The 140490-nt window shown below is 44.7% G+C and overlaps 2 protein-coding genes across 2 annotated transcripts; both read right to left on the bottom strand.

The window, feature by feature from the left end:
- Positions 1-13779: 13779 nt before the first annotated feature.
- On the bottom strand, positions 13780-32178 carry LOC120931580 (TRPM8 channel-associated factor homolog). Its single transcript, XM_040343162.1, has 8 exons — positions 31947-32178; positions 28734-29355; positions 24639-25594; positions 24462-24556; positions 22987-23200; positions 20860-21099; positions 15707-16044; positions 13780-14128 (listed from the first exon to the last, which is right to left on the bottom strand). The coding sequence occupies exons 2-8, from the start codon at positions 29348-29350 to the stop codon at positions 13877-13879; spliced, it is 2712 nt and encodes a 903-aa protein (XP_040199096.1). The 5' UTR covers positions 29351-29355; positions 31947-32178; the 3' UTR covers positions 13780-13876.
- A 30103-nt stretch (positions 32179-62281) lies between these two features.
- LOC120931579 (TRPM8 channel-associated factor homolog) lies at positions 62282-123396 on the bottom strand. The gene is made up of 8 exons (XM_040343161.1): positions 123232-123396; positions 107176-107797; positions 99312-100267; positions 99142-99236; positions 90629-90842; positions 87456-87695; positions 68518-68855; positions 62282-63635 (listed from the first exon to the last, which is right to left on the bottom strand). The coding sequence occupies exons 2-7, from the start codon at positions 107790-107792 to the stop codon at positions 68764-68766; spliced, it is 2214 nt and encodes a 737-aa protein (XP_040199095.1). The 5' UTR covers positions 107793-107797; positions 123232-123396; the 3' UTR covers positions 62282-63635; positions 68518-68763.
- Positions 123397-140490: the final 17094 nt, after the last annotated feature.

The raw sequence follows: 140490 nt of genomic DNA, 5'->3' as shown, positions 1-140490 counted from the left end.
CAGCAGTGAAGCCTAATTATCTCCAATTTACATCTGATTCTGTGTCCATTAATATACTCCGATAAACAAATTTTATGTATAGAAGTCCTGTGTTTTGTTACACGCTTAGACGATCTGCAATGTACTCTGGAGTGTTTGGATTCTCAACCAGTGCAATTGGTAAACTGGCCATCTATGACATCATCAGTTATGTCTTTCAAAATAATTTGATTCACCGAAACAACACAGCCTGATTGTGATACTTCAGAAACTTCACAAGAGGAAACGCCAGAAGGGTTATATCTGGAGAAAAGTTTTGTAGCCACACTTTGCCAAGTTCACGGTTTTCTCTGAACGCTTGGCTCTCTTGTTTTTATTGGTATCTTATGCAAGGATCGCACATGGATTGTGTTCTGACTAAGAAGATTACACCTTGATGTGTCACTTACACATTAGGAAGATTACACCTAATCTTCTTAACTGATAAAGAAAAACTACTTCAGGAAGCTGCCTTGAAGATTTCCCCTTATAATAATGAATGTATTGTTTTGAATATTGAGGTAGTTTCAAGACAAATCAACAAAAGAACCTTTGATTTTGGATGTTGTCTTACTGTTCTTCCTTTAAATAACCACTGTTTTGCTTGGCTTAGATTACTGATCAGACTTCATTAGCAAATTCATAGTAGTGTTACACTAAGGCCTAGTACACATGAGAGGATTTATCCGCGGATACGGTCCACCGGACCGTATCCGCAGATAAATCCTCTCGAGGATTTCCACGGATTTGGATCCGATGGAGTGTACTCACCATCGGATCGAAATCCGCGCCGAAATCCCCTCGCGATGACGTGTCGCGCCGTCGCCGCGATGATGACGCGGCGACGTGCGCGACGCTGTCATAAAAGGAATTCCACGCATGCGTCGAATCATTACGACGCATGCGGGGGATCCCTTCGGGCGGATCGATCCAATGAGTCTGTACAGACCACCGGATCGATCCGCGGGAGCCAATTCAAGCGGATAGATTTGTAGACATGTCTACAAATTTTTATCTGCTGGAATTGGGAAATTTCCGCGGATAAATATCCGCAGGAATGTACACACCATAGAATCTATCCGCTGAAACCGATCCGCTGAGATTTTTCAGCGGATGGATTCTATCGTGTGTACGGGGCCTTATGGCATCATAACAAGCCTTGTTATTAAAGCGGAGTTCCAGTCACCCAGTTAATTTTTTTTTTTTAATACTCCACGGTAATTGGGTCCATTAATATGGTCCTTTTTTATTAATGTTTAAATAGTTTAAAACTAACCGGATCTCGGAGGCAGGCAGGTTCCATCTCTGCTGTGGGCATCTGAAGCCCTCTTGTTTCCATTTCCGGGCTTTGGTGCAGCTGGCTACCCAGCATGCACCTCCCGATCTCGTGCCTGCACAGTAATGCTACTGTGCGGTGCTCCTTCCTCCTGACCTGTTGCCATAGCAATGGCAAACATTGGTGCAAGTTCCCGCCAAAGGGTGCTATAGCAACCTCCTGTTCGCATCATTTCCAGTCTGGGATTTCAGTATTAGGCGACTCCCATGGACTCCTTGGATAGATGATGCCAATATCCCAGGAGTCCATGGGAATCGTCTATTTATGTCATCGTCCAGACGACTGGAGCTGGAAGTGCACCAGAAAATAAAGACATTTTATAAAAAATAAAAATTGTTTACCAATTAACATAGAAATGCGGATGGGCATTGGACTTATTGAAAGTAAAAAAAAAATGAGTGGAACTCCGCTTTAAGATGTTAAATATTTCTGTATCTTTTACCATGAGATCATTTGATGTATGCTTCCTTATTATATATAAAATATCATTTTTTTTTTTATTTGGTGTTTACTTATATATATATTTCTGTATAAGACTGGTTGAATGTTTTGTTTTATGGAGATAATTTGGTTTACCAGGCAATGTTAACAGTGCTTTGGCATGTTTATGTCTCTTAGTTCATCCTACTGATTTAGTCTCCCTGCTTACTGGTAGAATTTGCAGAACTGGGCGATTATTGACGTACCGTATTTATAGACGTATAACACGCACATGCGTATAACACACACCCTAACTTTAAGAGGGAAGTTTCAGGGACAAAAAAATCCACAGCCCCCTGCGTATAACACGCAGGCACAGTTTACCCTCTATTTTCAGGGTAAAAAAGTGAGTGTTATACGCCAATAAATACAGTATATGTTTTTTATTCACCTAAGGAAATGGGCTCTTGATTGCTCTTCAGTTTATGTATTGTTCCCTGTCATTTAAATAGTAGATGCCAAAACTCTGAAATTGGAGTTTATTGTTAGATGGTAGGGCATAGCACAAGAAGGATCAAGGCTTAAAGTGGTTCTAAAGCCGGGTACTTTTTTTTTTTTTTTTGTCAATCCGCGGGTTGAACGAAAAAAAACTGTCGGCTCCGGTCGGAGCTGCTGTACTAACTGAGCAAGGTTATTTCAGCAATCTCCCCCACTGAGCTGTTGTGCTATAACAGGTGGACGGCCCCCTGCCACAACACTCCGATCATCGCCATCGCTCTCTGCCATTGGCTGACAGCACTGATCTGGAGTTGGTCGAATGCTTGTTTTTTTCAGCATGCATGTCCAACAGAAGCCATCCGAATGGCCAGCTTCTGTCAGACAGACCAACATACATACGGGCCGCCGTTGTCTCCTGACATTCGGCCCGTGTGTACAGGGCTTTAACCTCCCTGGCGGTATGATTCTTTCAGAAAAAAAGGTGCTGAAAGCGGTACCATTATTTGCAAGGAAATTTGACGTTTTATACTGTAGACCTGTAATTTTTAGGAGTAACTCACTTAAATCTGACCAAACAAGAGTCTAGTAGGCATCCCGGGTATGACATTTTTAAAAAAAACAAAATTATAAATTATTATAATAATATAATTATAATAAAAATTATTCAATAATGTAATCAACTCAAAATCACTGAAATTTGCTCAGTTGCAGAATTGTCGCTGTCATTACTTTTATTTTTTTATGACGAATTTCCCCACAAATCGCTATCGCACAATTCTGCAAGTGATTATAATTTATTATCGCTGTTTTCTAGCTGCTCTAAAACCATTTTTGACATAAAAAGACACTTTTGGTTGCTATGGACAATCTACAGTTTGCAGGCAGAAAGAACAGTTTTTTATTATATAAAAGAACATGTAGGGCACTGGGCAGACCACAAGGGACAAGGAGTGTGTGTTTTTTTTTTACATACAGTACTGTAATCTATAAGATTACAGTATACTGTGTGTATTGTGTTTGTTTACGTTTTTGAATTTGGCGCCGTTCTCCGCTCCCGTGCGTCGTAACGTCGCAGGGAACGGAGATCGGCGGCACAGGAGGATGCTGTGTGAATCGAGCGAGCACCCGCTCGCTCACACAGCGCGGTGGCATCGCTGGATCCAGGGACAAGGTAAGTAAACACTGTCTGTGGATGCTGCGAGGCAAGCCCGAGTCTGACTCGGGGTTACCGATCGCAGCACAGAAATCTGGAATCGGGAACACCGCCAGGAGGGTTAAGGCAGAAGGTTTTACAATAGAATGCATGAAGATAAAAACCCTTCAGTGTGCAGTAGCCCCCTGATTACCTGAGCCCAATCTCAATCAAGCGATGTTGCACGAGAACCTTGGCTGCCTGGGACTCTCCCTCCTGATTGGCTGAGACACAGCAGCGGGCGCCATTGATGTCAATCATAGACAGTTGATTGACAGCAATCAAAGTCAGCAAGCCAATGAGGAGAGAAAAGGATAGGGCCAAGCTGTGGCTCTGTGTCTGAATAGACCCAAAGAAGCGGGTCGGCTCGGGTGACCCATAGCAAGCTGCTTGCTGTGGAAGAACTCAGCAGTAGGGAGGGTCCAGGCGCTACGGCAGTTACCGTTAAGAAGCCTTTCCTTAGAGATTAAATCTCTTTTGCTCCAGATGAAAAGAGTGCCCTCTTGTCCTCTGTGAGGAATTTAGGGTGAATATCCCCCCTTAATCTTCTCTTCTCAAGAATAAATAGCACATAACGCCTGAAATAATCCTGCCCGAGGGCATTACACTGAGGCGATGCGCTGGCGGGAGAAAAAAAAATCTCCTGCAAGCAGCATCTTAGGAGCGGTGTGTGTATACCGCTCCTTCCCATTGAAAACAATGGTACACCGCGGTAATGAGCCTCTGCAGACGCACATTGCCGGCGGTATTCATCCTTTTTTGGCAGCTAGCGGGGGTTAATACCGCACCGCTAGCGGCCGAATACTGCCGCAATTCCAACGGTATAGCACCGCTATACCGCCACCGCACATCCTGCCCCAGTGTAAAAGGGGCCTAAATCTATAATCTAAAGGCTATGGAAAATTTCACAGACGCTCACAGTTTTAAAGGATCACTTCCTTTACCTTACTGCAGTACTGGTTTCATGTCCTCATTGTTTGTTTTTGCTATGATGTTGCTGTAAAACTGCTCTGATCTCCACACTTCCTGGTTGCCTGTTTCCTTATAACCATCATACTGGGAGCTTTTCACGGTGGTCTGAGCTGTCATTACTGTGTGTCTAAAACTCCTCAGAACCAATCAGATTCATTTTAAAAACAAAACACTGCCCTGGATTTGTTTGTTTTTGTTCTGTGTGTCTCTTTACTTCACAGAAACATTAAACCAGTTTAAAAACGAAAGTGAAACTGCAGGTACATTATATGATTGAATTTAATCTATTTTTAAAAGAAATCAGTTAACTTTTATGTCTCTATACCCTGTAAACAGTCATTTCAGCAGAAAAAAAAAAATTCCCTTCAGTGGCCCTTTAAGGCTCATCATGTTTAGTATCCATTTACCCAATGCAATGCTATCTTCTATATATATAAAACTCAACGTGTGTGTGTGTGTGTATGTATGTATGTATGTTCCAGCATCACGTCCAAACGGCTAAAAATATTAACATGAAACTTGGCACACATGTTACTTATATGTCAGCAACAAACATAGGATAGGTGGTTTAACCCTTACCCACCCCCATTTGCCATGGTCGGGGTTTTCCTTTAAAGTCCCATTCAACTCTATGGGAAATACATGTTACTTCATAACTTCCAAACGGCTGTAGATATTTCGATAACACTTGGTCACATGTTACTTATATGTCCACTTAAACTATAGGATAGTTAATTTAACTACCCCCATTTGTGAGGGTCGGGGTTTTTGTTTAAAGTCCCACGCAAATCAATGGGAAATGTATGTTCCCACATAACTTCTGTACGCCTGGAGATATTTCAATAATACCTGGTACACATATTACTTATATGCCAAATAAAAATATATGACAGTTAAATTAACCCTTACCTACACCCTTATATAAAAGATGGGTATATTTATATTACTATGATTTTCCTCCCCAAAAGGTTAAGATAGGAAGACTGGGCAACGCCGGGTATTCAGCTAGTCTTTTATATTTTATAAAAGTGTGGGTATTTATACTCACTATCGACTGGGGTACACCTTGCTAGTACCGGGTTGGACCCCCTTTTGCCTTCAGAACTGCCTTCATTCTTCATGACATAGATTCAACAAGGTGTTGGAAACATTCCTTCCACCACATCCCAAGGGTGCTCTATTGGATGAGATCTGGTGAGTGTGGAGGCCATTGGAGTACAGTGAGTGCATTGTCATGTCCAAATAAACAGTGGTGAGATGATTTGAGCTTTGTGACACGGTGCATTATCCTGCTGGAAGGAGCCACCAGAAGATGGGTGCACTGTAGTCATAAAGGGATGGACATGGTCAGCAACAATACTCAGGTAGGCCGTGGTGTTTAAACAATGCTCAATTGGTACTAAGGGGTCCAAAGTGTGCCAAGAAAATATCACCCACACCATTACACCACCACCAGCCTGAACCGTTGATACAAGGCAGGATGGATCCATGATTTCATGTTGTTTATGCCAAATTTTCCTCCCAATTCTGATGCTCAGTTTCAACTACAGCAAGTCATCTTCACCATGTCTAGATGACTAAATGTATTGAGTTACTGACATGTGATTGGCTGATAAGCAATTTGTGTTACCAAGCTATTGAACAGGTGTACCTAATAAAGTGTCCTGTGCGTGTATATTGTGCTTGTGTGCTTTATCCACTTGAAGACCCCTTCACGCCGATATACGTCGGCAGAAGGGCACGGCTGGGCACAGGCACGTACAGGTACGTCGCCTTTAAGAGCCCAGCCGTGGGTCGCACGCGCGCGCGACCGACCTAGTCCCGAGCTCCGTGACAGCAGAACCCGTGGACCCGATCGCCGCCACTGTCCCACGATCGGGTCACAGGAGCTGAAGAACAGGGAGAGGTGTGTGTAAACAAACCTTCCCCATTTTTTTCTGTGGCTTGTCACTGATCGTCTGTTCCCTGTCATAGGGAACAACGATCAGTGACGTCACACGTCCAGCCACGCCCCCCTACAGTAAGAAACGCACAAAATTAAAGTCTGACAGTAGCTGATAAAGTAAAAAGTAATGTTTTGCATTATAACTAGTTTGATACCTGTTGAAATCAAGCTGTTTTATTCACCTCCGTCACTCCTGAATCATTATTCTCACTGACTTCCTGGTTTGCGGTGCGCGTTCATTCTTGCTACATCACGTCCTAATGGGAACTACAGCTCCCATTAGGCTTAGCCTCCATGCCTGTGAGGGATAAGAGAGCATCTTCACGCAGGGCTGTAGTCACAGGGAGGGGGTGAGCACATTCTGCTTTCCACCATGCAAAGCGGCTCAGATGCTGGTGGAAAGCAAGAAGAGGAGAGACAGGAAATGGCATTTTCAAACCTGGATTACTGTATTTTGGAGGTCAAAAGGAAAAACGAGGTAAGTGATATTTAAATGCTCTAGCTTACAGCAATCCATTGATCTAATAAAAGACAAACCTTTAGTGTTTCTTTAACCCCTTGGTGCCCCCTAGTGGTTAACCCCTTCACTGCCATTGTCATTTTCACAGTAATCGGTGCATTTTGATAGAACTTTTTGCTGTGAATATGACAATGGTCCCAAAAATGTTTCAAGTGTCTGATGTGTTCGCAATAATCTCACCATAAAAATCGCTGATTGCCGTCATTACTAGTAAAAAAAAAATATTAATAAAAATGCCATAAAACTATCCCCTATTTTGTAGACGCTATAACTTTTGCGCAAACCGATCAATAAGCGCTTATTGCGTTTTTTTTTTTACCAAAAATATGTAGAAGAATACGTATCGGCCTAAACTGAGGAATTTTTATATATAATATATATATATATATATATATATATATATATATATATATATATATATATATATATATATATATATATATATATATATATATATATTATAGCAAAAAGTAAAGAATATTGAATTTTTTTCAAAATTGTTGCTCTATTTTTGTTTATAGCACAAAAAAAAACCCTCAGAGGTGATCAAATACCACCAAAAGAAAGCTCTATTTGTGGGGAAAAAAAGGACGCCAATTTTGTTTGGGAGCCAGGGCGCACGACTGCGCAATTTTCAGTTAAAGCAAAACAAGAAGTGATCTGTACCAATCGCTCCTGTCTTCATTCTTAACTGAAGCATAGTAAACTGTGTTTACTGCAGAGAAAGGAAGGGACTGTGGAATTTCTGTCTCAAAAGTGAGACATCAGGGGTTTAGACCCTTGATATTTCACCAAACTTAAAGCTGTAGTTCCCCCTCCAAAAATGTTTTGCCCTTAGATTGATGCTCATTTTGTCTAGGGGAATCGGCTAGTTGTTTTAAAATCGAAGCTGTACTTACCGTTGTAGAGAGCGATCTTCTCCGCCGCTTCCGGGTATGGGCTGCGGGACTGGGCATTCCTTCTTGATTGACAGTCTTCCGACGGTCGCATCCATCGCGTCACGAGTAGCCGAAAGAAGCCAAACGTCGACGCGGCTCTATACGGCGCCTGCGCACTGACATTCGGCTACTTTCGGAAAATCGTGACGCGATGGATGCGACCGTCGGAAGACTGTCAATCAAGAAGGAACGCCCAGTGCCGCAGCCCATACCCGAAGACCATACCAGGAAGCGACGGAGAAGTAATAAAAAATAATATTGTAAAACATAATAAAAAAAACTACTGACAACGTCCACTGCCCTACTGACACCAGTTTTTGCTCTACTGGCACCACCCACTGCTCTGCTAATATAACTTGTACAAAATACCTAAAATGCTGGGTTCTATCTTGCTAAAGTATTTGCAATCTTAGGCCTCATACACACGATCGGATTATCCAACGGGAATTGTGTGATGACAGGCTATTGTCGGAAAATCAGACCGTTTGTACACTCCATCGGACAATTGTCGGATTTTCCACAGACAAATGTTGGATAGCATGCTTTAAAAATGTCTGCCAACAATTGTGTGTTGTCAGATTTTCCAATCGTGTGTACACAAGTCCGTCGGACAAAACTCCAAAGTACAAACACGCATGCTCAAAAGCAATGCTCACCATAACACAACATTAGCAGAAGTTGCCCAAAGGGTGGCGCTACAAAACACGTAGTTTTGTGTTTGTTGGCTGAAAATTCTTTGGCGTTTTGTATGCAAGACAAGTTCCTGGCCAACGCCCTTCGGACAAATGTTCTACGCTTTGTCCAATGGAAATCTGATCGCGTGTACGAGGCTTTATAGTATATGTGAAATGGATGAACATTACTGTAATACGTCTTTTCAATGATCAATACATGTAAATGTTGAACAAAAACTTTATTTCTTTGTATAGTTTGTAGTAAAAAGCATTTGATCATCACAATTGATCATTACCTTTACCTGGAGTCATTTTATACAATAGTTTCTTTTACTTTTGTAATACATTGAAACATTTACATGGTGAAGACTGTAAAGTAGTTTGTCTATTTTTGTTAGTAGTATTATGGGGTGACAGCTTAGCCATTCCTTGGCAGTCAAAGGATCATAGAGAGTTTGGTTGGTTGTTGGGCCGGCATGTCATCTAATGTACTGGAGATTAGTGTTTTCATGTTTTATTTTTAATACAATTTACAGTAATATTCTTTCATCTGAGCTGTGATGTGTTGGTGGGTCACACCCAGTACTGTATGAGTAGTCCGTCTCACTTGCCCTTTTAACCACTTCCAGACCTGCGCACGACGATGTACGTCCTGTTTTTAAAGATTGATATCTCGGTAACGGCAGCAGCTGCTGCCACAATCGAGGTATCAATCTTTAGTGTGCGCGGTCTGGAATCCGATAATGGCGGTCTCCGCGGCGGATTCACCGCGAGATCGCCGTTATCGGTGGCGGGAGAGGGGCCCCCCCCCCTCCCGCCGCTCTCCCGCGCCCTCCGCCGCTTACCGGAGCCGTCGGTAGCGGCGGAGGCGAACGGGTGCTGTCGGCTGGTGAGCGGGGACGAGACTGAAGGAAAAATCTCCTTCGCCCGTCCCCATAGCTCTGCTGGGCGGAAGTGACGTCAAAACGTCAGTCCCGCCCAGCCTCTTAAAGAGACAAATTTTATTTTTTGGTCATTTGAAAAAATGACATTTTTTATTTATTTTTTATTTTTTGCATTTAAGCCCAAATATGAGATCTGAGGTCTTTTTGACCCCAGATCTCATATTTAAGAGGACCTGTCATGCTTTTTTTTATTACAAGGGATGTTTACATTCCTTGTAATAGGAATAAAAGTGATCAAATTATTATTATTATTTTTTTCAGTGTGAAAAATAATAAAATAAATAAAAATAAATAAGAAAACAAAAAAAATTTTTTTTAAAGCGCCCTGTCCCGACGAGCTCGCGCGCACAAGCGAACGCATATGCGAGTAGCGCCCGCATATGAAAACGGTGTTCAAATCACACAAGTGAGGTATCGCCGCGATCGTTAGAGCAATAATTATAGCCCTAGAGCTACTCTGTAGCTCAAAAAATGCAATCTCTAGAATTTTTTAAACATCGCCTATCGAGATTTTTAAGGGTAAAAGTTTGACGCCATGCCACGAGCGGGCGCAATTTTTAAGCGTGACATGTTGGGTACATTTTACTCGGCGTAACATTATCTTTCACAATATATAAAAAAATTGGACCAAATTTATTGTTGTCTTATTTTTTAATTAAAAAAAGTGAATTTTTTCCAAAAAAAGTGCGCTTGTAAGACCGCTGCGCAAATACGGTGTGACAAAAAGTATTGGAATGACCACTATTTTATTCTCTAGGGTGTTTTAAGTAATTTTCTAGCAGAAAAAACTGTTTTAGTCTTGCAAACACCGAATCTGAAAAACACCTAAGGTCTGGAAGTGGTTAAAATATGCACAGTGTAGAAGAATAAGATTTAAACTGACAGCACAGCATCCAATTCAAACACGCGATGTATGAGAATCCTGGTTAAACAGGAACTGCGTTTAGTACACCGCTATGTAACAAAACAGGTAGGACAGGTTCAGTCTGCTAGTCCTGAAAGTTCTCTATTCTCTCTGCCATCAGCCGGCAGCACCGGTGGCTTCAGCTTGGTCAGTAAAATAATACGAGTACTTTAGACCGGAGATAATTAACCCACCAGCATTTCTTTGTTTACGCTCCACGCACACTGGACGCTAAAATAATCTTATAAAAAGCCAGTAGCCTTGCAGGGCGTCTCAACGTTTTTTAAAGTTTTGCAATAGCGTTTATTAGCGCTTTTCAGCGTTAGCATTTTTTTGTGTTTTTTTTTTTTTTTTCCAAATGCTGGCGAGTCACGTTTTTGAGTGTTTATTAGCATTTTTTGCGTTTATCAGCATTTGGCTTTTTGTTGGTAAAAAAAAAAGCACTTTGAACACGATTTTTGGGCGTTCAGAAAAAAGCCCATAAACTCCACTGCTCATTAAAGCGGGGGTTCACCCTAAAAACAATTTTCTAACATTACATCCAGCATACTAACGACATTTACAGTATGCAGGTCTTTTTTTTTTTATCGCTGTACATACCGTTATATTGTGATTTTTCTCCCCGGCTTCCGGGTTCTGATTCCCGCGGGAGTGGGCGTTCCTATCCCTGGGTTAGATGATTCACGTCTGGTGAAACAGTTCCCATGTCTCACAAGGCGCGTCACCAGATTTCCGTAAATAGCCGAGCTGCGGGTCGGCGCTATACGGCGCCTGCGCCCGCCGTGTAGAGCTGACTGCGCAGGCGCCGTATAGCGCCGACCCGTAGCTCGGCTATTTACGGAATTCTGGTGATGCGCCTTGTGCGACATGGGAACTGTTTCACCAGACGTCAATCATCTAACCCAGGGATAGGAACGCCCAGTCCCGCAGGAATCAGAACCCGGAAGCCAGGGAGAAAATGACAATATAACAGTATGTACGGCGATAAAAAAAAAAAAACCTGCATACTGTAAATGTTGTTAGTATCCTGGATGTAACGTTAGAATTTAATTTTTAGGGTGAACCCCCGCTTTAATGCTAAAAAACGTCTATGTGTGCATGAACACATAGGCTAACATAAAGTGGAGTTTAAAAAAAAAAAAAAACGCCCAAACTCCAATAAGCTGCAGTTTATCAGCTCCAGTGTACATGGAGCCTAATGCCGCGTACACACGATTTTCATGACGAGAAAAATGCCATTTTTTAAATTGGTCATTAAAAACGATCGTGTGTAGGCTCCAGAGCATTTTTCTCGACGAGAAAAATGGGCATTAAAAATGTAGAACCTGCTCTATTTTTTCCTCAACGTTTTTCTCGTTGTGAAAAATGGTTGTGTGTAGGCTTTTACGACAGGAAAAAAATGTGCATGCTCAGAAGCGCGTTATGAGAAGGGAAATTTGTATAATCAGCCCAAAGGGTGTCGCCATTCGAATGGAACTTCCCCTTTATAGTGCCGTTGTACGTCACCGCGCTTTGCTCGAGCATTTTTTATCACGATCGTGTGTATGCAAGGCAGGCTTGGGAGGAATCACATCGAGAAAAACTTTGTTTTTTTCCATGACGTGAAAAACGGTCATGTGTACACGGCATAAGAGATGCACACAAAGGTTCCATGCACACTGGAGCTGATAAACTGCAGTTTATTGGAGTTTGGGCATTTTTTTTTTTTAAAAGCCCATATACTCCACTCTGTTAGCCTATTGGGTTTATTTACTAAAGGCAAATCCACTTTGCACTACAAGTGCACTTGGAAGTGTAGTTGCTGTAGATCTGAGGGGGACATGCAAGGAAAAAAAAAACAAAAACATTTTAGCTTGCACATGATTGGATGATAAAGTCAGCAGAGCTTCCCCTCAGATCTAAAGTGACTGCACCCCTTATTTCAGATCTTCCCCTCAGATCTAAAGTGACTGCACTTGGAAGTGCAAAGTTGATTTGCCTTCAGTAAATCAGCCCCTATGTGTTCATGCACACATGGACGTTTTTCAGCTTAAATGATCAGGGAAGTTTATGTTTTTTTTTCTGAATGCCCGAAAATCGCATTCAAAGTGCCGTTTTTTTTTTTTACCTAAAAAAATGCTAAAAACGCAGATAAACGCAAAAAATGCTAATAAACGCTCAAAAACGTGTCTCGTCAGTGTCTTTTAGCGTTTTTTATCCATTGAAAAAAAAACTGCTAATAAACGCTATTGCAAAAACGTTAAAAAACGCTGAAAGACTCCCTGCAAAGCTACTGGAGTTTTTATATCATTATTTTAGTGTCCAGTGTGTGTGGAGCTAAAGACAAGAAAAACATGAAAACCTCATGCAGGTAGTGTCATGGTTGGGATTCAAACCAATGATCCTAGGCTTGGGCTTTCAGGACAGGAGAGCTAAAACTCAATTCCAAATATGACTCCAATAAATTGTTTGATCCAAGCTAGTCCAAGCGATTTCTTTTAGGCTGGATTCACACCTATGCATTATTTTTTAACAAGAGAACACCTATGTATTTTTAGTGCATTTTGCAGATTTGCACTAAAGTCCATTTAACATGCACTGTAGTGCAAATCTGCAAAAAAAAAAATGCATAGGTGTGAATTCAGCTTTATACCCCGTACCCACGATCGGAATTTCTGATGGCCTAAAATCCGATGGAATTTTTCATCGGAATTCCGTTCAAGCTGTCTTGCATACACACTGTCGGACCAAATTCCAACCGTCCAAAACGCGGTGACGTAAAACAAAACGACGAGCCTAGTAAAATGAAGCAAAATGCTTCTGAGCATGCGTCTACTTGATTCTGAGCATGCGTGGGTTTTTTCTCCGTCGGAGTTGCACACAGACGATAGGAATTTCCTGTTTTTTTTTTTTATTTCTCCATCGGAAAAAAATTAAAACATGTTTTATTTCTAAACACAGACGGAAAAAAGTCTGATGGGGCCCACACACAATTAGAATTGCCGATGAAATAAGTCCATCAGAAGTTCCAATTGTGTGTACGCGGCATTAGTAACCAATGCAGGGTCTGTCACCACTGTATACATTCCATGTAGCGCTAGCTGTATACAGTGCTGTGTTCTGGCAGTAGTACAAGGACCTCCTGTCTCGTTCCCAGCACAAAATGAAGTCAGGCTGAGTGCTGCTCAGGAAGCCTTGTATTTTTTTGAATTAATGCAAGGCTTCCTGTAGCTGATGCTAAACACAGTTTATACAGCATTAACATCCGCTTCACTGATTAAGAAAGTAAATCGTTTCTTTTGCCAGCTTGGCCCAAACAAACTGCTTAAAGCCATAGTATTTCTGAAATACTATGGCATCTCTAAGGGCAGGTTTATGCACAAAGGGCCATGATTATTAAAAATCTTAACTGAAATAAAAAAAAAAAGGATTATACAGATTTTTCAATGCTTCCAACAAGTAATATATCTGGGTTGGGTTTATTTTTATATTTCTGCTTGTTACAATAGGATACAGGGTGGTTTCTGTAAATTCCCTTAGTCAGAACTGGTGTACTTCTTCATAGGATCCTCCTCCCACATAGGCAATGTGGATAACTTCTGGCTGGTTTTCTCTTCAATGGGCCACCCCCAGGACTTGAAGAATGGAGCCAAGTTCTTATTGACAGCATGAGAGAACTTCTCCGCCCAGAGATTCATCTTATCTGAATTGTTTCCACTGACATTTGTCAGTTTCTGGTACTCTGCAAATAGACTTTTAAAGGGATCCCATCCAAATGCTTCTTGTAACTGAAAATCAAGAGAGTTGGTAAACATGTTAATAAAACCTCTCTACATACAGCTTATTATGTATGCTGTATAGTGCTGCATGTTATATGTACATTTAGGCTGGGTTCACACTGGTCCGACAAACACTCCGACTTTGGGAGCTCATGTCGCATAACGTGTGAAAAATCAATGTTTTCCTATGGGAGCAGTCTTAACTGGTCCGGCACATGTCGGAATGACTTTGAAAATGCTCCCTGTACTACTTTGATCCTACTTCAGCCCATTGAATATCATTGAAGTCGGAACGCCGTCTTGCATGCTCCGATTTTGGCATGCGACTTGTGCTCTGCTGATCTCGAGGGGGAACTCCATGCCAAATTTTAAATTAAAAAAACGGTATGGGTTTCCCCTCCAAGAGCATACCAGCATACCCTTGGGTCTGGTATGGATTTAAAGGGGAACCCCTATGCCGAAAAAAATGGCGTGGGGGTCCTCCCCAAAAGCCATACCAGACCCTTATCCGAGCACGCAGCCCGGCCGGTCAGGAAAGGGGCTGGGGACGAGCGAGCGCACCAGGCCGCATGCCCTCAACATGGGGGGTGAGTGCTTTGGGGCAGGGGGGCACTCTGCGGCCCCCTCACCCCAAAGCACCCTGTCCCCATGTTGATGAGGACAAGGGTCTCTTCCCAACAACCCTGGCTGTTGGTTGTCAGGGTCTGCGGGCGAGGGGGGTAATTGGAATCTAGGAGCCCCCTTTAATAAAGGGGCCCCCAGATCCCGGCCCCCCACCCTATGTGAATGAGTATGGGGTACATCGTATCCCTACCCATTCACCTGGAGGAAAAGTGTCAAGAAAAAAAAACACACTACACTTTGAGGGTCTTCTTCCGACTCTCCAGCCTCTACGGTGCTTTATGCCTTCTGCCGGGCTCCTCCACCATCTTCTTCTAGCTCTTTTACTAGCGGTGGCCCGGTCTTCCCCGTCGTCTTCTTTCCTCTTTTCTTCTCCTGATGTTGACACGACGCTCCCGCTGTAATGCCGCGTGCGCGGTGCGTAATGATTTATATAGGCATGGTCACCGGGTGATGTCACCCGGTGACCCAACCTCATGACGTTACAGTTCCATCATGCCCCGAGACTGTAACGTCAAAGGCGGGGTCACCGGGTGACATCACCCGGCGACTACGCCCCATGCCTATATAAATCATTGCGCACCGTGCACATGGCATTACAGCGGGAGAGAGCGTTGTGTCAACATCGGGACAAGAGAAGAGGGAAGAAGACGATGGGGAAGACCGGGCCACCGCTAGTAAAAGAGCTGGAAGAAGATAGTGGAGGAGCCCTGCAGAAGGCAGAAAGCACCGGAGAGTGCGGAGAAGGCACCGGAGAGTGGGAGAAGAGACTGGAGAGTCGGAAGAAGACCCTCAGAGCTGCCTAATAAATGACATTAAAAACCTGTGTAGTGTGTTTGTTTGTTTTTTTCTTGTCACTTTTCCGGTTGTGCCAGGTCACATTCTTTCTGTTGCGTCTCCCTGTTCCTATGTCTTTATAAGTAAGATATTAGTTGTTAGATATCAGTATTGTTTGGTGTACAGTACCTGAAGGTAGGTCTCCAGAGCAGTCCACACATTCCATTGCGCCAGCTTGGCTCCATCTTTTAGATATTGCTGGATTCGATTTTCCCTGTCTTTTGGCTTTAGTGCAGGATGTGCTTGGTCTCTTGGAATATGCAGGACAGTTTCATGTACATATACTGACCAGAGGTTACATGTTGCTTCTGTGGTATGAGGTGGAAATTCCCAATTGCCCCTCTGTTCATTGTGGCCAAGTTCATGTATCGGTCCCCAGAAACCATTTTTTTTAATGTGCTCGGCATTTGTTATTTCTGTTGCTGACTGTAAATGACACATTATTGGGTATCCAGCATGCATCCAACCTTAAAAACAAGACACAATAAGTTAAAGCTCAACATCACACATCACACTAATACAGCCACAGCAAACACCAGCAGGAGGAGTGGAGAGGGAGTTAGGTCATGTCAACCCCCAATACCTCTGCAATCCTCTTGCCGGTGTTTGTCGTGTACAAGTGCTGGGAGCCAAAGACCGACACTCACTAAAAAGCATAGTTACATAGTTAGTCAGGTTGAAAAAAGACACCAGTCCATCCAGTTCAACCAAAAAAAAAAAAAATATCGTACAATCCCATATACCCAATTCTTTACCCACAGTTGAAGGCAAAAAAAACCCAGCAGAGCATGATCCATTTTGCTACAGCAGAGGAAAAAAATCCTTTCTGATCCCCCGAGAGGCAATCGGATTTTCCCTGGATCAACTCTACCTAAAAATGTTAGTATCCAGTTATATTATGTACATTTAGGAAAGAATCCAGACCTTTCTTAAAGCAATCTACTGAGCTGGCCAGAACCACCTCTGGAGGGAGTCTGTTCCACATTTTCACAGGTCTTGCTGTGAAGAAACCTTTGGAGGTGAAGGGGCAGATCCTTGTACAGCGGCGCATTTATGCGCCGGGCGTAGCGTATCTAAGATACACTACGCCACCGTTACTTACTTTTTTTTTTCAAATCCTGAATGAATCCGCGCCGTAAGTTACGGCGGCGTAGTGTATCTTTGCCAGCGTAATGGCGCCTAATTCAAATGGATGTAATGGGGGCTTGTTTTATGTAAATACGTCATGACCCTACTAAACAACGTTTTTTTTTTAGCTGCGCATGCGCCGTCCGTGGGGGTATCCCAGTGCACATGCTCGAAATTAACCCGGAACAAGTCAATGCTTCCGACGGTGACGTCATTCTACGCAAATTACTATTCGCGAACGACTTAGGCAAACAACGTAAAAATTTCAAAATTCTACGCAGGAACGACGGCCATACTTAACATTGAGTACGCCTCATAACGGCAGCTTTAACTATACGCCGGAAAAAGCCGAATGCAAACGACGTAAAAAAATGCGCCAGCCGGACGTACGTTCGTGGATCGCCGTAAATAGCTAATTTGCATACTCGCCGTGGATTTCGACGGAAACGCCACCTAGCGGCCGCCGAAAAATTGCATCTAAGATCCGACGGCGTACTAAGACGTACGCCTGTCGGATCGATCCCATATGCCGTCGTATCTTGTTTTGTGGATACAAAACAAAGATACGACGCAGGAAATTTAAAATTACGCCGGCGTATCAAGAGATACGCCTGCGTAATGCTTTTGTGGATCTGCCCCGAAATCTTTTTTCCTCTAGATTTAAAGAGTATATCTATAGAATAACTCAACACCAAGTTCACTATATGGACCTCTTATATATTTGTACATGTTCATCATATCCCCCCTTAATCTCCTCTTCTCAAGAGAGAATACATTCAGTTCCTCTAATCTTTCCTCATAGCTGAGCTCCTCCATGCCTCTTATCAGTTTGGTTGCCCTTCTCTGCACTTTCTCCAGTTCCCCGATATCCTTTTTGAGAACTGGGGCCCAAAACTGAACTGCATTTTCCAGATGAGGTCTTACTAATGATTTGTACAGGGGCAAAATGATAAGTCGCTCTCTGGAGTCCATACCTCTCCTAATACAAGAAAGGACTTTGCTCGCTTTGGAAACCGCAGCTTGGCATTGCATGCTATTATTGAGCTTATGATCTACCAAAACCTACAGATCCTTCTCCACTATGGCCCCCCCCCCCCCCCCGGTTGTACTCCCCCTAGTATGTATGATGCATGCATAAAAAAGCAGCTGTGGTGTCAGGTGGCCATGCACCTAGGAGGATGGGACAAAACACTGCATGTACAATCAGTAACTAAATACTGTAAAAAAAAGTGATGATTGCTCTTTAACGAGCCTTGTGGTATCCAGAGCGTAATATTATCTCATGTGTTGCAATGTAACCACTGTACAGCAGAGGTATATGATTTAAGATCATGTACAATTTAGACAGTAATGTCATTATACACAAAAAGAAGTTGCAATCCAAGTTCCAATTTTAGAACAATGAATCATTTGTTTGGTGTCGATGTGTTACTAGCCCCTGCTTATTATGATACAACTTCTCAACAGAAGTGCTAATAAGTATTCACAGGCTCTATGAGAAAATGTCATGTTTAATAAATGGATATTTTATTTTTATGATGTAAAATGGTTTTGCACACGTGATAAGATAAGGTATATTGTAAATGCTGTTAAAGTTATATGTAGAAAAGGTTTCTGAAAATGGGTATGTCTTATGGTGGTTAAATACTTACTTTAAAACCAAAAAATGCAACTTTAAAAGAAGATTTTCACCCTCCACCCCCAATTTTTTTTTCTGGTACAATGTTTTTATTGAAATACAAAGGAAAATCAGATGCCAAATTCCCACGCAGGAGATATAAACATGGAACATAATACAGATTTTCACTCAAGAACACAAATAAAAATGTGTTATAGGATATACATTATAAACCAACAGTGACCCTTGGGCCAGGGCCCTGGGGGGCCAACGTGGGATGCCTGAGCCTGCAGACTCAGGGGCTAAGGTGGGCAGGGGGAGCAGACCTGTCTGTGGAAATGGGGTGAACAAAACCAAACTAAGCACGGGACAAATAAATGAAAAACAAAAAGGGGGGGGGGTAGAGGGGAGGGAGGAACAGAGCGACGTGCAAGGCCCCCAAAAATAGAAAAAATAGAAAAAAGGTAGAGAAGAGGCAAAGAAGTACCCCAGGCTGCGGTAAAGTTAGTTTGAGAGGCCTAGTATGCTGTTCGGCTTTAACCACTTGCCGACGGCGCACCGTCATTATACGTCCACAAGGTGGCTCTGCTGGGCGAGAGCACGTAATATGACGTCCTCTCTCCCAGCCGCCACTAGGGGCGCGCGCGCGCGCCCCCGACTCCCGTGCGTGTGCCCGGCGGGCGCGATCGCCGCCGGGCACACGCGATCGCTCGGTACAGAGCGGGGACCGGGAGCTGTGTGTGTAAACACACAGCTCCCGGTCCTGTCAGCAGGGGAAATGCTGATCTTCTGTTCATACAATGTATGAACCGAGGATCAGTGTTTCCCCTAGTGAGGCCATCCCCCCCCCCCCCCACAGTAAGAACACACCCAGGCATACTTAACCCCTTCCCCGCCCCCTAGTGTTAACCCCTTCACTGCCAGTGGCATTTTTATAGTAATCCAATGCATTTTTATAGCACTGATCGCTATAAAAATGCCAATGGTCCCAAAAATGTGTCAAAAGTGTCCGAAGTGTCCGCCATAATGTCGCAGTACCGGAAAAAAAATCGCTGATCGCCGCCATTACTAGTAAAAAAAATATAATAAAAATGACATAAAAATACCCCCTATTTTGTAAACGCTATAACTTTTGCGCAAGCCAATCAATAAACGCCTATTGCGATTTTTTTTTACGAAAAATATGTAGAAGAAAACGTATCGGCCTAAACTGAGGAAAAAAAATGTTTTTTTATATATTTTTGGGGGATATTTATTATAGCATTTTTTTCAAAATTGTCGCTCTATTTTTGTTTATAGCGCAAAAACTAAAAACCGCAGAGGTGATCAAATACCACCAAAAGAAAGCTCTATTTGTGGGAAAAAAAGGACGCCAATTTTGTTTGGGAGCCACGTCGCACGACCGCGCAATTGTCTGTTGGCAGCAATATGGTCCGGGGGGTAAGTGGTTAAAGTTGTAAACACATAGGACCACCGCGGGGCCCATACTTTGGGAAATTTGGCATGGGAGTCTTGGAGGACACTGGTAATTTGTTCATGGATCATAAGTCATCAAGGTGCTCTTCACCTCTGAAAATGATACAGCTAGCTTTTTTCAGGCCCTTGCTGTTGTGCGCTTAGCTGCGATAAACAGGCAGGTGTCTAGTGTCTGCTGGTAAGAGAAGAGGCCTGGGAAAGGACACGAGGTGGGGGCAGGACCACCAAATGTGCATTTCATCTCCTCGCTCACCCCCATTTTTTTTAATGCCCTGCTTCCCTGGTGGTGAGTTCTGTTAATTTTGGATGCTCGCCCACCCAGCGGATCCAGCGCTGTCCAGCTGAGATCCTCTTCTGGCAGGACTCTGTGCTGCACCGCCATATTTTGACATCACCAATAAGCTGCCAGCTGTTCCGGGTTCAGCTAGCATTCCTTTCAATGACATATTGACATACCTGCCCCCTCCTCCTTTCCTCAATGAAGAGCTATGCCTCCTAGGAGGAGTAGTGTACATCTATTGACTAGCAGTACATTTTATTTTAAAAAAAAGTCCTATTCCTGCAGAGGACTGGAGAAGGGGTGGAGATCATGTATTGGAGGGTGAAGATCCCCGTTAAGAAGTCACAAACAAAAGTACTGTTTTTACCAGGGCTAGTGAAATACAATGGCAGCGCTGTTCTTTGTGAAGTATATTTTTTTCTATGCACTCAAAAGATGGTGGTGTGGATTGGGGTCATGGCTCACCAATTATGTACTGTATATGGTATGCTAAAATGAATTATGCAGCTATTATCCACATAACTTTGCAAAGTTTTGGTTAAGTCCAAGTAAATAAAATAAAAATTGCACAATGGGTGAAAATTTGCCCACTTTCCCATGATTTAACAATAAACATTTACTTCATGGGAAAAATACTTTACATTACATGCCTATAACATAAAGTGTGCCTTTCTTTACTGCCTGGGGTTTGCAAGTTTACAGAATTATCCCAGAGAGTAGCCCTCAAACTATTTCTTAACACCCCCATCAATGATCACCAAGATAAAAATAACACCGTACCTGCTGATATCTGCACATCTGTCACAATCCTTTCAGGACGGGGAAATTTCTTAGGAATTGCTGCTAAATCAGCAACAGCTGCCATGATCTCATCCCACAATGACATCAAAGTTTCTGGATCCTCTAGTGAGCGGATGGCATCAGAGGGCACAGTAAGAATGATGCTTTCTGTAATAAGCTCAGCCCAAGGAGCTGGATAGTTACGAATTGTTTGCTGCCATGAAGAGAGGCTAGTCTGACCTAAAAAAAAAGAATACAAATTACATTTTTGTACTATTTTTTTATTTTACAAGCATCTAATTTAATAATTCTATTACATTTAACCGTAAGGTATTGCAGTATAAAATGTATTGAACAAGATTTATAAAAGGAATAAGCTGGCATATGATCGGCAATACCTAAACTGATATTATGTTGACAGCCTACCACCATGCTAATGCTGCAGTTTCAGTAACAATTCTTTATTTGTACTTTAGGCACTACTTGTTGTATACATACAAGTACATACATACTAAAAAGCTAGACATATGCCTTATTATCAAGCAATAATTTGTTTTAATATTAAGTCCAGCCCTTGAATTATCCATTTTGCCCGGGTTGTCTGCTACTGGAATACATTTTTTGGCTTGTATACTTACCCATAGACTGTTACTGTTTATATACTGTTTATCCATGGACATCAGAGGGTGGTCTGTCATTAAAAAACATTCTGATTGGATTCTACTTTGCACCCAATATACACATGCTTCCTAAATGTGTGCATATGTGAGGAGCTACGCTCCTCCAATCATTGAAAATACAATAGAATAACAATGTTTCCTCTAAGACAGGGGTCTCCATACTTTATAAATAAAGGGCCAGTTCATTGTCCTTTAGACTTTAGGGGGTGCCAAACTATGGCCAGTGGGAGTAGAAAATGTCCTGGCAAAAGGTAAATTAGTGCAACATCATTGGAGTCACCGTGAGAAATTAAGCCCCGTTGTTGTCAGTGGAAGGAGTAGTACCCAAAGGTAAATTAGTGCACCATCATTGGAGTCACCGGGAGAAATTAAGCCCTGTTGTTGTTAGTGGAAGGAATAGTACCCAAAGGTAAATTAGTGCACCATCATTGGAGTCACCGGGAGAAATTAAGCCCCATTGTTGTCAGTGGAAGGAATAGTGCCCACCATTGAATAGTGGGAGTGGGAAAAATTATGCTCAACCGTTAAAGGCATGGTGCCTCATAGTGTTAGTAGAAGGAATTGTGCCTCATATCAGTGGGGAGGAATGGTGCCCCAAGGTCTGGATAAAGGCAAGCAAAGGGCTGCATCCGACCCGCATGCCACACTTTGAAGACCACTGCTCTAAGAGCTTGTTTACACTTGTCACCCTCTATGAGCGATCCACAGTGGATTGCTTTTTAGATGGTGTTTGACAGTTGACTTGGAGGAAAAATGTTGCTTCCACACCACCTGGTTTTGCACACCAGGTGGTATGGTCTTTATATTCATAACTAATGAACAGCCCCATACATTTGAATGGTCATGTTCAGTGGTAGTAGTGCACCCCAACCACAAGTGTAAGCTAAGCCTTACAGAGAAGAAAATCAATTATTTGTTGCAGTTATTTTGGAGCACAGTCTTTAAACCCTTCTTAGATTTGAATGTATCCGAAGACCAAAGTTTTATTATGTAGGCTTCTACCAACAACTGAATGTGTAAACTTTTATTTTAAATCCCAACAATTAGCACCTCTATTGATGTGATGGAAAATCTCTCCAATGGGGTAACAGATAGACATTTTAACTGTACCCCGCTCTATCAAACAAAATAAAAAAATCTGTAAAATTATACATTTATTAATACCAACATAATCTTAATATATTCATAACTAATGAAAGCAAGATTCTACAAACAGACAAGCCTTCTTTTTGTCTTCTTCATCCTTTATAATCTTTCATAAACAAACCACGACCCTTTTTTATTTTTTTTTACAAAATCACTGCAAAAACTCAAACTATTTAATTGTGTTAAACAAAAATATATCCCTGCAAAAATAATCATTTGTATATTTAATCGCAAAAATGCACCTTTACAGACAAAATGCAAAACATTCTGTACTCAGTATATCTCTTTTCCAAATGCTTACCCTTAATGAATGTTGGCGCTTGTTCTGCACCACACACTGTCACTGGTATCACACCCAACTGGCTTTTTGCTTTGACAATAATATATAGAAGACCTCCCCATACACAAGACATTTTCACTTTATCTCCACTAACATCTTTCTGATGTATAACCGCAGGAGCACGACAGAACTCCTTTGCTCCACTCAAGTTATCTGAGTGGCAGCCAACCTGAACCTGGAAAAATAGTAAAAGAAATGTATAAGCTAAATATGTATACTGTATAACAGTCATTTAAAAAAGAAATGGTATATTGAATTTGTTTTGCCCAGTAATTCTAATCTTAAACAATTTGTATAGAAATTACCAAAATGTTCTCCCAAATATCCCTCTAGATTGTGTCCCAATGTTCCTTTTTTCTTTTACCCAGTTTCCGTAGGGAGAAACAGCTTTTATTTATCCTTGTGCGTGAGTGGTACCTGCTGGTAACTCAGTTTGTGTCTTATTAAAACATACCCTGTATCTCCCCCCAACTCTTTTCCATGTTTATTTAAAAAAAAAAAAGCCTACACTAAATGCCCTTTAGGCTTCATGTACATGGGACGTTTTTACAACTGCTCCTAAACGATTTAACTTGACAGATAGTAACCCACATTTAAAACGTCCATTTTGTCTCATTTAGCGTGTTTTTAAAAATGGACAAAACTGAAAAACGGCTATAAACAAAACGCTGCTAAACGTGGGTTACCACGTTTAGCCGCGTTTGGCGTCTGAAACGTGAAAATCTTCGGCGCCTGAACCAATTTTTGTGCTTTTAAAGAAATGCTGTTAAACGCAACTGCCTAAAAACGGCATGAAACGAGACTGTGTACATGGTCACATAGGATTTAATTGAATGAGTTCAGGGGCAGTTGAAAAAAGTGTCCAACTGCCTCTGAACGTACGTTTAGCAGCGTCCCGTGTACATGGGGCCTTACTTATTAAAATCCATGGTCAAGTAATGCGTCAGGTCCTGAGTCCTTTATCTACTTCTTTTGGTGTCCATATTGCTGCTAAGTTTACATGGACACTTCCAATGGTGTCCAGTAGTGGATTCCTCTGCCTTCAATTTAAATAGCCATCGTAAAGGAGCCACAGGTTGCATCCAGGGTTGTATGCTCATATGCCCGTTTTGGGCAAGCATTGGTGTAAACCCTCATATAGCAGCGTACATCTATTCATTGCAATTTGAGGCTGTATGCTGCACCTGTGGCTCCCTTATGCTGGCTATTTGTAAGTGGTGCACCCCAAAGTTCTGCTTTGGAACAATTGTTTACCGCCCCCCCCCAAAGAATGGGGGGGGTGCTCCACTGGTAATCACAGACTATATTGTGTGAAGCCTCTAAACCCCCTTAGTAAATAAGCTAAAAAATTATGATTTGCAACTACATGGCAAATGGAGGTGCCAAAAAGAGCAACAAGTAAGTACAACTCAATGTAGCATTTAGAAAATAAATACCTGAAGACCTTGGCCAGCAGCTGATGCTGGAAACATTAGTATTGCAGTTTTTCCAGGGGGCAGAAAGAGTCCAGTACTTCTCCATGCATCAGCACCTAAGAGTAATGCAGTAATTGTTAATGTAACACAAATCTTGCATTGATGGAGGCACAGACATTATAATTTGTAATGCTCTACCTGGGTTTGTGGCATCAATCTGAACTGTAACAGGGTCCTGGTCCAATAAATCAGTGTCGCCTTCCTCATGGTCATCCAAACATTTATGGCAGCTGACTTCTTGAGCCAAGCACATGATAAAGGCCTCTTTGGAGTTGTTTTTCACAGGACATTGTTTACTGACAGTGGGCAAATGACACCCTTGTACTAGATGTGCTAGTTCATTCTGTAGTGATGAGGTGAGAGGGCTGGCTGGAAGCTTCATATATGATGAGACATCTTGTCTGAGCTTGTCCAACCAAGAGTTGAGATGTGGTTTCAGCTCAACTCCACTGTTCAAGTCCCTTAACAGTTCGCAAGCTGCTCTAGGGAAGTGGTACGTACTATCAACTGCTTTTGGATCCAAAGCCTTATAAACTCCTTGCCCAACTGTCTGTGCTAGAATACTAATTCCAAACTTGTTGAGAATTTTATTTCCTGGGTACTGGGAAAGAACATTTGGGTTGGAATAAGACCAGTACCAGGCATGTCCAGCGATGAGCAGGCCGCCACCTTCTGCTACAAATCTATGGATCTTTTCAGCTTCTGCATCACTGTACGAGTTGCAGCAATACACACTGAGACCAGGAATCAAGTCAGAAGCTACACAAGATAAACCTTCATTCTGTAACACCTGGAGGAGATTTCCCAGTTGCTTAACACCAATTTTTCCATTTCTGCCCATGTCTAGCCAAGAAATAGCATTGAGAATGAAGGTTTTCAGCTCTGGCTTGGAGAGGTAGCCTTCATGTGTTCCTACAACAACACGTCCTCTGCCATAGTATGCAGCACCAAAAAAGCATTGATTGTTGTTGCTGAGCCCAACTGGAAATGTTAGAGGTCCATGAAGAAGAAGTTCTGAGGGAACACATCCTCCACTGATGTCCAGGTCATTAACACCTTGCATGAGATGCTTTAAATCCTCTGAAAAATGTATACTGTATAAAACAAAATCAGACACCCCAGCAGTCATTAGTTTTGCACACAAAAAGAAATGAACAGGAATTATAAGTGTAAGTGGGTGCCGTTGGCTGTGTGTCCCACCCGCTCGCCCCCTTGCCCTGTTACTGTGCTTCTGGCTCTTCTCTCTTCACTGTTGCTGGCTGTTGGCTGCTCTCCATCTCTGCTGCACTGATAGGTGCTGCTGGAGTGGCTCTATGTTTGGATCCGCCACTGCTACCTACCTGCTGCACAAGTGCTGTACAACACAAGTAAATGGCTGCGGAACTACATTGCCTACAATTTTATAGCACAGCAGAGGATGAGAGACAAGTCTTTTTGTGGGCAAACCACTTGAGTTTGGGGTAGTCTAGTGTTTGGAGCAAATGATGACATGCTACTTTGAGTGTCTGCATCCACTCTCGTCAGAGTGCCAAGAGACTGAGCCCCTGTGAGCCTTTTGTGTGCGGAAACCTGGAGCAGTGCAGACCCATTACAGGTGTGTCTGTGCCCACATCAGTGACCAAAGGATTTAGACACTGAGAATACTTCTGTGCTGGAACCCAAAGTTGGAAGGACCTGTTGCCGTGTGCTCCTACAGTCAGGGAGAGCCAGTGAGGAACTAATCATGAGGACCTGATAGTGAGGACTCGGACTTCTGTAGCAGCTGACCGCTAAGCATATGGGATCGGATCGGTCACCTGCCAGGAGTGGTGAGTGGAAATACAAAGTGTTTGTAACTCTAAAAAAAAGAAAAAAAAATCTTGTTCCCTTATAGTAGATTAAACAGCACAGTACTTGTGCTGTCTAATCTGCCCCTCTCTAAAGTGTAGAAAACCTGGCTGATCCTGCCACTTCCTGTGTCCGCAGCCGCAGCTCTCCTTTGTCCCACTCACCCTCCCTCCCTGCCTATCAGCTCCTGTGTCTGTGTGAGCTGTCTCCGCCCCCCATTCTGTTGCTTTTCATAGTAAAACATTTTTACAAAATATCCTGGCAGCCCCTCTCCTTTATCAGGCGATAACTCACAGTGTAAGTGTTTGTTTAAATAAATTCCTCTAAATACATTTTTTCAGTTATCTTCAGGCCTGTCACGTTCTGCTACTACGATCCAGGGCTACAGTGGGAGGGGCTGAGCGGAAAGCATGGCGGTCACATGACCTCCCGGCCGACATCAGAGGGAGATCTTAGCCCCTACCACTGAAGTACTGAGGTACTAAGAGATAATGCTGTTACTATTAGTCTCTGTTTGGACGAGTTATAATTTTATAAATTCAGTTGATTGCCGTTTTATGGGTCTGTGCTCACATTATTTAGTGCTGCGTCTTTAAACCTGTTCAGTTGTCTGCTTATTGGTTCATTCACTGTTTAACCAACTTGTCTTAATACACCTGTTTATCTACAACGTACTATCCAGTTACTTGTGTCCCATTTAAATGTGTACTATTATAGAGTAGTAGCCTACTAATTCTCAAGTTACACAGGTGTGAACTGTCTTCAACCTATAACCATGTGTGTCAGGGGAGGGGGGCTGAGCAGCTTAAAGAGTTGTGGAAGAACAGAGAACTCATTATCTCAAGTTGCTCCTATGGAGGTAAGCGCTACATTTGGGGGGCTACAATTCTCAGGCTGCATTCACACCTGAGCGTATTTTTCTCATGCAGAACGTTTTTACATTGATTTTTTCTGCGGTTTTGTACAGGTCAAAATATCACCAATGTAAAAAGCAAAAAAACGCCTAAAAAGAAGCTCATGTACTTTTTTGAGCTTCAGACTGCATTCACACCTGAGCGTTTTCAGCTCGTAAAATGCCCAACAAGCAAAATCCCATTAATTTCAATGGCACCTGTTCACATGTGAGCATTTTGTCACCTGAAGCAAAACACCTGAAGCTTGCAAAAGTACATGAGCTTCTTTTTACACAGATTACAAGCGTTTTTCTGCTTTTTACATTGGTGGCATTTTGACCTGTACAAAATCGCGGTAAAACGCACGACTTTGCTGCACGTGACAAAACACTCAGATGTGAACTGGTGCCATTGAAATGAATGGGATTTTGCTTGTTGGCCGTTTTTTAGGCTTCCTCAAAGGCCATTGTATCCTCCCCCTACCATTGATTGACTCAGGTACTATGGCTGCACAGAGGGAGGGGGGAGGATCGAGCACAGGGATCAGGGCCGATCCGCCCTATAGGCTCATGATGCAAGCCGCTTATTGCCCCGCAAAGCTGCGGAGGGCTCCCCAAATAAAAGAGGCCCTGCCTGGTGAGAGATCATTTTCGGCCCCTCACCCTTGCTGGCTGCATGGGAGAAGAGGTAAGAAGTCAGTACCCCCCGCTTCTCACTTTAACTACAGTGGGGGGAGATGCCTATAGCCAGCAACGGTGAAGAGAGAAGAGTCTGTGGCACAGTGGTTGGGAGTGGGAGCGAACAGGTGGAACACACAACCAGCTGCACCCTGCTACATAAACTTTCAAGAAAAGATAGCATGTAATATTTAAGTGGGGAAAATAATGATATATTGCATGAAGACTAATAGAAAAGTGGTCTTAATTTATTTTTATTAGAAGAACACTAAAGCCGCGTACACATGGTCGTTCCATCCGATGAAGCGGACTGATGGTCTGATGTGCCTACACACCATCAGTTAAAAAAACGATCGAGTCCAACACGGTGACGTAAAACACAATGACGTGCTGAGAAAAATGAAGTTCAATGCTTCTAAGCATGCGTCGACTTGATTCTGAGCATGCACGGGTTTTTAACCAATGCTTTTGCATACTAACCGTCGGTTTTGACCTATCGGTTAGGCGTCCATCGGTTAAACTTTAAAGCAAGTTCTAAAATTTTTGACCGAAGGATAACTGACCGATGGGGCCCACACACCATCGGTTTGGACCGATGAAACGGTCCTTCAGTATGTTTCCATCGGTTTTGACCGGCCGTGTGTACGCGGCCTGAGTGGCCTTTTTGTCAATGATTTCACCCACGATAAATACAACTTTCATCCAAAATTCACAAATGTTACATCTATGGATTAATTAGAAAAAAAATTAAGAATTTTGGGTAAAGGTTGTGCAAATCTTTGTTGAAACCACTCATAAATCACTTTTTCAAGTTTTATCAGTCACAGAGTACTCACACTTTATGCACTGGACTCCATGGTATGTTCCCACTCACACAGAAGTTCCCTTTCTCTCCATATTTGTTGGTGAAATACACTCCAGCAACTGATGTTATTTTGTTCCCAGGAAAATCACACAGAATGTTCCCTTGCTGCTGAAATTGAGACCAGTACCAGGCTTGGGCTCCAATAAGCACCCCTCCACCTTGACTCAAGAATGTGACAATATCTTCTGCCTGGCTGTCATCATATCCAGAAGTACAGAACACCCCTAGATCTTTCTTCAGACCCGACACCTTTTCTACCCTGTGTCCAGTGGAGGACAGAGTCTGCTCCAGGTAATCTAGATTGTTGTTAACACCAATTACTGCTTCCAAAGATGGTTTCAGCCAGGATATAGCGTTCTTAAGGAAATCCATGAATTGCGGTTGGTTTAAATATGCCTCATGGCTCATCACCACTATTTTACCCTTCCCATACTTAGAGGCAGCCAGGAGGACATGTTGTGCTGGTGTCACCAGCAATGGGAAGGCCGTGTCACCAGTCAGGAGAAGCTGGCAAGGTATGTTGTCTCCAGAGAAGTCCAGGCCACACAGACCATGGACAAGTGAACTGTAGTCTTCTTTAGCCGTCATATTTCCTATTAACAAAAGTATGTAATAAATTTAAATGAAATCTTTAACATTTTTATTAGTCAAAGAGCAATTAAAGCCTAAAGGAAAGGTGATCATAGGACAGTGCAGGATTGGCCTTAAAGCCTATGCTTACCTACAAAAAATAAAAAGCACAGGGGACATTACTTACCTTCAGTGTGATTTGTCCCTTGTGCTTTAGTTGAAATCTTATGTCATCTGATGCCTTTCCATCCCTATCACCACAATCTTCCAATGTGGTTAGGGTCGATAGAACTGAGGAGCTGTCAAAGGCTCATCAAGAGTGCCTGACTATGAATGCCCTTTTTTCCCCAGCTCCTCCTTTCATAATAACCAGTGCTAAAGATTCTATGAATAAAACGTGATCGATGAATGGATGGGTGGAGCTATCATTTGCCCGTCCTCCATTCATAAATCCATTTTTATTCATAGAAGCTACAAATAATGAAAGATGCTTATTTTGCATTTAAATTTTGTGAGTAAACTCAGACTTTAAGGCGAAGGCCAAATCACAGTTTTATGGTATGAACCAACACTACATCAAACAAGGCAAAATACCTTGTTTGATATAGTGTTGGTTCATACCATAAATACCTTGGCCCAGATTCAAGAAGCACTTGCGCCCGCGCAACCATAGTTGCGCGGCGCAAGTGCTTACTTGCTCCGGTGTAACGAGTGCTCCTGATTCAGGAACCTCGTTACACCGAATGCAGCCTAGGATGTGACAAACATAAGCCTCCTTATGCCTTCACATCCCAGGCTGCATTCTTGCGTTGGCCGCTAGGGGGCGCGGCCTTTGTGATCGGCGTGTAGTATGCAAATTGCATACTACCACCGATTCACAAAAGTTGCGCGGGCCCTGCGTACGCAAGGTACGGAGTTTACGTACGGCGCCTTTAGCATAAGGTTGCTCCTGCTAATAGCAGGCGCAGCCAATGCTAAAGTATAGCTGCGCCTCCCGCTCGCGACGTTCAAATTTCACGTCGTTTACATAAGTGAACCGTGAATGGCGCTGGACGCCATTCACGTTCACTTACAAGCAAATGACGTCCTTGCGACGTCATTTGCCGCAATGCACGTCGGGAAAGTTTCCCGACGGAGCATGCGCTGTTCGCTCGGCGCGGGAGCGCGCCTAATTTAAATGATTCCCGCCCCCGGCGGGATCATTTACATTAGGCAGCCTTGCGCCCGGCTGCTTAGCATATTGCCCGCGCAATTTACGGAGCAACTGCTCCGTGAATCGCGGGCAAAGCACAATATTTGCGTGGGCGCAGAGAAAAAAATTTGCTCTTTGCCCACGCAAATATTGCGCGATTCTACTTGAATCTGGGCCCTTGTCTTTGCATTGGAACTGCACTTAGTAAGGATGACCAGCAAAGCCCAAAATGGTGTGAATGAGCCCTCTCTTTAAGGTTTAGGTTACATTGAAAGGTTAAGGCAGGGGTTTTTGTGACAGATACAGACCTAGGGTTATGGTTAGAGGTTAGTTATAAGACATATTTTGTTGACCATAGTAGTGAATAGGGACGAGCTTCGAGTTCGAGTCAAACTAATTTTCGACTCGAACATTGCCTGTTCGCCCGTTCGCCGAACAGTGAACAATTTGGGGTGTTTGTGGCAAATTCGAAAAGTCGCTGAACACCCTGTAAAAGTCTATGGGAGAAATCTAAATGCTAATTTTAAAGGTTTATATGCAAGTTATTGTCATAAAAAGTGTTTGGGACATCTCATCGCTGGAGCCTGGACCTGGATGGAGAGGAGATTATTCATGGCTGGATCCCGGAGATGAGAGCATCCATTGCAGGATACTGACAGCGTTGGAGTGGATTACCACCGCTGGAATCTTTTATTTTTTTATTAATTTATTTATTTAATATTAATCAACATAATTATGTTGGACAAAACCCCAGCACAGTGGGACAGCGGGACAAAGGTGTAAATGCAGGAAAGTCCCCCCCCCCCAATCCGAGACTGTTGGGAGGTATGCAATGCACTGCAACCTGCTGGAGCTCACTCTGACAGCTGGCTAAACGGCAGAGGTGTAACTAGAACCTTCGGGGCCCAGATGCAAGAAACCATGAAAGGCCCTCCTGACTCCTGGCCAGGGCCCTTCCCACTGATTCCGGGGCCCTTTACTCCCGTTGCGGGGCCCTTTATTACAGTCCTGCAGCGGGACCCTTTCACATGTTCTGCAGCAGGACCCCTCTTGGGACCCCCCCACAGTGGTAGAACCTTTGCAACCTTGTGACCCTGGTAGCTTCACACTGGTGTTAGTAGGACTGTGATTCTCAATCTTTACACTTTAGTAAACTCTTCATTTCGATATGGAGACTAGCATGCAAAAGAAAATCTGGTGTACGACTTTTGGATTGTGGTGTGTACGAACCATTAGATGGGAGCCAATTAACCTTTTAGAATATGCTGAATATACATAATTATCCTTGTATTTATATTCCCATAAATAGGCAACAATAAATCGATTGATTATAAACGGATGATCAGTATATAATAGAATGAAAGAATTTGGGAATAAAGTTAGATAGTCTAGACATGTAACACAGAGCAGAGAGATACATACCTGTTACAGAAGCAGACGCTCAGGAGTGGAGCCAGCAAACCCTGTCCAGATTTAACTTTCCAGTAAGGGGATGTCTATTAAGTCATTCACACTGGGTGGAGTCCATAGATGAACTATGCACATACCAGCACACTAACAAAGGGGGGATTATAACAGGACAGAGAGGATGAACTAGGAGAACTGGTTTGTAAACCCAGCCCGATACGTCATTGTAAATCAGGAAGTGAGTTAGCTACTTTTTTTTTCTATGTACAGCACAAGACTGTAAATGAAATGCGAGCTGTTCACGTCCTTCCTGTGGGCTGTACATATTCGAGATGACCACTAGAGGCCACCATTCTCCATGCAGAGTGATCTGTTACAAATTAGATCATTCCCGGCAGCGCCTTCTGAGGCTGCACTTCTGCTAGGTGGCCACATGAGGGCTGTGAATTCCACTGTACAATGGTATTATCAGCAGAAGATTAGAAACTCCTGTGCTAATAGCAAATGTAATTTTTAAAAGCTAAGTTCAATTTTTTATTCTAATTTCCAGCTCCCCTATGTACCAATATAGCATTAACGTACTTATTTTGCAAAAATAAAACAGCTTTCCATTAATTATATACAGGCTTACCTCGCTCTCTTCATGGCTTTTGAAAAACACTGCTCAATTACTTTTGCCCTACTTCCTGGACAGACTATAGGTCATGACACAGGTGGAGTGGACGAAGTAATGGAAGTAATGGAACAATTATAATAATAACAACAATTACTTAAAAAAATTGGTTTACAGTGCTCAATACACCAAAATATACATAAATGAATCCAGTCAGTGCAAACAAAGAATAGTCCATGCAAAAATTGTATAAATAATAAAATTGAAACAGTGATAAAAAAATGAAGATGCAGTCTCCCATTAAGAGCTGCAATATCCCACAGAGTGCTTCTTATGCCCTGTACACACAATCGGAATTTCCGATGTAAGAAAATCTGATTGAATTTTCCGTCGGAATTCCACTCAAGCTGTCTTGCATACACACTGTCAGACCAAATTCCGCGGTCCAAAACGCGGTGACGTAAAACACTACGAGGGGCCTAAAAAAATTAAAATTAAATTCAATGCTTTCCGAGCATGCGTCCACTTGATTCTGAGCATGCGTTTTTTTTCTCCGTCGGAGTTCCACACAAACGGAATTTCTATTTCTGAACACCGATGGAATAAAGTCCGATGGGGCCCACACACGGTCGGAATATCCGATGAAAAAATTCCGTCTGACTTTTTTCATCTGAAATTCTGATCGTGTGTACAAGGCATTACTCCCAACTAGTGCTCGGATAGCTGAGTGCTCCATTAATGCTAAAAGATCACTCAGCAGATCACCTCCAAGTGCTCCCCCCTCCAGGAATAATCTCACCTGAGGGAGTGTGATCTCTACAATTAAGTTTGATCAATATGAGCCTTTTAGCCTCCCAGGCTGCACTGCAACCATAAGATGAGCACTTGTCAACTGCTGCTATACCATCCTCTGAAAGAACCCCTTATGTGGTAGCTGGCAACGAGAGACCCTGTAAATTGGTAAGCCACAATGCTTCAAAATAGTTTCTTCACTCGAACCATATGACTGTTTTTGCTAAGAAAGTTGGACAAGATGAGACGAAGAAGGCCAGCAAATGTGTGACTACATGAATGCTATGCTAGAGACCATAGAGCAGCTGCCTGCCATCGGAGAGAACATCAAAGATAATCATATTGTTGCCCTACTCCTCTGCAGCCTTCCAAATACATATACTGCTCTCATTAACCCTTTAGAAACCAGACCCGGGCAGGAGCTGACATTGGAATATGTCAAAGGGAAATTAATCAATAAATATGACAGAAGGAAATAAAGTATGCATCATGATGATAAAGCTCTTAAGATGTACAAAGGCACAAAAGCACAACAAAGAAAGCAGAGCCTGTTTTCACTGTAAGAAGACCAGTCACTTAAAAAAGGACTGTTCTATCTGAAAAGCCGAGCAGCGAAAGCTAGAGCTTTCCACAAAAGAAAGTCAAAGCAGCCACAAAGGAAGCTGCAGACACATCATGTAGTGGCACCTTTAAATTAAAACAGAGTGGCAGGCCACGTGGCAGGTGCATAGACTCAGGAGCGACAAGCCACATGACTATCGATGAGACCTTCTTCACAAACATTGATTACAGTGCAAAAGACAACGTTTTCCTAGCAAATTATTATTATTATTATTATTATACAGGATTTATATAGCGCCAACAGTTTGCGCAGCGCTTTACATCAGGGAAGACAGTACAGTCACAATACAATCAATACAGGAGGGATCAGAGGGCCCTGCTCGTTAGAGCTTACAATCTAGAAGAAAATAGGAAAAGCATCACATCCGAAGGTAAAGGCCAGGGCTTTATAAACTGCATTACACCACAAGGCAAGCAGAGTATCCTTGTAAAGAAAGTGCTGTATGCTCCAGAACTAGAAGGCAAACAATGGTCTCACAGTTAAGTTTCAGGGTGATGAATGCCCAATTCACAATAATAAGCGATTGCTTGCAAAAGGAAAACTGGATGATCATCTATAAAGGCTCATCACCACGGACCAGCAAGCCAATGTATAGCCAGATTCAGTAAGACTTACGATGGCGTATCAGTAGATACGCCGTCGTAAGTCCGAATCTGGGCCGTCGTATCTTTAAGCGTATTCTCAAACTGAGATATGCTTAAATGTTGCTAAGATACGACCGGCGTAAGTCTCCTACGCCGTCGTATCTTAGCTGCATATTTGCGCTGGCCACTAGGGGCGTGTACGTGGATTTACGCCTAGAATATGCAAATGAGCAAGATACGCCTATTCACGAACGTACTTGCACCCGATACGCCGTTTACGTAAGGCGTTTTTCAGGCGTAAAGATAATCCACCAAAAAGATGGCGCAGACAATGTTAAGTATGGACGTCGGAACAGCCGTCAAATTTCATGTCGTTTACGTCGTTTGCGTAAGTCGTACGTAAATGGGGCTGGGCGTAGGTTACGTTCACGTCGAAAGCATTGACTATTTGCGACGTGATTTTGAGCATGCAAACTGGGATACGTCCACGGACGGAGCATGCGCCGTTCGTTGGGCGGGTCATTTACGTGAGGTCACGATTCATTACCATACAACACGCCCACTACCAGCCTACTTTGAATTACGCGGGCTTACGCCGGCCCATTTACACTACGCCGCCGTAACTTAGGACGCAAGTTCTTTGTGACGGTACCTGCCTCTCTAAGTTACGGCGGCGTAGTGTATCTGAGATACGCTATGCCCGCACAAAATTAAGCCAGTCTTTCTGAATCTGGCTAGTAGTCTCTAATGACCTACACAACAAATGTATTCACTTATGGCACAGGCACAGAAGTCAAGAAGCTATACAGGACATTATAAAGAGAGGCTTATAATAAGATTTGACAATAGCACATTGCAAAGTGCTCATGAAATGCAAGTGCTGTACCGAAGCACATGTTCTCCCCTTCCACAGGCATCTCAAAGAAAAACTACCCACCCTCTGCAGCTCCTACACAGCGACGTATGCGGTCCAATGAAAACTCCCACATCAGGTGGGAACAGATATCTACTGAACTACTTATCTGATGAAACCTAACAATGAGGCATCAGAGAAACTTCAAGAGTTCACTGCCATGTCTAGCAAGAAATTCCAACAAAAAACAGGAAGAATATGCACCGACAATGGGGGAGAATACATAAGCAAAGGAGTGGCCTCTATCTTAAAATACAAGGAATAGTACACCAGACAACCACACCATACACTCCTGAACAAAACGGTGTAGCAGAAAGGAAAAATCGTACTCTTATAGAAATGGCCAGATGCATGTTGTCGGATGCCATCTGAGGGGGGGCTAAACACTGAGGGGGTCTATACTAGTCTTCTAGATTGTAAGCTCTAACAAGCAGGGCCCTCTGATTCCTCCTGTATTATATTGTAATTGTACTGTCTTCCCCGATGTTGTAAAGCGATACGCAAACTGTTGGCGCTATATAAATCCTGTATAATAATAATAATAACTAGAAAAGATACAATTTCTGGGGAAATTGTGCGGCGTGGTCTTGCCTTCACCAATACTCCTGACTGGAGACAGTGCCCCTGGAGATGTAAATGTGATCCAACCGTGTGTTGATCCATTTCGATCCATTGCCCCATCAAAAACGGCCCCATCAAAAACTACCCCATCAAAACAGCCCCATCAAAATTGGTTGCTATGGACTGGTTGCTATGGACTTGTTGCTATGGACTGGTTGCTTTGGATGGTTGCTATGGACTGATGGCTATGGACTGGTTGCTATGGACTGGTTGCTATGGACTGGTTGCCATGGACGGTTGCTATGGACTGGTTGCAATGGACTGGTTGCTATGGATGGTTGCTATGAACTGGTTGCTATGGACTGGTTGCTATGGTCTGGTTGCTATGGACTGGTTGCTATGGACTGGTTGATATGGATGGTTGCTATGGACTGGTTGCTATGGATGGTTGCTATGGACTGGTTGCTATGGAGTGGTTGCTATGGAGTGGTTTCTATGGACGGTTGCTATTGACTGGTTGCTAGGGACGGTTGTTATGGACTGGTTGCTATGGACTGGTTGCTATGGACTGGTTGCTATGGTCTGGTTGCTATGGAGGGTTGATATGGTCTGGTTGCTATGGATTGGTTGCTATGGACTGGTTGCTATGGACTGGTTGCTATATGCAGAGCATGCAGAAGTTACGCAGAGCCAAAAAAAACAGAGCCATATCACCTCACAGCTGTGTGGGAGGAGCTATAGAAAGCCCTCACAGCTGTGTGTATGAAGGTTTTTACCTCAGCGTCTCCTAGGAAACCAATGTAAACATATGCAAGCAGCCTCTAAGCAGAGCCAAGATCCCTCAGCCTTGTGTGGGAGGAGCCAACTCACCTCACAGCTGTTTGTGAGGAGTTATTAAACTCCTCAGCGTCTCCTAGGAAACCAATTGTTTGGTTTTCAGGCTCTCTATAAACACAGCAGAAATTGAGGATTTTTTTTAATACTTGTCCTGTTCAAATGTTTTTTAAAAAAAAACTATAAATCGTACAGCGAATATCTTTATATTGTGTGAATCACAAGACCCAGACCTACATTTTGACAGTCGCAGTTTATATATTGTGCTAACATTTTTAGGGGTTTTGATTTTAATTTCAATGGAAGTCAATGGAGGTCAATTGATTTCATAGGTTGCAAACAAATTGTCATATTGTGAAAACGGTTTGCCCGATCGCTTAGCCGTGAACACGTGTAGTGCCAGCAGGGATAGCTGAACGTTTTGATATAAGATTTGTGTAGGTCGGCTTGAAAATGAGGGAAAATCTTGCTATGCAAGACCACTTAATAATAATATACTAAGGGGGGGTCTATACTGTGGGGGGGTTATGCACTGAGAGGGGTCTATACAGAGGGGGGTCTATACTGAGGGGGGTATGCACTGATGGGGTCTATACTGATGGGGGGGTCTGTACTTAGTGAGGGGGGTCTGTACTGAGAGAGGGGGGACTATATTTGTGTAGGAGGTGACACTAATCTTTTCTGCACCGGGTGACACAAACCCTAGTGATGCCACTGAGGAAGTGTACAGACCTCAGTCAGAACAGTGCGGACGGATATACACACTCACAGCAGTGTGTGTCCTTCGGGCTCCTCCTCCTCCTGTGTGGATTTAAACAAAGAGGAGGGGGAGGCGGAGCTTCAGTTCGCTCCGCTGAGAGGCACAGATCACAGTGTAGGGCAGCGGGCGGTGTTAATGGTGTCGCTACCAACAAGTGTCACCCCTCTGGCGGGGTGAGGGGGGCAGAGAGCCTGAGACTGACAGTCACCAGCTCTCTGCTCAGGGAGCACTGAGAACTGAGTGATCTGCAGTGTTTAATTACTCGGTTCTCACCTTAGAGCTGGCGTGGGGATAGATGCAGCTTCCACCTACATAAGTAGGTAAAAAAAAAAATCCCATACCTGACATCTCCTCTTTAGTGCTATCTGGCCCACATGACAATTAGGCCTCATTCACATGGAGCATATGCATCCATGCCCAGTGTGATCGCTGTGTACCGCGTGGGGATACTTGGTGTTCTGTGCATCCCTGTGCAGGCAGTCCAGTCAAAGTAAAATGGGACGCAGCAGCTGCATGGACAAAGTCAAATGTCAAAATTTGATACGCAGAAGGGATGCATGTATCCGAACGCACAGTCATACCTCCCACCTTTTTGAGATGGGAATGAGGGACACCTATGAGCAAAAGTTTGCAGGCATAGGACACACCTCTTGCCATGCCCCCTTAAAGGAGAATTGTACAAAAAAAACAAGATTGGTTGAACCCACAAGTGCTTTTTTTACCACTACCTTTCCTTAATATTGGCTTGTGGAATTTACAAATGCAGCAATTTAGAAATCAAATGAAAGGTTTGGCGCTGGAAAACACTTTTTAATAGACAAAACGTGAATTTTATATACGTTTATATAGATCAGACCAAAATGAGGGAAAAAATGGGAAGGAATGAGGGACAAAGGGGCATTGCTTTAAATCAGGGACAGTCCCACGATTAGGATCTGTGCACACACATCTATTGGTGAAGCTCTTTGGTGGATGCAGATGCACCAAAAAGTGACTAAGCATACAGGACTTGTCTTGTTGCCTGCCTGAATTAGCCCTTAGGGGAATTTATCAAGACTACAGCAGACAGAATCTGGAGCAGTTGTACATAGCAACCAATCAGCTCATAGCTTTCATTTTCAAAGCTGAACAAGCTGAGGATAGAAGCTGATTGGTTGCATTGCGCAGCTGTTCCAGATTCTGATGCACCAGTTTTGATAAATTCCCCTCACTGTGTTTTATATTTTATACTCCTGACTACTGCATTCCAAGTACTGCACATTTCTTGTTAAAGTGATTGTGAAGGCACGAGGTTTTTTACCTTCATGCATACATGCATGAAGATAAAAACACTTTCTGTGTGCTGCTGCATCAGTCCCCCCAGCCCCAACTAATACTTACCTGAACCCCCTCTTGACCCAACAATGTTCACAAGAGCCTTGGCTCTCCAGGGACTCGCACTCCTAGGAGCAGCGCGAGCTGTTGTCACACGCTGCTGTCAATCACAGCCAGTCATTAGATGGAGTGGGCGGGAGTGCACCTGCTTGGATGCTTGCTATGGGGGCACCCAGAAGGAGGGAGGGGCCAGGGGCTTCAGAGAGTGACCTAAGAAAAGGAGGATCCAGTCTGCTCTGTTTAAAACCATTACACAGAGCAGATAAGTATAACATATTTGTAATTTAAACAAAAAACAAGACTTTAATATCACTTTAAGGTTAGCTCTGTGTAGTAAAGGATATGCAATAGAACAGTTTTATTTTATAAAAATTTGTATATTGAAGTTTGTACTGTCTGTTACATACTCGCTTGTGGCACAGTCATTAAAGCATATGGCAATTTAAGCCCCTCCCACTGTTGATGGAATCTGACCACACCCACAGTTTTGGTACGGCACCGTTATATTTCCACACGCCATTTTTCATGGGGGGGGGGGGGTTGGGTGCAAAAAAATTACGAGCCCCGGGTGCCATATGTGCTAGCTACGCCAGTGATCAAAGTAAAGGGGGCTATCAGGAATCAAGTACTCACCGAGACCGAACTGCCGAGGGTGGTTCACCTTTACGACCAAGCGCGCCCGCCCACTGAGTTTTGGAACAGGTGGCGGAAGCACGAGGCGGTACCGGTGCCAGTGGAGAAGCGTTGACCGGTGACGGTTGTAGATGACAGGTGCTTCTGGGTGACTGCAGACGGAAACAGGAACAAACGATACTGAAGCTGGATAACCGGTACTGAAAGAGTCCAAGAAACAAACTGGAAAGTCCGGGGTGCAAGCCAAGGTTCGGGGAGCAGAGAAGACAGCAGATCCGGGTCACAAGCCAAGAGGTTCAAGGGCAGGAGAAACAACAACAGAGTCCAGGTCACAAGCCGAGGTCGGGGTCAGAAGAGTTCAATAGAGTGGTGAAGCAATCCAAAGTCAGGTTCCAGGTGAGAGGTGAGTCGAACGGAATTCCAACAGGAAATGGTTTCCAGAGACACAGGTTCAGGAAGTAGCTGACGATAAACCAGCAACCTGTCTACTGACAGGAGCTGGTTTAAATAGGGCGGTCACGCTGGTGATTGGCCCGAGAGGTCACATGCGTATGCGCACACGCCTAAAGTGCCCAGTTAGCCGCCGGGAAGCCAATCTACTACGCTGGTGTGTTAAAGGAGGAAGTACAGCGCTTTGGCCCTGACAGTGCCCCCCCCCCAAGGGGCGGACTCCGGACGCCTAAACTGGCCATCAACTCCGGATGCTCCTGGTGAAAAACACGAATTAGCCGAGGGGCATGCACATTTCTTGAAGGTTCCCATGAGTTGTCTTCTGGAGGGTAGCCCCTCCATTTGATCAGGTATTGGAGTTGTCTCCCCTTTTTTCTACAGCTCAAAATGGCCTCGACCTCAAACTCCTCTTCTCCATCAATCTCCACTGGTGGTGCAGGAAGAGCTGCCCTTCCCTGAAAAGGGTCGGGGATGGTAGGTTTTAGGAGGGAGGCATGAAAAACCGGGTGGATTCTATAGGAGTTGGGTAATGAAAGTTCAAAAGCTACTTCGTTGATCTTGCGTTTGATTCTAAACGGGCCAATGAATCTCGGACCTAGCTTCCGGGCAGGAACTGGCAACTTCAAATTAGCCGCGGAGAGCCAGACCTCTTCCCCAATTTCAAAAGAGGGACAGTCCTTCCTTCCCTTATCATAGAATTTCTTATAATCCTCTTGGGCTTGCTGCATTACATCCCTGAGTTTCCGAAAGTTAGACTGTAAGGTGGTTATACGTTCCTGGGCAGCTGGGACAGGTATCTCTGGGAGAGGGTCTGGCAGGAAGGCCGGGTGAAAACGGCAATTAGCCCAAAAGGGTGTTTGGTTGGTGGTAGTGTGAACAGAATTATTGTAGGCAAACTCCGCGGTGGGCAATAGAGATGACCAATCATCTTGGGAGGCAGAACAAAAACATCTGAGGTATTGTTCAAGAGTTTGGTTCGTCCTTTCCGTTTGCCCGTTGCTTTGCGGGTGGTAGGCTGATGACAAACATGTTTTGACTTCCAGGGATCTGAAAAGCTCTCTCCAAAATTTAGAGGTAAATTGGACCCCTCTGTCTGAGACAATGGTTTTGGGGACCCCGTGAAGCCTAACGATTTCTTTGAAGAAAATTTTCGCCGTTTCGGCAGCAGAAGGGGTTCCAACCATGGGTAGAAAATGTGCCATTTTAGACAGGCGATCCACGACTACCAGGATTGTCGTGAAGCCTTCCGATGGAGGTAAATCTACGATGAAATCTAGAGCAATATCAGCCCACGGACGTTCTGGAACTGGCAGAGGCTTAAGTAACCCCCAGGTCTTGGTTTTAGGACCCTTGTTGCGTTGACAGATTGCACATGAAGAAATGTAAGTTTTACAGTCTTGTTTCCATTTTGGCCACCAAAAATAACGGGAAAGTAGTTCAGAGGTCTTCCTTGCCCCAAAATGACCGGCTAACTTACGGTCGTGGAAGGTGCTCAGAACTGATTGCCTGATCTCGGTGGGAACGTAGATCCTGTCTTGATGCCAAAATAAGCCATCGCGCTCCTTTAGTGACGATGATACTGGGTCCGAGATTTGTCTGGATGCAATTTTGATGGAATTTAACAGATCAGTTTCAGAAACCAAGAGAAAATTCCGGGAAGGCAGGATGGTACTTGGTTCCGCTGTGCAAGGAGTCTCTGGGAACATCCTGGAAAGTGCGTCCGCCTTTCCATTTTTCGAACCAGGCCTATAAGTAATATGGAAATTAAATCGTAAAAAAAAAAGAGCCCATCGAGCTTGTCTAGGTCTCAAACGTTTTGCGGAGCGCAAGTACTCGAGATTTTTATGGTCCGTAAAAATTATAATCGGGTGAATTGCTCCTTCTAACAAGTACCTCCACTCCTCGAGGGCAAATTTGATAGCGAGGAGTTCTCTGTCCCCTACGTCATAATTCTTCTCTGGAGTTGTTAGTTTCCTGGAGGCAAAGGCCACGGGATGGAGTAGGGACTTTAACCCTTGCCTTTGTGAAAGAATGGCTCCTAGGGCTGTCTCAGAGGCATCCACTTCCAAAGTAAAGGGCAACTTTGGATCAGGGTGCCGTAAGACAGGTGCTGAAGAAAAAATCTTTTTTAGTTTCTCAAAAGCTTCCTGAGCCTCCTGCGACCAGTGAAAATGGCTGCCTTGGTGGGTAAGTTTGGTGATAGGAATCACGATGGCAGAAAACCCGACGATAAATCGCTGGTAGAAATTGGCGAAGCCAATAAACCGCTGCACTGCCTTCTTATCCACTGGTGTCGGCCAGTCTAAGATGGCTTTGATCTTCTGGGGATCCATGGCGACCCCGCCGGTGGAGATGACAAAACCTAGAAACTGTATCGTCGTTCTTTCAAATTCGCATTTTTCGGCTTTCAAAAATAATTTGTGTTTCCTGAGGATAGTAAGAACTTTCTTGACGTGGTGCCTATGAAGCTCAAGAGAAGGGGAAAAAATGAGGATGTCGTCCAGGTATACAACTAAAAAATCGTCCAAATACTCACGAAAGATATCATTGACCAGATGTTGAAAGGTGGCCGGGGCATTGCAGAGCCCGAATGGCATGACGAGATATTCGAAATGACCGAACCGTGACCTGAAGGCGGTCTTCCATTCATCCCCGACTCGGATTCTAACAAGATTGTAGGCACCCCTCAGATCCAATTTGGAAAACACCTGGGCATCTCGAAATCTCTGAAAAAGCTCTGGTATGAGAGGCAACGGGTACCTATTTTTGATGGTGATCCGGTTAAGTTCTCTGTAGTCGATACAGGGTCGTAACGAGCCGTCTTTCTTTTGAACGAAAAAGATACCTGCCCCCGCTGGAGAAGAAGAAGGTCGGATAAAGTTCTTTTGTAAGTTTTCGTCGATGTATTCCTTAAGAGCCGCAAGCTCGGTTTCAGATAACGGGAAGATGCGGCCGAAAGGTATTTCAGAGCCAGGTAAGAGATCAATCGGGCAATCATAAGGCCGATGGGGAGGGAGAGAGTCAGCCTGCTGTTTATCAAAAACGTCTTTAAATTCATGGTACACAGAGGGGACGTGAGGTGGAAGTTCAGGTGAGGTTACCACAGTTGAACAGGTTGCTACCGTGGGTGCGCAGCAGTTTTGGGCACAAAAGGAAGATGTAAAGTTGACCTCTTTCTTCAGCCAATCGATGCAAGGTTGATGTGTTTGCAACCAGGGGAGTCCTAAAATAATAGGAAAAAGCGGTGAAGGAATGAGATCTAGTCGTAGAAATTCCTGATGACCTGAATCGGTAATGGCTAGAAGAGGCACAGTTTCCTGTGAGACTAGTCCCGATTTAGGAAGAGAGCCATCGGCCAAATGTATTTGCAGGCGTTGATCCTTATTGCGAAGGGGTATGTGGAGTTTAAGGGCTAAATTGGAGTCCAGAAAATTACTGCATGCACCTGAATCAAGGATGGCCGGGAGGCGGATGGTCTTTTCCGGTAGCTGTAAAGAGACGAAGAGTACAAGATGAGTTTGAGAACTATTTGAGACATGAAGGTTGAAAACGGGTTGAATCGGGAACTTACTCGGTCTTATGGGGCAGGTGCGAAGAAAATGACCGGTGGCACCGCAATACAGACACAAGTTATTCTGGCGTCTACGCAGTCTTTCCTCACTGGTGAGAGGGGTTCGAACCAGTCCGAGTTGCATGGGTTCCGGGTCTGGAAGACTGCCGTGTTGAGGAGCCACAGGAGGGGATGCAGCTGGAACTACCCTGGGTGGAACCCAAGCAGGGCGTGAAGTCTGGAAGCGCTCAGTACGTCGTTCTCGTAAACGTCGGTCCAGCTGGGTGGCGGACTGGATCAAGGCCTCTAACGAAGCGGGAGCCTCGGTTCTTGCCAACTCATCCTTGAGAGTTTCTGAGAGTCCCTGGCGGAATTGGTATTTTAGTGCTGCGTCATTCCAGCCGGTGTCAGCTGACCATTTGCGGAATTCCGCGGTATAATCCTCTACCGGACGCCTCCCCTGGGTTAGATTATGGAGGACGGTCTCAGCAGAAGCCATACGCTGCGGGTCATCATATAACTGAGCCATATGATCAAAGAAAGAGTCCAGTGAATCTAGGATCGGACTTCGTTTTTCCATTAGGCTGTGCGCCCAAGCCTGGGGTTCTTCGGACAAGAGGGAAATAACAAATCCAACTTTCACGGCCTCTGAGAAAAAAGTTCTAGGCTGGAGGTCTAAGTATAAAGTACACGCGTTTTTGAACGCCCGGTATTTTCGGCGTTCGCCAGAAAAACGCTCCGGAGGAGGGACCCGAGGTTCCGGGTGGATCAATCCGTCAGCTGAACTGGGAATGGACTGTGATGAGGAAGTCCCGACAGCAGATGCAGCAGGTGGGGGTGTTACCCCAGGAGACCCAGTTAACTGTTGTAGACGGCCATCGACTTGGACATATCCCTCCTGAAGTTTCTGCACCGCCTCGGTAAGCGCGGACACCTGCTGGCAAAGTGTCTCGAAAGGTGAACGCACCCTGTCGGTCTCGGACATTTTTTGTTTTCGGCTGGTTTATACTATCAGGAATCAAGTACTCACCGAGACCGAACTGCCGAGGGTGGTTCACCTTTACGACCAAGCGCGCCCGCCCACTGAGTTTTGGAACAGGTGGCGGAAGCACGAGGCGGTACCGGTGCCAGTGGAGAAGCGTTGACCGGTGACGGTTGTAGATGACAGGTGCTTCTGGGTGACTGCAGACGGAAACAGGAACAAACGATACTGAAGCTGGATAACCGGTACTGAAAGAGTCCAAGAAACAAACTGGAAAGTCCGGGGTGCAAGCCAAGGTTCGGGGAGCAGAGAAGACAGCAGATCCGGGTCACAAGCCAAGAGGTTCAAGGGCAGGAGAAACAACAACAGAGTCCAGGTCACAAGCCGAGGTCGGGGTCAGAAGAGTTCAATAGAGTGGTGAAGCAATCCAAAGTCAGGTTCCAGGTGAGAGGTGAGTCGAACGGAATTCCAACAGGAAATGGTTTCCAGAGACACAGGTTCAGGAAGTAGCTGACGATAAACCAGCAACCTGTCTACTGACAGGAGCTGGTTTAAATAGGGCGGTCACGCTGGTGATTGGCCCGAGAGGTCACATGCGTATGCGCACACGCCTAAAGTGCCCAGTTAGCCGCCGGGAAGCCAATCTACTACGCTGGTGTGTTAAAGGAGGAAGTACAGCGCTTTGGCCCTGACAGGGGCTGAATACAAATGCACTCCACACTTTTCAGATATTTTTTTATCATTTTCCTTCCACTTCACAATTATGTGCCACTTTGTGTTGGTATATCTTGCACAAATTTATCAGATTGTTCATTTGGCAGAGTGTGCAGGAGCTGAGTGATCACATGACAGGGTCCAACATACTGCTGGACTATTTACAAAGTGCGGAGAAGCTTGTGCATGCACAGTGGGAAACCAGCCGTGAAGCCACAAGGTTTCACTGCTGCTTTCCCTTAGTTAAAGGGGTTGTAAAGGTCAGTTTTTTATTTTCTAAATAGGTTACTTTAAGCTAGTTCGTTGTTGGTTCACTTACCTTTTCCTTCAATTTCCCTTCTAAATCTTTTTTTTCTTTGTTTTCTTTGTCTGAATTTCTCACTTCCTGTTCCTCATCAGTAAGGTGTTCAGTAAACTGTTCTAAATGACTTTCCACCGCTCGGATGATGGTGGAAAGCTCACTGAGGAGAAACAGGAAGTGAGAAATTCAAACAAAGAAAAACATTTTTTAGAAGGGAAATCGAAGGAAAAGGTAAGTGAACCAACAATGAACTAGCTTAAAGGAACCAATTTAAAAAATAAAAGACGAACCTTTACAACCCCAAAGCCGATTGAAGAATTGGCCAGGGTGAGGACAGCGCTAGATCCCTAGACAGATAAGTGTCCTTATATTAAAAGACAGCAGCTACAGTATTTAGGGGTAATCTGGAGAACCACTTTAATGGTTTAAAAAAAACAGTTACATTACAGGCATGCTGGGAGCGCTAATTGTCACATTTGCTTGTTCTCTCAACCACACTATGAAACCCTCAAATGGCTGGATTCATAACTGATTACATGAGTGGCACCATGGCAGATCAAACAGAGGCTAGGATGGCAGCTTCCTTGACTGAAAAGGATAAGAAGGTTTAGTTTCATTTTGAGTGCCCGCTCACACCACAAAAACGTCCTCCAGATGCATTTATTTTTAATGTTCTTTTATGCATTCCCCTCATTTTTTCCTGTCTTTTTTTCACTGTATTGGGGTCCGGTGCATTTTTTATGCATTTTTGATGCTTATTATAGTGTTCCAGTACAGTTCTACACAGGAAAAAAGCAGTACTGTATGTTGTACCGTATTTTCTGGCGTATAAGACAACTTTTTACATCTAAAATCATGCCCCAAAAGTCGGGGGTCGTCTTATACGCCGGGTACCTGTGTCAGACGTCGGCCATCCATTATTAAAAAAGCGCCTCAGCCTCGGCCTCGGACGAGAGGACATCCGTGATGGGTGGAACGCTGAACAGAGGCTCTGCAGGGAAAATTACTGTTCCGCCTATCACGGAACAGCCTGAGGAGGAGGCGCGGCTTTTGAATAATGGATGGCAGCCGTCTGACATCTCTGCAAACAGGAGAAGGTAGGGAGATCGTCGAGGCAGGGAATGGAATGGCACAGTGAGGCATGTTACTAATGGCACAGTGAGGCATGTATAGATGGCACAGTGAGGCATGTTACTAATGGCACAGTGAGGCATGTATAGATGGCACAGTGAGGCATGTATAGATGGCGCAGTGAGGCATGTATAGATGGCACAGTGAGGCATGTATAGATGGCACAGTGAGGCATGTATAATGGCACAGTGAGGGGTCATCTTATACAGTGAGTATATCCCAAAACCAACATTTTAGCTGGAAAATTAGGGGGTTGTCTTATACGCCCAGTCGTCTTATACGCCGGCAAATACGGTACTTTTTTTTCCCTAGGACTGAAAACTGGGACACACTGCACTGTGAGAACTATGCCATTAAAACCCATATAACCTACTTTCCATGGCCCGGATTCACGTACGAATTACACCGGCGTATCTCCAGATACGCCGTCGTAACTCTGAGTCCGAGCCATCTTATCTATGCGCCTGATTCTTAGAATCAGTTACGCATAGATTTGTATTAGATCCGACCTGCGTAAGTCTCTTACGCCGTCGTATCTTAACTGCATATTTACGCTGGCCGCTAGGGGCGTGTACGCTGATTTAAGCCTAGAAATATGTAAATCAGCTAGATACGCCAACTCGCAAACGTACGCCTGGCCGACGCAGTACAGATACGCCGTTTACGTTAGGCTTTTCCCGGCATAAAGTTACCCCTGCTATATGAGGCATACATGAGGCGTACCAATGTTAAGTATGGACGTCGGGCCAGCGTCAAATTTTTCACGTTTTACGTTGTTTGCGCAAGTCGTTCGCTAATAGGACTGGGCGTCATTTACGTTCACGTCGAAAGCATTGGCTTCTGCGGGTTAATTTGGAGCATGCGCACTGGGATACTTTCACGGACGGCGCATGCGCTGTTAGTAAAAAGCGTAATTTACATGGGGTCACATTAAATTTACATAACACACGTCCACATCTACCACATTTAATTAGGTGGGCTTACGCCGGCCTATTTACGCTACGCCGCCGCAACTTTGGTTTGAGAATACGGTACTTGCCTGTCAAAGTTGCGGAGGCTTAACGCAAAGATACGCGCTTCTACGTGAATCCGGGCCCATGTGTTTTTGATGCAAAAAAAAAAAGCACTACACTGCATGTGGTGTGAATGGGCCCTAAAGCCTCTATTCTTTTTTTCTTGTTCTCTGTGCCCCTACTGGGGAGATTTGTCCCGATAACTACTACACCCCGATTTCATGTGCAGTTGTCACAAGGACAGCAATTGAGAGAAAAATCTCCCCAGTGGGGTTGCAGATGACAAATTCCTGACAAATAAAAGCATCTTTTTTTTTTCAAAACGTATTTTATTGAGTAAAAAAAAAAAGAAACAATTACAAGAATTTCAGAAAGGTGTGATACATTCACAAAAACACGACCGTATTTTATCAAAAAATAAAAAATATAGGTGACAAGTATGAAGTTTTAAGAACAAGTAATAGGTTGCGTCAATAACAGGGGGTAACACTTCAGCAGTTTCAATAGGTAGGGCATATGACGTCCAGGGTGTTTATGTTGCTTTCATTACTCTCCTATCATGATTTACAACCATTATTTGTTCTGGTTAGTATGTGGCGATTAGGAGAGTAGAACCTGCATTGAAGTTGTCTACTTGTACGTGTTTACGTGTGTCCAGCACAACAATTGTATTTAGATCTGGTCTTGTATACGAAATTAATGGGGAGGTAGTTTTTGGCAGGGGGGAACTAAAGGAGAGTGGGTATGGGACAGGATTTTGGGAGGTTGAAAGGGAGGTAAGATGTGCGTTGTGGTGGTTATGGGTATTATTGGGTTTTAAGTCTGCAAACTTGTATATGTATGTATGTGTTTGTTTTGGGAGGGACCAGTAGGTTTTTGTATTTTGCCAGCATGACAGGTTGCGTTTACGGGTTGACCATACCTCCCAACTTTTTGAGATGGAAACAAGGGACACTTATTAGCAAAAGTATGTAGGCATACTACACGCCCCCTGCCACGCCCTCTTAAGGAGAATTCTATGGGGAAAAAAAAGTTTTGTTAAACCCATAAGTGCTTTATTAACACTTCCATTCCTTTATATTTGCTTTTGAAATGTACACATGTAGAAATTTAGAAATTGGATGAGAGGTTTAGCACTGGGAAAGTTTTTGAAAGATGAGTAGTGCATTTTATATACAACTATATAGATTAGGCCAAAATGAGGGACAAATGAGGAGGAAAGAAGAACAGAGGGACTTTGTTCCGAATCAGGCACAGTCCCTTGGACAATTGGTAGCTATGCGGATGTAATGTTTAACGTCAGATATCGCAGGCCTCGACAAAATCCGGGCGCCCGATCGCAATTGCGACAATAAATTGTGACCTGGCGATTGGGGAAGCTTAGGGCTTGCTGAAGGCCGCAAAGCCGCGGCCTCAATTACCGGCTGGCACGGGGCGCGATCGCGGCGGGTCCGCGCCCGCCGGTAATTGAGGCTGCAGCTTTGCGGACATCACAGAAGGAAGCTGAGGCCTGCAGTAATTGAGACCGCGGCTTTGCAGCCTTCTGCAGGCCTCAGCTTCCTTCTGTGATCTGGCACCATCTTGTGGTTGCCGTTGACATTACAGGTTACATTACATTACATTACAATTAGCAAAACAGCAGTTCTGTGTTTTTCACAGTTTTCAACGCCATCTCCTTCCCTCTGAATTAGAACCCCCAAACATTATATATATTTTTTATTCTAACACCTTAGAAAATAAAATTGCGGTCGTTGCAATACTTTCTGTCACACCGTATTTGCGCAGCGGTTTTACAAGCGCACTTTTTTGGGGAAAAATACACTTTTTTTACTTAAAAAATAAGACAACAGTAAAGTTAGCCAATTTTTTTTTTATATTTTGAAAAATAATGTTACCCCAAGTAAATTGATACCCAACATGTCACGCATCTAAATTGCGTCCGCTCGTGGAATGGCGACAAACTTTTACCCTTTAAAATCTCCATAGGCGATGTTTAAAAAATTCTACAGGTTGCATGTTTTGAGTTACAGAGGAGGTCTAGGGCTAGAATTTTTGCTCTCGCTCTACCAACCGCGGCGATATCTCATATGTGTGGTTTGAATACCGTTTACATAAGCGGGCCATACTCACGTATGCGTTCGCTTCTGCGCACGAGCTTGTCGGGACGGGGTGCGTTTTTTGGCTCCTAACTTTTTTAGCTGGCTCCTAGATTCCAAGCAAATTTGTCAAACCCTGAGATATCGTATAGTTTTATCCTAGAAATATTCTCTAAAACACATTGAAGAGTCTCCCTTGTCAAAGTACAAGACCCATAAAGTTTTAATTTAAATATATTCCACAATAACCACACAGGATATAAATCCACATTGTGTGCACTAAATGCCTTCACAAACCCAAATGTTGTCTTGTTGAAGTGATTTCATCACTGAGCTTGCACTTAGGCTGTGCAGATAGCATAGGAGGCCCCACCCACTACAGCTAGCCTGCACAAAACTACAGAAGGGGGCGGAGACAAGACCAGTCACCCTGTACATGGAGAGACCATGCAGTAACCAGTCTGTGTTACAAGAAGTTCCTGCACATAAGCATAACTTCACACTGAATTACTGTACAGATCTGGAAAATTACACAAAGCACACCAAGATTACAATAACATCACACCTACCTCTTTTATTTAGACACTATGGCCCGGATTCACAGACATCGGCGCATCTTTATGCCAGTGTAGCGCATCTCTTTTACGCTACGCCGGCGCAGCGCACAGAGGCAAGCACTGGATTCACAAAGCACTCGCCCCCACTCGCTCTTAAAGATACGCTGGCAAACCGGCGTAGGTGAAAGTGGGCATGAGCCATGCTAATGAGGCATGACCCCATGTAAATGATGGACTGAGCGTCATAAAGATACGAATAACGTACGGCGCATGCGCCGTCCCGTGGACGTATCCCTGTGCGCATGCTCATAATCACGTCGGAATTACTCCCTAAGATATGACGGATCACTGCCTACGACGTGAACGTAACCTACGCCCAGCCCTATTCACGTACTACCTAAACGACGTAAAATACGACGGCTGTGTTCCCTGGTCCATACCTTAGCATGACTTGCGCCTCCTATATGGGGCATAACTTTACGCCGGACGTACGACTTATGCAAACCGCGTAACTTTACGCCGGGCGCAACTAGGTTCGTGAATCGGCGTATCTCCCTCATTTGCATATGTGCATAGAAAATCAATGGGAGCGGCAAATACGTCCAGCGTAAATATGCGCCTACGATACGACGGCGTAGGCAAGTTACGTTGGTCGTAGGAAGCCTATTTTCAGGCGTATCTGGTTTTGTGGGCACGGCGCACAGATACGACGGCGCATAGTTACACTTACGCGGCGTATCTCGAGATACGTCGGCGTAAGTGCTTTGTGAATCCGGGTCTATATTTTCTTATCCCAGACTTCAGACTTAATAATTTATGAAGTCGCATTATTACCAGCATATTTCTTGTTTTTAGTCAATATTTGCTTATCCCATACCTCTGTTTAATGATTTATCAAGTCATAAAAATAACAGTTCACGTACCTCTTTTATTTGGACAATATTTGCTAATCCCAGGCGTCAGCTTTAAAGTAGAATTTCAAGCTAAACACTAAGGGCCATATTCACAAAGATTTACGACGGCGTATCAGTAGATACGCCGTCGTAAGTCCGAATCCGTGCCGTCGTATTTAAAGATATGCTCACACTGAGATACGCTTGTATGTTGCTAAGATACGACCGGCGTAAGTCTCCTACGCCGTCGTATCTTAGCTGCATATTTACGCTGGCCGATAGGGGCGTGTACGTCGATTTACGCCGAGAATATGTAAATGAGCAAGATACGGCTATTCACGAATGTACGTACGCCCGTCGCAGTAAGCTACACCGTTTACGTAAGGCGTTTTTCAGGCGTAAAGATAAACCACCTATGTTAAGTATGGACGTCGGGACAGCCGTCGAATTTCACGTTGTTTACGTCGTTTGCGTAAACCGATTCAGAATGGGGCTGGGCGTAGGTTACGTTCACGTCGAAAGCATGGAGTATTTGCGACGTGATACTGAGCATGCGCGCGCATGCGCCGTACGATCGGCGCTTCATTTACATGTATGGTAATGAATCGTGAATTTATTACCATACAACACGCCCCCTACCTGCCTATTTTGAATTAGGCGGGGTTACGCCGGGCCATTTGCGCTACGCCGACGTAACTTAGGAGGCAAGTGCTTTGTGAATACAGTACTTGCCTCACTATCTTACGTCGGCGTAGTGCAAATGGGATGCGCTACGCCGATCTACAGATGCGCCGCCGTACGTGAATCTAGCTATAACTAGTTTTAATGCCAAACAGGGAGATACTGATACATTGTCAAATAGCTCCTTTCTTCACAGTGAATCCTGCTGACCATGCAAAGTGCTGGCAGCATGGGAGAACTGAGTGCTTTCAGATTAATTACCTGAGTGAAGAGCATGATGGAATTGCTTTAATGTGTGTGTTAGCACCCCTTAAGGCTGGAGGCCAAACTACTTAAGGCTTCATGTACGCTAGCCGACACTGGCAGCTGCTAAACTTGAGTTTAGGAACTTTTGGTGTTTTTTTTTAAACTCAACTTCATAAAAGCCTTATGCCGCATACACACGACCGTTTTTCATGATGAGAAAACTGCCATTTTTTAGATTGGTCGTGAAAAACGGTCGTGTATATGCCTGCAAAAAATTAGAACCTGCTCTATTTTTTCTCGTCGTTTTTCCCGTCGTTCTTTTTCTCGTCTTGAAAACCATTCGTGTGTATGCTTTTCCGAGGGGGAAAAAATGCGCATGCTCAGAAATGAGCAAAAGCGTCCCAAAGGGTGGTGCCATTTGAACGGAACGTCCCCTTTATAGTGCCGTCGTAAGTGTTGTACGTCACCGCACTTTGCTCGAGCGTTTTTTTTCATGAACGTGTGTATGCAAGGAAGGCTTAATAGGAATCACGAAGAATCACATCGAGAAAAACTTTTTTTGCATGACAGGAAAAACAGTCGTATGTACGCGGCAGAAGGGTCAATGTACACATATAGCCGGATTCAGGTACAGTTAAGACGGCGTATCAGTAGATACGCCGTCGTAACTCCGAATCCGCGCCGTCGTAACATTAAGCGTATGCTCAAACTGAGATACGCTTAAATGTTGCTAAGATACGAGCGGCGTAAGTCTTCCTACGCCGTCGTATCTTAGCTGTCTATTTACGCTGGCCGCTAGGGGCATGTACGCTGATTTACGCCCAGAATATGTAAATCAGCGAGATACGCCTATTCACGAATGTACGTACGTACGTACGTACGTACGTACGCCCGTCGCAATTATTTACGCCGTTTATGTAAGACATACGCCAGCGTAAAGATAAAGCTGCTCTCTAGGTGGCACAGCCCATGCAAGATATGGACGTCGGAACAAGCGTATCTTTTTACGTCGTTTACGTAAGTCGTACGCGAATAGGGCTGTGCGTAAGTTACGTTCACGTCGTAGGCAGTGTTCAACGTATCTTAGGCATTCTATCCGACGCATGCGCACTGGGATACGTCCACGGACGGCGCATGCGCCTTTTGTTCAAAACGTCATTCACGTGGGGTCATGCTTTATTTACATAAAACACGCCCACCTCTTCACAATTTGAATTAGGCGCGCTTATGCCGGCACATTTACGCAACGCCGCCGTAACTTAGGACGCAAGTGCTTTGTGAATACAGCACTTGCCTCTCTAACTTACGGCGGCGTAGCGTATATGAGATGCGCTACGCCCGTCTAAAGTTAGGCACATCTACGTGAATCCAGCTAATAGGGTTTTAGTAGAGTTTAGGAGCTGGCACTTTTAGGTGAGCTTCAACCTCCCTCTCCTGAATGCGGAGGAATCGCCTGCAGGATAGTAACATTTTGACTGTTGGTCACAGGAAAATGTGAAAATGTAAAATGTGCAAAAATTGCAGCGCAATTGTGCTGTTTCTTTGCGTGTCCCTGCGGCCGCAGTAAATGTAGGACAGTGTACATGAAGCCTTGTGGGATGCAACATGTGTCAACATATACCCACACAACCTATACAAATCAAATATATCAAATAGGCAGCCGTATTAGAAACCCAACTAATATGTAAGAAAGGCTGTATTTTGAAGGGAATAGACTTTTTTACATTTTACACCAGAAAGGTAAAAAAAATTCACCTGCCAGTGAAAACTGTCCTGACACTGACTACACTGAGTTATTTTTAGGGAAATACTGTAACAATGTCGATATTCGTTATACCAAATCGATTCGTTTTGTGTGTATATCGATTCAATATTTATGTATGTATATATATTCGTGATAATGATTCGTAGTTTGGAAAGTCGTTTGTTTATTGAATCAGTTAACACACACAATGACAATATATTTTCTCCTATGCTCAAATACAATACAACACCCTTCTTACTTACTTTGCCAGTAATCCAACCTCCAGCACAAAATGAATCAGCTGATTGGACTGTACAGGGGTGGTTTCAAAGTCGTCCAACTCAAAAGCCACCCCATACTTCAGCACGGCTTGCAAAACGACCTTTGTAAAGAAGTCAATGCAAGCCGCTCTGAAGGCACCCCAAAGTAGTACAGGAACCTTTTTCCCTTTTTCTTGACTTGAGTCGCTCCTATTAGAACGCTACCATTGCAATGCATGGAGTGTGACTTGTCAGGCAATAAGTAGCCTGACAAATCACCCCTGTGTGAACCAGCACTAAGATTTACTCTGAGTTGGTCTTTTGTTTTATTTGACCTTTAACAAATGAACGAATCATGTCAAATTCATTTGTTATTTTCACTATAATTTCTTTCGTATTAGTTACAAAACATATTGTACATGTCTAGTCAGCAGTATCTGAGTCATATACTTCATGGTATATCTTCATACACGGGGGTTTATTATCTATAGGTGTTGCAACAGTTATAGTCAATGACAATGATCCAAAACACAGCAGAATGAAAGAAAAAGGGGAATGGCAGCCTCTAGCCCCCCTTTTTCTCATGGGAAAGTGGCGGGAGAGTGTTTTTTTAAAATGTCCTTGAAGCCTATCTCCTCAGGGAAGTTTATGGCGGGCTCACAGGTATGAGGGGAACAAGATAAAGTGACCCCTCTGTGACCTGTGAAAGCCCGCTCAAAATTTTAGGTCAGTTACAGGTCATCCCCTGCACAGGGGAAAAAGACCGCGTAAAAGTAGTTTAAACTAACTTAAACTGGCAGGGGCTAGGGCTATTTAAAGTGAGGTCCGTGGCTCAGAGCTCAGTCGCTTCAGAGGACAGAAGAGCTGTGGTGTTCTCCCCCACCCCCCCTCCCTTTTTCTTTATGTCGCGGATGTTGTTGTGTGGTTGGGTCACCTTTGCGGCTTGCAAAGGGGGACTAGCTGTCATTATAAGTTTATATTTTAAAAAAATATATATATATATATAATATATAATACAAAAAAAAAAATGATGCTTATATCGTTGATGAGTGTTTTGTTAAGTTTGGTTGGGTAATTTTGCAGCCTGAGCCGTAGTGGCTAGGCTTGCTAAAGTTGTACATATCTTTTAATATCTTAAATTATTGTTTACCCTATAGCTATTTATTTATTTATCTATTAATTTATTTATTTATCTATTATTGAAACCAATAATAAACATCCGCAGCCTTTATTATCCAACAAGTTGTCTGCTGTCAATTTCTTTTATTATAAAGGTTTTAAAATTATAGCTTTATTTATTTACCGTCTGCTTTCCCATAAAGTGAAGGTTCTGGAGTGGCCATCTCAGTCTCCTGACCTCAATATCATTGAGCCACTCTGGGGAGATCTCAAACGTGCAGTTCATGCAAGACAGCCCAAGAATTTACAGGAACTGGAGGCTTTTTGCAGGAGGAATGGGCAGCTTTACCATCTGAGAAGATAAAGAGCCTCACTTCAAGTTGTCATTGATGTTAAAGGGGGCAATACACAGTATTTAGAGCTGGGGTATGTACATTTTAGATCAGGGTCATTTGGGTAGTTTCTGTTGCGATTATGATTTAACCACTTGCTTACTGGGCACATATACTCCCTTCCTGCCCAGGTGAAATTTCAGCTTTCAGCACTGTCACGTTTTGAATGACAATTGCGCTGTCGTGCGACGTGGCTCCCAAACAAAATTGGCGTCCTTTTTTCCCCACAAATAGAGCTTTCTTTTGGTGGTATTTGATCACCTATGCGGTTTTTATTTGTTGCGCTATAAACAAAAATAGAGTGACAATTTTGAAAAAAAAAAAAAATGTTTTACTTTTTGCTATTCTCAGTTTAGTCCGATACGTATTCTTCTACATATTTTTGGTAACAAAAAAAATCGCAATAAGCGTATAGTGATTGGTTTGCGCAAACGTTATAGCGTCTACAAAATAGGGGATAGAATCATGACATTTTTTTTTTTATTATAATTTTTTTTACTATTAATGGCGGCAATCTGCGATTTTTGTCAGGACTGCGATATTGCGGCGGACACATCGGACACTTTTGACACATTTTTGGGACCATTCACATTTATACAGCGAACAATGATATAAATATGCACTGTTTACTGTATAAATGTGACTGGCAGGGAAGGGGTTAACACTAGGGGGCGAGGAAGGGGTTAATGTATTCCCTAATTAGTGATTCTTACTGTGGGGGGGAGGGGGGTGACTGGGGGCGGTGACAGATGGTTGTCCCTATGTACAAGGGACACACTATCAGTCTCCTCTCCCTGACAGGACGTGGAGCTCTGTGTTTACACACAGAGCTCCACGTCCCTGTCTCCGTGACAGCCGAGGGTGCCTGGCGGACATCGCGGCCGCCAGGCACGCGCATCGGCACCTGACTGATGCGGCGGGGCGCGCGCGCACCGCCGGCGCCGCTCGCGCGCCCCCCTGTGGCCTGGAGGCCGTATAAAGACAGCCTCCCGGCAATTCAGAGCCACAATGTGGCCGTAAAAACCCGCCGTGCGGGCAGGAAGAGGTTAAAAAGAGAAAACACAGCTGATTGATAATAAATGGCTTCAGCCAAACACTAACTTAGGCCCCGTACACACCATAGAATCCATCCGCAGATAAATCCCAGCAAATGGGTTTCAGCGGATATTTCTCCCCTGGGATGGATTCCAGCAGATCGGATATTTGCTGACATGCAGAACATATCCATCTGCTGGAGTCCATCCCAACGGATGGATCCGCTGGTCTCTACAGACTCACCGAATCCATCCGTCCGAAGGGATCCCCCGCATGCGTCGTAATGATTTGACGCATGCGTGGAATTCCTTATATGACAGCGCCGCGCACGTCGCCGCGTCATAATCGCGGCGACGGCGCGACACGTCATCGCAAGAGGATTTCGGCGCGGATTTCAATGCGATGGTGTGTACACACCATCGCATGAAAATCCGCCGAAATCCACGAGAGGATTTATCTGCGGAAACGGTCCGCTGGACCGTATTCGCGGATAAATTCTATCGTGTGTATGGGGCCTAAGTGAAAGAAATGTTTTTGTGTTATTCATATTCTCTGAAAAATGGCCAAGAAATCATAAATTTGGCCAGGGTATGTAAACTTATGAGCACAACTGTATATAAATGTTTTTTTACACAGGTTAGTTATCACAGGTGTTAGAAAGAGGTGGGGAGCATTTTTAAGACTAGTTAGGTTTATCCTGGAATAAGCCACATCAACAGCACACATCTCTCTTGTATTTAGACAACATTTGCTTTTCCCACACTTCAGCTTTAATGATTTATTAAGTCACATTGATAATAGTACATATACCTCTTGTATTTAGACAATATTTTTTTTTATCTCAGACTTCATCTTTAATAATTTATCAAGTTGGTTAATCAGTACATGCTGTAGGGCCCTTCACACTGCCTGCACACTAACTGGAGCTGTTTGGTGTGTGGGCCGCTGTCTGTTTTGGCTGCAGTGAGTCACAGTGAGAGGGCAGTGTTATGTGTGTTTGTATGGCTTCACAGAGCTCCCTTTTTTTCTCTTTTGGTGTAAACTTTATTTGAAGTGCACAAAATGATACTTCATTCATGTCACTGCACAGCAGCACATTCTGTGTGGTGGCGTGGCATGCAATGCCTTTCCGTGTGCTGCCAATATGAATGAGCCTTAAAGGATTAGTTCTTCTGAAAAAATAAATAGGTGGACTTACACACTGAGGCCCAGATTCAGAGAGAGCAGGCGCACATTACGCCGCCGTAGGGCAAACAATGTACGCTACGCCAACGCAGCGCAGAGAGGCAAGCATGTAATTTAGCAAGCCAGTGCTCCCAACGCTGCACCAGCGTGGCGTGGGTTTCAAAAACGTAAGCCGGTGTAGGTGGAAGGGGGCGTGACCCATGCAAATGAGGCGTGACCCCATGCAAATGATAGGCCGAGCGCCAGACAGATACGTATCACAAACTGCGCATGCACCGCGACGTGGACGCATCCCTTCTGCTCACAACCACGTCGGAACAACTGCCTAAACTAAGCCGGATTACTGCATACGGCATGAACGTAACCTACGCCCAGCCAGACACACGTCCAACATAAAATACGCCGGTTTGGGTTCCCTGGTGCAGACCTTTGCATGTCTGCTGCTTGGCTGCACCTCCTTTATGGGGCATAACTTTACGCCGGACGTACAACTTACGCGCACCCTTCGCGAAGCCTGCGTCGGGCGCACGTACGTTCGTGAATCACCGTATTTCCCTCATTTGCATATTTGAATGGGTAATCAATGGGAGCGCCAACATGCGTCCAGCCTAAATGTGCGCCCATCCTACGCCGGCGTAGGCAAGTTACATCGGCGGGGTGAAGCCTGTTTTTAGGCGCATATGTGTTTGAGGGTCGGGCGCACAGATACGACGGCGCACATTTGCACTTACGATGGCGTAACTTGTTATATGTTGGCGTAAGTGCTTTGTGAATCCGGGCCTATACCTTTAATGTGCATGTATAACATTCAAAGAGAGTGCAAAATCATAATTCACACTTAAAGTATAACTAAAGGCAAAACTTGTGGAAAGGGATAAGAACACCTATCGGTTACTTTTACTGTCTGTGCCCCCCCCCCTCCCCCGTTAAGGATTATCATTGAAAGTGACACTGGTTCTTGTGACCTGGGAGTCCCCAAGGAATTCCCTTTATTTGCAGGGATTGCATCTCACTTCCTGTTTGGCTATGAGACAGGAAGTGAAGGGAAATCTCTGCAATGGGACAAAGATGGCAAACATAAAAAAATCTGATAGGTGTTGTAACCCTCACTTACTTACTTACTAAACTTTTGCCTATAGTTCTACATTAATGTCTATAACCCATGCAAAAAAGTATAATATTCCACTATAGTTCTAGGTTCTGAATTATAATTTAGCACATTCTTGGAATAATATGTGTGCACATTATTGCTGAATATGTATTGGTTATTTGCTAGTAGTTTGGTATAAAGCACAGCACTTACCTTGTTACTTACTGTAATTATATATACAAGATTTGGTGTCTTTTCACTAACTGGTGTGGCTGGCTGCATATTTGTAGGAGTGGGTGTAGGCAGCGCACAAGTATATCAATAAAGAACACTTTACACCAGGGGTGCCCAACCTTTTGAAGCGCAAGGGCCACTTAAGCGACCTGGTAACTGGTCGCGGGCCACAATGATCAGAGTGGGCGGATGGCAGGACCGCATCCTCTGCATATGCAGAGCGGACATAGCCCACTATATATTTTTTTAGCGGATTGGAATGAAGGTAAAACACAAGTCGGTTTACATCTGCCACTCCTAAGAGGTGAATGGAGGGTCCAATTGGGTCGGACTGACTGTGTGAAAGAGGCCCATGGCTGCTTTCACACTGATGTGCTGTGGTTTACCCACACTGCGGGTGCAACGCAGTGTACCTTTGGCTTTTCTGCACTATGTAATAGACTTCTGTTATATTCTGCAGGTTTGAAGCACTTTCAAAAAGCTCACCAAATTCATAGGTGAGTCTATAGCTCAGTGCAGGTACCCCACAAGTAAACTGCTCTGCACCTGCGGATCAGTTTAAAAGCAGCCCAGTAACCGCTGCAGAACAGATATGCCCATATACACACTGTGATTTTTAGTAATGAACTAACCTTTAATAACAGTATTCTATTCTAATCTATCCCAAAACAGGAGGTTGCGGGCCACTGGTTGGGCACCCCTGCTTTACACCCTCCCCTTCACTGGTCCCTGCTGTACTTACTTCCATAGCGATGAGCTGCCAGTGCCCACACAGCCGGTGTAGCAGTCCAGGGATTTGAAATTCTCTATCTTCTTTTTATATAGTGCTTCAGGGATGGATCAGAGCAATTCTGATTGGCATGTATCCGCATTAATCAATCATAATTTCTCCAATCTATCCCGGAAAGCCCTACAGAAGGAAGGGGAAGAAGAACAGGGATTTGGGAACTGACGACAACTACATAGAGGGGACTAGAGTAGAGGGTGTTATTTCACCTTTTCATTTTTTTCTCAAAGGGTAAACTTACACTTTTAAAGTGGTTGTAAACCTTTAAGCCTCGTACACTCGATCAGTCCATCCGATGAGAACGGTCTGATGGACCGTTGTCATAGGTTAACCGATGAAGCTGACTGATGGTCCGTCGTGCCTACACACCATCGGTTAAAAAACCGGTCGTGTCAGAACGCGGTGACGTAAAACACAACGACGTGCTGAAAAAAACGAAGTTCAATGCTTCCAAGCATGCGTCGACTTGATTGTGAGCATGCGTGGATTTTTAACCGATGGTTGTGCCTACTAACGATCGTTTTTTTTTTCCCATCGGTTAGGAATCCATAGGTTAAATTTAGAGCAAGTTGGCCTTTTTTTTAACCTATGGTTAAATAACCTATGGGGCCCACACACGATCGGTTTGGACCGATGAAAACGGTCCATCAGACCGTTGTCCTCTGGTTAACCTATCGTGTGTACGAGGCCTTACAGACCACTTTAACCTACAGGTAAGCCTATATTAAGGCTTACCTGTAGGTGCAACAAATATCTCCTAAACCTACACTGTTTAGGAGATATTTGCAAAAGAAAGACACCGATGTCTACGGCGCATGTGCCGTAGACAATGGCGCGCAGGCGCACCGAGTGTGTCGTTACTAACGGCGATCATGCCGTTAGTTGCAGGACCCGTGCCCATTCACGGGAGTGAGGTCATCACGGCTCCGGCCAGTCACAGCACCGGAGCCGCGATATGCAGAAGTGAATCGTGCAGAGATTGCGCCAACGGGGAAGTGACCGAGCACCGCTGCAGGCGCTTTGATCTTAGGTAAGTACTTCATAATGAGCTAGGCTTTTGTCTCCTCTGACAGGGGCTGTACCCCCTATACCCTTTCCCTCCCTCTCTTCCCCCACTCTTTTTTTTTCTGTTCAAACATATTTCTATGTTTCCCCTTTTATTTCTTTGAATTTTTTGCTTCTTTTACAAAATGATCATAAAACATCAAGGGTGGACAACTGATTCAGTTTAAGAGCTCTTTATTGATTCAGATTTCATTTGTAATACATTATTAAATTGACAGTTTGCATATAATCAAAGTAAATTACTAGAAAAATGTGATCTACAGATGGAACAATTGTTTACAGCAACTAATAAAGTAATAAATTCAAACCGCTCTCAAGTCATCTATCTTTTACACCTAAAATGCTGGGTTCTTTCTTCCTCTGTTGTATACCTACATATGCTGCCTGACCTGTTAAAAAAGTTTCTTCATACTATATGTATACTTCAGTAAATAAAAAGTTAAAGATATTCCTACAGTTAGGTAAAAGGGAAATTAAAGTATTTTAAATGTTTTATATGTATATGCAAAAGGCATCTGGTTAATGTAATACGTCAATCAATAGAAAAAAAAATTGCAAGCAACGCATTTAATCATTACGTATAATGAGATTAATTTCATACAATAAATTCTTTATAGTCTAATAACTTGAAGCACTAAGTGCTCTTTCACACGGGCGTCAGGGGGTGGTAAAGACAGGCGGTTAAGCCGGTTACAGCCTGAGAGGGCATTTTTAACTTCAAAGTTTGAAAGGTGGGAATGCCTGTCAAAATCATTCATTAAAACTGAGTTCCAACACTGAATTTATTTTTTCATATTCACAGACCTATAATAGTATTAATAAACATTTGGAGGGGATTTTTTTTGTATACTTACCAGAAACACCCTGTTGCTATATAGTGGTTCCTAATCTGCCACTTCCTTGTCTGCAATGCTCCTTGTCACTTCCTCCCTCACCTGTGCTCCTGGGAAATGTGAGTCATCATTTCCCAGGAGTCAGTTAGCAGGACTGTGAGCAAAAATTGTGTAATTTCCCAACAGGAAATGATGCATTTAAGGCAGTTGCCATAACAATGGGGCGGGACCATCCCCCATCGTCACCCTACTTTTCAAACAATCGGCGCTATGGCCGCCGGAGCATCGTGCATGCGAGACATCGAGAGGTGCATGCTGGTTACCGAGCATGCACCTCTCCATCGGTAATCCCAGAAGAGGTTGCGATTGGGCTTCACATGCCCATAATCATCATGGCAAAGGCCAGAAGAGGGTTTACTAAATAGTAAGTATAAAATAAAGATAAGATTCACATCCACTAGCAAACATATATAAATGTTATTTGTGTTATTAATGCATTAGGATTGGATACCCAGGGGCATTAGGCTCAAGACAGGGACTGGGGTACTTACACTTGGTCCATATGGCCAAAAACCAGACGAACCCCATACTTTGGAGGGTCTGCCAAAACAGACCCACCCAAGTACTAGGTGGGGCTCCCCCGAAGGGAGACCCCATGAGAACGGGTAAGCCAAGTCAGAAGGCCATGTCCACCCCCTTTCAAGACCTTCAGGGCAGGCTCGGGGGACCTACACCCTACCAGTCACACATGCAAAAACTGTGTACAAACAAAAATACAAAAAGATGACAACAAAGGAGCTTAAATAAAAGAAAGTGGGGGAGAAGGAAGTGGAGAGGAGAGTGAAAAGTGACCATTGTGTAATACAATGGCTGACCCTCCGACCAAGAATCAAAAATTTCTCTGGTCCCAACCAAAAGGCCCGGCCCAGGAGACAGGTGAGAAAAAAAGCGTGGGAAGTGCAGTGACCTTGGTGCCGAAACTCCCTGATCCCTAAGTCAGAGTGACAGCTCCTCCAGATACCATCACGCCTCTAGAGAGCTCTCCTGAGCAATGCTTTGTTTATACTGTTACGGTTAGGGAGAATTGCCTCCCATAGTACCAGGCTTCAAAAGAGTTTCTTTCCCCTGGTCCAGGGGTACTGAGATCATTTAGACTGAGTGTGTGTATATTTTATTAATTGTGTATATGTTTGCATGAGGTTATATTGGATGCTTTTGTGTAATAAGGGATGATATCTGTATTCCATTTCTGAAATATTCTGTATAAATCTCGAAAAGAAAAGGTTGTACAGAATAACTTAATCATTGAATACTTCCAACAAGTAGAATAATATTTTGGTGTGCTTTGTTTCATATTTCCACTCATTACAATAGGAATGTAATATAACAGGGTGGTTTCTGTAAATGCCCTTACTCAAAACGTGTACTTTTTCATAGGATCCTCCTCCCACATAGGTAATGTGGACAATGTCTGGCTGGTTTTCTTTTCAATGGGCCACCCCCAGGACTTGAAGAATGGAGCCAAGTTCTTATTGACAGCATGAGAGAACTTCTCTGCCCAAAGATTCATCTTATCCGAATTGCTGTTACTAACATCTGACAGTTTTTGGTACTCTGCAAATAGATGTTTGAAGGGATTCCATCCAAAGCATTCTTGTAACTAAATATTAAAAAGGTTTGTTAGATTGCTAAAAAAATATCATTACACACAGCTTGTCATATATGCAGTATTGTATCCAGTATGTATCCATTCTTCAAGGTAGGTATGCCAATTTATTAGCTAATTATGCTCTTTAAAACATCTAGTGTGCTGTGTAAATGACCAAGGCACTGGGGTAAGTACCTGTGCACAACGTATACAGGCATTAATCTTACAGGCTCCTTTTGACCATAAACACAATAAAGCAGTAGTAAACTCATTGTTTTAACTTTCACCTAAATATAAGCTTATAATAAGGCTAAGCACAGTGAAAATCTTTTAAAGGTGCAGCATTTAGGAGATATTCACTTTGGCGGGAACCGATTACATCACTGCGCATGCGCTCTGAATTTAGGATACACACTTAATGCTGTAACATAATTATGACTCCTGTGCGAACCTGGAGGGAAAACAGGTGAAGATGGAAGCACCTGCAGCGGTGATAGTGCATCACTGGAGGGCTGTGCTTGATGCGTAGATCTATCAAAATGTGATTGTATGCGGTGCATTAACCATCTAGGAGCCCAACAATTATTTTTAAGAGTTTACTACCCTTCTTAAAGGAGTTGTAAAGGAAAATAATTTTTTGCCTAAAATTAATGTCTGCAAGGTAGACAGACAGAATAGTGTAATGATTCTGTTAAAAAACGGGTAAATACCTATTAAATTCCTTTATCTATATCACCTCCGGCGTTCTAGTTTCTGTTCTCTCATTCACTTCCTGGTTTGCGGCGCTCGTTCATGTAAGAACTACATTTCCCATTATGCATTGCGGCACACCCAGTAATTCACACCTCCTTGAAGTCTCTAACACGTAGAGAGCGTCCTGCCGCACAGGTGTAGTTCCCAGGAGGGGGCGAGCACGTTACTGACCACCGCAGTAAAGCCTCCCATCACGGTGGAGAGTAATAATCAGACAAGCAGGAAGTGAACAGAACAGAGAAGAAATAGAGCAACTTCTGAGCAAAAACGAACAATGAGGAAGTGAAAAGAGGAATGTCTGCAGGTAAAGGATGCTTATTATTAAAAAAATGTTTTTCCTTTACAACCCCTTTAAGTAAGATTAAGTGTCAGGGCCAAAGCGCTGTACTTCCTCCTTTAACACACCAGCGTAGTAGATTGGCTTCCCGGCGGCTAACTGGGCACTTTAGGCGTGTGCGCATACGCATGTGACCTCTCGGGGCCAATCACCAGCGTGACTGCCCTATTTAAACCAGCTCCTGTCAGTAGACAGATTGCTGGTTTATCGTCAGCTACTTCCTGAACCTGTGTCTCTGGAAACCATTTCCTGTTGGAATTCCGTCCGACTCACCTCTCACCTGGAACCTGACTTCGGATTGCTTCACCACTCTATTGAACTCTTCTGACCCCGACCTCGGCTTGTGACCTGGACTCTGTTGTTGTTTCTCCTGCCCTTGAACCTCTTGGCTTGTGACCCGGATCTGCTGTCTTCTCTGCTCCCCGAACCTTGGCTTGCACCCCGGACTTTCCAGTTTGTTTCTTGGACTCTTTCAGTACCGGTTATCCGGCTTCAGTATCGTTTGTTCCTGTTTCCGTCTGCAGTCACCCAGAAGCACCTGTCATCTACAACCGTCACCGGTCAACGCTTCTCCACTGGCACCGGTACCGCCTCGTGCTTCCGCCACCTGTTCCAAAACTCAGTGGGCGGGCGCGCTTGGTCGTAAAGGTGAACCACCCTCGGCAGTTCGGTCTCGGTGAGTACTTAATTCCTGATATTAAGGCTTACTAATCATTTAAATGGAACGAAATGATGGACCATTAAGGCTTACTAATCATTTAAATGGAACGGAATGATGGACCATATTTGTGTGGCATGAACAGTTTGTGGTTTCCTAGGTTATGGCACCACCTAGTATTTGACACTAGGAGATACAAATTTAAGAGCTGGAAAAACACTTTATAAAAAGGATTACTTTGTGAGAGAGCTCAGCCAAGCAAGGTGTTTTACTTTTGCAAGGTATGAACAACACTCCACATGTTATACTACTAATATATATACAACTTCAATGCCAGAAAAGTTGGGACACTGTATAAAATCTACATAGAAAAATAATTCAATGATTTGCAAAGCTCATAATCCCATATTTGAATCACGATAGAAAACAGAAAACAAATCAAATGTTTAAACTCCCATTTTAAAGTCCCATTTTAAGAAAAAATTAAGGTAATTTTAAAATTGATGGCAGCAATACATCTCAAAAAAGTTAGGACAGGGGAGGGCCATGTTCACCACGGTGTAGCATCTCCTCTTCTTTTAACCAAATACTCTGTAAATATTTGGGAACTGAGGAGCTATTGGAATGTTGTCCCATGCCTAATATAGGATTCAACAGTCCTGAGTCTTCTTTGTAGTATTTTTCATTTCAAGATGCACCAAATATTTTCTACTGGTGAAATGTCTGGACTGCAGGTGGCCAGGCAAGTACCCAGACTTTTCTACTACAAAGCCATGCTGTTGTCATAGATGCAGTATGCAGTTTAGCATTGTCCTGCTGATATCTACTAATCCAGGGGTCCTCAAACTACGGCCCGCGGGCCGCCATTTAACTGGCCCACCCCACCTTAACATGCACGGCAGGTTGCACAGCAGGTTGTAACACAGCGGTCCCGCTGTATCACGGAGCTCACAGTGTTAACAGTTTGGGCGCGCTATGATAAAAGTCCTACTCTCCTCCTGACCTAGACTAGCTTGTGTGATAGAGCCAGTGTTCTGTCTATCACACGAACTGGTCTAGGAGGAGGAGGGCGGGACTTTTATCAAAACGCGCCCGAACTGTTAACAACTCTGTGAGCTTCGTGACACAGCGGGACCGTGACACAGCAGCAGTTTGGCACAGTAAGGAGTAAGGCTGTGAGGGGTTTACGATGGTGAGGTAAGGGGAGGGGGGGGCTTGCGATGGTGAGGGGGGTTGCAGTGAGGGGCTGATGATGTTGTAATGATGAAGGTGGGTGGGGGGCTTCTAATGAGGGGCTTGCGATGGTTAGGAGGGGGGTTGCAATGAGGGGATGATGATGATGAGGGGGGGCTTGCAAAGATGAGGTGGGTTGCAATGAGGGGCTGATGATGTAATGATGATGGGGGGCTTGCAATGATCTTGATCGGCTTGCAATTAATGATTGTGAGGGGGGCTTGCAATGAGGGGCTTACAATGATGATGGCGAGGGGGGGCTTGCAATGAGGGGCTAATGATAATGGTGAGGTGGGGGGGGGCTTGCAATGATCATGATAGTTTTTTTTTATAGTCCGGCCCTCTTACGGTCTGAGGGACAGTGAACCGGCCCCCTGTTTAAAAAGTTTGAGGACCCCTGCCTTAGACAATCTTGCCTTGTACCTTGTTTCCTGTGAATCTTGAGCTCTTTGCTCCTCCCATGAACTTCCTATTAAAGCCATGCATTTGCACTCTGTTTGCCAGATTATTGTGCTCTCTCCAGCCGATATCTTGCTCCTTTGGGTATCTGTAACTGTCATTATCTTCAGTACCATATGTTACTGACATTTGGCTTGTTCCTCAACTATGCTTTCTCTTGATCCCAACCTGCAAGCACTTGTTACCAACCTTTGGCTACGCTTCTGCTTGATCCCTCCCTGCTAAATCTGCTACTGGACCTTGACTTGCTCATCTCCTGGTGGGGCAATCCTGAACACCCCAACCTGGTACTAACATGCAGCAAAACCCATCTCCACCATCAGGAGCTCTGGAAAATGATAGTTAGTGCTTAAACCTGGCGTCTTGGGTGAGCCCACGTCACCGCCAGAGTGATTTGCTTGCGCACTTATCCTGCTGGTCGGTGGGAGCCTCTCTACTGCTATAGCTACTGTTCTCTGAGCCTGGCTCAGGAGATTTATATTTTCAGTTTTCCAAACATGGTAAATATTACAGAAACTAGTATTTACCATTAAAGCAAGAACAAATCTCAAATTTCCTTTGAAGGGATACATTTATTTTATAAATCGGGTCAGTAGATCGTCAGCAAACATATAGCAAATCATTGGTGAATCAGAGATTTGCCCCTTTACGAACAAATGCTGAAAAAGCCCTACTCGGCTTATACTCAAGTCTCACTGCCTCACTGTGCCCATCTGCAGCCTCATGTACCTGATCTCCCTCTGTGACATCCAGTCTTAACTGCAATCGGCGGCCGTCCAGTGTAACAAAGCCCCGCCTGCTCCTCATCCATGATAGACGGAAACACTGAACACTGCTGGGAAACTGAATCAATGTTCCGTCATGGAAGAGGACAAGGAGGAGGTGGGGCTTTATTACAATGGATGGTCGCCGACTGCAGTTAAGACTGCATGTCACAGCGGGAGATCAGGTACATGAGGCTGCAGATGGGCACAGTGAGGCTGCAAATGGGTTCAGTGAGGCTGCAAATGGGCACAGCGAAGCTGCAAATGGGCACAGCGAAGCTGCAAATGGGCACAGTGAAGCTGCAAATGGACACAGTGAGATTGCAAATGGGCACAGTGAAGCTGCAAATGGACACAGTGAGATTGCAAATGGGGCACAGTGAAGCTGCAAAAAGGACACAGTGAGGCAGAAGATGGGCACAGTGAGGCTGAAAATGGGCACAGTGGGGCACAGTGAGGCTGCAAATGGGCATCGTGAGGCTGCAAATGGGCACAGTGAGGCTGCAGATGGGCATTGTTGACCCTCTTTTCCACTGCTGCATTTCTTACCCTAGGCTTATTCTCAAGTCAATATGTTTTCCCATTTCTTTGTGGTAAAATTAGGTGACTCGGCTTATATTCGGGTCGGCTTATACTCGAGTATATACAGTAATTTATTAATAGATATCAGTGTCATCTGGTATACAATACCTGAAGGTAGGTCTCCAGAGCAGTCCACACATTCCATTCTGAGAGCTTGGCTCCATTTTTTAGATATTGCTGGATTCGATTTTCCCTGTCTTTTGGCTTTAGTTCAGAATGTGCTTGATCTCTTGGAATATGCAGGACAGTTTCATGTACATATACTGACCAGAGGTTACATGTTGCTTCTGTGGTATGAGGTGGAAATCCCCAATTGTCCCTCTGCTGATTGTGGCCAAGTTCATGTATCGGTCCTCAGAAACCATTTTTCTTTATATGCTCGGCATTGGTTATTTCTTTTGCTGACTGTATATGACACATTATTGGGTATCCAGCATGCATCCAACCTTAAAAACAAGGTAATCTCACTAAGTAACAGATTAACATACAAAACACAAGAAACGTGAAAAAAATTACCTCATTAGTAGTGTTGAGCAGAATATGCCATATTCGATTTCGCGATATATCTCGAATATATATTCGAATATTCGAGATATATTCGCTAAATTCGAATATTCGTGATATTTTATCGAAATTAAATGATTGCGATTTTTCGCTATTGCGAATGCGAAAATAATTGCGATTTTTTTATAACTGCGGTAGGAGCGCTCTGATTGGCTCAGAATATTCGTGATATTTTATCGAAATATCGCAACATGCGAATGCGATATTTATTGCGCAATTTCGAGAAATGCTGGAGGAGCGCTCTGATTGGCTCAGAATATTCGTGATATTTTATCGAAATATCGCAACATGCGAATGCGATATTTACTGCGCAATTTCGACAAATGCTGTAGGAGCACTCTGATTGGCTCAGAATATTCGTGATATTTTACAATACAAAATAATTGCGAATATTCGGCAAATGCTGTAGGAGCACTCTGATTGGCTCAGAATATTAGTGATATTTTATCGAAATTTCGCAATATTGCGATTGCGAAATTGATTGCGGAATTTCGCCAACTGTTTTAGGAGCGCTCTGATTGGCTCATTCTGAAATCGAATATTCGAGATATTTTATCGAAATTTCACAAATTGCGAATGAGAAATTGATTGCAGAATTTCAAGAACTGCTGTAGGAGCACTCTGAAATCGAATATTTGTGTTATTTTAGCGAAAAAACAATATTGCGATTGCGAAATTCTCGATCGCGCATGCGCATTCGCGCGAACAACACGCGACCAACACGCGATCACTTCCTGGAGATCCTTGCCAGTTTACTTTCGCATAGCAATTTTGTGCTGCCCAGCTTGGAAGTGAAAATGGTCGGGAGCAATTTTACACTCAGTGAGGAAAAGATGCTGATTAGTGTAAGTATTTTCACCACTGTTATTTCATTATCTTTAACTGCATTTTAACTAGTTTAAAAGTTAGTATATAAGATCAGATATTAGTATTTCCCAAACAATTTGTCTCCTGCTGTTACACAACTACAACTCCCAGCATGCCTGGACAGCTGCAGACACCCTGGTTGGTAAATGTGTATTTAGGCACTTTTCTTGCTATTTAGCATAATGAATTTAACATGTTGTGGACATAGGACGTATGTGAACGTCCTGACTTCAGGGTCCTTAACCTTTACCACCGGGCTAATTTTTCAGATTCGGTGTTTACAAGACTAAAACAGTTTTTTTTGCTAGAAAATTACTTAAAACCCCCAAACATTATATATATTTTTTTCTAACACCCTAGAGAATAAAATGGTAGTCATTGCAATACTTTTTGTCACACCGTATTTGCGCAGCGGTCTTACAAGCGCACTTTTTTTGGAAAAAAATCACTTTTTTGAATTAGAAAATAAGACAACAATATATTTTGCCCAATTTTTTTATATATTGTGAAAGATAATGTTACGCCGAGTAAAATGATAGCCAACATGTCACGCTTAATAATGCGAGAATGCTCCCAATTGTTGAATACCATAGATTTCGTCATATATCCATAAGGCTTTAAACAAAAGTATTATAATATACTTTGTTCTTCATCTTGCAGAAGTTTCTGGAAACAGGTTATGATAATCTGCGGAGACAAGCCGAAAAAAAGGCCGTGGTCTGCTCCATAATTGCGGAATTACGCGACCAACACGGCGGCCCACCTGATCGCATGACGATCGTCAAAAAATGGTCAGACCTGAAGAGGCGCCATATGGACCGGGTCATGCGTATCCGTGAGAAATATCATCCAGGTAAGTTATTGGTCACAGTTATGTTTTTTTTTCTAAAGTGTATTTTGTGCGTGTACTCGAGAGAGGAGCCGGACTGCAGGAGTTGGGAGTAGGCAGGCCTCCCCCAGAGGCAATCTGCCAATTTTCTCCATGCCCCGGGTGGCAATGGCAGGTGTGAGGGGGTCCTCCTAACACAGCCCGTCCTACCTGCTCCGCTTTGAAGCCCAACGGGGCAGAGGGACTCCCTATAAGGGAGTGAGAGGATTTGCCCGCTCAACCAGCCCCGTTAGTCCTTCGCCTCTCTTTTTAGAGACCGCGTGGTCAGAGTGCGTGCATGTTAACCCAATTTCGAGTGCGTGTGTAGGTGTGGTGGTTTTTGTAGGAGGGGGGTGGGCGTACTAAGCGCAGGCTTACCTCGCATAGCACACCCACCGGGGGCCGGGCTGAGACCACCAAACTCAATTCACATGTAGCCGAGAGCGGGATCCCAACCCCTAGCTGCAGAGGTGAATGGCTTGTCAGCGCAGTGGCAATCGCGTTGAGCCACCGCAGCTCCTTTGGTGACAGTTATGTAAGGTCATATGTAATTAATGTTAAGGCAGATGTTGTTAACCCAGACGCCATGTTGTGGTAACATATATCACCATTCACCACCAGCCAAGGTATTCATAGTACTGTTGAAAAAAGACATGGGACAGCAGACAGGAACACAGAAGTTATGTGGGAACATACATTTCCCATTGCTTTGCATGGGACTTTAAACAAAAACCACGACCATCACAAAAGGGGGTAGTTAAGGGATAAATTAACGATCCTATACTTTAAGTGGACGTATAAGTAACATGTGACCAAGTGTTATCGAAATATCTACAGCTGTTATGAAGTAACATGTATTTCCCATAGAGTTGAATGGGACTTTAAAGAAAAACCCCGTCCATGGCAAATGGGGGTGGGTAAGGCTTAAATCACCTATCCTATGTTTGTGGCTGACATATAAGTAACCTGTGTGCCAAGTTTCATGTAAATATCTTTAGCCGTTTGGACGTGATGCTGGTACAGACATACATACATACATACATGCATACACAGACACGTTGAGTTTTATATCTATAGATTCACACTCAATTCCTGTGTTAGGCGTGGGGTTTTCATACTAATCCCGTGTGCTCCATCAGGCCCTTTTTTTAACATGAGATGGTCTGAACAAAACAAAGGAGACAAAAACAGCTCATTTTACCATGGTGGCAGCCCAGCTCACGCTCAGTCCCCTGTAGTGCCCACAAGACCCTTTAATATAACATTGTCCCATTGGTTAACTGTCTATATAAATTAATTTGTATTCATATACAATACAGCAGAGTACACAGAATTTGCATACGTCATTAGAAAACATTTTTATAATATATGAACATTGTGTTATTATAGGAGCTCCTCTACCAACTGTGCGCCCCAAGCGCAAAAGTCGACAGGCCGCTGAGGAGGAGGATGAAGAGGAGGATGCGGCAGAGGAGGATGAGCAGCCAGGACCATCCGACTCGCCACCCACAGCTCCTGTTGAGGAGCTTCCCTCCCCCCAACAAACTACTGGTGATGACGACATCACGGCTGCTGGAGAGGTCGAGGTGCAGGATGACCCCGTTGTCATGAGCCTCGGTCACGAAGGTAAATATGTGCACAAAGATTAATAACATTTCAACAATAAAATGTAGATATAAAAATGGACAACATATAAAGCGCACCTGTCAGATTGTAGAACCATAATATGGTATTGATGCTAGAAGTATACAGGTAGTGCATAATTATTAGGCAAGTTGTATTTTTGAGGATTCATTTTATTATTGAACAACAACCATGTTCTCAATGAACCCCAAAAACTCATTAATATCAAAGCTGAATATTTTTGGAAGTAGTTTTTAGTTTGTTTTTAGTGTTAGCTATTTTAGGGGGATATCTGTGTGTGCAGGTGACTACTATTACTGTGCAGAATTATTAGGCAACTTAACCAAAAAAAAAATATATACCCATTTCAATTATTTATTTTTAACAGTGAAACCAATATAACATCTCAACATTCACAAATATACATTTCTGACATTCAAAAACAAAACAAAAACAAATCAGTGACCAATATAGCCACCTTTCTTTGCAAGGACACTCAAAAGCCTGACATCCATGGATTCTGTCAGTGTTTTGATCTGTTCACCATCAACATTGCGTGCAGCAGCAACCGCAGCCTCCCAGACACTGTTCAGAGAGGTGTACTGTTTTCCCTCCTTGTAAATCTCACATTTGATGATGGACCACAGGTTCTCAATGGGTTTCAGATCAGGTGAACAAGGAGGCCATGTCATTAGTTTTTCTTCTTTTATACCCTTTCTTGCCAGCCACGCTGTGGAGTACTTGGACGCGTGTGATGGAGCATTGTCCTGCATGAAAATCATGTTTTTTTTGAAGGATGCAGACTTCTTCCTGTACCACTGCTTGAAGAAGGTGTCTTCCAGAAACTGGCAGTAGGACTGGGAGTTGAGCTTGACTCCATCCTCAACCCGAAAAGGCCCCACAAGCTCATCTTTGATGATACCAGCCCAAACCAGTACTCCACCTCCACCTTGCTGGCGTCTGAGTCGGACTGGAGCTCTCTGCCCTTTACCAATCCAGCCACGGGCCCATCCATCTGGTCGATCAAGACTCACTCTCATTTCAGCAGTCCATAAAACCTTAGAAAAATCAATCTTGAGATATTTCTAGGCCCAGTCTTGACGTTTCAGCTTGCGTGTCTTTTTTCAGTGGTCGTCGTTTTTCAGCCTTTCTTACCTTGGCCATGTCTCTGAGTATTGCACACCTTGTGCTTTTGGGCACTCCAGTGATGTTGCAGCTCTGAAATATAGCCAAACTGGTGGCAAGTGGCATCTTGGCAGCTGCACGCTTGACTTTTCTCAGTTCATGGGCAGTTATTTTGCGCCTTGGTTTTTCCACACGCTTCTTGCGACCCTGTTGACTATTTTGAATGAAACGCTTGATTGTTCGATGATCATGCTTCAGAAGCTTTGCAATTTTAAGAGTGCTGCATCCCTCTGCAAGATATCTCACTATTTTTGACTTTTCAGAGCCTGTCAAGTCCTTCTCTTGACACATTTTGCAAAAGGAAAGGAAGTTGACTAATAATTATGCACACCTGATATAGAGTGTTGATGTCATTAGACCACACACCTTCTCATTACAGAGATGTACATTACCTAATATGCCTAATTGGTAGTAGGCTTTCGAGCCTATACAGCTTGTGAGACAACATGCATAAAGAGGATGATGTGGTCAAAATACTCATTTGCCTAATAATTCTGCACTCCCTGAATGTGCTAGACACATAACAAGTGTATAGACATGATAATGATTGTTTAATAAGCAACAGAAATATTTTATTTATTTGGTAACGGTCTTTGAAATCCAAATGTTTTTTTCTTATATCCTAACAGTTGCAAAAGATATGCTGCTGAAGCAGGCTTTGATCCAGAGAACGAATGCCAAGATCCTCTCCAACCAGAAGAAAATTCGTTATCTGGACCAGCAGAACCAGCAGCTGGAGCAGCAGCAATTAAAAAATTATGCAGAGATAGCAGAGCTTCAGCAGCGCATGCTTAATTACGTTTAATTTTTTTTTTTTTAAATAAAAAATGTTATTTTTTTGAAATGTTTCCTTTCTTTTTGAGATAGATTTTTAGGTTTTTCAACACATCTAACTTAACATCTACCACATCAACATCAACATCAACACATCTAACTTCATAATAAGCAAAAAAAATTGTATACTATTATTTTATGTAACACAAACCTAGGACAAACTAAAGTTCGCGGACACAGACACGACGAACACAAACTAAACTGTTGAAAAATGAACATAACAAAAGCAACAATATATATATATATATATATATAGAGAGAGAGAGAGCAAGAAAGAGAGAGAGTGCAGATTTGCTCTTGCAGACAGGCTAATGGTTGCAGTATAAAGGCCGCAAACCAGGGTTTAACATAAAGTTCATTGTTTTAGTTACACTTGCTGTTACGATCCGGTCTGGTAGCTTGTAGCGGAGGCTGTTGGTGGATCCGCTGTGCCAGAGAGGTCATGAGGCATTACTCATCATGGAGGCTGCAGCAGTAGTATTAAAATATAATGTAATTATCACACAGGCAGCATTTACAAGCAGTAGTGGTAATAGTACTAGATAGCATCTAAACACTTGGGCAAGACTTTACAGCATCAGTAGTGGCCATAGTAGTCTATAGTGTCAAATAACTTGTGACATAGGTGTCGTGAGCAGCAGCAGTAGTAGTAACAGTAGACAATATATTGTCAAATCACTTGGGAAAGAGGTGCCATGAACAGCAGCAGCAGCAGTGGTAATAGTAGTATAGAGTGGCAAATAACTTGTGACATAGGTGTCTTGACTGAGCAGCAGCAGTAGTAGTAGTAGATACAGAGTCATATCACTTGGGCAGGAGGTGCCATGATGAACAGCAGTAGGAATAGGAGTATATAGAGTGTCAAATAACTGCTGACATAGGTGTATTGACTGGGCGGCAGCAGCAGCAGCAGAAGCAGCAGTAGTAGTATTAACAGTAGTAGTTGATACAGAGTCATATCACATGGGCAGGAGGTGCCATGATGTACAGCAGTCTTAATAAGAGTATATAGGGTGTGAAATAACTGCTGACATAGGTGTCTTGACTGGGCAGCAGCAGCAGCAGAAGCAGCAGTAGTAGTATTAACAGTAGTACTTGATACAGAGTCATATCACATGGACAGGAGGTGCCATGATAAACAGCAGTAGGAATAAGAGTATATAGAGTGTGAAACAACTGCTGACATAGGTGTATTGACTGGGCGGCAGAAGCAGCAGTAGTAGTATTAACAGTAGTAGTTGATACAGAGTCATATCACATGGGCAGGAGGTGCCATGATGAACAGCAGTAGGAATAGGAGTATATAGAGTGTGAAATAACTGCTGACATAGGTGTATTGACTGGGCGGCAGAAGCAGCAGTAGTAGTATTAACAGTAGTAGTTGATACAGAGTCATATCACATGGGCAGGAGGTGCCATGATGTACAGCAGTCTTAATAAGAGTATATAGAGTGTGAAATAACTGCTGACATAGGTGTATTGACTGGGCGGCAGCAGAAGCAGCAGTAGTAGTATTAACAGTAGTAGTTGATACAGAGTCATATCACATGGGCAGGAGGTGCCATGATGAACAGCAGTAGGAATAAGAGTATATAGAGTGTTAAACAACTGCTGACATAGGTGTATTGACTGGGCGGCAGCAGCAGCAGAAGCAGCAGTAGTAGTATTAACAGTAGTAGTTGATACAGAGTCATATCACATGGGCAGGAGGTGCCATGATGTACAGCAGTCTTAATAAGAGTATATAGAGTGTTAAACAACTGCTGACATAGGTGTATTGACTGGGCGGCAGCAGCAGCAGAAGCAGCAGTAGTAGTATTAACAGTAGTAGTTGATACAGAGTCATATCACATGGGCAGGAGGTGCCATGATGAACAGCAGTAGGAATAGGAGTATATAGAGTGTGAAATAACTGCTGACATAGGTGTATTGACTGGGCGGCAGAAGCAGCAGTAGTAGTATTAACAGTAGTAGTTGATACAGAGTCATATCACATGGGCAGGAGGTGCCATGATGTACAGCAGTCTTAATAAGAGTATATAGAGTGTGAAATAACTGCTGACATAGGTGTATTGACTGGGCGGCAGCAGCAGCAGAAGCAGCAGTAGTAGTATTAACAGTAGTAGTTGATACAGAGTCATATCACATGGGCAGGAGGTGCCATGATGAACAGCAGTAGGAATAAGAGTATATAGAGTGTTAAACAACTGCTGACATAGGTGTATTGACTGGGCGGCAGCAGCAGCTGAAGCAGCAGTAGTAGTATTAACAGTAGTAGTTGATACAGAGTCATATCACATGGGCAGGAGGTGCCATGATGAACAGCAGTAGGAATAGGAGTATATAGAGTGTCAAATAACTGCTGACATAGGTGTCTTGACTGGGCAGCAGCAGCAGCAGAAGCAGCAGCAGTAGTATTAACAGTAGTAGTTGATACAGAGTCATATCACATGGGCAGGAGGTGCCATCATGAACAGCAGTAGGAATAGGAGTATATAGAGTGTCAAATAACTGCTGACATAGGTGTCTTGACTGGGCAGCAGCAGCAGAAGCAGCAGTAGTATTAACAGTAGTAGTTGATACAGAGTCATATCACATGGGCAGGAGGTGCCATGATGAACAGCAGTAGGAATAGGAGTATATAGAGTGTCAAATAACTGCTGACATAGGTGTATTGACTGGGCGGCAGCAGCAGCAGCAGAAGCAGCAGTAGTAGTATTAACAGTAGTAGTTGATACAGAGTCATATCACATGGGCAGGAGGTGCCATGATGAACAGCAGTAGGAATAAGAGTATATAGAGTGTTAAACAACTGCTGACATAGGTGTATTGACTGGGCGGCAGCAGCAGCTGAAGCAGCAGTAGTAGTATTAACAGTAGTAGTTGATACAGAGTCATATCACATGGGCAGGAGTTGCCATGAAGTACAGCAGTCTTAATAAGAGTATATAGAGTGTTAAACAACTGCTGACATAGGTGTATTGACTGGGCGGCAGCAGCAGCTGAAGCAGCAGTAGTAGTATTAACAGTAGTAGTTGATACAGAGTCATATCACATGGGCAGGAGTTGCCATGATGTACAGCAGTCTTAATAAGAGTATATAGAGTGTGAAATAACTGCTGACATAGGTGTATTGACTGGGCGGCAGCAGCAGAAGCAGCAGTAGTAGTAGTATTAACAATAGTAGTTGATACAGAGTCATATCACATGGGCAGGAGGTGCCATGATGAACAGCCGTAGGAATAAGAGTATATAGAGTGTTAAACAACTGCTGACATAGGTGTATTGACTGGGCGGCAGCAGCAGCTGAAGCAGCAGTAGTAGTATTAACAGTAGTAGTTGATACAGAGTCATATCACATGGGCAGGAGTTGCCATGATGTACAGCAGTCTTAATAAGAGTATATAGAGTGTGAAATAACTGCTGACATAGGTGTATTGACTGGGCGGCAGCAGCAGCAGTAGTAGTATTAACAGTAGTAGTTGATACAGAGTCATATCACATGGGCAGGAGTTGCCATGATGTACAGCAGTCTTAATAAGAGTATATAGAGTGTGAAATAACTGCTGACATAGGTGTATTGACTGGGCGGCAGCAGCAGCAGCAGAAGCAGCAGTAGTAGTAGTATTAACAGTAGTAGTTGATACAGAGTCATATCACATGGGCAGGAGGTGCCATGATGAACAGCAGTAGGAATAAGAGTATATAGAGTGTTAAACAACTGCTGACATAGGTGTATTGACTGGGCGGCAGCAGCAGCTGAAGCAGCAGTAGTAGTATTAACAGTAGTAGTTGATACAGAGTCATATCACATGGGCAGGAGTTGCCATGATGTACAGCAGTCTTAATAAGAGTATATAGAGTGTGAAATAACTGCTGACATAGGTGTATTGACTGGGCGGCAGCAGAAGCAGCAGTAGTAGTATTAACAGTAGTAGTTGATACAGAGTCATATCACATGGGCAGGAGGTGCCATGATGAACAGCAGTAGGAATAAGAGTATATAGAGTGTTAAACAACTGCTGACATAGGTGTATTGACTGGGCGGCAGCAGCAGCTGAAGCAGCAGTAGTAGTATTAACAGTAGTAGTTGATACAGAGTCATATCACATGGGCAGGAGTTGCCATGATGTACAGCAGTCTTAATAAGAGTATATAGGGTGTGAAATAACTGCTGACATAATTGTCTTGACTGATCCAAAGGAGTCATGGGAGAAAATCATGTGGTCAGATGAGACTATAATATAATTTTTTGATCATAATTTCACTAACCGTTTTCGGAGGAAGAATAATGATGAGTACCATGCCAAGAACGCCATCCCTAATGTGAAGCATGGGGGTGGTAGCATCATGCTTTGGTGGTGGTTTTCTGCACATGGGACAGGGTGACTGCACTGTATTAAGGAGAGGATGACCGGGGCCATGTATTGCAAGATTTTGGGCAACAACCTCCTTCCCTGAGTTAGAGCTTTGAAGATGGGTCGAGGCTGGGTCTTCCAACATGAGAATGACCCAAAGCACACAGCCAGGATAACCAAGGATTGGCTCTGTAAGGAGCATATCAAGGTTCTGGCGTGGCCTAGCCAGTCTCCAGACCTAAACCCAATAGAGAATCTTTGGAGGGAGCTCAAACTCCGTGTTTCTCAGCGATAGCCCAGAAACATGACTGATGTAGAGAAGATCTGTCTGGAGGAGTGGGCCAAAATCCCTCCTCCAGTGTGTGCAAAGCTGGTGTAAAACTACAAGAAATGTTTGACCGCTGTAATTGCAAAGAAAGCCTACTGTACCAAATATTAACATTGATTTTCTCTGATGTTGAAATAGTTATATTCAGCACTGTAAATACATCAGGTCCGGGGCTTCATCAGGGAATGCATGGCAAGGGACCCTTCAGCGCCCTGAACCGACGACGGGTGCCAGAAAGTCACCGCCGATCCAGGACTCATTCATCTTTATGAATGTGAGTCTGTCCACGGAGTCTGTGGACAGACGGGTCCTCTTGTCCGTGACCACCCCACCTGCCGCGCTGAATGTCCGCTCAGATAGTACGCTGGAGGGGGGGCAAGACAATAACTCCAGCGCATACTGAGCGAGCTCGCGGCAGGTGTCCAATCTGGCAACCCAGTACTCCATGGGGTCGTCGGTGCTCATACTGTCAGAAGCACCGACGGACGCCATGTAGTCTGCCACCATGTGGGCCAGCCGCTGGTGGTGACTGCTGCTGCTGCTGCTGGTGGTGGTACTGGGTCGCTCGGTTTGGAAGAACATCCTCATCTCTTCCATTAGGTCCCCTGCTCGGCTGCAGCTGGGTGCAGCCACCTGCTGGGTGAGATGAGGGGGGACAACTGGAGGCCGGGGAGTTGCCTGCTCCAACCGTCTGACAATGGCTGCCTGCAGTTCCTCCATCCGGTGCTGCCTCCGGCTGGCTGGGATGAACTGCTCCAGTTTCCCCTTGCACCTGGGATCCAAAAGGGTGGCCATCCAGAAATCATCCCTCGTCTTGATGGTCTTAACCCGGGGGTCCCTCCTGAGGCATCTCAGCATGTGGGCAGCCATGGGGAAGAGCACAGCCCGCTGTGACTCCTCAATGCTGGCCAGGTGAATGAGGTGCGACTCTTCATCCCTGAGGCGCTGCTGGTCAAACTCAGACATGCCCAACCCCCGGACTATCGGTGCCCCCAACACCGGCTCTCCCTCCTGACCAGGCCCTGACTCCGGGACGACACCAGCAACCACCTCCTCCTCCTCTTCATCATCATCCTCCTCCTCCTCCTCCTCCTCGTCCTGGCCCTGGTCTCGGTGGAGCATTGCTGACTCCTCCTGCTCCACCAAGGCACTCTCCCCAGCCTCGAGCAGGCGATCTAGTGTCCTCTCCAGCATGAACAGTATTGGCAGCACGCTATTGAGGCCAATTTGCTCACTGCTGACCATCTTGGTCGCCTGCTCGAAGGAGGACAACACTTGGCAGACCTGGTTTATCTGCCCCCACTGCGCACAGGCGATGAAAGGGAGTTGTGGTGAAGCCCTCTCAGTGCCTAGTTCCATCAGGTACTCCCTCACCGCCCTTTGCTGCTCCCACAACCTCTTCAGCATGTGGAGGGTGGAGTTCCACCGCGTCACACTGTCCACAATCAGCCTGTGAAGGGGCAGATTGTACTTCCGCTGCAATTTGGACAGGGACGCGGTAGCGGTTGGGGAGCGCCTGAAGTGGCTGGCAATCCTACGCGCCTTTGCCACAATGTCACTCAACCCTGGATAAGTGCGCAGGAACTTCTGCACCACCAGGTTGAGGACATGTGCCAGACAGGGCACGTGCGTCAGACTGCCAGCATGGAGGGCGGCGAGTAGGTTGCTGCCGTTATCGCAGACAACCATACCTGGCTGGAGCCTTCGGGGTGTCAGCCACTTCTGGACCTGAGCTTGAAGTGCTTTCAGCACTTCTTCTCCAGTGTGTCTCCGGTCCCCTAAACTAACAAGCTGGAGCACGGCCTGACAGCGCACGTGCCCCACACTTGAGTAGCTACGGGGGCGCTTGCTGGGAGGCTCAGCAGCTGCGGAGACAGTGGCTTGAGGGAGACCAGCAGTTCTCCCCTGGACACCCCGGGGCGGCACCACAAGATCGGTTGCCGACGATCCCTCACCGACGCCTCGGAGGGAAACCCAATGGGCCGTGAAGCTGATGTAGCGTCCCTGCCCATGCCTGCTGGTCCAGCCATCCATTGTCAGATGAACCCTGTCGCTGACAGCGTGATCCAGCGACAGGGTTACATTCTGCACAATGTGCTGGTGTAGGGCAGGGACACCAGTCCTGGCAAAGAAATGGCGGCTGGGGACACGCCATTGGGGTTGGGCCTGCTCCAACATCTGCCTGAAGGGGTTGCTGTCAACTATGTTGAAGGGCAGCAGATGTTGGGCAATAACCCTTGCCAGGAGCCCATTGAGGGAACGCACACGTCGGTCTCCAGGGGGGAAGGGAGTGGTGCGGTCAAAGGCGTCTGAAATCGACGCCTGGCGCCGGACGGCAGTGCGGGACACAGACGTGGAGGGTGCTGTGGAAGTAGAGGTCTGGCTGCCGGTACCAGTACCTCTACTAGAGGGAGCAGGGGGGCATGACCTGCTGGAAAGAGATGAAGATGTGGCAGGGGCTGCTGTACCCTGCTCACTTGTGGTGGTGGCGCTGCTACCACCACCACGCTTCATCTCGTCATACAACGCCCAGTGGTTTATCCTCAGGTGCTGGTTCAGGGCTGTGGTACCCACCCGAGCCAAACACTTCCCTCTCTTCACCCTCACTTTACAAATCCGGCAGATGGCCACGGTAGGGTTGTCTGCCACCAGGGTAAAGAAATTCCAGACAGGTGACTTCAGCACCGCCCTCCTGTCAGATGGGGTGACGCTTACTTGCACCTGCTGGGACTCGGTGCGCACAGGTGGAGCTGCCTGCTGCTGCTGCTGCTGCTGCTGCTCCTCCTCCTGACACCTCCTGCTGCCATCACCAGTGGAGACCCTGACGATGGTCTCCCTGGTGGTGACCTGGCGCACCGTTTCACCAGGGTGCCTACCTTCCCCGTCGTCACTGACGTAGTGAGCCGACGCGTCAGATGGCAACCATGATGGGTCACCCTCTTCGCCCCCAGAGATGTCAGACCAAGGGCTGAGATGTGTTGGTCTGAGGGAACCACGTGACATGGAGCCTCTAGCCTGGCTCCGCTGTCCCCTCACCCACGCCTGGGTCTGACTAGGTGCTGCTGTTTCCTGCACCAAAACAGCAGCACCGGTTTGAAGGGATGACTCTGGGATACTACCAGCAGGTATCCCATCCTCCTCATCCATCCCTTCAAAAAGGTCCTGACCATCAGGACAGAGCTGGAGGTCTGCCTGATGCATGGCCTCCCCCAAGAGATCCCTATCACTGTCGCTGTCGAACAGTAAGATGCTGGACTCTTGGGGGCTGGGGGGGGGGTAGTACAGGCACCGGAGTAATGGTGGTACTACTGTGAGTCGGGACCGACGACTCAGTGGCACTGCTGTGCCCCATGTAGTCCACCACTACTTCAGCCTGAGATGGCAATATCGGGCGGCTGCCCGATGGGAAGAACTCCCGGATCAGGCGTACTCCCCTTGCACCCGATCCTCTACCACTAGTAGGGGCACGAGAGGTACCCCGTGCTGGCAGCGATCCAGCACTGGGAGTAACTCCCCTACCCCTGCTGCCACGGCCACGGATGCCGCTCATTATTGCTGATATGTGTGTGGGGGGGGTAAACTTTATTGGGGGGGGTAAATGTGAACAAAATGTGTTTTTGTGTATTTTTTACAAGACAGGCACGCAGACAAAGACGTACACAGACAGCTACTAAACTATAAGAAAAGTAGTACACCAGACAAGGACTACAAAATTAAAGAAAAAAAAAAAAGCACTAAACAAACACTAACTTTTTTTTTTTTTTTTTTTTTTTAACACAAAACACAGACACTAAACACACACTAAGCTAAGCTAGATGAAATAAATGTACACTAACAGTGTGTACACTTACTACACAAAATTTAACTAAACTGAACACAAAACTTAGCTTTTATAAAAGCTCTTTAGGGAAAACTAAACAAAATGTGAACTGAGATGCCTATCAAATATCACTGAACAGCGAACCTGCAAGATCTAACAGTAACACAAGATGAACAAAACTTAGCTTTTAGAAAAGCTCTTTTATAAAGCTCAGCAAAATGTGTTCTGAAATCTCTTGCAAATATCACTGAACAGGGAGGATTGCAGGATCAAACAGTAACACAAATGAAAAAAACAGCACAAAACAGCACAAAACGTAGCTTTGAAAAAAGCTCTTGGGTCTATTGCTTTGAAAAAAGCAGTTGATATACTGGAAAAGATCCACTGGAATCACTAAATAGCAATGCTGGTGATTATCTAAATCAATCAAGAACAAAGACACAGGAAACCAGGAACACAGAAACAGCCTCCACACTCTATAGCCAGCTTCTGAATCTGCAATGAAATGGTGCTGGGAGTGAGCTTATATAATGTCCATGCAGGCAGGTTCCTATTGGTTGCTAACCTGTGACGAGTGTGGAAGGAGAACTCTGATTGGCTCTGATGCAAAAGGGCGGAGCAAATAATCGCGCAATATTCCTATTGCCGAATATTCGCATTGCGAATATTCGGCAATATAAAATGATCGCTTCAGCTACTCGGCCCAATGGCTCTAATCATACCAGCAATGCTTTCAGACGTCTATGGAGATCACTAGGATGTGATCTGTTTTAAAAATGAAACTGTAAAAATCGCTCTGATGCGGAAGATCGGGGCGAGGAAAATAATCGCGCGATATTGCGTTTGCCGAATAATCGCATTGCGATCTTTCTGGAAAATTCAATGAACGCTTCAGCTACTCGGCCCAGGGTCTCTAATGATACCAGCAATGCTTTTAGACGTCGATGGAGATATCTAGGATGTGATCTGATTAAAAAAAAAAATTGTAAAAAATCGAATATTCGGAATTGCGAATATTCACCGCGAATTTCGAAATATAGCGCGATTTCTCGAATATGCTATATTCGAGTCGAATATTCGCAATGCGAATATTCGTGAGCAACACTACTCATTAGCACATCCATAGTCTATTGAAAACTACAATTGTGTCTGCTGTGGTGTAATGTATTCATTCACAGATCCCTGTGAATGAATTATGCCCACACAGCCGCGCTTATTTTAAAGTGGTTGTAAACCGCTCAGACATGAAACATGAACAAAGCACATCTTTCTATACTGTGAAATTGTCTCTATTTAAAGAGTGGACTGAGAGTGTAATTTTTCTCTGCTGCCTCATTCCTGTGTCTGACAGCCACAGCTGTGCATGTTCTCTGTGTACTATGAGGAGGGCGTGTGTCCCTTCCCTCCAACCAGGGCTCAGAGTTCTATGCAGTTTTATGCAGTGTGAGTCTCAATATCCCTGCCCTCTGCTTTTCAAAACTCAGAGCGATCCTGTGTAAATTGAGCACTTTTAAGGACTGTAGAGGATAAGTGACTACAGATACATCGGTACAACTTATATGGTAGGATTTTTTTATATCTCTGTGTATCATCTGATGCAAGTCTCTTCACCAATATATATGAGGGTTTTCAACCACTTTAAATGTGACAGCAGCTACAAGGGAAAAGGATGAGTGGAAGATTGTGGTTAGTGCTTAGGAAGATTTCACATGTTACACTTTAACCACTTAAGGACCGCCTCATGTACATATACGTCAGCAGAATGGCACAGGCAGGCACATCCACGTATATATACGTGCCTTGCTTGAAGTGGGTCGGGGGTCGGATCGGGACCCCCCACGGTACATGCGGCGGTCCCCGTGGCTTCAGGAGCAATCCGGGACGACGGCGCGGCTATTCGTTTATAGCCACTCCGTCGCGATCGCTCCCCGGAGCTGAAGAACGGGGAGAGCCGTGTGTAAACACGGCTTCCCCGTGCTTCACTGTGTCGGCGCATCGATCGCGTCATCTCATTTATAGGGAAGACACGATCGATGACGTCATTCCTACAGCCACACCCCCCTACACTAGTAAACACATACACAGTGATCCCTAAATGTTACAGCGCCCCCTGTGTTTAACTCCCAAACTGCAACTGTCATTTTCACAATAAAGAATGCAATTTAAATGCATTTTTTGCTGTGAAAATGACAATTGTCCCAAAAATGTGTCAAAATTGTCCAAAGTGTCCGCCATAATGTCGCAGTCATGAAAAAAATCGCTGATCGCCACCATTAGTAGTAAAAAAAATAAAATAAATAAAAATGCAAAAAAACTATCCCCTATTTTGTAAACACTATAAATTTTGCGCAAACCAACCGATAAACGATTATTGCGATTTCTTTTACCAAAAATAGGTAGAAGAATACGTATCGGCCTAAACTGAGGGAAAAAAAATGTTATATATGTTTTTGGGGGATATTTATTACAGGAAAAAGTAAAAAATATTGCATTTTTTTCAAAATTGTCGCTCTATTTTTGTTTATAGCGTATAAAATAAAAACCGCAGAGGTGATCAAATACCACCAAAAGAAAGCTCTATTTGTGGGGAAAAAAAGACGCCAATTTTGTTTGGGAGCCACGTCGCACGACCGCGCAATTGTCTGTTAAAGCGACGCAGTCCCGAACTGTAAAAACCCCTTGGGTCTTTAGGCAGCATTTTGGTCCGGGGCTTAAGTGGTTAAATACAGGAGTAACATGTTCCTAAGAGTGCACTTAGCCTTTAACGATCCCATGCAGTATCCAGGGCATTTAGTGGGAAGGGAGAGTTACTTTGCTCCCTTCCAGTGTTTGTTTAAATTTGGGACCTCTGTCATTCTGGAAATGTCCACTGGGTCAGTCTGCGGTCAGGGAGTGCAATGCCACCCCTGGCCGGCAGCTGGCGCCAGAGGGGCTCTAGCAGAACAGATCTTCTCTCAGCAGCCAATTAGAGGATGTTTTCCCTCGCAGGGCATTCTGGGGGAGGGTATATCTGGAACAGAGGTCATGTGTTGAGGTTCTTCTTTTTCTTCTTCCCGCGGGGTCCCCGTTCCAGGTGCGGTACCCACCTTCAGGGTACACACATCCATGGACCCCGCCGGCGTGGCCCACCTGGCCAGAGCTGAACTCTGCAGCGAACCTCATCCTGATGAGAGAAGGGACCTCAGCGTTCCACTGGGTTCCAAGGCCTATTGAAAGAATCCCAGACTGGGATCGGGTGTCCGGACCACTGACAGGTATGCTTGCTGTCATCCGGGGACCATTCGTAGAAAAGACTACTGGGAGGATTTCTCTTTCGTTATTCACCCAAGTCCTCTATTGAAATTTGCCCGTGGCAGGGGCCCAAAAGACAGGTCTGTGTGAGAGGCCTGTTTCCTCCCAGTATTATCCTAAGTGACGCTCCGGCTGCCGGGCCTGTCATAGGGGTCTGTCCGGGGGCACTTCACCCACTCAGAGTAGAGTGGCGACATGTGACCAAATTGGTTCAATGCAGAGCAGTGTACTGCTCGGTTCTATATCCAGGCCTGATACCGCATGGTTCTCTTCTTCTTCCTTCATCAACTTTGATCTCCCTAAATTGTGTTGTTGGCCGTGTTTGGCCTGGGCAAAAAAGCATTGAAACCTTTTATTAAATGTCTGGACCTCCACTCACTGTTGCTGTTCTCACTGTTACACCCCTAGACACTGCCAGGTAACTTAGTAGGCCGATTCCCAAATCAACCAGCGGCTCCTTCAGGGGTAGCGCTACACGTATATGACCCAAAGAGTCATGTACACTTTAGAAGTGCCTGTATTGTATCTGTATACAAGAACAGAAGTTGCCTATCCAAGATCATTTCAGAGAAATAAATATTTTGCCAAGCATCAGCATGTTTCTAGCAGTACATACGATACAATATCTCAATAAAAGTTCTAATAAGTATTTACAGGGCTCTAAGAAGAATGTCAGATTTAATAAGTGAATTTATTAAACCAATTTCTCAAGACAAATTGAAAAAAGGGTATTCTAGTAGTGTAAGTCTATACAAATGCCTTTAAAATAAATTATCCCAGGGGGAAAAACATTTTCTTAAAGCAGAGTTCCACCCAAAAATGGAACTTCCGCTTTTTGGAATGCTCCCCTCAGGTGTCAAATTTGGCACCTTTCAGGGGGAGGAGGGAGCAGGTACCTGTGTAATACAGGTATTTGCTCCCACTTCCGATCATAGATCACCACGTCCGGTGCCTACTTCGATCCCTCCACTGTCTTTTGGGAGACACACGGGTCCCAGAAGACAGCAGGGACCAGTGGAATCGCGCAGTGTGACTCGCGCATGCGCAGTAGGGAACCAGGAAGTGAAGCCGCTGCGGCTTCACTTTCTGATCCCCTTACCGAAGATGGCGGCGGCAGCATCTGAGCGCCGAGGGAGAGATCGGCTTCGGGTGCTGACATTGCGGGCGGACAGGTAAGTGTCCATGTGTTAAAAATCAGCATCTGCTGTATTTGTAGCTGCTGACCTTTAATATGTTTTGTTTTTTTTTCGGCGGAAGTCCGCTTTAACACCTCCTCTCCGATAATCAATGATCAACAAAATAACCTACCAGCTGAGATCTGCACATCTGCCACAATCCTTTCAGGGCGGGGAAATTTCTTAGGAATTGCTGCTAGATCAGCAACAGCTGCCATGATCTCATCCCACAATGACATCAAAGTTTCTGGATCCTCTAGTGAGCGGATGGCATCAGAGGGCACAGTAAGAACGATGTTTTCTGTAATAAGCTCAGCCCAAGGAGCTGGATAGTTACGAATTGTTTGCTGCCATGAAGAGAGGCTAGTCTGACCTAAACAAGAAAATAAAAGATCTTATTCTTCTATTTTATTTTACAAGCTTTTAATGTAATAATCCAGTAAAATGTCATTGTAATTTATCACATTATAAAATATATTAAACCATTTCCAAATGGAATTCACTGGCATATGTTGGATAGTTTGTTTATATTATATACCTACCCATATACTGTTTTCTACTTATATACGATGTATTCATAGACAATAGATAGTGGTTTGTCATTAAAAAACAGCGTAATTTTTTTTTAAAGAAAATAAAGAAAAAAAATTTAAGAATAATTTAAAGCGCCCCATTCCTCAGTGCTCGTAAACATACGTAAATCTTGACTGCAAATGTGACTTGTGTTCAAACCACACTTGTGAGGTATCACCACGATCCTTAGAGTGAGAGCAATAATTTTAGTACAAGATCTCCTATGTAACTCTGAACTGGTAACCTGTAGACATTTTTAAAGCGTCACCTATGGAGATTTTTTATTTTTTTTTGTAATTCAAGCTTTTATTATCAAACAAAATACAGTTGACAATCACCACATATAGCAGGTATACATTGCAAAGAACAAATCGCATGAATGCATATGGTCAAAAAAGGAAAATGACTACAACAGAGAGAGAACAGCTGTAGATACACCGGCCTAGCACAGCGAAGAGGTAAGCGGTCAAGAGCTCAGGGCCTAGATAATGGCAAAGTGTACAGCTTTATAAGTATCTCAACCATAATACATATAACCAAGAGCTAACTGCAGTGCATAATATTCTACACAGATGATAGTAATTATTAGGGTTGTCCCGATACCGATACCAGTATTGGTATCGGGACCGATACCGAGTATTAGCGGGAGTACTCGTACTCCCGTTAATACCCCCGATACTAAAATAGAATACTTAGCCCCACCCCCCCCCCCGCTGCCGACACCGCCGCTACAACGTTAATCACCGCGGTGGGGAACATTACAGACAGCGTTCGTTTGAACAGCTGTTTTCCCCGCCGCGCATAGACACTCCCCCTTGGACGGATCTGTCCAATCGCAAGCAAGGGGGAGTGTCTATGCGCGGCAGGGAAAACAGCTGTTCAAACGAACGCTGTCTGTAATGTTCCCCGCCGGGGTGATTAACAGTAGGTACGGGGGACATGGCTGCTATACTGGGGGCATGGCTGCTATACTGGGGGCATGGCTGCTATACTGGGGGCATGGCTGCTATACTGGGGGCATGGCTGCTATACGGGGGACATGGCTGCTATACGGGGGACATGGCTGCTATACGGGGGACATGGCTGCATTTGGGGACTTTTTAAAAAAAAAGTATCGGTATTCGGTATCGGCGAGTACATAAAAAAAAAGTATCGGTACTTGTACTCAGTCCTAAAAAAGTGGTATCAGGACAACCCTAGTAATTATATATTTTGTAGCGGTATGGGAAGCAAGGCAACCCAGTGGCGGAGAGGGTCCAAACACGGGGCAACCGAGAAAGTAATGCTCAACAGGATATGCTCCGTATCTGACTAAATCGCCCATGTTTGGACAAATGTGGCGGGGTGAGGAGGAGGAAAAGCATAGGGAAGGGGCCCAGGGGGAATAGGGTGGGTGAGAGGGGAAAAGGAGAAGAGCAAGAACAGCAGGGTCAGGTAAGTGAGGAAAGCAGGATAGAACAGAACAGAACACTCCGACCGGGAGACGGTGAGCGCCTACCAGGCTCAGACAGACTGCGCCACCTCCTGGAGGTAAGCGTCTGTATATATGAAGTGATGCCAAGGGGAGATTTTTAAGTACCGTAGATTGGTGCTATTCCACAAGTGTGTGCAATTTTAAAGGATAACATGGGGGGCTGTGTAATATGCAGGGAGAGGGCTGTGTGATGTGCAGGGGGGCTGTGTAATATGCAGGGGGGCTGTGTAATGTAAAGGGGTCCAGAGGTGCAGGGATGTGTAATATAGAGGGGTCCAGAAGTGCGGTAGCTGTGTAATGTAACGGGGTCCAGATTATTATCACAATTTATTAGCAGGTGAATGCATTCACATAGATTGAATCTGGGCATTAAGTGGAAAAAGATTGCTGACCCCTGGTTTAGAACTTCTGGATATATTTGCATTGCTGTTTCTGCCTGCTTTTAGGCCCCCGTCCATACCTGAGCGATTTTATGCTTAAATCCTCTAGCTCTAAAATGCTTGACAAGCCAAATCCCATTAATTTCAATGGCCCCTGTTCATATTTGAGCATTCTGTCACCTGAAACAAAATGCCTGAAGCTCAAAAAGTACATGAGCTTCTTTTTGGCAGATCACAAGCCCCCTAGACTTCAATAGAAACGCCTGACTCGACTAGCAGCTCTCCACTCCTAATTTTCTCTCTCTCTCCTTCCCCTAGTGCTTTCTACTGGCTAAACAAAAACGCCTGAAGCTGAAAAACGCTTGTAATACGCTTCTAAAACAGCTTGTAAAAAGCTGCAAAAAAGCTTAAAAAATACCGCCAGTAAATCAATACTCTCAGGTGTGAATGGAGCATTATGATTGTTGCAAAATCTCTTCAGTGGAGGCACAGGCAGAAATGAAAAACGTTATCCCGCTCTATCAAATAGAATGAAAATAAAAATCTGTCACGTTGTATATTTATGCATGCCTACATGGTCTTTTTAGACATAATTATTCATAAATAAATAATGATAAGCAAGATTCTACAAACAGGCAAAGCCTGCCCTCTTTTTGTATTCTTTATCCTTTGTAATCTTCCAAATTTATTAATCAATTATGACTTTAGATGAGCCACATTTCTGTTATCTACCACTCCCTATTCAATCACTGCAAAAACAGTAACTATATTAAACAAAAATATACCCCATTTTATAATCTGTATAAATTTAACAAGCAAAATGCACTTTTACTGACAAAATGCAAAACATTCTGTACTCAGTATATTTCACATACTTACCCTTAATGAATGTTGGAGCATGTTCTGCACCATACACTGTAACTGGAATCCGACCCAACTGGCTTTTTGCTTTAACAATTATATATACAAGACCTCCCCATATACAAGACATTTTCACTTTTTCTCCATGAACATCTTTCCGATGTATAACCACAGGAGCACGATAGAACTCCTCTGCTGCACTCAAGTTATCTGATTGGCAGCCAACCTGAACCTGGAAAAATAGTAAAAGAAATGTGTAAGTTTGAACGTGTAGGTTAGCTACATTGGTAACCTAGTCTCAAAATAGCAACCAAATTGTTCTGCTCAATCCTTTCCAGACCCCCAGCTCTCTAGCTCCCTCATCACCTCCTCCCATGCTTGCTTCCAGAACTCTTCTTCGCCGCCTCTCCTATCTTATGAAACTCCCTACCCCAATATGTCTGACTATCTCCTGCTTTGTCCGCTTTTATGTGATCCCTGAAAACCCTTTTCTTCAGAGAAGCCTACACTTCCCCCACCTTACAACTGTATTTTTATATTCTCCATCAGCTCATACCCTTGACCCTCCTTAGATTGTAAACTCTAACGAGCAGGGTCTCTGTTTCCTCCTGTACTGAATTGTATTGTAATTGTACTGTCTGCCCTCATGTTATAAAGGGCTGTGCAAACTGTTGACACCAGGGCTTTTTTTCAGGGGGAACTTGGGGGAACTCAGTTCCACCACCTCTGGCACAGATCCTTTGGTGCCTGCTCACCACAATTACTTGTGATTGGATATATCAGTTTGTAAATGGATAGAAAACTGGCTGAAAGACAGAATTCAGAGAGTCGTGGTTAATGATTCTTACTCTGAATGGTCCAAGGTTATCAGTGGTGTACCCCAAGGTTCAGTGCTGGGACCCTTACTTTTCAATATATTTATAAATGATATTGAGTCTGAGATCAAAAGTAACATTTCTGTCTTTGTAGATGACACCAAGCTATGCAGTGGAATAACGTCCTTGCAGGATGTCTCCAATTTACAAGCCAACCTCAATGCTCTGTCTAATTGGGCGACTAAGTGGCAGATGAGGTTTAATGTAGATAAATGTAAAGTTATGCACTTGGGGGCTAAGAATATGCATGCATCATACATACTAGGGGGAGTACAACTGGGGGGATCTGTAGTGGAGAAGGATCTGGGGGTTTTAGTTGATCATAAGCTCAATAATGGCATGCAATGCCAAGCTGCGGTTTCCAAAGCGAGCAAAGTCCTTTCTTGTATTAAGAGAGGTATGGACTCCAGAGACAGAGATATAATTTTGCCCCTGTACAAATCATTAGTAAGACCTCATCTGGAATATGCAGTTCAGTTTTGGGCACCAGTTCTCAAAAAGGACATCGGAGAACTGGAGAAAGTGCAGAGAAGGGCAACCAAACTGATAAGAGGCATGGAGAAGCTCAGCTATGAGGAAAGATTAGATGAACTGAATTTATTCACTCTTGAGAAGAGGAGAATAAGGGGGGATATGATCAACATGTACAAATATATAAGAGGTCCATACAGTGAACTTGGTGTTGAGTTATTCACTTTACGGTCAACACTGAGGTCAAGGGGGCACTCTTTACGTCTAGAGGAAAAGAGATTTCACCTCCAAATACGGAAAGGTTTTTTCACAGTAAGAGCTGTAAAAAATGTGGAACAGACTCCCTCCAGAGATGGTTCTGGCCAGCTCAGTAGATTGCTTTAAGAAAGGCCTGGATTCTTTCCTAAATGTACAGAATATAACTGAGTACTAAGATTTGTAGGTAAAGTTGATCCAGGGTAAATCCGATTGCCTCTCGGGGGATCAGGAAGGAATTTTTTCCCCTGCTGTAGCAAATTGGATCATGCTCTGCTGGGGTTTTTTGCCTTCCTCTGGATCAACTGTGGGTATGGAGTTGGGTGTATAGGATTTTACTGTGTTTTTTATTTTGTTTTTTTATTTTTTGCGGTTGAACTGGATGGACTTGTGTCTTTTTTCAACCTGACTAACTATGTAACTATGTAACTTGTAAACACAGAAGTCTGGTTTCTGTGTTTACAAGTGACAGCTCTGCACTCTGTGTATAACCCCCTGAACTCTGCACTCTGTATGTAATGCAAGCCTGGTATTTAATGCCCCTTTAAGACCCTTCTACTGTTTGTGAAATCTGAACGGAGTCGTGGTTGAGTTCCTGCACCTATTTTCTGAGAAAAAAAGCTCTGGTTGACACTATATAAATCCTGTATAATAAGAAGAAGAAGAATACAAGTATAGTATGGTCTATGTAGACTGAATTGGTTTTGTATAAAAATAACCAAAACTGACCCCCAAACCTCCCCCTCTACACTGTGTCCCAGAGTGTGGCTACAGCACCAAGGGGGATTCGCTCTGGGCAAGATCAATGGTATGGAGACACTGTGCCTGTTGTGTCCTGGGTACAGGAAATCTACAGCAGCAGTTGGAGCCTGGCTGAAGTGTGGACACTGTGAAGGGCCTTTAACCATGCTGCTGCCCATTGACCTGCCACCAGCGATCTATGCTGTGAACTTGTCATGAGGATTGTGCGTCTAGTGGAGAGAGGAATCCCAGCCGGCCGGAGGGAGTCTAGGTGTGAGTGGTGCGCAAGCCTGCAGTTGATTAGGAATCTGACACTACTCCTGTGGAAGAGGCCAGAGAATAGCAGCAGTTCAGATCACAAGGGAGGAAGAGACACTGCAGAAGGTGAGAGATCCAAGCCCAGCTTGGAATGTCCCAGCAGAAAAGCCGGCTGCTGAAGTCCACCCTGTCAGCCCCACCTAGAAGGAGCCAGCTATTGAGGAGCACGAGTCTTTAGGAGAGCCAGAGGGGAGTAGCAGTGGTGGTGAAATAGACTGGAGGCTGAGTTTGGGCCCCTAGAAGTGGAGGGTGAGTGGTCCCCGGATAGCGAGTTAGAAGAGGAGTGGATTTGGGGGGATGCTTAGGAAGCTGAAGATCTGCCAGCAGGAATACCAGGGGTTGAGCAGAGTGAGCAACAGAGGAGCAGCAGCAGCCCACATCCACCTGCACAAATAAACAGCTACCACCTCCACTAAATCAGCCCCGCTGTGCCCCTGCCCCATTCTCAGTCCAAACAGTGCCAGCTGTCACCAGGGGCAAGTTACAGGCACAGGACATGGCCTATAAAATGTGGCTCACTCAGCCTTTACAGGCCTGTGTCCTTCTTGGAAAAGGAAAGCCCAGGCAGCTCTGGAATGGGTATGGAAATTTCCTTTTGTTCCGCAAGATGATATGGACGTCATTAAGGTCTCCCGCACCAACTGGGAAGAGAAACTGGTATGGGACTACTTGCATGTTCCCAAACCCCAGAGGGGACCTCACAACAAAGACACTTGGGCCAGGTTCCAGGATATACAGAGAAAGTGGAACCTGGGGCGAGCCATCTACAGGGGCTGAGTAGTTGTTGTGAAAGCCGGATGGCCCAGCAGAAGCTATTACATCGCCAAGAGGGGTGCCAAGGGAGAAGTCATCAGACTAATGCCTAATCCAGACATGTACTGGTGAGCAAAGGGGCTGACGCAGAATTCCAGCCTGTAGGAAAGCAGCTGATGTGCTGGGGGAACTTTCTTCCTGTTGAAAGGACTAGGTCGGACCCTACCACTTACTCTTTCTAGATGTGGGACTGTTAGAAAAGATGCCGTGGTAAGGCCTAGACATGTTGCTTTAAAGCAGTGGTTCTCAACCTTTTTAGTGCCGTGACCCCTTGATAAAATTTCCCAAGTTGTGGGGACCCCAACAGTAAAATTATTTTCGTATCGTGGGTGGTCAGTACCTAAGCCAAGACAAATAATTTGCGCCTCTAACCCACGGACATTTAGCGATCCCTGAGTCTTTTCCACTCGTACAGTCTTAAAGCCCCCTATGGTACATTTTAGGATGAACCACACTTTCTCTTTGTTCTCCTTTTTTTCCCTTTTATCTCTCTATCCTAATTTATTGCTTTTTTTCCCCCATCCCTCTCTCTAGCCGTCTTTCTTGTTCTTTCTCTTTTTCTTTCTCCCCCTTTTTCTTTGTTCCTCCCCCTCTTTTCATGTATTCTTTATTTCTTCTCTTACTCCTTGGTGGGGGGTGGGGGAATGGAATCAGTGATAGTGCAAGGAGGGTGGGATCAGTGGCAGTGCAAGGGGGGGTTGGATCAGGGGCAGTAAAGGGGGGTTCTGATCAGCCAACTTAGGTGCTCTTGATGAAGGTCATCTGCTGATCTGAGAACTGTAATGGGGACTTTTAATGGCAACTGTAATCACAGGTAGTGTAACTCACTGTGTCACCGACTTTGTAGTGTCCCGCAGCAGTGACACCTGTGCCGAAAACAGGAGATAGGGTCTCCTCCAGCCCCTCCCACTTCACATTCCTCACCAGTCAGCTGACCTCTAGTCTCCGCCCCCAGCCATGCTGTGAACTGAATGGGCGGCTGCGAAGAGGCTAAGTGGGTGTCCGGGGGCTCCAGAAACAGCCCAGATGGGCGGCCTCAAAAAAGGCTGGGAGAGCGTGTGGGCTTCAGGAACATCCCAGGATTCGGGGACCCCTGGCAAATCATCATTCGACCCCCAAGGGGGTCCCGACTCCAGGTTGAGAACCACTGCTTTAACCACTTGCCGACCGCGCCATAGCAAAAATACTGCTACAGCGCGGTCGAGTTACTGTGACAGGACGTCCCTGGGACGTCCTCGTGCACTTCCGCGTTTGCGCGTCCCCTGGGGCGCGCTCGCGGAAGTGTCCGTGCTCGCCGGGTCTAGAAGACCCGGCGCATCACGGATCACGGTAAATTGCCGCGAATCGCGGCTGTTTACCACGTGATCGCTCCGTTAAATGACGGAGCGATCACTTGTAAACAAACCGGCGTCATTTGATGACGCCGGTTCCTCCCTCTCCTCTCTGTACCGTTCGGTACAGTGCGAGAGGAGAGGAGGGGGGGAGCGCGGGGTGTCAGCAGTGCTGTGGCTGGATCTGTGACAACTGCAGTCACAGATCCAGCCATCCCTCCCAGCTCAGCAATACTCTGCCATACCCCCCATACTTACTCTGCCATACCCCCCATACTTACTCTGCCATACCCCCCATACTTACTCTGCCATACCCCCCATACTTACTCTGCCATACCCCCCATACTTACTCTGCCATACCCCCCATACTTACTCTGCCATACCCCCCCATACATACTCTGCCATACCCCCCCATACATACTCTGCCATACCCCCCCATACATACTCTGCCATACCCCCCCATACTCTGCCATACCCCCCCATACTCTGCCATACCCCCCCATACTCTGCCATACCCCCCCATACTCTGCCATACCCCCCCATACTCTGCCATACCCCCCGATACTCTGCCATACCCCCCGATACTCTGCCATACCCCCCGATACTCTGCCATACCCCGATACTCTGCAATACCCCGATACTCTGCAATACCCCGATACTCTGCAATACCCCGATACTCTGCAATACCCTGCGCGATACTCTGCAATACCCTGCGCGATACTCTGCAATACCCTGCGCGATACTCTGCAATACCCTGCGCGATACTCTGCAATACCCTGCGCGATACTCTGCAATACCCTGCGCGATACTCTGCAATACCCTGCGCGATACTCTGCAATACCCCAATACTCTGCAATACCCCAATACTCTGCAATACCCCAATACTCTGCAATACTCTGCAATACCCAAATACTCTGCAATACCCAAATACTCTGCAATACCCAAATACTCTGCAATACCCAAATACTCCGCAATACCCCAATACTCCGCAATACCCCCAATACTCTGCAATACCCCCAATACCCCAATACTCCGCAATACCCAAATACTCCGCAATACCCCAATACTCCGCAATACCCCAATACTCCGCAATACCCCAATACTCCGCAATACCCCAATACTCCGCATATATAATGTTTTGGGGTTCTATGTAATTTTCTAGCAAATAAATTGTGATTTTTCCATGTAGGAGAGAAATGTCAGAATTGGCCTGGGTGTTCCAGAACGCCTGATGGCGCTCCCTGCATGTTGGGCCTCTGTATGTGGCCACGCCGTGTAAAAGTTGCACACATGGGGTATCGCCATACTCTGGAGGAATAGCAGAATGTGTTTTGGGGTGTCATTCGTGGTATGCATATGCTGTGTGTGAGAAATAACCTGCGAATATGACAGAAACAAGTTTTTTTTTTTTTTTTTTTACAGAATTTTCGGTCGTTTTTCTTTTATAGCGCAAAAAATAAAAAACCCAGAGGTGATCTAATACCACCAAAAGAAAGCTCTATTTGTGTGAAAAAAAGGACAACAATTTCAAATGGGTACAATGTTGTATGACGGAGTAATTGTCATTCAAATTGTGAGAGCACCGAAAGCTGAAAATTGGTCTGGTCAGGAAGGGGGTTTAAGTGCCCAGTGGTCAAGAGGTTAAAGAGACTGATGGTGGGTAAGGGCTCCTCCTTTTAGAGACCCTTTTGAAAAAAAGTTTTGTTTCTGCCAGCAGGATCATAACCCCTGCTGTCAGAATGTATAATTAGTTAAATAAGTTAGTGTGAGGGTTGTGTTTCCTTTTGTTCTCCTGCAGGTTTGTTATGGATGGCTGTCCTCATGCTCAAGTGATAGACTTTTGGAAGTTTTCCTGTGTTTTCCTACAGTTCACTGGGAGGGCTTCCCTTTGGGGGAGATGTTCTGATAAACATATGTGCATTGGTAAACTTGTATATATGTTTATGTTTAATAGTTTTGCTAGCTGCTGGGATCTGTAGTTAGGATGTATATATGCTGTGCGTATATTTTAAAAACAAAATTGTGTACGTGTATATTTTTGATACTACTTAATTTATTTTTAAAAAGTCCTTTCCAAGTTTGTTCCCTTTTCCCTATTTTTCCTTTAGAATGCCCTTTGCTGGAGTAATTTTTTAAAAACTTTTTTCCCAGCCAATGGGGACATGGCTGATTTTTAGAGAGAGGTAAATGTAGAACCCTTTAGTGTGTGCTATTAGAAGTGAGAGTATGCTACAATAAAAACAAAACAAAAAACAAAACAAGTTAAATGTCGCTTTTACACACCTAAATCCATGGTCATGTGACACACCAAGTACTGAATCCTCCATCTTTTAAACAGGTCCTTCTTTTGGTGTTCACATTACTGCCAAGGTAACGTAAACACATCTAGTGGTGTCCAGTCTGCAGCAGCATGATAGCGTTATGAAGAGGCTACTGGCTGGCACAAGCATAATCTATTTTACTGGATCCGCAGGTCTTAACTCCAGGAAGCAACATGAATTTATGGACATGGGTGACAGAGTTAGGTTTGCAAGAAAAACCTTCAAAGGTTTTTTAAAGGGGTTGTAAAGGAAAAATTTTTTTTTCATAATAAGCATCCTTTACCTGCAGACATTTCTCTTTTCACTTCCTCATTGTTCGTTTTTGCTCAGAAGTTGCTCTATTTCTTCTCTGTTCTGTTCACTTCCTGCTTGTCTGATTGTTACTCACCACCTTGAAGGGAGGCTTTACTGCGGTGGTCAGTGACGTGCTCGCCCCCTCCTGGCAACTACATCTGTGCGGCAGGACGCTCTCTACGTGTTAGAGACTTCAAGGAGGTGTGAATTACTGGGCGTGCCGCAATTCATACTGGGAAATGTAGTTCTTACATGAACGAGCACCGCAAACCAGGAAGTGAATGAGAGAACAGAAACTAGAACACCGGAGGTGATATAGATGAAGGAATTTAATAGGTATTTACTTGTTTTTTAACAGAATCATTACACTATTCTGTCTGTCTACCTTGCAGACATTCATTTTAGGCAAAAAAAAATTTCCTTTACAACTCCTTTAAGCCACCAAATGGGTGGACTGGGGTAGAAGGATGCATTAGAAGGAGGAGCGTGTTTCCTGCAGATTGGCTTAAAAATTGGATAAACGTATTCAAAAGATCAAGAATTCATACTGTAATGCTTCATGCACAGGACCACAAGAGGGAATACAGCTGGCATAGAGCATAAAAAGCTGGTGTAAAGGTGCAAGTTTATGCAAGTGCTAGCATAAATCTTTGCAATGTGAGGCTGTGTGCTGCCCCTGTGGATCTCTTATGCTGGCTATCTACGCTCCACACACGCTGAATGCCTTCTTGTGGCCATGTGCATGAAAGCTAAATGCAAGCATTGTACTCCAAAGTTCTGTTTTGTAACCATTTCTCTGTTATACTCCTAATAAATAAAAGATTGAATATACAGTTTCTGTCTTTTTCAGAGGGCACTATGTGGAATACAACTCTGCAAAATGTCACTAAATTGTGTGAACATTTTCTTCAATTATCCAATCATGTGAAAAGAAAATTCCTATTCCCTCTTTTAATTTGTGAATGACTGGGGATTAAAAGTGAACAGTAATTCACTTTTCACATGATTGGATAACGGAAGTGAACAATATGGCAATTGAGGCTGCAAATCAGGGCAACAAAATTATGAACACAAATAAGTACAATTCAGAATAGCATTTGTAAAAGAAATACCTGAAGACCTTGTCCAACAGCTGATGCTTGAAACATTAGTACTGCAGTTTTTCCAGGGGGCAGAAAGAGTCCAGTACTTCTCCATGCATCACCACCTAGGAACAATGCAATAAAGGTTAACACGTCTTGCATAGATGGAGACACAGACATTATACTTTTTAATGTTCTACCTGGGTTTGTTGCATCAATCTGTACTGTAACAGGGTGCTGGGCCAACAAATCAGGGCCACATTCCCCATTGTCATCCAGACATTCAAGGTAGCTAACTTCTTGAGCCAAACAAAGGATTAAAGCCGCTTTGGAGCTGTTTTTTACAGGAAACTGTTTACAGATAGTGGGTAAGTGACATCCTTTTACTAGATGTGCCAGTTCTTGCTGTAGTGATGAGGTGAGAGGGCTGGTTGGAAGCCTAATGTAGGTGCAGACATCTTGTATGAGCTTCTTCATCCAAGAGCTAAGAGGTGGTTTTAGATCAACTCCACTTTTCAAGTCTTCTAGCAGCTGGTAGATTGCTCTAGGGAAGTGGTATGTACTGTCAACTGCTTTGGGATCCAAAGCCTTATAAACTCCTTGCCCAACTGTCTTTGCTAGAAAACTAATTCCGAACTTGTTGAGGATTTTATTTCCTGGGTATTGGGAAAGCACATTTGGGTTGTAATAAGACCAGTACCAAGCCTGGCCCGCAATAAGCAGGCCCCCACCTTCCGCCACAAATCTATGTATCTTTTCAGCTTCTGCATCACTATATGAGGTGCAGCAATATACACTGAGACCAGGAATCAAGTCAGAAGCCACACAAGATAAACCTTCATTCTGTAACACACAGAGGAGATCTTTCGATTGATCAACACCAATCTTTCCATTTCTGCCCATGTCTAGCCAAGAAACAGCATTGAGAATGAAGCTCTTCAGCTCTGACATGTCCAGGTAGCTTTCATGTCCACCCACAAAAACACGTCCTTTGCCGTAATATGCAGCACCAAAAAAGCATTGATTGTTGTTGCTGATTCCAATTGGAAATGTTAGCGACCCATGAAGAAGTAGTTCTGAGGGCACACTTTGTCCATGGATGTCCAAGTCAATAACACCTTGCATGAGATGCTTTAGATCCGCTGAAAAATTTATACTGTAAAAAAACAAAATCAGACAACCCCACAGCTATTAGTTTTGCATACAATAAGAAATGAAAAGCAATTATGACCTCTCAATAAAAACATACCATGTAAGATTTAAGTGGGGCAAATATTGACATATTGCATGAATGACAAATACAAAAAAATGTCCTTTATTTATTTTTTATCATAAGAACACTAATGCCGTGGGGACCTTCTGGCACATGGTTTGGGACTGCCCGAAGCTCCGGCCGTACTGGGTGGGGGTAGCAGAGAGGCTTAGTGACATAGGAGGGACCAGGGTGCCGTTGGATCCCATGGTGCTCCTTCTGAGTCATTTGGGTGAGGTCGAGGGAGACAGATATACTAAGCTATGCATTACATTCTCACTGTTTTATGCTAGGAGGGAGATACTGCTACGGTGGAAGTCGATGGGACCCCCCACCCTTGGTTCCTGGAGGAAGGCGGTGGACTCGGCTTTGCCCCTTTACAAACTCACGTATGAGAGTAGGCAGTGCCCTGCTAAATACGATAAGGTCTTGCTTGGGTGGATGCGCGGGACTGGGGGGCCGGGGGGGTGGGGGACTGAGAGATGGACCCCCCCCCCGCCCGGCATGGGGGCCTGTTGCCCCTTCCCCTCTCTCCCAGAGGCGCCACCTGATTCTGCCGACTGCTGAGTTACATACACATTGTGGTTGGGTACATGAGGATTTAGCGCAGGGGCGATGGTTATTTACCCTAGTGTACTCTAGGAAGGACTCCGGTTGGGTCTGCGCCTGGTAGTTTGCGGTTGAGGTGTGCTAGGGCAAGAGAGCCATGAATTTGTACCTCATTTGTTTATTTTACTTTTATTTATTTCCCCTTTTTTTTTTTCTTTTGATTTTCCTTTGTTTTATTATCTGCAAATGCTGAGAATGCTTGTTTCTGACTGTCACTGTTTCTCTGTAAAATCTGATTGTCGACTAATGCATATCTTGTAATGCTGTTTTCTTAAAGCGATGGTTCACCCTAAAATCCACTTTCTGTCACTAGATCCAGCATACTGCTGACATCTGCAGTATGCTGGATTTTTTTTTCTTTTTTTGTACTTATCGTTTTATCCGTATGTCTGCTCCGGCTCGAGCGGGGAATCCGTCGGGGAATGGGCGTTCCTAAGTAAAGCGCAGTTGATTGACGGGCTTGGATAGCACGTCACACCTTCCGGAAATAGCCGACGTGACTCTCGGCTGCTTACGGCGCTATACGGCGCCTGCGCCTGCCGTGTAGAGCTGACTGCGCAGGCGCCGTAAATTGCCGAGAGTCACGTCGGCTATTTCCGGAAGGTGTGACGCGCTATCCAAGCCCGTCAATCAACTGCGCTTTACTTAGGAACGCCTATACCCGGAAGGATACGCCGCTCGGAGCCGGAGCAGACATACGGATAAAACGATAAGTAAAAAAAAAATAAAAAATCCAGCATACTGCAGATGTCAGCAGTATGCTGGATCTAGTGACAGAAAGTGGATTTTAGGGTGAACCACCGCTTTAATTAAAACACCTTTCTGTTAAAAAAAAAGAACACTAATGCCACGTACACACGATCGGTTCATCCGATGAAAACAGACCGATGGATTTTTTCATCAGATATCCGATGAAGCTGACTTTCATCAGTCTTGCCTACACACCATCAGTTAAAAATCAGATGGTGTCCAACGCGGTGACGTAAAACACAACCGTGTGCAGAGAAAAATGAAATTCAATGCTTCCGAGCATGCGTTGACTTGATTCTGAGAATGAATGGATTTTTGACCGATGGATTTCCCCACAGACGATCGTTTTTTTTCTATCGGTTTTTTAACCATCAGACAATTTTAAAACAGGTTCTATTTTTTTCACTGATGGTAAAAAAAACGATGGGGCCCACACACGATTGGTTAGTCCGATGAAAAACGGTCCATCGGACCGTTTTCATCAGACGAACCGATCGTGTGTACAGGGCATAAGGGGTCTGTTTATCAATGCTTTCACCCAAGTTTCAAACAACTTTCATCCAAAATTCACACATGTTCCAACTAAGATTTACATCTAAAAAAAGTGTGAATCTTGGGTAATTGTTGTGTGAGTCTTGGTTGAAAATATTGATAGCCAGACTCCTAATACCTGCTTACATTTACAATGTCTTTGTTTGTGTAGAGGGAGAAATCTGTTTTTTTTTTAGCCATCTAACCTCTTGTAACATGCTATAAAACTACAACGTTGCAGTCTGGTCCCTGTGTGAGAAACAAAAGAGGAAATGGTAAGACTAAGGAAGGCCAAATTGAAGTTTTATGGTGTGAACTGACACCATGGGAAAAAGGCAAATTGCCTTGGTTTAGCAATGAAAATTGTGTGAATGAGCCCCAACTTTAAGGATTGGGTAACATTGAAAGGTTTGGGTTTCAGGCCCACTGACTTCTTGTGAATTGCTACTAAGCTACAATGTTGCAGCCTGGTCCCTGTGTAGGAAAATACAGAGAAAATGTTTCCAGCAACCTGATGACATCTCAGCCTAAGCAAAGGCACTTAATGGAAAATATGGACAACCGCACTCCAAAAAACCTTGATGGTTGTCTTTATTTAAAAAAGAAAAAATGCACTACAAGTCACAGCACACTACACATGAGTAAAACAGCTGCCGCGTTTCGCACTATAAATTAGTGCTTAATCATAGCTAGGAGCTATGAGCTATGATTAAGCACTAATTTATAGTGCGAAACGCATCAGTTGTTTTACACCCGTGTAGTGTGCTGTGACTTGTTGTGCATTTTTCCTTTTTTAAATAAAGACAGTCATCAAGTTTTTTTGGAGTGCGGCTGTCCATATTTTCTTTTTTCATTTGTTGCCTTGTGCATTGCCAGCACCCTTGAGCTCCTGAGACCATACTGATCATCCTAACACAATCCACCTGGAGCGGTAACTTTCTTTCTAAGCAAAGGCACTTACTGGAGCTCTAGAGCATTTTTTTAATGGCGAAAACTACATTGCTGTGAATAGTTTTAGATTAACTAATAACTGCAGCCCAGATAGCAAGCAAATGCGAAAATGACTTGCTAAGCTATTGCTAGACTTGCCAGGCTTAACAAGTTTGTTGCACAATTGCAGCAAGTCCGCATTGCATGGCTCCAGAACAACTTCCTTTGCAAACATTTTGCAGGTCTGCTGCAAGTTCTGGTTTAGCTATGTTGTGCAATAGTCATCCCACCATAGGGGTCACTGTGGCTGAATTGTCATGCTGTAGACTTGCAGAGCTCTTGCTGCATACTCACCACTGCTTTGCTCTTGCTAGAGACTTGCCACGCAAATTTGCTACAAATTGGAAAAGTGTCAACTAGAACTTGTGCTTCAAGTGCTCTGCAAGTGTACAACTTGCCAGTGAAAATGTGCAGCAAGTACAATTCAACTAGACTTACAATTCAACAGTGCCACAAATTTGTGGCAAGTTATCCTCGCTATCTGGGAGTAAACTATTTGGATTCTGTGGCAGCTATGACAATTTTATCACATCATGTTGGCAAAGTTAAAAATATCTAATCTAAAATTATACTTTGCAGATACTTAAAGCCAATCCTTGGGGGGTCCAAAAGGTGGCTGGGGGCATGCATAAATAATTTGGAGCCTGTAGCAGCCCAGATCTTGTCCAGGTGCAGAAGTTCCAAGCCCAAGAAGCTACTGCTCTTCTGTGCAGCTAGGCTACAACTCTACCTGTGTTCATCAAGTTTGGGGGCCTGTTTTCTAATATCCTGTGGAGTATTCAGAACTATACAGTGAAGATCAATGGCAGTTGCAGATACATTTTCAAGTGGACAAGTAACCCATTGCATGGAAGAATTAGTGCCAGTGGGTCTCGAGGGGAAGGGGGGGTTGTGATGTGTATTTTAGGGAAGGAGTACACGCTACACATGCTCATATCCATTTTTTCAGTCACCAGAGGTGGCTTCAAGGAGTCCTGTAGCAGCGGGGAGATTGGACACAAAAAATTCTTCGCCTTGGGCATGGTTGGAGGCATGGAATGGCTGTGTCTGGTCAGTGAGAAGTGCAGGAGACAGACTGCAGTAGTAAAGGCTTGGTTTGTTTTGGCCACAGTAACGAGCCCCTCATAGAACTGACTCCCAGAAGCCTAATTCCCTGTCTCGTAAAGAGCAAACCTGACCTCCAGACTACTCACAGGCTACTGCCCAGCCAACAAATAACTTATTAGGAAGTCATCCAAATCCTGTGTTCCTCCTGGAAAGGGGTGACGCCTGAGCTTCCTTGTTAGCTTGTCTTCAGAGTGTGATACAAAGGAAGATTTAGCTTGAGCATAGGTACGAGTATCCGTATGTACCCAGCCAAGTTATGTAGGAAGTGGAGAAGCACTACCAACAGTGATGCAAGGACTATATCTGGAAATGTTTGAATGTGCCTAAGCCATGTAGGAATCCACAATTCCCAGAATACTGGAGCAGGTTCGCTGATTTAAGGAATAAATGGAGATTTGGACACTCCATTTATAAAAACCAGTTTGTGATCAGAAAAGCTGGATGTAAAGATCGGGACTGGTCTGCCAACATCTGGGGTCCTGATGGCAAAATGGTCCAAGATCCACACCTGTGTTTCTACAGGTGAGCTGGATCCAGTATGTTTCTACTTCTACTGTGCTCTAATATGTGTGTGAGTGAGAGACCACCTTCAGATTTCTATGCTACTGTTGAGATTTTACAGAGGGGACCCTATGGCCTAATTTCTGGGATTGTAGGCGTGCATCTAAATCAAAGGGAAGAGTAATATTGAGTGCTACCATCTTGTCTAAGTTAGTGCGCAATCCTGAGATAACTAAAAAACAAGAGAGGACTTTCTGCAAGTTAGAGGGTGTAGTGATGGGATTGGTCAGAGTTAAAAGGGCATCATCTACAAAGAGGCTTAACTTATATTCGTGGCCCACATACGGGACTCCAGTTATGTTCTAGTCCTGGCAAAGTGCGAAAGCAAAGGGGTTCGAGGGTTGAAATGAAAAGAGTTGGGAAGAGAGGGCAGCCCTGTCTAGTACCCCTGTGGATCCTGAAAGGGGCAGAAAAGTAACTTGCATATTTGACCGAGGCCGACGGGACTGAATACAGGGCCTTGATCCATGTAAAAAAGCCTTCTCCAAAACCCCCAGCAGCTCAACACGAATCGCAAGTAATCCCATGACAGGGAGTTGAACACCTTGTAAATGTCTAGGGGGAGGAGAAAAACATTTTTTTTATGGTAGTTGAGAAGATGAATAAGACGGGTCACTTTCTGGACGTTGTCGCCCACCTGCCTGCCACTTGGTCCCTGTGAACCAGGAGGCTTAGGTATTGGTTTAAATCCTCATTGAGGAGAGAGATAGGTCTAAAGGCTTGTGGCTCAACAGCGTCATCCGCTGATTTGGGAAGCATGGTTAAATGTGCTCTGAGAGAAGGGAACCCTGTTTCAATGCATTAAAATAATCGATCTAATAGAATACCAAGAGGGGTGCAAATTTCTTATAGTACAGGCTGGAAAAACCATCAGGGCCCTGGGCGGTGGAGGTTTTCAAGGACTTAATCGCCTGAAGCATTTCCATTGCAGAGATGCTGGCATTAAGGGACTCACAAGCAGCAGTGGATAAGGTGGGGAGGTTAAGATTGCGAAAAAAAAATACTCCGCTGTGTCTTGTGTTCTTATATGCTTTCAATCCTTCCATTCACAGCTTGGGAGCAGCAGTGGTTTGATCGTGGGCACTGCTGATTACATGCTTCTTGGTGGGCCCGACTCTCTGCACACAGCGGCTCCAGGGGGCTTCCAGTCCTGATGTGTCTTACTGAGGGTTGCCACTTTTTCTTTAAGCCAAACCTGAACACATTAGCGGCACACAGCATTTTTTTTTCAATATACACTAAAGGATTGTAACAGACCTGGGACACCTTTGGGCACTCCAAAGAGAATAGTAATTTGGCACACATAGTGCCCCCTCACCTTCCTGTCATGCCCTGTTCTGAGCCACATTCCTGTCTGAATAATGTGTCCGGGTTTTAGGTGGACTGAAACCCGGGCACATGATTCAAAACCCAAACTGTCCAGGTGAATTCTGAACAGGTGGTAACCCTAGTCTTACTGGTGTGTCACTCTCCCTCTCATATGCATGCTGGATAGTGTGAATCACAGATTGACATGTGCCTGTTGTTAATAAATTGTTATCCTTACTGTTCTCTAACTTCTGCGACCCAGTGCTGTCTTTTCTTTACTTGTGTTGGAGTGAATCCACCCCTGATCCAGATTCAGGAGCTGCAGGAGTCACCCAACTTCAGTTTACTCACCTGGGACTTATTGTTTCATGGGACTAACCTTTCTTGGACTCATCTCCTTTGTATGCTGGTAGCGCTGAATTTTGGTGTGCCTCGGCACTCAGTATTGATGGTCAGACTGATATTAGAAGGATGCATCCAAGTATCCAGAGACAGAGACATCTGAGTAAAGACTTGAGTGTAGGATCCTGGTGACTGTTGCTACTGCTATCCCTTATGCATCAGTATAAGTGTTTGCCTGGTCTGAGACATTTTGGTGGTTCAGTGAATTTCCATGGGCATTTGATAAAAGGACTATCCTAAGAAGTAGGGACATAATGGAGAATGTCCTCTGTTCAGCTTTTGTGGAGTATCCCACTTCTCCCTAAGCCCTATCCAAGTTACTTAACAATAAAGATCAGAAAAGGCAAACCCTAGACTGTTCATTGAGTTATAAGAGTGGGTGTTGCCCTAGGGGGGTAAGTGCTACATATACAGTATATTAACATTTACTTAATAGTCATAAAGATATGATAAAATAAATGAATAGGTAATATGAATTTTCTGAACTACAGAGACCAGTGTATTCTTTATTACAGCGTTATCACTTCAAGGACTATTAGTCATAGAGTACTCACTCTTGATACACTGGACTCCATGGTATGTTCTCACTCATACAGAAGTTCCCCCTCTCTCCATATTTGTCAGTGAAATACACTCCAGAAACTGATGTTATTTTGTTCCCAGGAAAATGACACAGGACATTTTCCTTTTGGTGAGAGTAAGACCAGTACCAGGCTTGGGCTCCAATAAGCACCCCTCCACCTTGTCTCAAGAATGTGACAATATCTTCTGCCTGGCTGTCATCATATCCAGTAGTACAGAACACACCTAGATCATTCTTCAGACCAGACACTTTTTCCACCCTGTATCCAGAGGAGGACAGAGTCTTTTCCAGGTGACCTAGATTGTTGCTAACACCAATTACTGCTTCCAAAGAGGGTTTCAGCCAGGATATAGCGTTCTTCAGGAAATCCATGAATCGCGGTTGGTCTAAATATGACTCATGGCTCATGACCACTATTTTGCCCTTCCCATACTTAGAGGCGGCCAGGAGGACATGTTGTGCTGGAGTCACTAGCACTGGGAAGGCCGTGTCACCAGTCAGGAGAAGCTGGCAGGGTGTGCTGTCTCCAGAGAAGTCCAGGCTACTCAGGCCATGGACGAGTGAACTGTAGTCTTCTTTAGCTGCCATATTTCCTATAAACAAAAATATATGATCAATTTAGATAAAATGAAATGTTTGAAATTGTTCAAAGAGCAATCAAAAACAAATGAGTACTATCGATTAAACTTTTTCCTATTTGCTCTAAAAGATTTTAAGACAAGCTTTTGGGGTGTACACACTTCTTCAAGGTCCAAACAGTACTAATACACAAAGGGCCAGATCCACGAAGAAGTTACGCTGGCGTATCTATTGATACGCCGCGTAACTTCTAGGTTGCTCCGGCGTATCTTTGTTTTGTATCCACAAAACAAGATACGCCTGAAGCTGGGCTAGATCTGACTGGCGTACGTCTTAGTACGCCGTCGGATCTAAGGTGCATATTTACACTGGCCGCTAGGTGGCGCTTCCGTCCATTTCCGCGTTGAGTATGCAAATCAGCTAGATATGGCAATCCACGAACGTACGTCCGGCCGGCGCATTTTTTTACGTAGTTTCCGTAAGGCTTTTTTCGGCGTATAGTTACCCCTGCTTTATGAGGCGTACGCAATGTTAAGTATGGACGTCGGGCCAGCGTCTAATTTTCCGTTGTTTACGTTGTTTGCGTAAAACGTTTGCGAATAGGGCTTTGCGTAGAATTACGTTCACGTCTAAAGCATTGGCATGCTGGGGGTTAATTTGGAGCATTCGCACTGGGATACCCCCACGGACGGCGCATGCACCATTAAAAAAAAACGTCAATTACGTGGGGTCAAGTCAAATTACCATAAAACACGCCCACATCTTATCCATTTGAATTGCGCGCCCTTACGCCGGCAGATTTACGCTACGCCGCCGTAACTTTAGATGCAAGTGCTTTGTGAATACAGCACTTGCCTCTCTAAGTTGCGGCGGCGTAGCGTTACTACGATACGCTACGCCTGGGTAAAATTACGATCCGCTACGTGGATCTGGCCCAAAGTGTTAGTGGAATGTTAAAGTGGTAGTAAACTTGGCTGACAATACTTATTTTTTGGGGCCCCCAGGTGGGTTATGCCATAATGTACTAGTATGCACAGCATATTAGCACATTATGGCACACTTACCTGTCAAACCAAGCCCCCCAGCGCTGCACTATAATCAATCCCACGGGTCCTGGGCTCTTCCATCTTCGCCCGGTCTTCCTTCTGGGTTCTGTGCCTTTGACCACTTGTTTGGCTGGGCCGTAAATGTTCACTGAGCTGTGCGTGCGCGGCTCAGTGAACATGACATTAAAAACAAAATAAAAAGCAATGGTCCTACTCACAAAGGAATTATAAGTAAGCGCTTTTCAGACAGCTGGACTGGACCTCACGGCACCTGCCAGTAGAACTTCAGACATCTGAGCCGTTCAGATGTCTGAAGTTCTACTGGCAGGTGCCGTGAGGTCCAGTCCAGCTGTCTGAAAAGCGCTTACTTATAATTCCTTTGTGAGTAGGACCATTGCATTTTTTTCTGTTTTTAATAAAAAATTTAAGTGGTAATGCACAAGGTCGGTGCGCCCTCCTTTCTTTTCTTTTTGTTGTAGTACCTTTGACATGATACAGCAATGGTAAACTTCCCTGTAAAATCAATAACCTAAAATAACAATTAGAGAGAAAGTCTGTATTTCACAAATTCAACTGTTACTATACTGCAGGTAAGTAAGTGGTTAAAAACGTGAAATTTAATTATACGTTTGTTATGTCATACAATGCAAACTATGAAAATTGAATCTTTAGAGAAAAATCTTTATTGATTCGGGAGAACATTTTTCAGTTGTACAGTATTCAATAAAGCTTATTTCTTATGTCAATAAGGCTTATTCCTATTGTATTATATATTTGCATTAGTTATTCATAAAAATATTTAATACATATATATTATCATAATAAGAGTTACAAATGTGAGATCCCATGAAAAGTTTGAAAGTATTAGAAACTGTTAGGCTCAAGCCCTGTACACACGTGCCAGAATCGTTGTTTTTCCTGATGAGATTCTTGGCAAGAATATCTTGCCGCCCAAGTGTACAGACACTCCTTTCAAAAGAACCGCGGTTCTTTTGAAAGGCAAGAATGCGGTGACGTCATTGCGTACAACGAGCATGCGCTTGTCACATTCGATGCCGTCGCCACCATCTTGCTGCACCCTACCTATGCCTAGGAAGATACCGCACATGCGTCAAAGTCATTTTGAGCATGCGCAGGTTTCCATGACGATAGGTAAGTATACACACTCTCAGGTTTTTCGGCAGGAGAATCACAACGAGAAAATAGAGAACATGTTCTCTATTTTTCTCGTCTAGATTTTAGGCAGTTTTCTTGACAGAAAAACCTGAGAGCCTCTTACACACGCACGGTATACTCGGCAAGAAAACGCTGCCAGCAGTTTTCTTGCTGGTTCTTGCCGAGTAAACAGAGCGTGTGTACGAGGCTTTAGAGTCAAATTCCAATGACTTCAGTTTTAAGGAATTTAACTAATATCCTCAGCTAAATTATGTGGGGTAGACTTTCTTAGCCCATATATTTATGCTAACGCCAGGATGGCTAGGGAAATTCACACATGATTGTCAACCTTAGTCAATTAATGGTTTTCTCTGAAACCTAGGTCAAAGGGCTGTCATAAATTGTATTAGAGATAAACAAAATTAGAAGTAATATCTTATACAACACTGCCCCTAGAGGTGAAATTGGTAATTACCGCTATGACTAAGCACTAGTTTCAGTGCGAAACGCGTCAGTAGTCAGGTTTTTATTTTGCTGTGACTTGTAGTGCTGTCCTTCTTTTAATAAAGGCTACAATTTGTTCAGAGTGTGGCTGTCCAGAGACAATTTTTGTTCCTGCTTTGCTAAGTAACTGAAGCTTCTCAAAATTACAGAATTCTTAAAGTATTAATCTTTTCATGTATACCTTTTTGGTAATTGAATTGTTTTTGCATATACATTACTAAAACCATTTAAATATATGGCAAAGCAAATTGGAGTTGTATTATTTTTAACTGCAGTATGAAATAATTATATTCCAAATATTAAGAGACATACACAGTTTTGTCTTTCTTTAAAAAGCTAAAGCTTAAGTTTGTACAATGGTTTTATTATGATATATGTTTAGAAATGTATTCATCCTAAATTTAACATAAGTCTTAGACCCGGTTCACACTGGGGCGACACATCAGGCGGCTGAGCCGCCTGACGAGTCGCTTCCCATTGAATGCAATGGAACCATTCTAATAGGAGCGACGCAAGTCACTCCGACTTAGAAAAAGGTTCCTGTACGACTTGGAGGGCGGCTCGGGGCGACCAGCATTGACTTCTATACAGAAGTCGTTTTGCAAATCGCCTCTGAAGTCGTCCTCAGGACGACTTGCAGAGTCGCCCCCGAAGTCGTGCCGCTGCAGTGTGAACCGACTCCCTATTGGATTATCAAGCTGTGCACAATATAACATTTTGATTGTGCATTTATGAGTGTAAGTAGAAGGTCTGTTTGTTTTGAGAAGGCATCACACCATACTTAAAGCGGTTCTCCACCCTAAAGTGGAGTCCCGCTGATCGGAACCCGCCCCCCCTCCGGTGTCACATTTGACACCTTTCAGGGGGGAGGGGGGTGCAGATACCTGTCTAAAGACAGGTATTTGCACCCACTTCCGGCCTCACGCTACGGGCGAAAGACGGGTTTTTCTGACTTCCCGTCTGTCGCCCGTTGTGTGCTGGGAACACTCGGCTCCCAGCACACAGCGTGTGAGCCAATCGGCGGGCGCAGCGCGACTCGCACATGCGCCGTAGGGAACCGGGCAGTGAAGCCGCAGCGCTTCACTTCCTGGTTCTCTCAGCGTGGATGGCGGGGGGAGCAGCAGAGAGACGAGCGATCGCTCGTGCTCTGCTGCGATCAGCGCTGGACTCCTCCAGGACAGGTAAGTGTCCTAATATTAAAAGTCAGCAGCTGCAGTATTTGTAGCTGCTGGCTTTTAATATTTTTTCCCCATGGCACATCCGCTTTAATTAAACATCAATTGTTTTTACAAGTGTGAAACCATGGAAAGATATTCATTAAGTTACCAAGTCCAAAATATCTTGAAATGTGATATTTTGTTATAAGAACTTGTGTACAAATGTGATTATCTAAATCATCATTTATCTTTGATATTTAGAAGTATATCCATCTATTTGTATTATCACGAAATATACGAGGGGCCAGATTCACAAAGATTGGCTTAAGTTTAGGCGGGCGTAGCGTATCTCATATACGCTACGCCACCGTAACTTAGAGAGGCGAGTACAGTATTCACAAAGCACTTGCTCCGAAAGTTGCGGCGGTGTAGCGTAAATGGGGCCGTCGCAAGCCTGCGTAATTCAAATGTGGAAGGGGGGGCGTGTTTTATGTTAATGTGTGATGACCTGACGTTTTTTTACAAACGGCGCATGCGCCGTCCGTGTACATATCCCAGTGTGCATTGCTCCCAAGTACGCCACAATGACGTATTGGTTTCGACGTGAACGTAAATTACATCCAGCCCTATTCGCGAACGACTTACGCAAACGACGTAATAAATAAAAAAATCGAAGCGGGAACGACGTCCATACTTAACATTGCGTGCACCTCATAGAAGCAGGAGCAACGTTACGCCGTAAAAGCCTTACGCAAACAACGTAAAAAACTACCGCCGGGCGCACGTACGTTTGTGAATCGGCGTAACTAGGTACTTTGCATACTCTACGCCGAAAACGGAAGCGCCACCTAGAGGCCAGCGTGAGAATGCACCCTAAGATACGACGCCAGTCGCATCTTAGGCTAATGTCGGCGTATCTTTCTTTCTGAATACAGAAAGAAGATACGCCGGCGCAGCTTTGAATTTACGTGGCGTATCTATGGATACGCCGGCGTAAATCATTGCTGAATCTAGCCCACTTAGTTCATCTATCTTGTCTTGAGGCCTAACCGAATTTAACATCTCCTCCAGAAGATTATCAAATGTATTTTTTCAGCACCAACACTTCTATCCAAAGTCTGCGAAAGAGACACCTGACTTTATCTAAAAAATATTACAATTTTGGCCTGGGTGTACTATAATTTGGCTTCTTCACATAAGGCTTGCTCACCATTGTGCAACAATGTGTTATTGCCATACAAAGTCTGCCAATGAGACACCAAAATGTATCCAAAAAAAACCTCAAATTTTGTCCTGAGTGCACTAAAATGTGGCCTCATCATACAGACTGGCTCCCCAAGCTGTTGATTACAAAATAAAGAAAGCTTGCAGGGAAAATCAATTTAAATGTATTTTTTTTCTTTAAATATGTCAGTTTTGTTGTAGCAGGTTCTATACACAGTACAGATGGCCACGTTTCACTAAGGCACTATATTTAACCACGTCAATACCATGCACTTACACCCTCTTCCTGCCCAAGCCAATTTTCAGCTTTCTGCGATGTCACTGTTTATATGACAATTGTGCGGTCATGCTACACTGTACCGAAAAAGAATTTTTATAATTTTGTTCCCTCAAATAGAGCTTTCTTTTGGTGGTATTTGATTACCTCTGCAGTTTTTATTTTTTGCTATACAAATAAAAAAATACCAACAATTTGGAAAAAAATAAAAGTTTTTCTTTTTTTTCTGTTATCAAATTTTGTAAATAAGTACGTTTTCTCCTTCACTGATAGGCACTGATAAGGCGGCACTGATGGGCACTGATAAGGTGGCACAGATGAGGCGACACCAATGAGGTGGCACTGATGGACACTGACGGCACTGACAATGGGCACTGATATGAGGTACTGATGGGCACTGGTACTGATGGCGGCACTGATGGGTGGCACTGATATGCAGTATTGATGGGCATTAATAGGCGGCACTGATAGGCACTCATTGGTGGCACTAGTGGGCACTGATGGGCACTGAAAGGCTGCAATGATGGGTACTTATGAGTGGCACTAATAAGCGGCACTGCTGAGCACTGATAGGCGGCACTGCTAGGCACTGATGGGCATTGATACATGGTACTGATAAGCACTGATATGCAGCACTGATATGTATCCCTGGTGGCACTGGCACTGGTAAGAATTTTGGGTGGGCACTGGTTGTCAGCTGCCTGGGTATTGATTGGCAGCTGCCTTCGCACAGATTGGCATTTCCCTGGTGGTCTAGGGGGCATACCTGGTGGTCCAGTATGGATGCCCATCCCTGGTGGTCCTGGGCGGGCATCCGAGGGGGTGCTGCACTGATAAACTATCAGCACAGACTCTCCCTGTCAGGAGAGCAGCCGATCGGCTCTCCCCTACTCGCGTCTGTCAGACGTGGGGGAGGAAATGCCAGTCAGCGGCTCTTCCTGTTTACATCGTGATCAGCTGTGATAGGACACGGCTGATCACATGGTAAAGAGCCTTTGTTGGAGGCTCTTTATCGAGATCGGTGTATCGGTGTGTTTCAGACTGACACATCGCACCACCGATCGCCGTGATGCACGCCCCCTACGGGCGTGCGGCAGCTGTTATCCTGCTGGACGTCATGTAACGTCCAGTCAGGATAACTTAAACACCGCCCGGCCGTTTTTTTGCGGGAAGTGGTTAAAGGAAGTTAAAATTGTTATTATTTCACGTTAAGCATCATTAAAATCATTGCTCCTTTAAAAATATTTTTTTTTTTACTATTTGCATTGATACATGTCCCCCAGGGCAGTACCCGGACCCCCCTACCCTTTTTATGGCCACTAACTTGCATATAAGCTTCAAAATCTGTACTTTTGATTTTTCACGTTTAGGTCCCATAGACTTTAATAGGGTTTGCGTTTCAAGTCCAAACTTTTGCGATGTATCATAGTTCTGGCTTAAACCCGACCAGGGGGGTGTTCGGCCCAACTCTAGTGCAGGGCTCAGGGGTGCATAATTTACAGTGTGCAGAGGTAAGGAGTGCACAATATGTACGGTCATCCACTAGTATTTAAAGGGTCAGTGCTTGCATAGAGATCATTATCTGTGGGGAGCATAGGGTAAGTACTGCACAAGTACGTTCTTCTAGCAACTCCCAATTTTGCCTTTATTATTAGTGGGACCCTGCACACTCTCCCACCACTCTTCCTCAACCTTGAGCTACCACTCCTCATTGGCTAAGAAAGAAGAGGGAAGTGTCCCAGCTCAACACTGTATCTTGGCCTAGGCCAACAAGGCCTAGGGCAGCACTTTGCAGGGGGGCAGCATGAAGAGCGTCCCCGCCAGCTTGCGCTACACTTTTAGTGCAGCGCCAGTCTTATGAGGTGGACTGGGCCGCAAGACAAATCGGTCTGATGCCCCCATAAAGCAGCCACACTACTGCCGGTATTATAGGGATGGCGCATACACAAGGGACACTGATATGGTCACCTGTCAGGTAGGTAGTAGGACTCTCCTGCAATCCTTTTCTTGTGTCAGTTGTACATATTAGGGAATCTTAATTTTATTTATGTTGATTGCTGATAAGAAAAATAAACAGATGGATTTATTTGTTCTTGCCCCCAATCCTTCCTTTGCTCACTGCCTGGACCACATACATTAATCACTGTGCTATATGTTTTCTGGTGCACCACTGGCATGGTTATAGCCTCTTAGTCCTCCATAAATGTAGAAGAAATTTGTGCTTAAAGTATGTAGCGCCCCCTTACTTTCAGTATGGGCACTATGCTAAAGTTAGTGGGGAATGGGAGAGTTACTTTGCTCCCATTCAAAATTTTCCTAAAATTGGGACTTCTGTCACTCCAGAAACGTCCACTGGGTCAGTCTGTGCTCCAGGGATGCAATACCATCCCTGGCCAGCAGTTGGCACCAGAGGGGTTCTGGCAGAACAACTTTCCCCAGCAGCCAATCAGAGAAGTTTCTCCCTTGCAAGGCATGCTGGGGAGGGGTATATCTTTGACAGGTGTCATGTGCTAAGCATGTTTCACGGGGTACCGGTTCCAGGTGTGGCATCCACCTTCAGGCCAGAATTGCAGTCTGCATAAACCCTCATCCGGAGGTAAAAAAGGGACTCCAGTGACTTGGGACTCCCAACAGGGCTTAAACGAACCAATCGGGGATTTGGTGACCGGAATGTTGGCAGGTACGTTTTGCTGTCATCCGGTGACCTATGCTAAAACCTACTGGGAGGATTCGCTCCATTTACCCATCTAGCTCACCTAAAGTAATTGGCCTGTGGCAGAGGCCCTAGAGCCTGGTCTGTCAGAGAGATCTGTTCCTCCCAGAAAATCCTAAGTGACACTTTAAAGTCCGGGGGCACTTTACCCACTCCAACTAGAGTGACGACGAATTAGGCCTCGTACAGACGAAGGGTTATCCGCTGGAAACGGTACAAACCATCGGATCAAAATCCGTGCGGAAAACAGCCGCGGTCACGTGTCGCGCCGTCGCCGCGATGATGACGCGGCGACGTGCGCGACGCTGGAAGGTAAATACTTCCACGCATGCGTCGAATCATTACGACGCATGCAAGGGAGGGGAGCGGACGGACTGATCCGGTGAGTCTGTACAGACGACCGGATCAGTCCGCTGGACTGGATTCCAGCGGATAGATTTTGTAGCATGCTACAAAATTTTTATCCGCTGGGAATCCGTCGGCTGGATTTTTATCAGCCGGGAAATGTCCGCTCGGACGTACAGACGACCGGATCTATCTGCTGGAACTGATCCGCGGATCAATCCCAGCGGATAGATCCGGTCGTCTGTACGAGGCCTAACAGTTTGGTACTCTATTGAGCAAGTACTGCTCAATTAATATCCGGGCCTGACATTGCAAGGTTTATGTTCTCATTTTTCTTCATCAACCTGCTCTTCCCACTTAATGTTGATGTTGGCCGTGTTTGGCCTGGAATAAAGCATTGGAAAACCCTTTATTCACTGTCTGGACCTTCGCTCACTGCTTTGTTCTTCAACTACACCCATACACCACATTAAGGTAACTCAATATGCCGATCCCAATAACAAATCAGCGGCTCCTTCGGGGGTAGCGCTACAAGTAGAACTATAGACAACACTTTTTTTCCATTTTGGATAGAGTAAGGGAGGATTACAGCCCTTGTTAATTTTGTTTTTTCATCCGTTAATTTCTCTTTATTTCCTGCCCCATAGCCAAAAAGGAAGTGAGAGGAAATCTCTGCAGATTAAGGGAATCCCCCCCCCCCCAAGGCCCTCAGAACTAGTGTCCCCACTGAAAAATGTCAGGGCAGGTCTTAAACAGATAGGGGTATGACCTTGACAGGAAGGGGTGGATCATATTTAAATTAGAGATTGCACGAGTTTAGTCAGGCCTAGGGCAACACAAAACCTAAATACATCACTGGCCCAGCCTGTAGGCATAGAGAGGAGCTTGAGTGATGTCACAGAGGTGAGAGGGGCTACAGCGTGCGCTGTTTTAACTTAATGAAAGACACTCTGGTATTCGTCTATATTTTATCTTGACTAGAACCTTCAGGACCCTGGTGCAAGACACCATGATGGGCCCCCCTGACCCACTGGTTTTGGGGTCCTTTCCTCTGGTCTTGGGGTCCTTCCCTCCAAGCCCTGAGACTTTAACTGATCCTGTGGCCCTTTACTCCTGTTGTGGGGCCCTTGATTTTATGGTCCCGCCATGGGACCCTTTCCTGCCACCTTGGGGACCCCCACAGTGGTGGAATGCCAGGGCCTGGTTGCAAGTGCAACCTTTGCAACCCTGATTGTTCCGCCACTGTCTCACCTTCAATGATTGCACACACACACAGAGCTCACCCCCACCGATCGCACACACAGGGCTCACCTTCACTGATCGGACACACAGGGCTCATTTCCACCGATCATAAACACAGAGCTCATCTCCACCGATCGCATACAAAGAGCTCATCTCCACAAATTGCACACACACAGCTCCTCTCCACCCATTGCAAACACAGGGCTAATTTCCACTGATTGCACACACAGAGCCCACCTTCACTAATCGCACACAAAGGGCTCACCTCCACTGATCACACACAGGGCTCACCTCCACCGAGTGAGATCCATGAAACCACATGAGCGTCGGTTCACTGAGTGTTGCACATTGCAAATTGCGAAATGGAAGGAAAATGATAAATACAAATATAAAGAGAGAGCACTCCTATGGCCACATCCGTTTAGAATATTGGTAAAAGAGAAAAAAGGGGCAGAGAGCTGTCTTAAGGTCGGACTTTAGAGGCACTTTTGGATGAGAGTTGAAGTATAATTTTTTTTATTATTATTAATGACAATTTTGCCTGTCGAAATTGCTACAGAAGATCAGATTTTCTGAAAATTTGAGAACCAGCTCTCAATCTTTTGCTGGCGGAATGTCTATACTGACACCCAACTTCCATGGGTAGATCCTCAGTGAGTTAGACAAAAGATCCTTCTCCAGACCAGGGACCAGTTCCTAGTTCATCACAAACTAATTGGTAGCAGCAAGGGCAGGTGAGATGGTGGATGAGTGCCTGTACACCATGGATACAGGCACATTCTTGAATATATTGGAACTGGTGTTTGCACAGCCTGCAGAAGAAGGTCAGGGAGTTAGGTCTTGGCTATAAGGGACTCACCAAGGAACAGCATGTTAGGAGGCTGGAGGATGCTGGCTAGCCAGAGTGGTGAACCACTTCACAGGAAAGATTGGTCAGAGCTCCCTGGTCCCGCCAATAAGAGCCCATCTGGTATCAAAATATGAGATAACCATACTGGAGGAGGATGCCACAATACAAGGAAAATAAAAAGGTACCAAAAAAGGCAGCAGGAGTGAAACGCTGCAATGAACTGAACAGCTGCCCCTTTGTCAGCACCCAGCCAGTCCCTTGGGAGGTGTGACCAGTAGGTTGATGGAAACCCCATAAATAGTCGGAGGCCCAGAGGTGTGTGGGTCCTGAGTCCAGTCCTGCAAGAGGGTTCTCTGCCCCATAGGGAAGTCTGCGGGAACTGCTGCTTGAAGGTCATTGAGGTCCCAGATGTAGTCTAAGCCTATTCAAAGTCTGGTTTGGGATTTTTTTAGGGTCTGGAGAGCTCACTGTAAAGTACCCGGTGGAAGTTGGGGGAGAGTGCCCAGCTGTCCTGTGGTTTTGTGAGTCTGTGTCTCCTTCACTGAAGAGTGTCTGGTGGATATTGGAAACAGGCAACCGATGATCCAAAATTCTGTGCCCTAGTGGTTGTGTGCAGTTTTTAGTTCTTCAAAAGGAAGTTTTAGGCATTTCTCAGCCAGTGGTGCATCTTGTCCAAAATCAAGCTCATAGTATTTCCTCCCCGACGTGCCTCTTCCCCTGACTTTCTCTGTCAAAAGCAATGGCACAACCATCAACCCATCCCCTCGTGGCAGGGTGCTAGAAGTTATGCTGGATTCTGAACTCTCCTTTGGGCCCCACATCCCAATCACTTTCCAAAGCTTGCCGCCTCAACCTCAACAACATCTCCCAAATATGTCCCTTCCTAACCACAAAGCTTCTGATTCACTCCCTGGTTATCTTTTGCCTAGACTACTGCAAAAACCTCCTCATCGGCTTACCTTTAAACAGGTTATCCCCCCTTCAGTCCTTAACCACTTAAGACCCGGACCAAAATGCAGGTAAAGGACCAGGCCCTTTTTTGCGATTCGGCACTGCGTCCCTTTAACTGACAATTGCACGGTAGTGCGACATGGCTCCCAAACAAAATTGGCGTCCTTTTTTTCCCACAAATAGAGCTTTCTTTTGGTGGTATTTGATCACCTCTGCGGTTTTTATTTTTTGCGCTATAAACAAAAATAGAGCGACAATTTTGAAAAAAATGCAATATTTTTTACTTGTTGCTATTATAAATATCCCCCAAAAATATATAAAAAAAACGTTTTTTTTCCTCAGTTTAGGCCGATACATATTCTTCTACCTATTTTTGGTAAAACAAAATTGCAATAAGCGTTTATCGATTGGTTTGCGCAAAATTTATAGCGCTTACAAAATAGGGGATAGTTTTATTGCATTTTTATAAAAAATAATTTTTTACTACTAATGGCGGCGATCAGCGATTTTTATCATGACTGCGACATTATGGCGGACACATCGGACAATTTTGACACATTTTTGGGACCATTGTCATTTTCACAGCAAAAAATGCATTAAAAATGCATTGTTTACTGTGAAAATGACAATTGCAGTTTGCAGTTTGGGAGTTAACCACAAGGGGGGCGCTGAAGGGGTTAAGTGTGACCTCATCTGTGTTTCTAACTGTAGGGGGGTGTGGCTGTAGGTCTGACGTCATTGATTGTGTGTCCCTATATTAGGGAACACACGATCGATGACGGCGCCACAGTGAAGAACGGGGAAGCTGTGTTTACACACAGCTCTCCCCGTTCTTCAGCTCCGGGGACCGATCGCGGGACTCCAACGGCGATCGGGTCCGCGAGTCCCGCGGCCGCGGTCACGGAGCTTCGGAACGGGTGAGCGCCTGCGACTCATGGCTGGGCATTTAACAATCACGTACAGGTACAGATCGGCGTTAGGTGGTCCTTAAGTGGTTAATGTATGCTGCTGCCACACTTACAAACTGCTCAGCGTCTGCTACCCCTCTCTGCCAATCACTCCACTGGCTGCCACTCAACAAATTAAATTCAAAATAGTAACAATAACTTACAAAGCCATTCAAAAATCTGCCCCCAGCTACATCAATCGCCTAATCTCAAAATACCAACCAAATCATCCTCAAGACCTCCTGCTCTCTAGCTCCCTCATCACCTCCTCCCATACTCGCCTCCAGAACTTCTCCCGTGCCTCTCACATCCTTTGGAATTCCCTAAGCCCAATATGTCCAACTATCTCCAACTCTATCTACTTTTAGGCAAGCCCTGAAAACTTTTCTCTTCTGAGAAGCCTATGCAACTTCACTTTAATTTTCTCCGTTAGATCATCCCCCACAGTTATTACCTTTTGTATCACTTCGCCCTCTCTTCTAGATTGTAAGCTCTAACAAACAGGGCCCTCTAATTCCACCCGTATTGAATTGTATTGTAACCGTACTGTCTGCCCTAACGTCGTAAAACACTGCACATACATTTGGCGCTATGTAAATCCTGTATAATAATAACAATAATCTTGTGGCATATCTCTGCCAGAACAGTGTGAAGAGAAGTATCATTGATCAAATCAGTTTCCTATGCTTCCCTTCATCACCTCCAAGTTTAAATTTGCAATAAAAGCATAAAAGACACTCCTCGGCAGTGGCAGCTGGTGCTCGATATTTTTTGGGGGGGGCAAACAAACCCAAGCCCACCCTTTTTTAAGCCAATTAGAACCTCAGGCCCCATACACACCATAGAATCCATCCGCAGATAAATCCCAGCAAATGGGTTTCAGCGGATAGATCCTATGGTGTGTACACGCCAGCGGATCTTTATCCGCGGATATATCTCCCCTGGGATGGATTCCAGCAGATCGGATATTCGCTGACATGCAGAACAAATCCATCTGCTGGAATCCATCCCAACGGATGGATCCGCTGGTCTGTACAGACTCACCGAATCCATCCGTCCGAAGGGATCCCCCGCATGCGTCGCAATGATTCAACGCATGCGTGGAATTCCTTATATGACAGCGTCGCGCACGTCGCCGCGTCATAATCGCGGCGACGGCGCGACACGTCATCGCCAGAGGATTTCGGCGCGGATTTCAATGCGATGGTGAGTACACTCCATCGCATTAAAATCTGCTGAAATCCTCGAGAGGATTTATCCGCGGAAACGGTCCGCTGGACCGTATCCGCGGATAAATCCTCCCATGTGTATGGGGCCTCAGGCTTAGGGGGGTGGCGCCCCTGCGCCCTTAATGGACATGCCGCCACTGCTCCCAAAACTGCTACTGAGCCAGTGTGGAAAAGGAGATGATGTGTGCCTGCACTAACTTTTGGGGAAAAAGATCGGTTTATCAGCTACGGCTCCTTCAGGGGTGCGCTACATTTGTGTATATACAGTGGGCTAGATTCAGGTAGATTTGCCTATTGTTACGGCGGCGCAGCGAATCGTATTTACGCTGTGCCGCCGTAAGTTAGAGAGGCAAGGGCCGGATTCAGAAAAGAGATACAACGGCGTATCTCCTGATACGCCGTCGTATCTCTGAGTGCGGGAGGTCGTATCTATGCGCCTGATTCAAAGAATCAGTTACGCATAGATATCCCTAAGATCCGACAGGTGTAAGTGTCTTACACCGTCGTATCTTAGGCTGCATTTTCTGGCTGGCCGCTAGGTGGCGCTTCCGTTTGTTTACGCGAGGAATATGCAAATTAGTATTTACGCCGATTCAGAAACGAACGACCGCCCGGCGCTTTTTTTTTACGTCGTTTGCGTTCGGCTTTTTTCGGCGTATAGTTACCCCTGCTATATGAGGCGTAGCTAATGTTAAGTATGGCCGTCGTTCCCGCGATGAAATTTGAAATTTTTACGTCGTTTGCGTAAGTCGTTTGCGAATACGGCTGGACGTAATTTACGTTCACGTCGAAAGCATGGCGATTTGCCGATGTCATTTGGAGCATGCGCACTGGGATATGTCCACGGACGGCGCATGCGCCGTTTGTTGAAAACATCAAAAACGTGGGGTCAGTACTATTTTACATAGAACATGCCCCCAACCAGCCTATTTTGAATTAGGCGGGCTTACGTCGGTCCAGTTACACTGCGCCGACGTAAGTTTAAGCGCAAGTTGTATGTGAATACACAACTTGGGGCCATATTCCGTAGATTTCGGGCGGGCGTCGCGTAAGCCATTTACACTCCGCCGCCCCAACCTACAGGAGCAAGTGCTGTATTCCCCAAACACTTGCTCCGTAGTTTGGGGCGGCGTAGTGTAATTGGCCCGGCGTATCCCCGCGTAAATCCAAGGGGGCGGCTTTTATTTAAATTAAGCGCGCCCCCGATTCAGACGAACTGCACATGCGCCGGGCTTAAAATAGCCCAGTGCGCATGCTCCAGTTCTCGGCGTAAAACGTCAATGACGCCGACGTGTGCATCACTGACGTAAAGTCGTATTCAAGAACGACTTAGGGAAACGACGTACCCGACGGGAAAAGACGACGCGGACCTGACGCCATACTTAACATGGCGTACGTGGGACTGGCGTAAGGTTACCCCTCATATAGCAGGTGTAACCTTACGCTTACGCAAACGACATTAGCGACGGTTACGCAACGCGAATTCGTTCGGGAATCGGCGTATCAGGCTCATTTGCATAAACAAATGAGACCTGAACGTAAACGCCACCAGGCGGCCGGCTGGGAAATTAAATTTAAGATCCGACAGTGTAAGTGACTTACACATGTCGGATCTTAAGCGTATCTATGCGAAAATGATTCTAAGAATCACTCGCATAGATACGCGGGCCAAAAATGAGAGATACAACGGAGTATCCTGAGATACTCCATCGTAACTATACTCAGAATATGGCCCACAGTAAATAGTTGAATGAAATTTTTTTTGGGGAATTAATCCAACAAAACAATGTAACAAAGAGCAATCATACCTGTCACAGAAGCAGACGATCGTGAGTACTGCCAACAAACCCTGTCCGGATTTTGTTTTCCAGTACGGGGATGTCCAAGAAAAAATTATTTACGTTGGGTGGAGTCCATAAAGGAAAAATAAATGTAACTGTTAGCACATTGATGAAATGGAGATTATGAACAGCAGGACAGACAGGATAACAAGGGGAAGTTGTTTGTGAACTCATGCACAGACATCATTTGAGATTAGGGAATGAGTCAGCTACTTTTACAATGCACAGTTTAGAACAGTGAATGAGATTGTCCTGCCTGTGAGCTACACATTTTTAGATGAGCAGTAGAGGCTGCCATTCCAAATGTAGTATGCCAACATAGTTGGAAAAATACTGGAGAGTTTACTAAGGATGTGGAGATGGTGAAGGTATTAAATGTATTCTTCTCCTCAGTCTTCACGAGGGAAACGGGAGGCTTCAGTAACCAAAACTGCAATTTGTATCCTCATGGCATGTCACAGGAAGCACTCTCATGACTAAGAGAGGATAGAATTAAGAATAGACTTGAAACACTCAACATTAATAAGTCACTGGGACCAGATGACTTGCACCCGAGGGTCCTTAACCACTTCCCCACCAGCCGCCGTCTGGAAACGGCGGCAAGGTGGTTGCTTAACTGGGGGTCGCCGTTCTGAAACGGCGCCCCGCAGAAGCAGCAATGCGCGCCGCCTCGGGCGCGCACACAGAAATTTCTGTGCGCGCCGGGTCTATGAGACCCGGCGCTACACAGATCTAGGTAAATGACCAGCAACAACGGTCATTTACCATGTGATCGCGCCGTCCAATGACGGCGCGATCACAATGTAAACAAAGGAGGTCAGGGAAAGTTTACCTCCTCTCCTCTCCTCACACGGTATCAGCGGGAGAGAAGAGGAGATAAACTGTGAGTTTATAGTGCCCATAGTGTCACATCAGTGCCCAATCTGTGCCCTAAAGTGCCCAATCTGTGCCTAAAGTGCCCAATCTGTGCCCAACAGTGCCACATCTGTGCCCAGTAGTGCCACATCTGTGCCGCATCAGTGTCACCAGAGCCGCACCAGTGTCACCAGAGCCGCACCAGTCACCAGAGCCGCACCAGTCCTCTAATATTGCCACAACAGTGCCGTACCAGTGCCGCCTGTGCCCACCAGTGCCGCCTGTGCCCACCAGTGCCGCCTGCGCCCACCAGTGCCGCCTGCGCCCGCCAGTGCCGTCTGCGCCCACCAGTGCCGTCTGCGCCCACCAGTGCCGCCTGTGCCACCAGTGCCGCCTGTGCCACCACGGCCACCTGTGCCCACCAGTGCCGCCTCTGCCCTCCAGTGCTGCCTGTGCCCACCAGTGCTGCCTGTGTCCACCAGTGCTGCTAATCGGTGCACACCAGAGCCACCTGTGCCCACCAGAGCCACCTGTGCCGCCTGTGCCCACCAGTGCCGCCTGTGCCCACCAGAGCCACACCCGTGCCACTACAGTACACATAAGTGCCGCCTGTGCCCACCTGTGTCCACCAGTGCCACCACAATACTCTGCAGTACAGCCTCACCAGCCACCAGTATGGCAAAAAAATTCTTTACCGGCGAGCAGGCCGTACATCTTCTACTTGCCATGAGCGATGAGAGCAGCGAGGAGTCTCTGTCCGATTCTGATTCGGCCTATGAACCCGTTATAGACAGTGGGTCCGATTCAGAATCTGAAGAAGAACATGTGCCCAGGAAAAAAAGGGGTGCTGGCGTGGAGAAGCGGCCTACTCCCAGACGCGCAGGGCCGTCCACCTCAAGCGCTGTGCCTACCACCTCAAGCGATGTGCCGTCCACCCCAAGCGCTGTGCCGTCCACCCCAAGCGCTGTGCCGTCCACCCCAAGCGATGTGCCGTCCACCCCAAGAGCTGTGCCGTCCACCTCAAGAGCTGTGCCGTCCACCTCAAGAGCTGTGCCGTCCACCTCAAGAGCTGTGCCGTCCACCTCAAGCGATGTGCCACTGCAACAAAGCCCAGGCACCAGTAGGGTGTCATCTCAGCCCCAAAGGGATAGGGGCCATGCCAGCCTTCCCTATGGCCTTCAAAACCCCCTGTGGCTTCCCCCTAATTCCGGAGCAGCAAATATCCCCCCCTTCACTGCCCAGCCAGGTGTCCAGGTGAACACAGAAAACTTTTCTATGATTAATTTTTTTAATTTAGTTTTCACCGAAGATTTCCTATCCTTCATTGTGGCCCAGTGCAATCTCTACGCACAACAGTACGTAAGAAGTGTTGATTATAACTTGAAGCGAGTGTGCGCATGCGTATTGTGACACGCTCACATGACCCGAGCTGACCAATTGGCGATGTGATGCGCTTCACGCGCTGTTGCTCTACTTCCGCCCTAAGTGGACTCCGGTCGTGTAGGGCGCGTGCGCGATATGACGCGCGCACGTGACTCTAGTTGGCCAGTAAGAGAGGAGACACGCTCCACTTGCTGACTAAATTATCCCTCCGCCCAGGCTGTTCCAATGGATCGCGGGTGCGCATGCGCAACATGACGCGCACACGTGACCGCGGACAGCCAATGAGAGCAGAGATGCGCTCCACGGGCGGATATTAATACTAGGTCATGGATTAGCTTAGTCACGCCCTCAGAAGAAGTCAACCAATGACGAAACGCGTCAGGGCGTGACGCTAATCCAATGACCTAACACTGTGCACAGCCTTTTGGAATCAGGAACAGGAAAAAAGTCTGCTCTTAGTAAACTGCGCTGTCCGGCCAGAAAGACTCACAGGCACAGTACTGACATCTATTGTTATTTTTGCTTGTCATTATTACATTTATGGTACGCTGAATGTATTAGGGGATGTGTTTTTGGGGCTCAATAAAATTCAGACTTATTTAAAACAATATTACACTATTTGAGTTCCCTCTGTTTCCATGTGATGGCGATTTGATTGAACACAAACACATTGGCTGGTGGAGAGTGCAACATCCAGGAGATATACAGAGATACATGCTCAAGGCTTTACTTTTGCTTAATTGTGGTGAGTGCATCCCCTTAAGGGGTTTATCCCCCCACGTGGTGAACGCCCCCTCTGGTGAAGGAAGCACTTATTGAAGATTTTCTCTGCCTATCTATCAGCACTATCATCTGATTTCCTATATATTATTATGGACATATAGAAGTGTTTCAGACGTTGGTCTGGGAATAGCGCTGCTACAGTGTTTATTTGAACTTTGGACCTTTTATGGTTTTAGAAGTTTTATATTTACTGTGTATTTATCAGTACGTAAGAAGTAACCCTGATTCCAGATATGCCCGCCCCTTTGAGTGGAGAGAACTAACCGTGGACGAATTTAAAATGTTCTTAGGCCTAACCTTTACTATGGCACTTTAAAAAAAAAAACAATTGTACTCCTACTGGTCCACCAAACCCATTCACCACATGCCCCTCTTCTCCTCCCTTATGCCAAGATCCCGATATTTAATAATTATGCGGTTCCTCCACTTTAACGACAACGCCCAGTGCCCTCCCCGAAATGACCCTGCTTTTGACAAGCTATATAAAATTCGGCCACTTCTAAATTTTTTCGCTCAACAATTTCCCCAATTATATACCCCTGACCAGAACATATCTGTGGACGAGTCCCTTGTCAAATTCTCAGGCAGGCTGGGCATCAAGCCGATATGGGGTCAAAATGTACAAGCTTTGCGACAGAGCCACAGGGTACCTCTACTCATTCATGGTGTATGAAGGAAAGGACTCCCAACTGCATCCCCCTGAATGTCCAGAGTATATGGGAGTCAGCGGAAAAGTGGTCTGGGATCTGATGTATCCACTCTTTGGAAAGGGATACCACCTTTATGTGGATAATTTCTACACCAGCTTGCCCCTGTTTCGCTGTCTTTACCTTCAGAATACCCCAGCATGTGGCACAATAAGACCCAACAGGAAAGGCTTCCCGCAAAAACTGGTGGATCAAAAGCTCAGACGAGGGGAGTCTGTAGCATTGAGGAACCAGGAGATATTGGCTGTCAGGTGGAGGGACAAACGGAACGTCCACATGCTTTCATCAATCCACAATGACATCCAAAAACCAAAATGCATCTATGACTATAATTTGTTCATGGGGGGAGTGGACTTCAATGACCAGATGTTAGAACCCTACCTGCCCACAAGAAAATCCCGCCACTGGTATAAGAAAGTGTCCATTTATTTTTTTAGTTTGGCCTTCTACAATTCCTATGTAATTTACAAAAAATCATCCGAGAACCCCGTATCATATCTGGACTATCAAGAAGAAGTCATCACCGCCCTTTTGTACCCTGAAAACCCACCGGAAAATATTCGCTCTGATTCTGTGAGCAGACTGCACGAGCGTCACTTTCCTGAGCAAACCCCCTCCCGTGAAACAGGCAACAGACATCAGAAGAGGTGCCGGGTGTGCTCCAGAAGAGGAATTCGAAAAGACACCACGTATTACTGTCCCGATTGTCCTTCCCAACCAGGCCTCTGTATTGGAACATGTTTCCGCCGTTACCATACGTTTCTTCATTATTAGGGACGTATGGTAAACGCAATTCTAATTTCCTGTAATTTCCCCCCCACACCCCTTATGCCACTGCACTCATACCTCTGCCTTCTCCGGAACCGACCATGGCCTGTTATACGACCACTCTTTTGCCTAACCCTAAACATACTTCTGCCTTCTCCGGAACCGACCATGGCCTGTTATACGACCACTCTTTTGCCTAACCCTAAACATACCTCTGCCTTCTCTGGAACTGACCCTGGCTTGTTATACGACCACTTTCTAACCCTAAACTGTACCTACCTCTGCCTGCTCTGGAACTGACCCTGGACTGTTTGACCACGTTTTTTGCCTGCCCCTTGGATTGATCTTTTACCCTGCTATACTAGTGGGAACACAGGGGTCTCACATATGTGAGGGGCTCCAGAATTGTTTTTCTGGATGAAAAAACTAATTTTTTAGTTTTCTCATTCCCGGATTAGGGTCTGGTTGCCCGGAGGCTTCAAAGAGATTTGGGTGGGAGAAGCCTCTACCCCTGTCCCCATTCCCCTACCCATGGCCCGCTACTTGGACCATGTTCCTACCAGGACAAATATTTTGCCACTGCTGGCACTGTACTGACTATGGACAATATTCCTGCCTGCTGCCTGCTGCCTGGACAATTCCTTTTTTTTTTTTCATTCAATTTTAAGTTTATTTTCAATAAAAGTACATACATTTGTACTATAACAGCAGTATACAAGTCAATAATATACAAAAAAAAAAAAAAACAATAAAGCAAGTGCATTACTCCACATATTAGACATTCTTGTCGTAGTAACTGTCCATCATATCTATCCATTTCTTATGTTCATCACCATACGGTGAGAGTAAAACAGTTTGTATAAGCAAAGAAGAAAAATTAGGTGTAACTAATAATTTATAATTAAATAAAAGAATAATTCAATATGCTATAGGATCCCTTAGGGCTACCGTTGCCACACAATAAATTATATATAAGAAAAAACCCCCATGGGTGTACTAGACCTAAGTTCACGGAACGAAAAAAGGATAGGATTTCTGGAGAACAATAACCCCTCCGACACCCCCAACGGGAACTGTCTGTGTCCAAGAGGTCAAGCAACCCCTTCAATCCCCCCTCCCTCCCTCCAATAGTTATTACTAAAACCCACCGGTTTCTGTAATCATATATTCTCAAAACCCTCATCAAACCTAATATCCCCAAAAGTTTGGTGTAATCCTTTAATAACCTAAACATAGGCAAATACAAATGTTTATAATATTTATTTATTTTTTTTTTTTCTTAAACATAACACACTGAGAATGAGAAATAGCGAGGATTCCATCCTCATAGATAAGACAACAAGATATAATCAAAGAAAAATCAAAGAAAGGAAGAGAAAAGAGAAAAAGAAAAAGATATGGCAGCCTGCCTGCCAATGAACATCATCATCCTCAGGATATAAATGTCTTCACAGCCTTCACGGGGTAAAAGATATTCCCATAAATTTCATCCAAGGTTCCCATATTTCATGGAAAAGAGTAGACATATCCAACATGGAACAAACCCTCTTTTCTTGTTCCATAATCCATGTAACCTTTTGTTTCATATACCGGATGGAGACAGTAGTCTTTTTCCACGCAGCTGCTATTGTGATCCTGGCACCCGTCAGAATGTATAAGATGAGTTTTCTAGTAACCTTGGAGGTCTGGGGTAACATTCCGTTATGCCTGGACAATTCCATTCACTGTCGCTGACCAGTGACCACGTCCCTGCCTGCTGCCTGGATCGGGGCTCTCCTTCTGTGGACAATTGCACTACTAAAACCACAGGTAATCTTCTTTTTTTTTTTACCCATTACTCAGCAGAATGTATTTTAGGGTGTAATTCTTGGTATGTACATGCTGTGTTAGAAATATGAAGGCCCTTCAAAAATGTGATAGATTGTAAGGAAATTGGATGTGTAATTTATGTCCCTAGAACACCTGATGGTGCTTCTTGGATGTTGGGCCTCTGTATGTGGCCACGCTGTGTAAAAGTCTCACACATGTGGTATCGCCATACTCAGGAGGAGCAGCAGAATATATTTTGGGGTGTAATTTTTTCTATGTACATGCTATGTGTTGGAAATATCCTATAAATGGACAACTTTCTGTAAAAAAAAATGCGTTTTTATTTTTTTCCACATTTTCCAAAAACATCTGGAAAAGAATGGACTGTTCAAAAGACTCATTATGCCTCATAGATTATACGTTGGGGTGTTAGCTTTCCAAAATGGGGTCACTTTGTGGGCGTTTCCATTGTCCTGGTGCTCCAGGGCCTTCAAAAGTGTAATAGGTGGTTGAGAGATTAGATGTGTAATTTATGCTCCTAGAATGCTTGAAGTTGCTACTTCGGTGTTGGGCCTCTGTATGTGGCCACGCTGTGTAAAAGTCTCACACATGTGGTATTGCCATACTCAGGAGGAGCAGCAGAATATATTTTGGGGTGCCATTTGTGGAATATACATGCCATGTAAGAGAAATAACCTCTTATAATGACAATATTGGTATGAAGAAAAAAAAAAAATCTTGATTTTGCAAAGAATTGTGGGAACAAATGACAACTTCAAAAAACTAACTATGACTCTTACTAACTACCTTGGAATGTCTACTTTCCAAAAAGGGGTCATTTGGGGGGGTATTTGTACTTTATTGGCTTGTTAGGGTCTCAAGAAATGAGAGAAGCTGTCAGTACTTCAGGTGTGATCAAATTGTTCAATTTTCAGAAATTGGTACCATAGCTTGTAGACCCTATAACTTTCACCCAGACTAAATAATATCCAAATTTTTTTTGGATATTACCAAAAATATGTAGCAGTATGCATTTTAGGCCAAATGTATGAGGAAAAATTCATTTTTTACAAAATGATATGATAGAAATGAAGAAAAATGCATTTTTTTACAATATTTTCGTTCTTTTTTCATTAATAGCGAAAAAAAAAGAACGCAGAGGTGATCAAATACCACCAAAAGAAAGCTCTATTTGTGGGAAAAAAAGGACAAAAATTTCATTTGGTTACAGTGTTGTATGACTGAGTTATTGTCATTCAAAACGTGAGAGCACCAAAAGCTGAAAATTGGTCTGGTTATTAAGGGTGTTTAGGTGCCCAGTTGTCAAGTGGTTAAACACTTCATCCCTGACCGGACCATTTTTTGCCATACGGCACTGCGTCGCTTTAACAATTTTAACAATTGCACGGTCATGCGATGCTGTACCCAAACAAAATTGCGCTATAAACAAAATAAGAGCGTAAATAAAAAAAAAAAACACAATATTTTGTACTTTTTGCTATAATAAATATCCCCAATTTTTTTTAAAAAGCTAATTTTTTCTCAGTTTAGACCGATATGCATTCGTCTATATACTTTTGGTAATCAAAATCGCAATAAGCGTATATTGATTGGTTTGCGCAAATGTTATAGCGTCTACAAAATAGGGGATAGATTTATAGCATTTTTATTATTATTATTTTTTTACTAGTAATGGCGGCGATCTGCGATTTTTATGGCATTATGGCAGACGCATCGGACACTTTTGACACATTTTTGGGACCATTGGCATTTACTGTATACAGCGATCAGTGCTATAAAAATGCACTGATTACTGTAAAAATGTAATTGGCAGGGAAGGGGTTAACACTAGGGGGCGATCAATGGGTTGATTGTGTTCCCTAATGTGTGTTCTAACTGAAGGGGGATGGGACTGACCTAGAGGACATTACAGATCGTGGTTCCTGGCTATTAGGAACTCACAATCTGCATTTCCTCAGCTCACAGAACAGGGATGTGTATGTTTACACACACACACGTCCCTGTTCTGCCTCTCATGCCTGGAGATCGCTCGTGGCCGGCAGTCATCGCAACCAGCGGTCACGAGCAGCGGCACCCCCGCAATGCAGCGGGCGTGTGCACGCGCGCAGCTGCTAACCCGCTTAAAGTGACTGACGTACAGCTACGACGGTTCACGCAGTGGAGCCAACCTGCCGCAGTATAACTGCAGCGGCTGGTCCGTAAGCGGTTAAGGAATTCAGTCAAGTAATTGCCAGACCATTGTTCCTAACTTTTACAAACAGCCTACTAAGTGGGCGGTACTTTTTGTGGCACCGCCGTGTCACTTCCAGTTCCCCTGCTCACTGCTGCGTGGAGAGCAGTGGCCTCGCTATGGGGGTGTGGGGTAGCTCTTCCTCCTCCTGGCCTACCTCCTCCCTGTCCTACAGCTCCTACACATAGGTGTGCTCCAAGTGGACCCGGCGGCTGCTGCAGGTCCAGTACAGTTATTCTCTTGTTCTGTGAATGCCCCCAGGTAAGCAACAGACCTCTCTCTGGAGAGCCTGCAATCAGCACTTGGTACTCAGGCTTGTTATGGGACTTCGCTCAACTCTGCCGTCCTTGCTGTGTACTCTGGGGAACTGACAAGTAGGCATATTAGTCCCTGGATCTCAAGAATGTGGGGAGAGAGACAGATTTACAGCTTCTGCTTGGAATGCAGGGATCTCTGTGTGCAGCCAGGGCCAGCAAGACAGCATCAGCTTTAACCCCTGCTAAGCTGAGCAGTATTTACTTCAACATCTCAAGCCATATTTTTGGAGACAGTGGACAAGTGCAAGAAGGCAATGTGTAGAGGAATGGGGGGTAATGTGTACATGGAGGATGTTATGCATGGGGGTATGTGTAAAAGGAAGGGGGTAAATGTGGGCAAGAGGGGGAAATGTGTATGGGGAGGGTGTACTACGTACAGGGAGGGTGGTTAATATGTACAGGAGGGGGTAATATGTATAGGGAGGGGGGTTAATATGTACAGGATGATGTAATATGTACAGGGAGGGGGTTATATGTACAAGAGGGTGTGATATGTACAGGAAGGGGGTAATATGTACAGGAGGGTGTAATATGTACAGGGGTGTAATGTGTACAGGGAGGGGGAGTAATATGTACAGGATTGTGTAATATACCTGTGACTGAGGCTGCACTATATAACCTGATCTGTGACTGAGGCTGCACTATAAACCGTGATCTGTGAGGCTGCACTATATACCCCATCTGTAGTTCTGAGCTATATACCCTGATCTGTGAGGCTGGGTTGTATACTCTGTCCTGTGATGCTGAGCTGTATACTCTGTCCTGTGATGCTGAGCTGTATACTCCTGTTCTGTGATTCTGGGACTGTACACTCTGTCCTGTGATGCTGGGGCTGTATACTTTGTCCTGTGATGATGGGGCTGTATACTCTGTCCTGTGGTGCTGGGGCTGTATACTCTTTTCTGTGGTGCTGGGGCTGTATACTCTTTTCTGTGGTGCTGGGGCTGTATACTCTTTTCTGTGATGCTGGGGCTTTATACTCTGTCCTGTGATGCTGGGGCTGTCAGAGAGAGAGAGAGAGACTTGTAAAGCGCAACACATGCGAACTGAATCGCCTCTGGGCGCTGCATCCATTTCATGGGTAAGGAACCCCTTGATCTCAGAAGAGATGGGTTTTAATCTTTCTTCTGAAGGCCAAGTGGTGCGACTCCAGTCGGATGGTGGTTGGTAGTGCATTCCACAGGCGAGGTCCCTGGACTGCAATTCTTCGATCTCCTTTGGACTTGTATCTGGCCTTGGGTATCTGGAGGAGGTTTTGATTGGTGGATCGCAGAATGCGATTGGGGTTATGGGCTTTTATTTTTTCGCATAGATATTGGGGGGCGTTGCCTTGAATACACTTATGTATTAGGCAGAGTGCCTTGAAAGTGATTCTGTCTTTTACTGGCAACCAATGAAGGGATCTCAGTGAAGGTGAGATTGATTCCCATGTTTTTTTCCCAGTCACTAGTCGAGCGGCCGTATTTTGAACGACTTGCAGACGAGTGATTTGGTATTTGGGGAGTCCTAGATAGAGGGCATTTGCGTAGTCGAGTCTGGAATTGATGATTGTTCCCACCAATCTGTCCTGTGATGCTGGGGCTGTATACTCTGTCCTGTGGTGCTGGGGCAGTATACTCTGTCCTGTGGTGCTGGGGCTGTATACTCTGTCCTGTTATGCTGGGGCTTTATACTCTGTCCTGTGGTACTGGGGCTGTATACTCTGTCCTGTGGTGCTGGCGCTGTATACTCTGTCCTGTTATGCTGGGGCTTTATACTCTGTCCTGTGGTACTGGGGCTGTATACTCTGTCCTGTGATACTGGGGCTGTATACTCTGTCCTGTGATGTTGGGGCTGTATACTCTGTCCTGTGATGTTGGGACTTTATACTCTGTACTGTGATGCAGGGGCTGTATACTCTGTCCTGTAATGCTGGGACTGTATACTATGTCCTGTGATGCTGGGGCTGTATACTCTGTCCTGTGATGCTGGGGCTGTACACTCTGTCCTGTGATGCTGGGGCTGTATACTATGTCCTGTGATGCTGGGGATGTATACTCTGTCCTCTGATGCTGGGGCTGTATACTCTGTCCTCTGATGCTGGGGCTGTATACTCTGTCCTCTGATGCTGGGGCTGTATACTCTGTCCTGTGATGCTGGGGCTGTATACTCTGTCCTGTGATGCTGGTGCTGTATACTCTGCCCTGTGGTGCTGGGGCTGTATACTCTGTCCTGTGATGCTGGGGCTGTATACTCTGTCCTGTGATGCTGGGGCTGTATACTCTGTCCTGTGATGCTGGGGCTGTATACTCTGTTCTGTGATGCTGGGGCTGTATATTCTGTCCTGTGATGCTGGGGCTGTATACTCTGTCCTCTGATGCTGGGGCTGTATACTCTGTCCTGTGATGCTGGGGCTGTATACTCTGTCCTCTGATGCTGGGGCTGTATACTATGTCCTGTGATGCTGGGGCTGCATACTCTGTCCTGTGATGCTGGGGCTGTATACTCTGTCCTGTGATGCTGGTGCTGTATAATCTGTCCTGTGGTGCTGGGGCTGTATACTCCTGTTCTGTGATTCTGGGACTGTATACTCTTTCCTGTGGTGCTGGGGGTGTATACTCCTGTTCTGTCATTCTGGGGCTGTATACTCTGTCCTGTGATGCTGAGCTAAATACTCCTGACACTATGGGTGGAAGCTAGTGGAATACAGGGGATGCAGTGGGTTTATTCTATAAGGGGTGGAGCTTATGAGAAGTGGGAGGGGTCAAACAGGAGGGCAGGGTCTGGCCCAATCCTAAAACTTCACCAGCCACCACTGGTTCAGAGGGTAGTGATAAACAGGAAGTACCCTGAATGGTCCGGTGTAGAAAGTGGGGTCCCTCAGGGTTCTGTCCTGAAAAAAATCCTATTTAATTTATTCATAAACGACCTGGAGGATGGGATAAACCGCTCATTCTCAGTACTTGCGGACTACACTAAGCTAAGCAGGGCAATAATTTATCTGCCGGATGTGGAAACCTTGCAAGAGGTGAGAAACTACATGGCAAATTAGGTTTAATGTAGAAAAGTGTAAAATAATGCATATGGGTGGCAAAAATATGAATGCAATCTACTCACTAGGGGGAGAACCTCTGGGGGAATCTAGGATGGAAAATGACCTTGGGGTCTTAGTAGATGATAGGCTCACCACTGGCATGCAATGCCAAGCTGCTGCAAGCAAAGGCAATAGAATATTGGCATGCATTAACCACTTAACCCCCAGACCATATTGCTGGTCAAAGACCAGAGCACTTTTTGTGATTCGGCACTGCGTCGCTTTAACTGACAATTGCGCGGTCGTGCGACGTGGCTCCCAAACAAAATTGGCGTCCTTTTTTCCCCACAAATAGAGCTTTCTTTTGGTGGTATTTGATCACCTCTGCGGTTTTATTTTTTTGCGCTATAAACAAAAATAGAGCGACAATTTTGAAAAAAAATGAATATTTTTTACTTTTTGCTATAATAAATATCCCCCAAAAATATATACAAAAAAACGTATTCTTCTACATATTTTTCGTAAAAAAAATCGCAATAAGCATTTATTGATTGGTTTGTGCAAAAGTTATAGCGTTTACAATATAGGGGGGTATATTTATGGCATTTTTATTAATTTTTTTTTTTACTAGTAATTGGGACCATTGGCATTTTTATAGCGATCAGTGCTATAAAAATGCATTGGATTACTATAAAAATGCCACTGGCAGTGAAGGAGTTAACACTAGGGGGCGGGGAAGGGGTTAAGTATGTTCCCTGGGTGTGTTCTAACTGTAGGGGGGGGTGGCCTCACTAGCAGAAATGACCGATCTTCTGTTCATACATTGTATGAACAGAAGATTAGCATTTCTCTCCCTGAGAGAGCTCCCGGTCTCCGCTCTGTAACGAGCGATCGCGTGTGCCCGGCGGCGATCGTGCCCACCAGGCACGCGCACGGGAGTCAGGGGCGCGCGCGCCCCTAGTGGCCTGCGCGAGAGCCGACGTATAGCTACGTTCTCTCGCGCCGTAAAATGATGGCGGCTGGTCGGCAAGTAGTTAAAAAGGGTATTAATGCATTCGATAATTCTCCCACTCTACAAGACTCTGGTCCGGCCGCACCTGGAGTATGCCGTCCAGTTCTGGGCACCAATCCTCAGGAAGGATGTGCTGAAACTGGAGAGAGTCCAGAGAAGTGCAACAAAGTTAATTAAGAGACTGGAGGATCTCAGCTACGGGGAAAGACTACAAGCACTAATCTTATTCTCTCTCGAGATGAGATGCTTGAGAGGAGATATGATTTCAATGTACAAATACCGTACTGGTGACCCCACAATTAGGATAAAACTCTTCCGCGAAAGGGAATTTAAAAAAGACACGCGGCCATTCAATAAAATTAGAAGAGAAGCTGTTAAAGGGCGATAAGAATGTGGAATTCTCTTCCACAAGCTGTGGTTTCAGCAGGAAGCATAGATAATTTCTAAAAACTATTAGATAGACACCTGAATGACCATAACATACAAGGATATACAGTACAATGTAATACTGACATAAAAGCACACACACAGGTTGGACATGCTTGGCTTGTGTCTTTTTTCAACCTCACCAACCATGTAACTATGTAACTAAAGTGGAGCTGTGAATCTGCAGGGCATCACAGGCAGCTTCCCGCAGTCAGCACATCAATACCAGGGACCTGAAGACTAGCAGAGAACTGAGGACCACGCTGGATCCCTGGACAGATAAGTGTCTTTTTTGTTAAGTCAGCAGCTACAGTATTTTTTTTTTTTTTTAAATATCACTCAAAAAAAAAAAAGCTTGACTCAAAAACATCTTTAATAAAAGACCACCATAACGTTTTTCTGCTAGAAAACTATATTTAATGCAAAAATCAGCATGGATTAATGAAAGACGGCAGGTTCAATAAAAACCGGCCAACATTCAGCCTGAGTGTAAGGTACTCGGTCCGACAGATGACAATTTCCGGCGGAGAGCGCTGAGCCGTCCCCCTGTCAGAACACAACAGCTTAGTGGGGGAGATCGCTGTACTAATGCCAGATTGTTAGTACAGCGGCTCCGACCAGAGCTGTACTTTTTTTTCCGTTCAACCCCCCTTAAAGTGGTTGTAAATTCAGAAGGTTTTTGTTTATCTTAAAGTGGATGTAAACCCAATTTTTTTATTTATTTTTTGATGTCACAATGTAGAGTATAAGATTTCCTATCATCTGTGCCCAGTCTTTCCACACAGAGTTAATCCAGCTCTGAGCAATCCTCTTTTATTGTTCAGTGAAAATTAACAGACTTCCAGATAAAAACCTGTCTAAATAAAAAGTCCTTTCTTCTCTCCTTGCTTTGAGTGACAGGTTATTTACATATCTAGCTTGGACATGTTTATCATGGGCTAGATTCACATAGATTAGCGGATCTTTAGATCCGCGTAATCTATGTGATTTACGATCCGCCGGCGCATTTTTGCGAGGCTAGTGCAGTATTCACAAAGCACTTACCTCCAAACTTGCGCCGGCGGATCGTAACTCCACCGGCGTAATTCAAATTCCGCGGCTAGGGGGAGTGTACAATTTAAATCAGGCGCGTCCCCGCGCCGATTTAACTGCGCATGCGCCGCCGGCGAAATTTCCTAGTGCGCATGCTCCAAATGACGTCGCTAGGACGTCATTATTTTCGGCCTGAACGTAAATTGCGTCGATCCGTATTCGCGACCGACTTACACAAACAACGTAAAAATTCAAAACTTGGCGCGGGAACGACGGCCATACTTAACATTGGATACGCCGCATATAGCAGGGGTATGTATACGCCGGAAAAAGCCGAACGCAAACAACGTAAAAAACAAAGCGGGTGGGCGTTCGTTTCTGGATCGGCGGAAATCGGAATTTGCATATTCGTCACGTAAAAAAACGAAGCGCCACCTAGCGGCCGGCGGGAGAATGCAGCCTAAGATCCGACGGTGTAAGTCACTTACACCAGTCGGATCTAAGGGAGATCTATCCGTAACTGATTCTTATGAATCAGTCGCATAGATCCGACCGTCGGATCTCAGAGATACGACGGTGTATCAGGAGATACGCCGTCGTATCTCTTTGTGAATCTGGCCCCATATGTTTATGTTATGTTTATCATAATATGAGGTGATCCACAGTATCCACAGTATAAAAAGTGAGAAATCCACCCCTCCCCCACATAACACATCCTGGTAACATCCTGGTAATATACAATGAACTGTGGATCACCTCATATTATGATAAACATAACAACATATGATAAACATGTCCAAGCTAGATATGTAAATAACCTGTCACTCAAAGCAAGGAGAGAGGAATGGACTTTTTATTTAGACAGGGTTTTATCTGGAAGTCTGTTAATTTTCACTGAACAATAAACGAGGATTGCTCAGAGCTGGATTAACTCTGTGTGGCAAGACTGGGCACAGATTATAGGAAATCTTATACTGTACATTGTGACATTAAAAAAAAAAAAAAAAAACGAATTATGCTCACAAACCAAGGTTTTACTGTATACAGCTGTAAGTGGTCCATATAGTGAACTTGGTGTAGAGGTCTTCACTTTCAGGTCATTACAGAGGACAAGGGGGCACTCTTTTCACCTAGAAGAGAAGAGACTTAAAGGGGCTTGTAAAGGTTCGTTTATTATTTTCTAAATAGGTTACTATAAGCTGGTGCATTGTTGGTTCACTTACCTTTTCCTTCGATTTCCCTTCTAAATGTTTTTTTTCTTTGTTTTCTTTATCTGAATTTCTCACTTCCTCTTCCTCCTCAGTAAGCTGTTCTAAATGACTTTCCACTGCTCGGATGATGGGGGCAAGCTTACTGAGGCAAGACAGGAAGTGAGAAATTCAAACAAAGAAAAAAAACATTTAGAAGGGAAATGGAAGGAAAAGGTAAGTGAACCAACAATGCACTAGCTTAAAGGAACCAATTTAGAAAATAAAAAACAAACCTTTACAACCCCTTTAACCACTTCCATACCGCGCCATAGGGAAATGACGGCGGCAGGAACCCCTCGCCGATCCGGGTGGACGTCATATGACGTCCTGTTTTCCCTGGCGATCTAGGGCGCGCGCTCGTGACCCGGCGCAGGTGCCCGGCGGCCGCGATCGCCGGTAATCACGGCAGGAGTGTGGATCTGTGTGTGTAAACACACAAAACCCACGTCCTGTCAGCGGTGAGGAGACCAATGTGTGTTCCCAGTACAGAGGAACACACATCGGTCTCCTCCCCTTGAGAGTCCCCTCCCCCCTACAGTTAGAACACACCTTAGGGAACATATTAACCCCTTCAGCGCCCCCTAGTGGTTAACCCCTTCCCTGCCAGTCACATTTACACAGTAATCAATGCATATTTATAGCACTAATCGCTGTATAAATGTGAATGGTCCCAAAAACGTGTCAAAAGTGTGCGATGTGTTCGCCGCAATGTCACGGTCACAGTAAAAAAATGCAAATCGCCGACAATACTAGTAAAAAAATTAATAAAATAAAAATGCCATAAATCTATCACCTATTTTGTAGACGCTATAACTTTTGCGCAAACCAATCAATATACGATTATTGCGATTTTTTTTACCAAAGATACGTAGAAGAATACGTATCGGCCTAAACTGAGGAAAGGTTTTTTTTTTTTTTTTTTTTTAAATAGTGATATTTATTTAAAAAAAAAGTAAATTTTTTTTTTTTTTTTTTTTAAATTGACGCTCTTCTTTTGTTTATAGCGCAAAAAATAAAAACCGCAGAGATGATCAAATACCACCAAACGAAAGCTCTATTTGTGGGGGGAAAAAAACATAAAGATTTAGTTTGGGTACAGTGTTGCATGACCACGCAATTGTCATTCAAAGTGCAACAGCGCTGAAAACTAAAAATTGGTCTGGGCAGGAAGGGGGTGAAAATGCCCTGTATGGAAGGGGTTAAACTCCACATATGAAAAGGCTTCTTTACGATAAGAGCTGTGAAAATATGGAATAGCCTCATTCAAGAACTAGTTCTGCCCAGTTCAGTGGAATGTTTTAAAGTGGTTGTAAACCCTTTACAACCACTGTAACCTACAGGTAAGCCTAGATTAAGACTTACCTGTAAGTGCAACACAAATATCTCCCAAACCTAAAAAGTTTAGGAGATATTTGCAAAAAATTGCATCACCGTTGTCTACGACGCTTGCGCCGTAGACATCGGGCGCAGGCGCACTGAGCTTGCCGCTACTAACGGCATTCGAGGGAGTGACATCATTGCTGCTCCGGCCAGTCACAACGCCGGAGCAGCGATACCTGGAAGTCACTCAGGGTATCATGGCGGCATCGGAGGAGGTGAACAAGGGCCGCTGCAGAGGCT

The sequence above is a fragment of the Rana temporaria genome, chromosome 3 (assembly GCF_905171775.1).
Source record: "Rana temporaria chromosome 3, aRanTem1.1, whole genome shotgun sequence".
Taxonomy (NCBI): domain Eukaryota; kingdom Metazoa; phylum Chordata; class Amphibia; order Anura; family Ranidae; genus Rana; species Rana temporaria.
The sequence above is the reverse complement of the archived record's forward strand: the minus strand, read 5'-3'. Positions and strand labels throughout refer to the sequence as shown.

Coding starts and splice junctions, on each gene's coding strand:
- LOC120931580 (XM_040343162.1), bottom strand. CDS start 29,350: ATGACGGCTAAAGAAGACTACAGTTCACTTGTCCATGGTCTGTGTGGC. Junction 23,201..24,461: donor CTGCTGGCCAAGGTCTTCAG/GTATTTATTTTC, acceptor CTATTTTTCCAG/GTTCAGGTTGGCTGCCACTC. Junction 16,045..20,859: donor AGATGTGCAGATATCAGCAG/GTACGGTGTTAT, acceptor CTTGTTTTTAAG/GTTGGATGCATGCTGGATAC.
- LOC120931579 (XM_040343161.1), bottom strand. CDS start 107,792: ATGGCAGCTAAAGAAGACTACAGTTCACTCGTCCATGGCCTGAGTAGC. Junction 90,843..99,141: donor CTGTTGGACAAGGTCTTCAG/GTATTTCTTTTA, acceptor CTATTTTTCCAG/GTTCAGGTTGGCTGCCAATC. Junction 87,696..90,628: donor TGCTCCAACATTCATTAAGG/GTAAGTATGTGA, acceptor TTTCTTGTTTAG/GTCAGACTAGCCTCTCTTCA.